Source organism: Zosterops lateralis, assembly GCF_965231275.1.
Source record: "Zosterops lateralis genome assembly, chromosome: 3".
In the NCBI taxonomy this organism is placed as follows: domain Eukaryota; kingdom Metazoa; phylum Chordata; class Aves; order Passeriformes; family Zosteropidae; genus Zosterops; species Zosterops lateralis.
The window spans coordinates 17,830,653-17,974,831 of record NC_139764.1 but is presented as its reverse complement, the minus strand read 5'-3'; the positions used below and the strand labels follow the sequence as shown (position 1 = coordinate 17,974,831).

General features: G+C 38.5%; 1 protein-coding gene across 1 annotated transcript; it reads right to left on the bottom strand.

The window, feature by feature from the left end:
• Window positions 1-27,275: 27,275 nt before the first annotated feature.
• Window positions 27,276-104,638, bottom strand: KCNK2 (potassium two pore domain channel subfamily K member 2). Its single transcript, XM_083858328.1, has 7 exons — window positions 104,146-104,638; window positions 102,202-102,512; window positions 88,284-88,401; window positions 54,735-54,895; window positions 52,153-52,339; window positions 43,758-43,897; window positions 27,276-29,399 (listed from the first exon to the last, which is right to left on the bottom strand). Coding segments are annotated over exons 1-7 (1,236 nt in total). The 5' UTR covers window positions 104,147-104,638; the 3' UTR covers window positions 27,276-29,081.
• Window positions 104,639-144,179: the final 39,541 nt, after the last annotated feature.

The following is a 144,179-nucleotide window of genomic DNA, read 5'->3' as shown; positions in this document are numbered from 1 at the left end:
GCTCAAGTAATTTCAGTTCAAAGTTTCAGTAGAAAAAGAGTCAGGCAAATAAATGCAGCACAGTTTTCTGCTGGATTTGTTAGCTGGTTCAACTAGTCCAAGCAGCTTTAGGGAAAGCACAGGTCCACAGGAAAGCACATGGATTCTGCATAGGGAGAAGAATTCTAAGGTCAGTTTGTGAAATCTCAGTCCAATTCAAAGGCTGCTGAAGTCTACAGACAACTTCATCAAAATTTTATTTGTAAAGACAAGAGCATCATATTCAAAGAGCATCAACAGGTACCTTGCAAAGTAGTCATCTACATTTCTCTAGGTCTACACGAACAAAATTCCCTCTGCTGTTACAGAAAGGGGGTACAATCAATAGTGTGAATGGTTTGCAGCTCCCCTATGTTATATGTGTGTATTATAAAATTGGCTTTTCGCAAGATGTGTGCTATATGATTAATAACATAGTAAAGATATAAAGGTATAAGTTTATTTCTGCTATTGGTAAGACTAGATATAAAGGGAGTAGTTGATGTAGCAGCTGCTTAAACTGTCTGTTTGGTTGGGATAACATCCAGTGAACATGTAAAGAAGACTCTGCTACTGATAACACCAACTATCAGCATCTACCACCCGCAGAAGGCACGGACCAAGGCCCAAGCTGGACACGATAGAAAGGACACAGCCACGAAACACGCATGCTCTAAAAAGGCGGACCCAGGGAGGGGCCATGCAGGGCAGTTCCTGGAATATGGAAACTAGTTTATGGAATTTCATATATCGATATAACGAGAAGGGTATTTAACAAGTGGCTCTGAGAAAGCAAGGTGTGGACTTGGCTGAATGCCGAGTCACCCGGCCGGCCGTTCTTGGTTTTTTCTTATCTCCTAATTGTCTTAATTATTTTATTAAACATATTCCTTAAAATTTACTAAAAAGTGAACCTCGTTTTTCACACCTATATTAGTATTTTTAAATTCTAGCACCGAAAGGGTGGGGGGTTTTGTGACTTTTTTTTTGGGGGGGGGGTTGGGGGGTTTGAGATAGGGACGGTGTGTGTTGTTTGTGGCAGTTTTGGTTGGGGGTTTTTTGTGACTCCAATTTGGCTTGAAGATTTTTCTCACTAAATGAAATGATAGGATGGTGAAATCCGTTAGGGAAGAGCAGCTGCTCAACCAAACATTTTGCCTCACCATTCCCATTACCTTGTGAACAGCCTGTTGTTTCCCACCGTGGGTAACTGAGCAAGGACAAACTGATTTAAGGAACAGCAGCAATTTCTACAGACAGTTTAAAACACACCTCAGAAGCCTTTCCCCCAAAGCCACTTTAGATCTCAGGTTGTGCAAGACTTTCTGGGTGCCAGAAGCCCCTCCAGGCAGAGGGGGAAGGAGGGCAGGGCATGTGTTTGCTCCACCAGAGCAACAAAAGTTCCATCTCCTCCCTCACCTTGCCCTGGCACAGCCACCATGCCAGGCAAGGGGAAGGTCACCATTTGGGGAGGGAGATTTAGAGATGATCAGCATTCCTGGCTCATTACTAACTTCATGGCAAGGGAAGAGGGAAGGTGGAGGTTGTCAACCTTAATTAATGCCTGTTTTAAAAGCACTTTACATTCCTTTCCTGACATGTGCTTCACAAAAGCCAAGAGCTGTTGTTGTTATTAACAACTTGCAATATAAACACACTTGGCCTGATTTTCCTCTCCCACACAAAAGACTTCATGCTTGTTTAGGTCCTGACTGCGATGGAACAAGGAGGCTTTCTGTGGTCAGTGCAAGGGGAGGGCCTGAGAGGTGCCCAGAAGAAAAGCCAGCAGGAATATAAAAAATGATCTTGGCTATGTGCTCCATTTCTTAAAGGCTGAGCATAGAATCAAAACAACATCAATTGTATAAACCTCTGCTTCTGTGAGCTTCTTACTTGGTCTTGTGAAAAATTGTCTTGTTTGGAAAATTATTTTTTTCACAAATGCTTTTTTTTCCTTTTTACTGTGTCAAACTGCTTATGATACAGCTAAAGCTAGGGAGACATCAAAGACATTCTGCTGAGATGCTTTGATCAAGAAGAAAATGAATCACAAAAAAAAAAAAAAAATAGAAAAGAAAGGAGACAGGGCTCATCAGCTTGGATCCTGAAACACTTTTCTGTAAAGCATTAAGTTATTTGGAGAGGAAAAAAATCCCCACCAAACACTAACCAGTTCTCAGATCAGTCCCAGAAGTTATAAGCTTTAATGTTCTGCAGGTCACAGGAGGCTCTTTAGTTTGTCCTTGATCCTTTCAAGTAGCTGGAAATGAAAACACAGTGCAGAAGCTGTGGCTTCAATTAGACATAATATCAAAAAAGGGTTTATGGCTCTTCCTTGCTAATGAGGAAAAAAATAAGTGCTCTGGAAGAACACCACCCCACCCTGCCAGCTGACGTCAATAGAGCAATCACACACATCTAAATATCATGAAGTCAGGGGAGCTCACAAACACATTTTACACCTTTTTACTGCCTGACTCCTTCAGAGATGAAGCTAAAACTATCCCTTTCCTAAGTTTTTAATGTTTTCCTTTCATCTTTTTAGCACTTCAGGAAGAAAAAGTCAGTTAAGAAAGGTACTAGCTTCTTCATTTTCATCCCCTTCTCCTCTAATTTGCAAATTACACCAAGAAACCAAAACAGCTACCTCTGAAATCACTGTTATTCTGACCAGTATGCCCTAATAGCAGAGAAGAGATGTGTAAGCTTTCCCTGCAGAGATAATATTAATTTTGGAGAGGAGATGGATGAGGGAGTTTAAACATCTGTTTCAGTTCTAATTCTGCTTAACATGGTATGTTGTGTGTGCAGGTGTTTAGGACTATGTAAAGCACCTCTGCCTTTACTTTTGTGCTTTTTCACAAAGCAAGAGGAGATCAGAATTAAAACCAAAATCAAACCAAACAAACAAGCAATCAGAGAAGCTATAGAATTGGGAAAGAAAATTAAAGGATCCTTATACATTTATAGCAGATTTTAATAGTGCAGCAGCTTTAACTCCTGAGTTAATACAATGAACAATTATCATGCCAGCTTGGGTCTAGGCATGGTCAGCACCCATATCCACAGAATAAGATTGCCTAAAAGCAAAGCTGATGCAATTAATGACTACTGAAGCTCCTTATGAAACATCTAAATATTCTAGTCTGCAGCAAATACCTTGAAAATATCCCTCCACTATACAATGGAACTCAGAAAAGGACCAAGAATGTAAGTGTATTTGTGGGGTTTTTTAATGATCATTACTGTAGCCCCAAGCAATCAAATTTCTTTCAGTAAAGATATTACTTGTCCTGCATTTAATGAGAGAGGGTTAGATTCAGTTCTATTGCCCTTCTACATGCGCAAGAAGTAGTCTTTTCCTTGCATCAACACCTGGGAAGAAATAGTGTATTTGCTTGGAAACAGTTTTGCTTTAAGTTACTTGTAATTTAAGTAACATATCAGTTAGTTTTACATACTATCAGTACTTAAAATGTAAAGCAAAATGTACAGAGTACAGTGATGCCTTCGGACAGTAACTCACAGCCAGCATTTCACACATCAGTGTAGGGTGAAGAGCAATTTGATACAAGGTGGGAATCTGAGCTCAGCTTTCCATCTCCACCTTGAATGTTTCTCAAAGATGAGATATGTCTTGAATGAGTCAGGGCCGGTTTTTGGAAGGCAATATTTCCAACCCAGCCCCACAGCAAGGCCTTGCTCCCCTCCAGCACCACCACTACTGCTCTCTTCTCTGGTGACCAGAGATACAAGTGAGGGATCACAAAACTATTTACTAATGAGGCAAAATACTGGCAGCCTCCTTAACTGAGACTTAACTAAAATAAAACAAAAAATTTCTCAGAGCATTATATATTTTAACTTCCTCAAATATTTTTTTCCAGAGTCTTTAGCACTGTAGATGTTTCTCACAAGCTTCCTAACCCAAATTGCTGATGGAATTGCATAGCTCTAGCTGTTATAGTGGGAAGCGTCAGACAACTTTCCTAAGACCCTTCTTTTGGTTAGTTTTGACTTTGCAAAGCCCTAATCACTCTATGGGTTTTGTGTCAAGGACACAGGCTCCCTAGATCCTATTAATAGCGCCTTTGATAGTCATTTATTTGCAGATAATTAGTAGAGACTTGCTGGCCCTTGACAGGTACGATGTTTAAAAATCTTGCTGAGGGCAGCGTGACCATGCAGAGTCCTTCCTGTTGAAGAGCTCACACATTCATTGGGATAAAACCAAAGCTGAGCGTGCCCTAACCCTTTACAACCCCTTCATGTGATCTTCCCAGAGCAGTGAAATGTTTGTGCAGTTTCCAGGCCTCTTAAATTAACATTCACTGTGCCTTGTCATGGAGATGTGGTGTGAAAAACAAAAGTAGGAAAACTGGTTCTGTGGAAAGCTCCAAGCTCACAGCTTTCTAAGCATATTTATTCATGTCCATCCCCTCCCCTGTGCCATCCAGAAGGGAGTACAATCACAGCAGTTCAGACTGCAATTTACAGCACTTTTAATTGCTAAGGCTTTGAGGAAAAAGCCTTTTTGCCTACAAAACTGAGGCCCTCATTTTGTACCACTTGCACTAAATATCAGTTGTTGTGATTGGCGTTTTCACAAATGACCATGAAGTTCTAGTCTTACATACACTCATTTCAGGAATCATCACTTCAAAACATTAGTACTACCACTATTAGTAATAATAACCTCCTTCAATACACATCCCTGGCTTTTTATTCCTTTGCATAAGAAGCTGGAGTGTTTCCAATCAGATATTTCAGAGTTTTTAGTCACCACTGCTATGATGATGAGATGGCCAATAGCTACACAGGCATAGTGACTACTGACAATGCTTTTAACTTATTAGAAAAAAATAGGAACTGAATGGTAAGAAACCTGCTCCTAAGGGTAGCTGTTCTTTGAGGAGGGAACATTTAATTTCCAATTTAATTTCAGACAGAATAACTGGAACACTTGTATTGCTCCCTTTTCACCACTGCATGCAGCAGAAAAAGAGGACAATTATGAGGCATTCTATTCCAGGAAAAATCCTAAAGTGAGTTGCTTGAAATTTCATCTTAACTTTTTACCCCTAAGGATAAGATCACCATCCTCTATAAAATATCTACATACATGTAGGTGTAAAATTCTGTAAATTAGTTTTAAAAATAAATCTGCTTTCAGAAATAATTAACCCTCCTCCATCATTCTTTCTTTTCTGGGTTAGAAGAGAAAAAATAATAAAATGTTTTAGCTACCCTCAAGCAAAGGTGTGGGGTTATGCTGGTGGTATTCTTATGTTTGTTCTTGACTGAATGTCAGCAAACCTCAAAAACAATTAAAATTACAAGGACCAAAAATTATAGAAGACAGCAGGTTCATGAAGCTCTGGAGACCTGCATATTCTCTGTTCAGATGCTAAAAGAGGCAAGTATAGAATGACTTTTATTAAGCCATTAATTGTCGAAGAACAATATAATATAAATAAAATATATAAATATAAACCTGCAGCTTTATTTATACCTTTCCTATCGACATATTGTATGTTTAGTTCCTCAGATGACAATCAGCAGAAGTTATGGTTGACTCTGCAAACTAGCGCAGAAGAGCTAGGCTTACTGGTTTGCAATGAGTAGTCAGCAAATAAGTTAGTAAACTGTCTGGAGGGTTTTTGGCAATTCAACAAGGAAAATAACCAGCTTGATTAAGTGGCCTTGAGATCCCTGAAGGATCTCAAGAAATGCTACTTTAGCAAAAAAGCAGCCTGAAACAACCCAGGCCCCATCATCAGAAATGCTTTAATTAGAAGCAGCCATGCAGCCTTTAAAAAATGTTTTGTATTTCAAAAAAAGCTCTAGAACTAGATCTGAAACACCTTTTCATATTTTTATGGTTTCAAAATTCAGCAGAATTCAAATTTAAATCCAGGCACGTGCAGGTAAGTTATCTATTGAAACAAAGTATGACCTTTTCCCACAGAGCTACTGTGAAGGACAGGAATTTTAACTGGGTAAAGAGGAGAGAATTCTTCTCTTCTTGAATATAGTAAAACATATTATATTTCATTTATATGTACATTACATTAGTATTCCATACTTTATTATGACTATGTAATACATTGCATGTTGTGCATGTATTGTACTATAAAAAAAACCCCACAACCCTAAATCACTGTTATAACATAGAAGGGTATAGGTAAAATTTGCACCCAAGTCAATTTGATGGGTAATTCAAAATAAGCCTCTCCTGTCCAGCAGATAAAAAGAAAACCAAGTAACTTTAGATTAGTAGAGTTAAGAGGTAAACTCTACCTGGTATAATGAATACAGGCCAAATAAATAGCAGTATCTTCCTGAGAAGACTTCCCCCCGCTGCTTTCTTGCAGACTCTTCCCTCTATGAAGAAGAGCACAAGGTTTTACTTCAAAATATACAGTAAGTCTTCATAAATTCTTTTTTTTTTTTTTTTTTTTTTTTTTTTTTTTTTTTTTTAAATAGTACTTCTGTTTGAGATTAGTATTGTAGCCTCATTTAGTGTTAGATGAACTTCAATCTAATTTTAGTGAATTTCAGGAAACCTTCTATTGTCACATGCACACCTGAAAGGAAAGCCCTTTATACACCGCAGATCCTGCAATGAGGTCCGCAGCACACAAATGGCCTCAGCCAGCTCAGATACTAAAATCCTGTGACCCCTAACAGAGGGGGACACTTGTCTCTTCATCTCAAATCTCACAAGGGCAGACTGCTTGACATTATGCGTCCGTTCTCTAAATTTGTACCACAAACAGTGATCCAAAATACAATTTCCAAAAAACGCAACCTTCACCAACTAAACTTTTCAACAATAAACAGCTAAACTTTTCAACTTTTTCAAAAATAAACAGCTAAAAGTACACTTGCTTAAAATTATATCTAGAAAGAACTAAATTGTGTCTTTAGGATCCATAGCACTGATTTAGAAAGTTTAGATCATCTACCACTCAAAAATGGCTGAAATAATTTGATTTTTTTGAAAGGCAAATAGAATATTTCCTTACTTGAAGAAAAGGAGAAGATGCCCCATTGAGTTGACGTGTATCTCCAGGGCACACTTCTAGAATTCAAACTAATTTTTTAACAAACAAATGTAAATTATTCTACTGGCTACTTATGAGAGCCAACAGAAGAAAATAAGTCACATATAAAATTGTCAATACCCACTCAAGAGTTGCATGCTCGGTAATTAAATTTAGATTTCAAATGACAAAGAAAAAGTCTGCATATCCTTGGAGAATCCAGCTCTTAACATTACCAACTATAAATATAAAAAACCCCCTATATTTAAATTGTACTTCTTGTCCCTATTGGTAAATCCAGTGACATAAAGTCCCTAAGTTTAATCAGAGATGATCATTAGGAGGCAGTAAATTATTTCCCATCTCAATAGGAACAGAAATGTTCTCCAAACTTTTTTATTTAATTGACAGGAAAAACACCCCAAGCAAAAAAAAAAAAAAAAAAAAAAAAAAAAAAAAAAAAGCAGGCATCAAAACTCTCTTAACCTTTCTAAAAGACCACATATGTTCTGGGCTTTATCCTTGATTAAAACAGACATGCAACCCATGGTCCAGAGAAAAGCACATACTCTCAGCTGAACTTCTACCTCTTTGGTTCAAAGGATAATATCTTGACATTAATCAGGGAAATACAAAAGCAAAACCAGTCAACAACAGCAAAAATCCATTGTCACTTCAGCATGATTTTCAAATAAGTCTCATATTGCTTGCTTAGACCAAGCTGTAGAAAGACACTTCTATCTGCAACACAAGGTGAGCATTGAGATTCTTTGCTACTAAAAGTGCAAACCAAACCCAGCTACAAATGGCTGGGGTGCTGCCACTTTGAAGATAGAACTATGAAAACATATTAAGGAGTATTGGTCATTAGAAAGAAAACAAAAAAAAAATCCTAATTTTGTGTTGTTTGACAACAGAACTTGTTTTCTATTGCAAGATCTTTTGTGTTGTTTCACACAAACTCAGGTTTTGCAAAGAGGGGATGTATTTTTAGGCTGGCTATGTCCGGAAGCACTGGAAACATGATTCAACTCTCTACCCAGGCTACCTTCCAGATCAAACAGGTGCCTACAGATTTACATTACCATCCCCTCCTGGAAGGGGTTGAAGATTCAAAAAATAAAAAGCAAGTTTGAAGAATACCTGTAGTTTCTTTCCTGACAGAATACTGATCCTCAGAGAGATGAAAAGCCTCATTTTATCCAGAGGGCAAGAATAACACAGAGAGGTGCTGGAAGCTTTCTGTGTTGTCTTACCCCTCAGAAAATACTGAAACGGCAAAGAACTTTGAAAAAATCCACATTGTTTATTAATTCCAATGGATTTCAACTCCATCTTCTTCTCACTCAAATAAACCTTGAGCATCCAATATAACATCCCTGATGATAATAATAATAATAATAATAATGCATCTTCCATTTCCAAAACACTATAGACAGTAGTAGGTCATAGAACAGTACTTCTGTTTCCAAACATCAATATCTTTGTCTTTCCTGTCTCAGAGATCTCTTCTTAGTAAGGGGCTAAGAAGGGTAGACACAGGGTTTACTATCAATCACATCATTGAGAGAAATTTTTGTGGGGATTTCAGAGGTATGAAACTTTTGCTTGAAATGTTTGACATCCTCGGATCAGCTGTACTAAACCTAAAGAATTTCCTGTATAGTCCTTAACTTCTAAAAAGTCTTCTCTTCAGGTGAGGAAGACTGAGAAAAATAGTGCAACAGGTAAATTTCTGTGATCAGTGTTCTGTATTCCAGTACTTCTGTATTCAAAATGTTTCACTCTTTCTAGAAAATAGCTCCAAGAGCACTAAGGCATGTGATAAGGTTTGCCCATCTCTAGTCAATTGCTTCAGCTGTGGATGTCCCATGAAGAGATTTTGTCTCTCTTCTAGCTGTAAAAGTTTCTCTGACAGCCATAAATGAGATCCAGAGGCCAAACAGATTTAGTGGAGCCAAGAGTTTTCCCCATAAAAATATGACCAGTGTACCTAGATATTTTCACATAATTCAGAAACAACAAAATTAAGACCAGGTGAACAAAGAAGTGACTGTTTATAACCTTAGTTTGGGTTTCATTTAATCTAATCTATAATGGTAGGATGAAATGATCAGATATTTCTCTAGTTAGCATTCCATCCAAGCATTTGTCATTTCAGTTTGAGGAAAGTGGGTGAATAAAGGTATGACTTGCAGGCAAATGGACTGCCGCTTTTCAAGAGTCCTCTTCTGGTACTGGTTAACCTAAAAGTAGCTCCAAATGAAGGTGTAGATTTCTCAAAGGCATTGCCAAAAGTCTGATGTAAAGCTCATGGACATGAAAGATGTCTGGCACCTATTGACATTTGATCCACACAACCCATAAGAGATTTTATCAGCACTTTTGGATAGTCAGAAATGTATTATGTAACTGATCTCACATTTAATTCCTACCAACTTGTCTGCCTAAGCTCAAAAAGACGAAAATTGCAAACCAGACTCAGCATACCAGGACAGCAGCAAGCTGAGTAGGTTTGCAGTTTTCATTATTACTTGTAGTGAGTTCAACAGGATAATTATTCCAGAGCTTAAGAGTGTCACTGAGGTTTGGATAAAACTCTGCCAAGCTTCAGGTTATACAAATAAAGAATTAGTTGGATATAGTTTAGAAAATTAATAGACCAAAGAGGAGGTTGTTTGCTAAATGCTTCAGTATTTCAATCTTTAATACCCTCTTTGCTATTGGCAGAAATAAAACTACATAAAACTACATTTAGGGAGACTGCTGAAAATCCAATGGTTGCTTCAAACCCCAGCCTGTTATTATATTGTTACATTTTTCCTATTAAAGTATAATTACCCTTTTAGGTAGTTCATCACACAGAATTCTAGTTACTGTTAGAGTCAGTGTGAAGCAGATACACTTAAAACAGCTGCAGCTCCTTTTGGAGCTGTACTGTTATTGAGACCATATGGCCATTTTGCTGGTGGTGTTTCCTCTTTTATTCTCTTCTCTTGACAAATATTTTATCTTTAAATGTGCTAACATCCTGCAGAGCTGGCCTGAACACTCCTGTATTTTTATCCTGAGGTGCTAACACCCTTACACATAATCAAAAACCAAGGGAAAAGTGTGCAAGTGCTCAAAATCCACTCCTCTTTTTCTTCATTAGTGTCAAGATTACAGTACAATTTGAAAATAAACTACAATCTTTTTCACAATGCACCTTTTAGTGCTAGAACCTGTTGCTTGGAATCGCAAAGTCATTAACTGCCAGAGTCACCAAGTTCAAAAATTCAGATTTTATTGTTTAACTCGACACTGATGAAGGATTTGCCAATAAGGCTGTACAAGTAATATGCAGAAATTAAATTCACCTAATTCCAAAACTAAGCTCTATGTGACCAGCCTAAAAACATTTAACTACCTGATGCAGGGTTGGGGGGAAAGCAGCCCTGTGGATATCACAAAATTGAAGATGGAGGTTTCCTCAGGTCATTGCTACAGAAGGACAGAGTCAACATACAGTTTAATTTCCTTACAGAGTGCAGCTCTGCATATCCTATTCTAAACAATTTTGATTTAATTTTGAAGTCCTGTTTGTCAGTAGTTTGACTACACATTAAGCCTAATACATGTGTCCTGGTTTCTGCTGGGATAGAGTTAATTTTCTTCTTAGTAGCTGGTGCAGTGCTGTGTTTTGGATTTAGGATGAGAATAATGCTGCTAACACACTGATGGTTTAATTGTTGCTGAGTAATGCTAAAAAATAGTGCCTAAAACACATGTTGAAATAGTCTAAATCAAGGCATTTTCAGTTTCCCAGCCTCTGCCAACACCCCAACTCAGCAAGAGGATATTCAATTCCATAGAATTTATGCTGTGGTGGTCATCCTTCTCCCCATGTCTGCACTATACAGGAGCCTCTGGCAGGCCTTGACTGAACCATTGGAGCACTGAAATGACCCTTTACCAGAACAGCTGGGCAGCAAGGAATCCCTGCCCATTACAAGGAGCTCCTTGAGGATAAGTGTAGTGTAGGGAACAAACCTGACCATAACAGGAACATCAACTTCCTGACCAAGGTGGAGACAAAGGACAATCAGTCATGCCCTGACAGCCTTGGGGCATTCCCTACCCAAATCATGGCCCAAGTGAAACAGGACCATTGATTCCAGTAGTTCCCACCTTGGGATATGGTCAGGATGGAAGTTTACTGATGACTGAAGCTAATCATTCTATGATTTTATTAACAGCAGTCCCAGATGAAGCCCGTGGAGCTCTCCTGGCTTGCAGCTGGCTGTGCCAGCACCTCCCCCTGCCTGGAACACCTCTCAGAACCCAGGAGCCCTCAAGTCTGCCAGACTCAAAGGACCATCACTGACAACGAGGCATAGGCTGATATCCCTGCCACACAGAGACTCCTCCAAGTGCAGCTCATGCCTGGTGAAAAACACCAAGGGACTGGATGTGAGTATTCCCTGAAGCCTAAGGGAATTTTGGATAGGTGCCTTTATCCTTATATAGGTGTGTGCACACCTCTCTGCCTAGGAATTAATTATGGTATGAGTGTTTTTATTGTGAGTCTATAATGAAGTCATGGTTAAAATTGTAGCAAATCCTATAGAAATGCTTTTTTAAATGTTAAATTCGCTGATGACTAAGTGCTGATAAGCCCTTTTGCACCCTTTTTGTACCCATATTCTTTGCACCCTTTCCCTCTTCCATCCCTGGTCATCATGTAAATAATTTCAAGTCAACTCTAACTCAATTTTGTGTGTTCTTCCTCTATGTAGTAAGTAATAGAGTGAGCCTTGCTCTTGTTTCATAAATTCATATTAGAACTTGGGTTTTGCCAATACTTTGGATGGTGATTCTTTAAGCAGTCTGACTGCTCATCTGTGAGACAGTCCCAGTATATAAACTGGAAGGAGTTGGCCAGGAGCCATTGATTACTGTTTGGGGATAGGCTGGGCATCAGCCAGGGGGTGCTGAGCAACTGGGCTGTGCCCCGCTTTTTTCTCTTGAGTTTTATTAATCTCTTTATCTCCTTTTTATTATTACTATATTTTACTTTATTTCAATCATTAGGCTGTTCTAACCTCAACCCATTAGTTTTACCTTCTTTTCCCCCAATTCTCCTCCCCATCCCACTGGGGGCACAGGAGTGAGCAAGTGGATGCATGGTACTTATTTGCTGGCTGGGATTAGACCACAGCAGCAAGAAATATATATATATATATGTATATAAAATATAAGATCAAGACATTTGCCTGAAGGTAGACTAAGACCAGCTATCCAAAACCTACAACAGAAAAAACCTCTCAGATCTTCTAAAATTTACCAGAGAAACACATACACAACCACTAAGTTTCTGAATATTTTAAAAAATATTTACGTATTTTTAAAAAGGAATCTAGTTTAAGATGTTTTTGATGAAATGTAGAAGAGATTTTGGCATGTGACAGTGGCTCAGTGGTACAATCAAGCATCTTACATGGATGGAATGGACCTCTCTGGAATAAGAAGAAAGCACCATGCCACAAAAAATCAGCAAAATTTACTGTTCAGTGGTTTTCCTGGTAAGAGGAGAGAGTGATACAGAAATTATTAAAGATTAAAATAAAATAAAATAAAAAAAAATAAAAATAAAAAAAAAAAAAAAAAAAAAAAAAAAAAAAAAAAGAAAAAAAGAAAAAAAAGAGGTGGGGAAAGAAAATAAAGAAGTGGGAAAAAAAAGAAAAGGGCAGGAGGGGTGGGGAACTGCTTTTTTTATTGTTCAGCTGTCATGGAAAAGAATGCCACATGCCTCCTGTTGTTAGGCTCTTTCACCAAGGAGTCATCTGTGCTGTAGTCTTGCCAGCACAGTCACAACATAAAAACCTAATTTCTCAGTTTTACTTTTGGGAACAGCAACCTGGCAGCAGCACACTTCTTTTTGGGCACAGGCCATTCTTTTAGTCCTTGGTCTGATGCCTCTTCCAGCACTTTCAGAGACAGACTTCAATTCTTATTTCATTCATGCAAAAAGGCAAAATTTCTTACAAACCTCTATAGGTAGAGATAAGAACATGGCCAGACAATCAGCAAGGAGTGACCCCAGAAATACTTTGCAAGTTGACATAGATGTGACGTTTCCAGTGTGTGACGCACACACAAACAATTCACAGCCCCTCCAAGGGCATTCCCACCAGTCCTGGCTCCCTCTGCTTGTGCCAGGGATGAAGCTCAGTCATACACATGCTCAAGCAGACTGCTTTGCACAGAGGGAGTCTCTCAGGGAGAGATCTGCCTTGGGCTAGAGGGGAGCATTTGCAGCTCCCGAAGCAACATCAAACTGCAGTGTAGTCAGTACAAAGAGAGCACCAGAGCGGAATCAGGCTGAGGCAGGATAGAATAAAGGGAGGAGGAAGTATCTATTCTTCCCCAATGCAGAAAGGAAGATATTACAATCAAGCACACAAGCATCTGGCAGATGCAAACCAGAACCTGGCAATGTTTGCTCTTTAATCCATTTCTCTTCAGGAAAAGTAAACAAAACATTTCTAACTCTATTTGTCCACAGTATCTCAGCTGACACTCCCATGTGGCCATCCAAAAGCCCTTGATTCCAGACACTGTGGCCTCCTGCACATGGTTTCCTGTGTCCTATTGCCATAACTAGGCATCAATGTCAATAAACTGTCCATTCAAAGCCAGGACTGGAACCTTCATGCAAACATGAAAGTGAGAGGAGCTGGCATGCTCCGAGTGAGGAGGGAACACAGCCTTCCCCAGAGGGATGTGGGACAGAATCAGGGGACTAAACCAACACAGAAGGAAAAGATGATAATCAACAATTAATTGTGGGGAAGTTTCAGACATTAAATCTCTATATTTAGAGAGTTTATTGTGTCTATGTATTGGGTTTTCAAGGCAAGGTTTCAGTAGCAGGGAGGCTGCAAGGGGTGGTTTTGGTGAGAAGTTTCTAAGAGCTTGCCCTGTGTCCCACACAGCCAGCCAGCTCCACACCACTGGCCAAGGCTGAGCCCAGCAGCAATGGCAGTGGCATCCTGGGGATTAGGTGTTTGGGAAGAGAGAGAAAAAACCTGTGCAACACCAAGTGCAGCTGGAGAGAGGAGTGAGAATAGATGAGAGGAACAGACCTGCCAACACTGAGGTCAGTAAAGAAGGGGGAGGAAGTGGCCCAGGCACCAGAGCAGAGATTCTGGTGATGAAGACCATGATGAGGCAGCTCTGTCCCTGCAGCCCATGAAGATCCTTGGAGGAGAAGACTTCTACCTGCAGCCCATGCAGGAATCCCACTCTGGAGCAGGTGGATGCCTGAAAGAAGGCTGTAACCCAGTGGGAAGCCTGTTTTAAAGCAAATTTTCTGGCAGGGCTTATGACTGTGTGGGAGACCCACAGAGCAGCAGCCTGTTCCTGAAGGACTGGACCCTGTGGAAGGGACCCACACTGGAGTAGTTCACAAAGAATTGCAGCCTGTGGGAATGACACATGCTGGAGAAGTTTGTGGAGGACTCTCTCCTGTGCAGGAGGGGAAGAGCAGGAAGAGTACTCAGTACTCCCCCTGAGGAGGAAAGTGCAGCAGAGATGACGAGTAACAAACTGACCCCAAACCCCCATTCCCTGGAGACACTGGTGGGGAGAAGGTAGAGAAAATCAGGAGTAAGGTTGGGGCCAGTAAGAAGGGAGGCACGGGATGAAAGTGTTTTAAGACTCAGCTTTTTATTTCACATTAACCTGCTCCAATTTGATTGGCAATAAATTACACGAATTTTCCCTTGAGTCTGTTTTGCCTGTCACAGTAATTGCAGACTGATCCCTCCCTGTCCTTCCTTATCTTGACCCACAAGCCTTTCAACATTCTTTCTCTCCCTTGTCCAGCCTGGGAGGAGTGTGATAGAGTGGATTTGGTAGGCACTGGGCATCCAGCCAGAGCCAGCCCACCACAGCCCAAAAAGGGAGGCTTGCAGTGTGGTTTTTTTTAAGAGCCAGAGCAACAAAGCTATCTAATATTTTGGCTGTTTGTGGTGATTTCCCCCGAATTATCTCAGTATTGTTTTTGTATACCCAAACCTAGTGCCACTCTTTTCAAAGCCACAGTTAGCTTTTCATAGCTTGGTAAATTCACCTGAAAGCCCTACAGTTTTTAGGTATTTAGAAAACAAACACACACACAAAACCATAAAGAAAATCTCTCCTGAAAACCCAAAAAACAAAACATGCAGAGACACAAAAATAAGACTGGGAATAACGATGTGGTTTTAGGTATCATTCTTCACACTGCATCAGTTCAGATGAATTTGGATCAAAGACAAAAGATAATAGAAAATAAAGGGCCAAAGAGAGAACTTAAAGAAAAGCTAACTCACAAAGGACTTGTTCCTTTAGGAAAATGGACTAAAATGTGGACTTGCTTGACTCCTCTTCTGAGAAGCAGTAGCACACACTAATAATTACTTTGTCATTGTAATTATATCTGCCAAAACCCGACACTCATTAAGTAACCTTCAGCAATAAACTTGAAAAAGCACTTTTTTCAGCAAGCTATCAACATAAAAACCATGAAGAACTGTTACAGGCAACTCATCTGATTTTGCACAACACATTTTCTTTTCCCCTAAGCATTTGATTAATGTGCTGCTTCTGCTCAATTTTTCTCTCTGCAGCAGGGTTGCTGTTGGATTCCCTACCATCTAGTTTACTTAATATCATTGGGACATTTCCTATAGCTCTCCAGGAATGCCATAATTGTAGGAAGAATATTAACTTGTCACCACCAGTCATAATATTTTCTGCAGCAGGCATCACTAACTTGGCTCAAGTACAAAGGAACATCAGACTTAACAAAATTCTCACTTCTAGGTTGGGAGAAAAGTAGCAACGTGGTGTGCTAGAAAATATGAATTTCTTGAATTGTGGAGCAGTATAACTCCCCACCGCCTGTCCCTTAATTCTCCACCTGGATGCAGTCCACTTCTGGAGAGGCCCCTCCACTTGGCAGCCACATAAACCTACAGTCCCTCCAGTCATGGGCAATCTTAGTGGGAAGAAAAACAGCAGCAGACCCTCATCCATCTTTTTAAAAACAAAACCAAGACATCAACAAACAGAAAAAACAAAACAGAACACCAAGGGTCAAGACAGACCTTCCTCCCCTTTCCCCAACATGGCCTGAAGTCAGTGCCCTCTCAAAACAGGAGCAAGTGACCACAGACAACCCTCTCCCCTTGTTTTAGCTCACTCACCACACTTCATTGGGATGCACCAGCGAGGATTCAAGGGCATTTCAAACCCTCACACTTCCCTGTGCAGGCTTAGGCTCTCCATGCCAGCCCAGGAGCCAAAGGGCCTCAGCACCACAGCCACCCTCACCCCTAGAGGGGTATCACCTCCACCACCATGAACACCTGCAGCACCTGGGGTCACCTGCCCCAGCACAGCTGCCAGAGCAGAGACTGTTGAGGCCCAAACCCCACCTTGCTGCCGGCCCCAATTCCACCATGTTTTACCAGAAGACTTGGGTCAATCCTTTCCATCCCAGAGAACTCAGTTTTTGGGATGAGACAATTTTCCAGATGAAGCCTGACTCCTTAGGCTGGTGCCCAGGGATGTCTCCCAGACTAGAGATTCTGTCTGCCAATCTCTGTCCCAAGAGCTGGTAAACTCTCCACATTCTGCTTTACTCGGCAGTGGGTCAGCAATAGGGCTCAGCTGTGTGGGACTCACTACCTTGCACCTGAGCTGCAGAGCCTCCAGCCCCTCAGCTCCATCCTCTGGCATCCTCCACTTCAGCTTCAAGAGAAGTAAAACTCCTGTATTGATGGCCTGACCGGTTGCCCCACAGTTCAGTGTCCCTTCAGGGATGTATGAATTCATCTACTCCGGGTTCAATCTCCCAGAGAGCTCCAGGGTAAGAGCCATTGTATCAAAAGGGGCAGTAGCAAAACCCACTTCAGCCTTCTTTGACTGCACAAGAAAAAATCCTACAAAGTGCTTTGAGGGTGCAAAACCCTTAGTAACACATTAGTTCAAGGACTGTGAGGAAGCGTGTCCCAGCAACCTCAGACACATCTTGAATATAAGGCTTCCTTCTGCTTTTTTGGCATTTCTACTGTTTAAACCAGGTCTAGACATGAGGATGAAATGGAGACCTAAAGGAAATAGCAATTTAACAAACCCTGATGCTTCTTATCAGATGGCAGGACAGCTGAGTTGCTGCTCAGCCACCTCTCACTGCCACATCCCTGCATCATCAACCGAGTCACGTTTAGCCTGGCTAATTGTGGGCAGGCTGAGGGCACCAAGATTAGCCCCCATCTGATGATCTGAGAAATTTTCTTGGCTGCTTTGTTGCTCTAGGGCCTCAATAATATGCACAGGGTTCTGGGTCTCTGTCTGGGGACTCAACGATGGAAAATAAGGTTCTGTATTTACTATTTTTAGGTACATAAATTCTTTATTGGACCTAAATCTCAGAGCTATACTGAATGAAGGCATCAATTATTAAGTCTCACTTCAGTAATTAGTCTTTCATGTTAGTTGAAAAGCTTAGCATTCCCTCATTTGATCAGAGGTCTCTGTCATTTCAGATTTATTTATGTCAAGCTTGATCTTTTAAACTTGAGGACGTATGAATTGGAAGGAAAATGTTCTTTAATATAATAAAAGTCAGGGCTAAAAGTTATTCTAGTGTATGCTAATTAACTGTATATTTTATTCCATAAAAAACCCCAAACCAGTACTTGACAGGTGCTTTTACATACTCTAAGAATTTAGCTGCACAGAGGTCAAAAATGGGGCAAGATTACATGGATCAGTCCCACCACATGATACTCCAGCCTCATCTCTCGTGCTCGTCATCTCCATGTGACTTGCAAAGCAAAATTTAGACATACCGTATCCTTTACTTTATGAGTCTTAGATACATAAAGATTGCCTTAGAAAGTGTTTTCTCAGGGTGGGTGGTTTATTTTTTTTTTTCATACAAGTGATACCATGACCATTTTTTTTCCCTCTAGGGGCTTGAAGGCATTTACAAGATTTTCAGGTGGCATGAGGAGAAGAATTAGAGAAGAATGAAGATAAAGCTGAGTTCGTCCCCTTCATCCACTTCCTTTTTCTAGCTTAATTTATTAAAAAAAAACCCAACCTCATCTGTCAGCCTATCTATCCTCCTACATATGGAGTAAACCAAGAGTGACAAAGATGGGACAAGTGTTCCCTTGGGCGGAAAAAGCATCTTTAGTTGGCTTCGCTGCTCTGCAGGATAAAGAACCCCAAAAGAACATTGAGGCAGCTGTTCCCTCACCTCCAGGCAGCTCAGGACATTCACTGTCATTCATTCAGAAATTTCCCAGTTGAACCAGCAAATCTCCCAGAAGCTCAAGTGATTTGAGGTGCCACAATAAAGCAACTTTTCAGGTCTCAGCCTGAATTCATGTTTGTCACTGTGATACATAGGGGGCACCATCCAGTACAGAGCCAGCAGAAGAGGTCTGAAGGGAACAGAGGTTGCACAGCTTAGGACAGCTCCAGTTCAGGGCCCCTCACCACCACAGGGATTGGCTGCAAGATGTCCACAGCAGCTTTTGGCCCTTCTGCTACTCAGCTACAGGGACAGTGAGCTCAGGTGGCTGCAGACCCCCACAGACCTGAGAGTGACTTGGATTTGTAGATTTGATTGCCAAGCTGAATGAGCATTCGGGCAGATTAATGATGTCATTACACTTAATTGCACTTGTATTAAGCTCCCACTCACTGCAAAAATTGTGCTTTTGCAATTATTAAGCCTTGGTGTTGGTTTAAAGCAAAGCCTTTCCTGCAATGTCCTCACTCTCCCACTTTTTTCTGAAGACAATATCTCTCTGTGGGTTATTGGAGCAGAAGCAGTTGTGATATTTATATGCAAGGCTCAACTGCAGAAAGCAAGTGAGAAGAAACTGCAAGAAAAGACCTTTGTTGGTATTGCCTCTATTCAGAAACTACACAATAGCATAATTTCAAAAACAGGATCAAAGAAAATGGTTGGAAAGACATTTTAACAGCACATTTCATCCAAATTTTAGAACCCTGGAGAGCCACACAGCATTGAAATTCTCTCCACAAACATTGTGTTCCTATTTTTTGTCCAATTCTTCAGTTCCTTTGGGTGGAAACTACCCTGTTTTACCCTATTCTGTGAGACTGAGGGACAGAATTAGTCAAAAATGTATAGAGACGAGACTGTGGCCTCAGATTCTGCCCAGATGGAAGGACATCCATTTACATAACTGCTTCCTGTGAGAAGGCTCTCATGTTGCCTTTACTGACAGTTTATTTGACATGAAAAACAGGACTCTGCCTCCTTGGAGGTAACACTCAAAGCAAGACTCCTTTTATATTTTCTCTTGTATATTTTTTTATTTCATGTACCTGCCAACGGACTCAGATTTTTCACCCCTGAAACACTCAACCAATCTGGTTACCTCATGTATCAAAGCAGATTCATGTCCAGCATTTTACTGAAATTTGGAAGCATAGCTTTTAGTAAATTAATAATTTCTGTCATCTCCCATGAAAGGGAATATGGAGGTAAGCATTGCTCGAGGCTAAAGAATGGATCCACAGTCTATTCCCCATTATGCACTTTCCAGTCTGTGCTCAAAGGCTTGCCTATTCTGAAGAAAAATTAGGATATTTAATGAGGGCTGGTTTCTAGCCCAATACTAGGAAGTTGCAGTGAGCCAGCAGTTCTGCTTGAGGGAGAAGTCCAAACCCCAAGTGCTGTTTTTAATTTTACATGCCTGTCATTATGATGACTTGACAGATGTTTAGAGTGCTCTCAAATAAACCTTACAAACAAAATTTACATACTTATCTGTGGTTCCCATACTTCTCACCACTATTTATTTATTATATCAGCACAAATCATTAAAACTGCATTAGTTAAGAATTATAGCATCATCCTAATTCCATGAACATACACCATTTTTTTAAGATCCTCATTCAAAAACATTTCTTCTATAAGCAACAATTTCCCTTTTTTCAGAGTCACCCTGCACTTCATTAGATGTCCAAGGCAACAAACCAACCAAGGAATCAAGGGAATGTGAGAAGTTCCTGGCAGTCAACAGGTGGGGGTATTCAAGATGACTCATGTGCCTTGCCATAAGAGAGAAAGGAGACATTTTGGTATCTAAGCCAGTGGAAAGATAACAACTGCATGATCACACCATGAATCTGCATTTCTACAGTATGAACCAGCCATGAACAAAGAACCTCTTTGGGCAAGGCAGAGAGTAGAGCAGACAGCAAAGGGGTGACCCTTTTCTCCAAATCCCAGGACAAGAAAAGGATACAGAGAAACATGGAATAGCAAAACAGAAACAAAACAAGTGACCACAAAAATCTTGCTCTGGACATACCAGCAGCCATAAAGGACTCTGTATTTTTACCACTGTGAAAGGGAATTTTTTAGAGACTGAAGAAATAAAATACTTGTGGGGATAAAATACTTGTAGAGAGTTTCTCTCAAGCACAAAGGGAATAATGTGCTGAAACTCAGACCCTGAGATCAGCTCAGTTGGTTAAAACCATGGTACTAGTAACATACAGAGTTGTGGACTCAATCCCCAGATGGAACATCCACTTAAGACGTGGCCTTGATGATCCTTGTGGGTCCCTTCCAACTCAGAATATTCTGCCATTCTGTAATCTGCAACAATAAAAAGAAAAAAAAGCAGATCCAGAATGCTTTCTGTGTTAGGTTTTTTGTTTGTTTGGTTGGTTTGGGTTTCATTTCTTTTTTAAGAGACATCCTAATGCAATTGTTATCTATGCTAAAGAAGTTAATCTTGCTGCTCCTTGAGAAAGCCCCAAAATGGAATAGAGTACACAAACCTAAATATCAAACTCCTCTCTGACTACTTGACAACACAAAAAAGGTAAAATAAAATGGGAAAAAGGAAAATACAGAAAAAGTCACATTATACTGGGAGGATAATGCTGGAAAATACTGAGGAAAAAAATAAATTAGCCAAATGGTTGGACTGTTTTGGTTTTGGATTTTGTTGTTTGAGGATTTTTGTAAGGAATTTTTAGGCTAGTGATTTTTAATTCTGGTTTTTATCATTATCTGTAAGATGTCAAAGGAATACAAAGTCAGGTGTAAAAGACCTGACTTTGGAGTACCCTGATTTTTCATGCCAATTTTTCATGCCAATCCCTCACTTCAGGTATAGCTCAAATACAGACAGACCATCAAAAGCCCCCAAGATAATAACTGTCTCCAAAAAATTGCTATTACTTCTTTGAAATCATTTTAAGTTTCTTTATTTCTGAGTTTTTGGAGGCTTACAGACAATTTCAAACCCAAGCTATATATCTGCTTGATGAGATGAGACAGAACTTCAATTGTCAAGGAATGTCTCTCACACAGCTCCCAAATAGCACAGGTGGAGAAAAGGACACTTGAGAACTTGATATAATCACCATAGCCTTCCCCGTTGTTCAGGTTAGTATCCCCTGTCTTCCTCTTCTTCCTACTGGCTTCAAAAAAGGGTATTTTTTGCTGCTAAATTACCAAACTGAGAGGCAGACATGCTAGAAGAGGTAGGAAAGCAGCTTTATGCTTCTTGCATGCAATTCCAGCAGCTCTCCCAGGCACTCCAAGACATGGCACCTCCATGCTGACCTGCACATGGTCATGTCCTCTTCAAGCACCATGTCATGCCATGGTCTCCACAGCAACATACTTTTTTTTTCAAAATTTCTGGCACATTCATTGGGAAAACACTAGTCAGATGCTTATTCCTTCTTAACCATTTCTCTCATGTGTTTTTCACAAATAGACCTTTTTCACCTACACTGCAGAATGTTTTTAACTTCTAATATGACCAAAATGTGCAAACCAGAAGCAAACAGCACATATATTTGCTTCAATGAGTTACATTTATTATGCAAGATGCCACATTAAAATGCATGAAGTCTTTTAACTCTAGCCCACAGACATAAACAGAAACAACAACAAAAAGAACAAAAGGAAAATATTCAGACTTATCTTTGAAGCTAGTGGTGCATTTCTGCACTCTGCTTTTTCTGTACAGGAGACTGTCTTTCGATTTGTAATAAAAAGGAAGAAAGGTTTATGGTGTGCTCTGTAGTTAAGGGCTTTACATGTTCTCCATGGTAATCCTTAACACTTGGAGCAGGCAGCTCTGTCAAAGGACAGTAAGTATGAAGCAATGTGCAAATGCAGCCCTTCTATACTGACAATAAAAGTTTCTTTTTTCTTTTCTAAACCTGATTCCATGATCACCAACCAGCAGCTTGAATTAGGAGGAACGTTTTCATTTCTAATTCTCGAGGAACTGTTTTCTTGTATTTTCTGCCTACACAAGCAGAAACCACTTCCAGTGCTAATTCTGTGCTAGTCTTGCTCATTTATAGACAAGCCAAGCTCAAAAGCAACGTGCAGCTGCAGTGATAAAACAAAACTGCAGCCTCTGTTCTCATCTTGGTAGAGCAAATATGAATCCATTTTTCCAAAAACATTTCTCTACATGAAATAGTTCTAAGGACTTCATATTAGCCAAAGTGAAATTAGTCCAGCATTCAGGTGTGCCTCTTTCCAAAGGACTGCAAGTTATTCCTACAGCAGCCGACCCCATCTCTTCTTACTCAACCTGTGCTAGACGAGCAAGAGCAAGTGAACCCCTGTCAAGCCACCCCACCAGTGCCAGCCAAGTGGCACCCAGGAAGGGACAGTACCTCTACAGCTGGGGCACGTTCAGAGCTTGCAAAAGAGCAAGAGCGCAGTGATATAATGCAGGCTACACTCTGATTTTCTCCTGACAGTCCCTGAGGACACTGAGAAATGAAAAGGTCTTTGTGTCTGTACCACCTCCACTTTACAAAGTACAATAGTACATGACAGGTTACTCCCACTTTCATTTCTCACAGCAGAGCCTAATTTTTTATGCTTCTTTGTGCTACAATCCATTGTGGTGTTCTCTTTTCAAAAAGCATTCAGACTTTGTGACTTATCAGTCTTCAGTTCAGAAGGGCCCAGCCTGGAACTCTTGGGCTATCATTCTGTCCGAATGTGCAACATGATGCCTTCAAATCTGTAAATCCCTTCTCTTCTGCTATGGAACAAGCAAAGTGACAAATTGTTCTGAATGCCAATACATTACAGAGAAGGGTATGCTAACTACAACTGGGATAGCTAAAGCAGAACTTCTTTTTATCACATTTCCTACCAGACCTAGTGGGCTTTGCATGCTTGAGTGCGTGAATACTGTATACTATAATTTTGCAGAAAAAGCAAAATCCACACTAAACAGAAGCAGATCTGTCACTGGTATGAAAGTCAAAATCAGCAGTACAGTAATGTATTCTCTCATGTTCTCATAAGAAAGTTTTCAACATATCTGTTCACTTTTCTAGTCGCTCAGCAAAGTTCATCTCAGTATTCCCTGACCTAAACAAGACTAAAACTCATCTTTCACAGCATGCGTATTGCTTCAGCAAAATTTCTCAGAACACCCTGTTTAATTTGAAGGATCAAATTAATAGTGAAAGAAAAAAAAATGGACCTAACACTAAACTGCTGTTCAGGAGGCATTTCAAGCTGTTGATTATCTTCTGAAGAATATTGTTATTTATTACTAATGACAAATAGTACATTCCCATCAGGATCTCTATTATACACGTGCTGTATGCCTTTCTCTGGAGGATGAAGATCTGAGTGCATATAATTAGTCTTGAGAATTAGCTATTATTGCCAATTGAATTAACACAGTCAATCCTTCTAAAGGAGTTTCTCACTAAGTACATTTGTTTGCCAAAGTCAGACTAGAGGTCTATATAAATGCCCTTGTGACATTTCCAGAAAAGTCAGTGCACCCAGAGAATTTAATGAATCTCCTACTAATAATTAGTAACAGTGCAGGCAGAACATAATACCTCAGTTTTAACCATTATGAGTTGTAATACTAGCAGCCCAGTCATAGTGTATTGATCACAAACCATGGAGATGAGTTGCTTTCTTCATAATTATGTCTCCAGCAACAAGGGTAGGAAAACAGATAATATGCAGAAAGAACTAAACCAATGAATCAATAAGATATTATTTATTACATCACCAGCACTGATAGACTGTTATAGTTAATAAAAAGTTGTGAAGTTTATTGATTTTCTAAGATACTGACTTAAAATCGAGCTATATTTTCAAATCACTGAGTTTACATGAAACTATAGTCATTATACCAAAGTGGGTTTTTTAGACAATTTAAGAAGATGCAACAATATCAATACATATTGAAGGCACAAACATATCTGGGTCCAGAACATAAAGCTGCATATGCTACTATATAAGTTGTTATGCATGAAGGGGACTTCTTGTTCTACAATAAGAAATGTACTTGTTCATAAGCCTATTCAATATATTCCTCTGAAAGTTCCTAAAAGCATGGTAAGCAATAGCCTAAAATTGAAATACTCAAGTTTTTCAAGTGCAATAAAACTATACCTATTGATTCTCACAAAAGCTGTTTACAATTGTAACAATAATTTGGCAAAGCAGAGAATGCTTGGTCAAATGAAAAAGCTGTCATTTTTCATCTCTATGTAGCTCAACAGCTTATTATTTCCAATAACAGTAAATCAGCATCTTGTCTACTTTTCCCAAAAGGAACACTTTATTCACTATAAGGTTATGTTGTTCATTTAAATCTGCAGGGCAACAGAAAAAAATTAATGAGAAAATAATTGATTCTGTAAGTCATGAAAAATGTGTATTTCTCCATATATATAATCCTTGCATTTCAAACAGTACTGCAGGGTAGGAAAGAAAAGTTAATTATCCCATAACTGTATGACAGGAATTTATTAGAAGCATTACTGCAGTATTTCAATACTAGGTAGTTTCCCTGACACGAAAATCTCCTTCCCAGGAATTAGTTATAAAAGTGTGTCTACATTTGATGTGTATGTAGATTTGACCAAGTAGAGCAGCCTCCTTTCTTCTTAAGGGTGTGTTGTGTTATTCTTTAGAGGTCCTTGGTGTAGGAAAATTGCTGGAGGAGCAAGAACTCCAAACAAATGTAAGAACTCCCACCTGCCATCCTGGTCTCACAGTGTGACCTAAGGAAGGTACATTTCAGGTCAAGAGTGGAAACTTTAGAGGATTAGCTTTTCTGTGGGTTTCTGTTTCTCTCCAGCTTTCCTCCTATGGAATCAGGAAGAGGTGGAGAGAAATAAACATGGCTGGGATGCTCATGAGATTCAGCAAACTTCTGGATTTGATCTTTCCATGCTTTTCATTGCTCTGACAGTAGCACTTCAAGGCTCCCAAAAATATTAGAAAAAGGGGAAAGGCAGCTTGGGGCTACAAAGCACATGGAGGGGATGCCAAAGAAAGTTATTTTCCTGATACTCAAGCAAGAATGGGGCATGGTACAAATTCTCTACAACTTGATCTTCCTGGCTCTCACACAGGGATACCCAAAATTTGACTGTTTCATCAAAGTAGATATTTTTATCAGGTACAGAACACCAAAGAAACCAAAGAATACAAAGGAAAAAAAAAATTATCACAGCCAACAGTAAACAAAACAGATCACCTCTAGCTACCCCTTCAAGAGATTTCAAATTGGTTTTAATAATTAATTCTTTACTGTAATGCTGAGAAACAAATTGTTCTGTTAGGTGGCACACGTCTTTATAGAGTCTTATGTGCCACAATTTTTCCCTCATCCAGAGCATTTTCCCAATGCCTTTATTTTTTTCTTCAATATAAAAGAAAACAGCCCCTTACCATTTTCACAAGCTTGCTTAAGTACCAATAGTATTAGCAGTCTGAAATGTTTCCATGTATGGGTGACAGAAAAGAAGGTACAAATGGATCCTAATTCATGCTTGGGTAGCTCCATATTTGGAAGGGAAAATGAGCTGTGCTACATTTCCAGAGGCAAGAAAGACAGGTTTTTTAATACAAAAATCTGCTCTTATGGGAATAAAGAGAAAAACCTTTGAGTTCATCAAGTATTACAAATTAACTGAGCCATCCTCACTCACTGTGTGTGGAGAGGGAGAAAAAGATTTTCCAATAACTTTAATGACACTGGACATGTTTGGATCATGATAACTCTACCCTACCCATACCATCTGGACCGTGGCATCTTCTCTCCTTCAGTTATTAAACTTCCAAATACAGGATTTTATTTACTTATGCTTTGTTCCCCACAGGTAAATCTATTTTGATAAGGGAGACTAATTCAGATCTGGTACAAAAGTGAAAAAAAAAAATATATATAAGTTAACAGAGATTTTTTTTCCCCAGAGACCATATTCAAAAGTCAAAGCAAATAAAAACTGAATGGGTTTAAAAACCCATACTTGTATCTCAAAATTGCCCCAGGATGTCAAAAAAAATGCTCTTTTCAGCAGGTCCTGAGACTCTTTAAAATGGAAGAAAACACAAAGCCAAGCACTTCTGTAGGTTGGTAATTGGAAACAAGCTCATTAGAGGGATACAAGGCTTTAACCTAAGATATCTCGGGGAGTTCAAGGACAATAAATTTTGAACATTACCTGTCCCTCTGTGAAAAATCAGTTACAAAAGGCACTAAAACATATTCCACACAAACCAGATTGAAACACTATAAAACCCCCAGTCTTCCTCACTTACCACGAGGCTGGTGTGGGCTCTCATTCCCTTGGCCAAGACCTAATTAAAGAGGCCCCTGTAAAATATTCACTGTAGAAAAACCTGCTGCAGTATGAAAGGCTGCTGTCCTTAGAGCTGCTCATTCACAAACTCTGCAGAAAGGAACCAACAACCACAGGGGCACCAGCAGCACGGAGGGGTAGAGCCCCCTGGACCACCCCCAGGACAAGGATGGGGCAATTGCCAGAAGCGCTGTAGCATTTGATGGAAGGAACAGAACCCTGAGAAGTTTTTGAAACAAAATAGCAAGAAACACAACTTAAGGTATGGCAACCAAAGAGCATAGTTTTTAATATCAAGGAAAAATAAAATAATTTCTGTGCTGGGTAAGTTAAGCCTTTATTGCTAAACCAGCTTAAATTAAAGCAGGTGGCAAACTGCTATACTCTGTAACCAATGAAAGCATAAAAATCTGTTTCACAAATTATTCCTTAGCATTCCAGTTGTAGCAAGCAGGAGATTCAGGAAATGTTATTTTAATTAAAAACTTTATTTTTTCATTACAATTCACAGTTTATACATGGCAGGAAGAACCCTTGCCATGTGGACATTCAGAACACTGTGCTGGGGAGACAAGGGTCTTTGTTATAAGAGCATTGCTCGGTGCTGTGTCATGGAACTTTCTTAGTTTTAAAAGCGTACTCTGTAAATGTTAATTGACTGATATTTACACTGAATTTACATCTTAACTTATATTTATTAGAAAACAAGCTAAGCATCCAAAAAACATGAACATTCATATCTTGCATGTTATCTAATGGTCAGAGATGCTGTAAGATTTGCCACTTGAATCATGCCCAATCAGCAAAGTCCCATTCTTTTTTTAATTTACAGAGCCTAAATTTTTCTTTAAGGCCTGTTCAATTCATTTTATGTACAGCCAGGTTGCAATAGACTAACATAAAGAAAAAAAAATGCAAAATTATCCATTCCATCCTGCATTTCTTCTGAATCTCATGTACACCTATAAGCAAAATAGAAGGTACAAAATTAATGTGTTTTCTTGAAACCAATAAAGAAAATCCACAGTCTGGTTTAGATCTACTTCTTGTCAGCCTATCCTGTCTGAACAATCATCGGTATTCAGATTGTGCTATTTATCAGCTCTTCTTCATGCCTGCATTGATATTCAGAGCCATCTCTATTTGAAATGTAGAAAGTCACAGTGATACCAGTTTCAATTGCATTCCCACATTAGCCACAGCTCTGGCACAGGCAACCCACATGACATTCAGGAAAGCACTCCACCAGGATTCCCGGGTAAAATATCATGTAGCCTCTGGGGTGACTTGGCTTAAAAAGGAAATTAAGAATCCTTTTCATACCAAATATCTAGCAGAAGGTTTATGCTTATTAAAAATAGCTGTATTCTTCTGCATTGTTTATTTGGATGTGATTATTAGAACACAGCAATTTAAAGCCTCCCCCTGCCTCTCATCAAAATAGTAATTTTTATTTGCTCTTGTCATCTACCAAATAATTTAGTGGTAGATAAGCTGCAGATTTTTTTGGTACATCTGATGCAGAGAAAAACAACTGCTGAACACTGCTTGGAAAACTAAGACCTGAAAAGGGTCTGCAAATCCTTCAAGTCATTGTGAACAAGTATCAGCTAGACCTGAGTAAAACAAAATGCTTCTGGGGGATAGGTTTGCAACTTTTGAAACTGCAGTGCCTTTAAATTTGGAACTAAGAACATCAATTGATGATTGTTGAGTTTTGGCATTCATTCATGCTGGTTGGTATCTTCACAACAGACACCTTAGAAACACCACCATTTCAAGAAGAACAAAAGGCTTAAATGAAATACACTTCTCATGCAAAAAACCCAAATGAACAAAAGTTTACAGGAACTGTAGAGGTTCTGGTTCTTCAAAAGATAAGGCACTGACCAAAATTTCTTAGGTAAAAGGCTGCATAAGAATTTCTTGCCATTTACAAATGTGTTGTAGTCCAGAAATGGTCCATTCCTAGGCTCAGTAAGGTAGACCCTGAAATTTTAAGGACTGATCCCTCAAAGCTACATTGTTACCATAAACAAGTGAGATTCATTCGTGAGGCCATATGGCACATTAGAAGTGAAAAACAGTCTGGGCAGATAAAGGCAGAAAACATTGCTTGTTCCAGCATCTTTCGGAAACAGCAGTGCCATTCGTCTTTGTGTCTCTGAAGAGATGCGATGGTAACTCAGGACTGTAGTTTTTCTGTGGAACTCATGCACACATATAAAATGCTGCTAGCACTGGTCATTGACAGGGTGAAAAAAAATGGTGTATGGTGTAAGCCAAGAGCTTCCCAAGGGCTGGGATGCAAAGTCACGGCTACTTAATGTTCTCAATCACGGCTATCTCTTCTGCTGCACAGTGCGGTGTCAAGCCATTCATGTAAATGCTGTCCGTCTTTGTCAGAGCTGGCAAGAGGTCCTTCTCGCTGGTCAGGTGGTTCACTGACAGCGTTCTCTTGCAGGGGGTCAGGTCTTGGTTGTGGTTGACAGCGAGTTCTGCCGAGAGCTTCCTTTTGATGGAGGTGGCCCGCTGGAACTTGTCGTAGATCTCCACGCTCAGGCGCCTTCGCGTCTCCTTGAACTCGGCAGTGACGTTGGCCGTCCACTCTGCAGCATGGGCTCTGAACTCCCCGACCTGCAGCAAAAATCAGGAATAAAAAGGAAACATTTATGGCACCAGAGACTTCAGACACTGTTTATCTTCAGGAGCCTCGTGAGAGTGCTGCCAAAGAGCTGCCACTGGCACAGATTTCTCATGCCAAACACTCACTCTTTTATTGATTGGAACTAAAGAAGAAATGTTGCACTAGTAAGAGTTAACAACAATTCCAAAACCACAAAATTCTTGTCTGCTGGTTTGTTTTTGTTTTTTTTTTTTTTTTTTTTTTTGTTTTTTTTTTTTTTTTTTTTTTTTTTTTTGTTTTTTTTTTTTTTTTTTTTTTTTTTGTTTGTTTTTTTTTTTGTTTTTTTTTTGTTTGTTTGTTTGTTTGGTTTTTTTTTTTTTTTTTTTTTTAAATTGTTATCATAGTCAGTCAGCAATACAGGGAAGCTGCAGAGGCTTGACAGCTGCACAATACCCAGCTGGCCAGGGCATGCTGAAATCCCAGCAATCCAGGCTGTGTTATGTATTGTTACTAGGGTGAGGGGTTATTAATGAGCACTTCCACTGTCTCTGGAAAGATCCTTGGGAGACTTGGCAAAGAAATTTCTAAATTTAGACAGAAGAGCTTTTTTAAAGGAAACCATCAGCTGTTTGCATCCTCTTTTCTGTGCTTGCTCAAACATAGCTCCAGCACAGCAACAGTTAAAAGTCACCTCAGTGGCATGTCTGCTTCTCTCCCTGAATCCCAAATCATCCTTATTTTCCCTTAAATATGGCATAAGGTAGACTGAGCTGATCTAGTCTGAGGTAAACCATGGGCTGTAATTTATTTACTATTTATATTTTTGCACTTGTATTTCAGTCAAACCACTGTTACATTAAATAAGTTATGTAGGTAAATAAAGGAGACACCTTTTGATTATATTATCTCATTATAACTCCAAAGGAAATAGTTTCTCTTTAAATCTCTTCTCTCTGGACAACCTAATACTGGGAAGGTACAGCACAGGGAATATAGACTACTCATAAACATAACTCCAAAATAAAGCATTTCAGGAAAACTTAATCCACATAAATTAGTCTAATTGGTACTGTTCAGTTCAGAATTTCAGCCGCTGGCAAGCAAACTCTGACTTGGTAAGCACGGAAGTTGAAAAATAATTTACACAGAGAAATATAGGGGGCAAACCATCAGAGAAAAAGCCACAAGCTTATTCATGCTTTGCAATGCAGTGGAAAACAGGAATATAATGAAGGTAAAAATTGTCACTCCTGGATGAGCTGATTAGAATTGCAGGAAAACTTTCCCCCTCCAGAAACAAAACAAGAAGATCTCTTTACCCAAGGGTCATTTTATTACATTTGTCTCCACTTCAGTGAATTACACAGATGACAAATGTGGACAAATATATATTTTCTAAAACAAGGGTAACTATCTGAAATACACAGAGGACTCACCTAGCTGAATGATTATTAGTATTTAGTTTGTGCAGCTAGGATCAGACACACTGCACTTCAGATCTGAAAATAATTAAATCTGCAATGCTGAAACATCTCAGCTGCTCCAATATTTTTACTTGTAGCAAACAAGCAATAAAAATATGATAAATAGTATCAGTGCACACCCTGAGACAGTTTTTTCATTTTCCTAAGCCTTACTAAAGGCAGGCTGCCCAGGTCCTGTAGAACGGCTCTGTCTAGGGCAACAAAGAGCCAGTACAGAGTTTTCTATTTTACTGTGTATAAGGGTGTATATATATATATGTACCCCTCACCACTTGTGTAAGCATTTAACAGACCAGGTATTTTGCTCAGGCACAGATCTCTGGCATTGCATGTGGTCACATTCAAGAGATACTATCAGGATTTAAAATTGTGTCCCAGCAACTTACTGGAAGATACAACCACTTTGAACTCTCTCCCCCATAAACTTTCAAAAATTTTTATTTATTTATTATTTATTTTAGTTCCCATGTGATTTCATGTTTGTCCAGGAGAGAAAATCAACTGGCCACACTTCTGAAAAAAGCAAGTTTATGTGACCTCTAGGATAGGTTTAGAATGTTCCTGGTGATGCACCTGTCTTGCATAGGGCAAGCTGCTCTATGGCATTCAAGTTATTCAAGAGAATCTTAAAATTGTAGTTGTTGGAATGTCTGAATTCTAGTGAGATTTCTTTCTTTGGGGAAGCAAGTTTATGCACCCAGCTGAAGAACATCAATAAATGTGCCTTTGGAGACAGGCTCATTCCAATTAAGGTGGTGTGGAGGAACTCTAACAAGGTGGACACAATTCTACCTGCCCATACAGCCAAGTTGGGATGTTGGTTTATATTAAAATCACACGAGAAAAATACAAGTTGAAGCATGCTGTTATTAATGCTATTGCTAAGTAGAATCAAGATGCATTAGTAGTAAAACAGAGGGAATTGGAGCACATTCAGAACCAGGAGTTCAGTGCTGTTTGAACTATGCATGCCCCAGATTACTGTTTTCAGGCCCCTACTTTTTATGTGAACTGAAATGCACTCAAAAATGTTACCTCTTTAAAACAAAACTCTTAATTCCATAGCACTTACAGACTCAAGCAGAGTTGTAAGAAAAGGGTTATGAGAAAAGAAATGTGCTTTATTAGTGTACATTAGTAACTTGCTTATATAATTTGATCCATAGAGACATATTTGTAATATGTTCAGGTTCTTTCTGTCCTTAGGTTATGACATTTTTACACACTGCATTACAGCTCCTCTTAATCTGGGCTCTGACAACCAAAACATGTCTCATGCAGAGCCATTGAAATGCCAGTTGCCAGTGCTGCTCGAAAAAATTAAATTCTTGGCATACCTACCCACTGTAAAAACAATTTACTTTTCTCCAGATCTCTTGCCTCATTACAGCACAGCTCTGTAGACTCTACAGCTGTCATAGTTGGGGGCAGTGTGACATGAGGACAAAGCCTCTTAGTCACAGAAATTATTGACAGCTATGTACTTAACATAAGGCTGAATGTCACAGAAGATTTCAGAAGCAATACGAAAAACATGTCACAGTGATAGCACCTGACTCAGCCATACAAGAAGCAGCGCTAATCTGGTGATGCTTCTCACTTTAACCTTCAGGGAAGAGAAATGACACTAGTAATGGGGACACGGTCCCTATCCCAGCTCCTGAATTGACTTCCTCCCCATCAAAATCCAAATTAGACTGCAAGGTGTTAGACATATTTCACAAGGAGTATCAACCTAGCTACACTGAACATCAACAGCAAGTAACTTTATTATGTATTTAAGAAGCAGGAAGTAGCACCCTACTGCCTTATGATTTTAGGGAAGACAAGTCTCAATAACAAGTTCTTGAGAATTATGGTATATAGTAACACAACTAAGTATTCCACACAGCACACCTCACCACAAAGCCAAAAACAACAAGAACAAAAAGACAACAAAACCCCAAAACAACCCCCAAAAAACAACGCCCACAACTTTTCCAACAAATTAACAGCATTGACCCAATTCCTTGTCCAGCCCAGTCTGGCCTCCAGCTGCTACTGCCAGGGTATTCCATATGACCTGCACCATATCCAACAACCCTATGAGGATGTCTCAAATACCACAGGTCATCTCCAGTAACACCTCCAAATGTCTGTGCTAATTTATGTGTCCACCTGTGGTGGAGAGGTCACATTTACTCTTTTAGGATATAATGAGAAACTGCCTCTGAACCATTTGTGGAGATTGTTCTACTCAGTTCTGTTAAAGTCACTACTGTTTGGATTTTTGTGGGTTTTTTTTTTTTTTTTTTTTTTTTTTTTTTTTTTTCTTTTTTTTCTTTTTTTTCTTTTATTGTTGTTGTTGTTGTTTTGGGGGGAGCAGGTATGAATTGTAGTGAAAAACAGACATCAATAAAGTACTACATGAACTTCCTGAATGACCAAACAGTTCCCAGCCTGCACACATACACAATCACCAATATCACTTCAATACAGATATACTGAATTTGACAGAACTAGAAAAAAAAAATGGATGTTAAGCCACCATTCCTTCACGTACTCCTGCCAAAATCCATCTAAATGAATAATGTCCTAGAACTGGCTCTCAGTCAATATCTCTAGTACGATCAAAAGGTCCTATTCATTTTCATTGCTACTGTGTTTTAGCTTTCTGTCCAGCTGAGCTTCACACTTGGGTAAAAGCCAACAGCATTAGCCAGAATGTAAGAATGTCCAAGGGGATGCCATTGTTGAAACTAAAAAACCTTTTTAACATACTGAAGCACCAGCTTCATCCTTCAGTACACTTGCTCTTATTCCTTATACTTGTCAAGAGTTTGAGAATCTTTCTGGACACTCACAAAATTATGCAAATACTGATGCATGCTGAACTTCTCATCATTCAGGAAGACCTATTAAGCACAAGCCATGTGGCCATATACAAGTAATCTGTATTTTGAATTAAGCCACATCTGTGCTCTAGCAGGAAAGCAAACAAACAAAAGCATAATTAAGGACATCCTTGAATAGACCAAGACAAATGCATTTGCCTAGCTTAACTTTGCCTTAGTTTTGCTTCTCCATCTCAGGGATATTCTTGAAAAACCCCAACATCACAGAATAATCTGTTAATCTACTTCTGCTTACAGAGGAGGAAGAAATATATCCTGTTTGGATGGAGCTCAGATATATGACATGAAAGCTATGATATACTCAGGAGGAGGTAAACCACTGAGTAGCAAATAAAAAAAATAGCATTATATATATGTCATGCAAGAAAATGAAAACATATATTTCTAAGTAATGTGTGCATCTTTTTCTGTCATAGATGAGCATTATGTTGTTTCCCTTTGGCATACAGGGCTCATATATCTTATGATGAGCATGGTAGTGCAAGCCAAAAAATTGAATTTAAAAAGCAAGTAGGTGAGCTGGAGGTATCCATTTGACTACAAAGTGGCCTTCCTTACAGATATTCTTAACAGTCTAGCTGTTCCTCAGTATATAATTTCTTGCATTTATCTCTAATGCATTCTCCGAATTTTCATAGCTTCATTTTTCTTCTCCAGTGTACTTTATCCTGCTACTTAAAAATAACACATCCAATTAACCTCTCTATGATATGCTACTCAGACAAAACTAGAAAGCGCATTACATGTCAAATTATGCAGGCAACAGAGTACAGAACATAACATTTTGTCTTTAGCTCTCAGGAAATTCAGCCAGTGTTCACAGAAATTGTTCACAAAGTTCCTTTAAAAAAGCGTAGGTACAGAGAGGGGTGATGGGTTTAACAACTCAGCTCAAGGGTTATCCCCAAGTGCATCAGAGGGGTTTCCTACCTACCATCTCACTTTCCTGCAGGTCTGGGCAAATATATGCCACTTTTTCCCACTCAAGTTGCTTCTGAACACAAATTTCTATTCACCACTTCAGTTTCTGTGGGTTAGAGAAAACCAGAGTGCAGAAGAGAAAAAGAGAAGCTTCACAAAAAATTTTTTGTGAAACCTGCACATTTGCTGTACTTTAGGGGAATCTCATTTATAGTCCACCTAAAATTCCCAACCCAATGATCTGACTTCCAGTATTTCTGCTATTATAGTGTTATTAATACATACCCAAAATACCTGTGGATGAGTGTTTAGAGAAGAGTGTCTACTTTTGTTTTTAAAGATAGACAATCACAAAATGCAAAAAAATACCACAGGAATTAATGAGATACCTATGCTGAGCTTTCCCAGCTCCACCATCTTCTATGCCTTTATCCTGTCAGGACCTAAGTTCTGCAGCTGGGAGCTCTTCTTCACCAGGTCTTTAAGGTACCAGACTTTAATTTCAAGATGAATGGCACACACAGAGCAATAAGTAATGCCTTTTTTGGTTCCACTCACTGGTATACACATCCCTCTGTTTTTCAGACAAATATCAGGGGGGAAAAGACTCTTTTTTGTGAAATTGTCATTTTCTGGGATAAGGCTTCAATTACATAGATGATTGTATTTTTGTAGCCATGGTGGTCAGAAATGTTTTGGGAAAAATACTCTCCTGATAGAAACTGGATTGTTCAGTCCTGTAATAAGCAGTGCTTCTGAGTTCAGTCTGGTGAGCAATGATTGTTTGGTTTCGCCCACATAACTTCCATGAACACATCTGATACCTTGGATGAAATAAACCACATTCTCCAATGGGAATGCAGAGAGGCCACAAATTTTAATTATTTTATTTATGGAGGAACATCTATGGTGGCAGCTGTGGGAATATGTTTTGTGGAGATGTAACAGATGGCAGATGCAAGAAATGGCCTTTTCCTCTATCATGGTTTGATTCAACAAAATAAAAACAGCCTAAAAAATCATGCCTTCAAAACTTAATCAGATATACTAAGAGTCAACATGGTTTTTTTTTGTTTTACCTTTTGTTTTTCCATAAATATGAAGACTGCTAAGTATTTCCTCAGAAGTATTATTGAATATTGCCCATCAGATGCCTCTTGGCATAAATCTGCATGTGTGTAGTCTCAGTAGTGTAAACAAGTTATGGGCCTGGTATCTCACTCCCTATTGTTCTGCTTTATTAACTCCCAGAGATAAAGATTAAAAAAAAGAAGAAAGATCTTGACATTTTCCTTTAAAAATCATTTCTATTTAGTGGTTTCAGCTGTCTCAAAGAGCCATCCAACCCCTCCTTTCAACCTGGTGAGAGTGAATGACATGAATGTATTAGCCACAAGAAACTATTTAGGTTTGCATAAAGCTCTACCAGTGGAGCCTAAGGTGATTTCAGAGGAACAGTGTGTATCCTCTGCCTGTGCTGTACAGCCAACGACTTGGCTGCAGCCAGGAATACCAAACATTTTAAGAACTATTCTAGAAGCATAATGAAACCCAAGCCACAGGCAGTTGAAAGACTGCCTCAACTTTCCCCCAGAGGAAAGAGATAACAACTCTTCATAAACTCACTGGACTTTTTTTTAGCTTATAAAGATGTGCTAAAAAAGAACAAACAAAAAAGGACTTTTAATTTTTACATGGTAGTAAGGAATGTTTATAGTAACTACTTGGTGAAGTCCCAGCAAGAACTGTTTATTTCTTAACTTTCTAGTGTCAACCGCTGGAGTGATATTTGTGCAAAATATTAAAGCTCCACTTTGGCTGTCCACTAATATTACAACACTAGTATTACAACTGCACCTATCCCTTATGAAAGGCAGTATTCCACAGCTTCTTTGGTCCCTTTTATCTGCAATTGCAAAGCATTTTCTACAACATCATCACACTTGCAAGGGCATTCTGCTGAACTTGCTTTGTCTGGGAACTCATCCTCAAGATAGCTATTGTATTCATACACTCAGCATTAGAAACATGTTCTGGAGACTTTTCCTAACAATATACAAGCACTGAGATTATTCTATTAAAAAAAAGTAAAGTTTTCAGGAATGTTAATCATGAAGATACCAGTGATATTTAACCTGGAATATTTTCAGCCCACAATAAAGTAAACCACAGATAAATTTATTGCTGTAACAAAGGATCAATTATATCTTATCTCCAAAAATTAAAATTTCTCTATGCAGACCATCATAATATATTCCCATATTCTGGGAATCTTCATGGGTAATCAACTCCAAGAAATGCCATTGCTGTAACTGATCTCTCTTTAATCAATTTCTCTTATTATGAAGTATAAGTCTCTTGCTCTAGTTTTATTTTTTCCAAATTCAATAGCTCTTGCCTTCACTCTCTTGCTGCATGCAGCATTCACTGGAATAATTTTCTTCTTCCCTGAACACTGTGGGAGAGCAGGGCCAGGCACGAGGACTGGCATGAGAGACACTGACAGTGTCCCCATGCCCTGGCCATGCTGTTCCTCATGGAAATCTACTTGGCAGCACATCTCTTATAATTAGCACCCCACCAGGACCTGGTACTCAATACGCAATAACAAAACAGCAGTCTCTAAATGCCTGGTATGCCCAGCTAAGAGGCATGAGACAAATATAAATATAACCACAGCAAAACTGTGGACATGTTTTCTGTGCGTGTGCTGAATCTGAAGTGAAGCAAGCACCACATATCCAAAGTACACAAAACTACAAGGAAAGATCTCAAAAAAGTGTCAAAAGCCATCAGCTGTTTAGTTTTCCTGGAATTCTCAGAACAAGATGTTCTTCCCTATTAATTATTGCACATATTACCACAGCAGTCTTTTAAAAAAGACCGATCAATATAGAAACTCAGTATTACAGACTGTTGCCAGGGCAGATTCAGGAACACCACCAGGATAACTTAAACTCATAGAAAAGAAGAGATCAAATTGCATTCAGAACCAAGTCAGTAGTTTTCATACCTCCTTACACTGATACCACTCTTTATACATCCCTGAGACTCTGGGATGCTATAGAGAGACTGTACTCCCACTTTTATCTTGGGGGTTTTTGTCGTGTTGCTAGTCAAATTTGACTGGAGACATGCAGTTGTTTTGACTGTAGAAAGATTTTATATTTCTTCCCATCTAATAGAAATTACTAAAAACAATCATCTTTTTGAACACAGCTGTTCCTTCTCAAATAGATTTCTGCACATCTTGGAGGTACTGGCAAAAAAAAATCCTTTTTAATGCAAGACATATTTGTCTTCAGATGCTTCCCTTGCCATTTTTGTAGCTCTCTGCACTCTTCCTGAAGTTTAGCCCACAAATATAGGGGCTATTTTCCAGTAATATACCTTTTAACAATAGCTTCAGCAGTAGCACCACTTTCCTACAGAAACTCGATAATTCCCTGCTTGAATTATCTTAGAATTGTTACCCTTATTAATCACTGCCTTGCAAAATTACTTTGCACGCCATGGCTTTGACACTTAATTTGTCTCCCACAAATATTTCCTATTCAGTGCTTTCTAGGAACAGACTTCCATCACATCAGGCTGACCAATTCAGTGAACTTGTGTGTATAAACTTTGTAAAACTGATGCAGTTTGGTTTGGTTTCTTTAGGTTTTTGTTGGTCGGGGTTTTGAGTTTTTGTTTTGTTGGGATTTGTTTTGGGTTTTTTTTTTTTGGTTTTAGCCTGTTTTCCTTTATGTTTTGGATTGTTTGTCTGTTTTCTTTTGCCAGTAGGTGGGAGGGTTGGTTGGGGGGAGTGGATATAAGGAAAGGAAAACTCCAAACAGTTGTTTTCTCCAACAGAAGCTGACCCATCTCACTAGAAACAAAGCAAAATGGATCAGGAAGTGACTCTGGTTACCAGGCTGAAGAGTTATTCTCTACCATCTTCAATTCTAAGTGAACAGATTTTGTTTCCTGAAACTGGGAGAGCCAGGTCAAGAGTCCATTGAACAACTTCCTTCTCTTTGGTCATGCCCTCTCATTACACAGCCTCTGAGGACAATCTGTTTGCTTGGAGGGTGAAAACCCTTCAAAACTGTTTCTCACTAGAGTCTACTAGTTTTTTTCATCTTTTCATGCCTACAGCCTACATGTAGGGTCCCTCTTCTGCGGATATGAGAAACGGACTCAAGCTCTCTTTATGCTGGGTCCTTTATGTACTGGGTGAACGCCTTCAGCCTGAGCCTAATAAAAAGACAACAAATAATATAAGGAGTGCAATAATCTCCATGGCATCATCATGACAAGTCTAATTCTGTTTTGACAGGCTTGAGTGACAGTTCTGTCACTGGTGCCAAGTAGATTAAACTGAATGATGATTCAGATGAATCAAATTTGTTGAATTTGTTTATAAATATCAAATATAGCAACTGCCTCTTGAATTTCCACAAGAAGCAAATGTCTCATGAAATTTTAGTCTTGGCTTTAAAGCCAGGTGCACGTTGTTCAAAAGACAGAGAAGCAGCATGAAAAAATCACTTGTCCAAACTGAGCCAATGTCTAATATAAGTCTACTCCTGATACCCAGTGAAGAGAACAGGCCCCTCTAGGATCTATAGCCCAAACACCTCAGATTGCTGGTTTGGTGGGCATTTTTGCTGAAAATGCTGGAATTCAGAAGCTGCTGCATACAGAAGTAAAAAAAAAAAAAAAAAAAAAAAATATGACAAGGAAAAAAAACCTGCTGAAAATTTATCTTTCAAAAGGACTAAAATCAGAAGATCTTAAAAGTGCTCTGAGTAATCAGAGTTTAGAGAATAATGAAGAGGAGAGAATTTAAGGCAAGCTACTACAGCTGAGGCTGAACTTCAGAGACAGATCGCCTACTTAAGATTACAGCACACAGCATGTTCCAGTGACTTTCTGACATTTCATCTATCTTACTGTATGAGCTGCTTCCAGATCAATCCTTCTAAAACTCCCACTTCTGTCTCTACTTGTCTTTCACTTCCCTCCCCATTTGATGCATTCAAAATTCTCCAGAGTGTTTCAGGAGACAAAAGCCACCTGAGCAACTGACTGACATACTGGTTATCTGGATTTTAATATCAAAATACAGAAATTCTGTGCATTAGTGCATTTCTGATTAGATTTTTTTTTTTGTCTCAGATCCACTTTCCTGGTAGAATACTGAAAAAAAGATAGTTGTTTTATTTTGTAGAAACAGTGAAATGTATAACTACCTCAAAGTCTTATGTGAACTGCTTCTATAAGAACAACACAACTACATTAAAATATATGAACACAACTGTAGATTTTAGGTGATACTCATTAACAGCATGCTTCCTCCCTGGAATAAGAAGGACTTCCCTTCATGCCCTAAATACGCTGATATTTATTGATTCTTTTTACCTTAGACTACAGGGTAAAGGCAGAAATTATATTATGGCTGCCTATCAAAAGAAATATACCTCTGATGGTTTGTAGTTTTGGTTGCTGGGGGGAAGTAAAGAACAACACTTGCAACCTCTCTGTCTCATTCTGGACTCGGGTAACATTCTCTAGATTTTGCTGTTGGGTCTTAGACTGTTGAAACCAGCACAATTGATCACTACTGAATGATCTGCTCCTTCCTGTGTCTAGAACATATTAGACCACTCTTTTCTTCAAGGAAAGGAGGATAAAAGTACTATACAAACCCTTGTTTATTTGTTGATACCCATAACAATCCCCATCATTTCCAGGAAGATTTTCAGCATCGTATTTCCTAGGAAATATATTAAACTGCTTCAGTTTTCAGAGTGCATTGACCTCAGTTCTGTAGATTTTTTTTCATGGGCTCTGTATCTCAATAGGTTTTAATATATAACATTGTTTCCTATTTCAGAGGCTACTTTTAGGTATAAGGGGATGACAATATTTCCCCAAGACAGTTCCAAAGTACACCCCACACTTTAAGCTAGGGTTTCTCATTGCACTCATGGCTATTGGAACTCCAGAGAGGTTCCTCTGCCATAATCTGCATCCATAGAAACAGGAACAGTCCACTGTAAATTTAGGTTTAACTGGAAAAAAAGACAAGAAATTCAGTCTCATCTGGCTTCTGCTGGCACACAAGAGACTTGATGACTACACTTCCACTGAACTCTTTCAGCATTTTCACCCAGATTTTTCCAGGCAGATAGCAAGAATGAACTGAGAGCAGCAGTTTTTGTCATAAAATGAAACCTGTAAAAAGTAAATATTTGTAAAATGTTTATAGCAAATCTTATAAAAATGCAATATATTTATATTATTTTCTTCCAACAAAGTTTCATTTGGCTAGAAGATAGATTTTTTTTTTGTATTTTCTATCACACAAAGTATATCATAATTCAATTCTCATGCTGGTCTCTGCCATTGTTAAAACTATAGAATTTTAAACTACTAAAGTATTTTATTCCTGTTATGAATTCTCACACACGCCTGAGCAATGGGTTAAGAAATAGGGAGGGAGATTTCTGACCATCAGAGATACGATTAATTGAACAAATGGCACAAATTATGTTATGTCTGTCTTTAATCTAACCTAACACACATGAGAGTTGCATACAGTAGAATTCCCAATACCTGCATCAGCCAAGAGAATTCTGATATATCTGAAGAATGAGGTTTTCCTTGCTGTAGACAAAATGAATATGCTTGTTTAGGCTATAAAGGTGAGAAGGAATGAAAAGATGGACTAGGATACACATTGCCAGTGCCTGAGAAAAGAATGCTCAGCACTGTACTGCACAACCTGGCAAACAGTTTTCCCTGATAAAAATAGGAATGCTTTTGATGTGTTAGAGGTATTCTTGGGTTTCTTCAATTCACGTGTCTAAATCCTTCCCAGAGTTAGTTTATATTGAAATAGTTTCACAAAGAGGTACAAAATTCAGACATTCTTAAAATATTATCATCATAATAAGATTAAAACCTCAGTGTGTTAGTCAACTATATAGTCAAGATACTAAGATCTCTGCATAAGATGCTGTCTGTATAATAGCAAAGAATAGGAGAAAACTGAGGTTAAAGATCAGATTAATTCTAGGAAATAGTGTGAAGAATTAAAATGTGTCAACAGTGTCTGAGAAAACACAGCAAAAAACAAGCCTGGAGAATATTTTTGCATTGTCTGAAGTCATTGTGCCTCCCTCACATAATATTTTTTCCAAAACATCCAGACACAAGTAAGCCAGGGAAACTAAAGACAATTTAGGAAATGCCCCAAGTTGAGAACAGTCAAACACCAGGAGACTGCCCAGAGGAAACACCACTCTTAGAATATCCTGAATTGGCAGGGACCCACAAGGATCACTGAAATCCAACTCACAGTCCTGCACAAAAATTCCAATGTGTCTGAGAGCACTGTCCAAATGCTTTGTGAACTCTGGCAGGCCTGGTGCTATGACCACTTCCCTGGAGAAGAACACTTCCCAGTGTTCTCCTACTTCTTCCTATTGCAGGGGGGAAAATGGGCAAGACCAAACCAATTCTGAAGTTCAGAAGAGCCAAATACAACCATGCAGGTTACTGGCATTTGAAGTGATGCACTGGTTTCCCTGCAGCCAGTGTAAGCCATGTAAGGCTGGCTGCTAAAGATGCCCTTGGTGCTTTTGTAGAAAACAGAACTGTGATCCTGCCAGCTGTTGAACCTGCAAATGGGAACACTCAGGTGATACCTGCTGCTTCCTATCTGAGGAGGGCACTAGTAAAGCCCATTGTGGAAGGGAAGTCATAAATACCCTTTCAAATTTACAGCATGTGGCAGAAAAGACGACACTCAAACTGAAACTGTTCAAATAAATATTGTCCTCTACTTCAGGGCTAAGTGGTTGTGAATTGCCTGCTAAAAGTGTACTTACAGCAGACCTGCCACAATGCTGTCTCTACCACAGAGCCATGAGCACAGCCAGGGCAATGAAAAAGGGCTTCCCACCCCACATTCCTTACAAAGTGGGTTTAATCCTGCCCAAGATCCCTGCTCCCACCTTCCTGCCTGCTGCCAGCAGTCTTCCTGCTCAGAAGGTGGCAGGCACCCTGAGGGGCTGCAGTCAGTGAAAACAGTAGGGATAAGCTACCCTGCAGAGCAAAGGCTTTGGGAACTCAAGATTGCCAGGAATACATCTAGGCATCGATGCCATGCCCTACAGCTAGGAAAACTATTTAAAACAATGTAAGGAGCAGGCCACTGCACAGTAGCAAACATATTCATTCCATCAAAAACAAATTAGAGTTTTTATGTTTGAGTAGCATAAATCAACTGATGCATGCAAAAAAACTCAAGCTAAGTTAGAGGGAAATAAAATGGTGCTTCAAAGAAAATTAATTTCTCAGACTTCCAGGAAAACCTGAACTATGCACGCTACAATTGAAGGAAATTTTGTTTACCCTCTAATATTTTCAAAACCAGGGCATTTTCTTAAATGACAAAACTTAAAGTAAAACACTGTTGTATAGTTGGAATAATAACTACAAGTGAAAACAAGTGAAATTTGGAAGTGAACACATATTTCAATTGAAAGCAATATACTTGACTACAAATATCAAGTAATTCTGTAGAAGATATATGGTGAAATACACCCAGAGATATTTAAATAATTCATTCCAATATCTTGCATGATATGAAAAATTTATTTTCTTGTACCCCTATAAAGCATGACAACTCCAATCCAACTAGTTAAGGTTTTTTTAACATACCTTCATCCCTCATAGAAACAAAACAGAATATTTGCCTTAAAATTTAGAGTATACATTCTACTACCTGAACAGTAGTCTAAGATTTTCTCCCCATAAATCAAGTGCAACTCTTCATATACACTTAATTTAATAATACATTTAATCTCATTTTCTATGCAGACATGAAAATAAAACACTATGCTTGAATGGACTGCTATGCTGTGTAGTTCCCTGCAGTTTGAGCTGCTGCATTCATTCCTTTTCATACACAAACAGCTTTGACCTATCCACCCTAAGAGAAAAACAGCTGTGAGATCCCCTGACTTGTATTCAAAGTTTTTAAAAAGGAGTATTTCTTCCCCTTTCAAAATATTCTTACCTCTTCCTTTGTCTTTTTTGATATGACCCTTAGCCAGTCTCCAATCATGCTGAGGACAGCTGCAAAGTAAGCAAGGCCAACAAGGATCCAGAACCACACCACTGGCTTATAAAAATCTAGGTATTCAATATCTGATCCTCCTGAAAAACAATAGAGTAAAAATTAATTCAGACTTAATAGGTATAGGTGCAAAAACGTTTTAAAATTAATATTCCTAGGGAACAAAAGGTTAAGCTTCTTATACCCCCTGTATTTTTACCCATGAAAATACTTTTTTGAATTCAAACAAATGATATAAGTTAGTTCATTCTTGAAAGTAATATCTGGAGTATGCAAATTTTAGACAAAAATTGTTAACAATTCATAATAACCATGGAATGAACACAAACTGATTCAGCTTCTGATATACTGTCATTTAAGATAGAGGTCATTGAAGACAGCTTGAATGAAATTACTTCCCACCTGCTCCAAATAGTGGTGCTACACCAGAGTTTTAAGTATTGTTCCAATGCATGCAATGCATTCATATTCTGTGAAATCTGTTTTTGCAAGAACTTTAAAACATCTCAATACTTATATAAAACCTTTAGCCTCAGTAGAGAAAGAGTAGCACCTGCATTAACAAGTGTCCCTGGTGGGTAGGCAAACATTATCATCTCCATTTTGCAGAAGGAAACCAGAGTGCAGGGACTTGAGTTGAGGTCATCATACCTCCCACCCCCCCCACCCCCCCGCCCCCCCCCAAAAAAAAAAAAAAAAAAAAAAAGTCTGCTGAAGGCAACTTTCTTGAATGCCATAAACACCAGTCACTTTTCAGTGTTAAAGTATAAAAAAAGGATAAATTTCAGAGATGTCTGTAATGGAGCTTTCAGGTATAATACAACTATAAGGAACAGATGTCTTACTTCCTCACAAAAAAAGTTATGTTCATCCAGAGCTCTTGACAACAACAAGTAATTCATATTTCACATCTTGCCATCTAATAAAACAGAAGACTTTATCTTGTAATTCAGCTGCATTACAACAAATAAACTCAGATGAAGTTTGATGTATCTGCCCATAATTGAAGAGACTCTACAGTAAAACCTTCTCAGGCACATTAAAGTAGCCTGTACAAGTACACAGTGCTTAGTTTTGCATATCTGTGTCCTATATTGAAACAAATCAAAGGAAAATTGGCCCCAAAATATCAAGCACCTACTTACAGTACTGAGATTGACTCTCATGGAGAATATTGCTTTTACTTAGCTTTACTATCACAGAGATTGCATGCAAAAATCAAAGAATATTACTGATGGCTAGCTTTATATGGAAGCCCTCACAGACAGAAATTTTGTTATTTTCATGTCAATTACACCTTTTCATCAGAAAAAAATTGCATTGAGCTGCAATGGCTTACTCAACTACCCAAGAGATATATTCACTTTGTGAAAGTGGATATCCTTTGATGCCTTTGTAGTCCCAAGCAGAGGTAGAAGACATGACTCTGTTTGGAACAGAAGACATCCAGCCACCAAAGAGCTGAGTTGGTCACAGCGCAAGACAAACAAAACACCAAATCATTTGTTAACTACATCCATCTCATGTCGACCCAGTTAAACATTATTTTAGGGTTGATTCACCCAAAATTCGTTGTAATTCAAGAAAGAGTTGATTACCACTATGTCATTGCTATTGTAATGGGCCACATTTGGTGGTTCACTCTCTTCTTCAGCTGTTCATACAATGCACAAGAAACCATCATAGAAAACATCCACATCGTTGGTTTTTAAATTTTGGCATATAATGTTTATAAAGTGAAACTGGAACCTAAATCTGCCAGTCTGCAGGAAGCACTTCCTTCACAGTTTATACTTATTTTATTTACAGCAAAGCTAATCAATGGGGCAGGAGTTAGGACATGTTCATTTTCAACCAAGTTTTCCATGCTGTCTGGCCAGGAGATGGCTCCATCTAGCCATACCCAAAGGAAGTTAAAGGGACAAAAGGTATCCAAAGAAATACTCTAGGATAGGGCATCAAAGCTAAAACCTTTATTAGTTGTTGAGCTGAATTTCAAGGACTCCATGAATGATTTTGCAATTTAATCAAATCTCAGGGAGAGAGAGACATAAGTGAGGATGTTTGTCCTGACATAACTACTGTCTCCTGTGATGCTCAAGCTGCCATAACAAAGTTACCTGGGAACGTCATTAAATAGGATTTCATAGAGAAATGTGATCACAACTCAACTGTACTGAATTTAAACTACAAAGAATTAATTAACTACCAAATTCACTTAAATGGGTATGAATGCTTTTGGGTATGAGTATGCATAGCTAAATGTACTCATATACTGAAGCATATGAGATAATCTAATGATTTATGGGCAAGATTGTAAAAAGCATATCAGTATGATACGCTATCATGTTTCTTTTGCAAAGCAAATTGGTTTATGCAGCCCTCTAGGAAGCAAAAAGCTGAGAAGGCAGAAGATGAATTTTGTTGCTTGTTTGGCAAACCGAATTTTGTGGGCTGAAGGACAAAACTTTTCCCAGCTTTCTTTAGCCTCTACCCAAAATAGGTTAAAACCACAATGAAGAAGAAACCTAGCAGTCTCACTGCTGTAATCTGTTACCAAGAGCAGCCACAGTTTACTGCCAAGATGTTTTCTGGTAAAGATTTGATATAAAGTTGTTTGAGGTTTATGAGAAATCAGAGTTTTCCTATCCATCGTCATCACAGGCCATTGTACTGCTGCTGCCACCATTCTTACATCTACCAAAGAAATTTTATTTGGGATTTTCAACACTTTGGAAAACGTAAGTTGTTCTATGGGTCAAACGTATTTCTTATTAAGGTCAAGAACTCTGTTTAAGTGGAGAAAGGCATCAGTGAATATCTCAGGTGTACTTAGAACAGATCCTGATTGTCAGGTAAGAGATCAGGGTTAAAAATATATTTTTTTACTTATGTAAAACAAGTATTTTAAAAGTAAATAATTTTCTTCATTGTTGCCACTTTCCCCCCATTCTTTCCACAGTAACTGGCTCAAAATAGAAACATGTAATTATTTCTGTAAAGTTGGTTTGCTTTGCATTTTTACTTCAGAATTAGAAGGAGAAAATAGAAAGTACTGTCAACATGGAGTATCTTAATTCCATACCAGCAAAAATTTCCAAATTATTAAAAAGCTGGCACTGCAAACAAGGAAATGCCTATAATTTTTCATCAGCAGTACAAATTACTTGGGATATAGAAAAATCATAAAATCCAGTTTTAATTGCAGAATAACAAGTAGCTGTCCACCATCCCTGTTGTGGCAAACCTGACAAACATGTTTAATCCAGAAACATAATTTGTCCCACTCCAAAGAAATATGGAGGTTTCAGCCCTGCATCTTGAAAGGAATTACCTCTGAGGACTGCAAAAATAAGAGGGGACAGAGAAAGACTAGCTCATGTGGCAACGTGGAAATGCAGAAGGCTGGCAACAAGAAAATACTGCACTGTCAGAGATGGAATAGGAGTAGGCCATAGGAGCCACTTGATGCCACTCAGTGCAAAATGGAGAGCTACTTCAGAGAACTAAAACACTCCTCACATGCTGTCCTGCACAGACATCAAGCAAGCCAGTGCTCCATCTGCAGCTGAAAGCACAGCTCACACCAGAGAGCTCCTATTACAGACACTGAGTCCTGAGGGGGCAAACAGCTCTTCCAAATGCCAAAAAAAGACACGGAGCCTGTGGGAAGGCATAGAGCTCTCCTTCAGGATGCTGGACACACCCCTGGCTCAGCATGACAGCGATTTCTCTCTGCTGGTGCGTGGTATCACACAATGACAGCAGATCAACCAGGCTGCTATGACCACCAGGTCAAGTGCCCCAGTTCAGTGACATTAAATGAGACTAAAATATCTCAGTTCTCTACAAACTGGGTCTCAGGCCAAGAGACATGGTGCAGAGCCAGGTATGGGTATCACAGGGGCAATACATCAGAGCTGATTACAGAATGAAACAGTGAAAAAGTAAGCAAGCTAAAAATCAGGGGTCAAACATGGAAAATAAAACCAAAAAAAACCTCCCAGAAAAGTAACCAAAGAGTTAGAATATGTTTTTTTTAAGTAACACTTTCAGAATGCTGTGATCTGTTTCACTGAACCAGTTGAGACAATCTTACATCATCATTATGCTCTACTGTGAAACTATGATTCAGTTTCAGACTACTGATATGCTGTTTATATTATCACCTTCTACTTAATTTAGTCAAGTTTTGGACATATCATCTAATTTAGGTTTGAAACCTGTTAGATTAATGTCATTAGAAATATTTGAATATACCTTCCAAACTGCACTGCAAGTAAAAGAATTTATCTGTACATGTGAATATATTGTCAATTACACAGATATATTCACGTGCCTCAGTGCTAACCTTACTATCCAGAAATATATTTCATTGTACTGAAATCATGACACATTCAACAAGAGAAGATTTATTTTTCTCTTTCATAGGATATTAATAGTTTTGGTTGTATTTTCTTCTGTCATGTTAAAGCCAATGTTTTCTCTTGAAAACAAGAAAAGGGATGTTTGACTATGTCCTGGTATGCATAAGGCAGTGAAAGCTATAGTAGAATTTTTCCTTTTTTTGTGAAAAGTTACAATAATCTTTCTTCAAATTAAAAAAAAAAAATTCTCTCCCTCAAAAAAAAATTTAAACCATTCTAAAAATTTTAAAAAATCAAGTAATTTCAGAAGACAGAGAAGCAGTCTTTTTTTTTTTTTTTGAGAATATAGTTCATATATTTTCTTGAAGATGCATTACAGGAGCTTTTCATCTTTTCCTTCCTTGCATGCACCAGGAGTCTATTATGTTTGCCTTAAGGCTTCTCTTGCTGATGGAAACCCCAGCTGAAATTTCCACAGGCTCCAAATAACATTTTAGACTCTGACTAACAAAGGGAACGTTTTCTCACTCTGGTTTCTGGGAATAGAGTACATGGTCTACAGGACAAAAAAGAAAGTTCAAAAAAAAATCCCAGTGAACTAAAAGAATTTCTAATATGACAGCCTGTACCAGAGTAAATGATAACATTACGTTCCTGAATCCCACGTTCTGAGCCATGTTCATCCCATTGGCCCCTTTTGGTACAGCTGTTGAGTAACACACTGCTCCTTACCTTCTCAAAGTTCTTCAGGGCTTCTTTGCAGCTCTTACTTGCAAGTGGCACCAGAAAGCAGCAAGTTTCACGTTAGTGAAAAATGATAAGTATTTCAGAAATTTCTCCCCACTCACCAATGCATATGTAAATATGACCATGGGATTATGTGAGGCTCGTAAACTTACGTTTTTTTCTGTGAGATAGCAGTTCCCAGAAAAAAAGATTTGAAAGTTTTCAAATATATAAGAATTTGAGGATTTTGAGGAAACTTTATGGGCCAAAACTAACACATATTTATGGATTATCATATGGGCCTCCATAGTGCTAAAAGAATTATCAATTTGACTTTTATTGCAAAAAAGTACACTCTGATTTAATTGCAAATGGGAGCATCACTGCCCACCATTATATGCTTTGACTATAATGTTAAGTGGAAGAAAGTAATTTTCACTTTAAGTATTAGTTAAGGAAAATAAGTCAGTAAAACAAATAAATTAAGGCCAGTGTGAGTTTTTCAAAATGTGGTGCATCTAGGCACCAAGCAGACTGAAGCATCATTGTGTCTGCTGCTTTTTGCCTCACCATGGCAAACCAGAACCAAGACCAGCATGCTCTAGAACCACAATTTTCTATCTATGACCATCTCTTTTACAGCCTTATACAGCATTACAGGTCTTAACTCTTCATGTTTCTCCCTTGTTTATGACACCCAGCTTTCCTAAGCTTCAAGGAAAGTTCTCCAGATAAAGCCTACCACAGAAATATCAGTGGCCCTTAGCTAGTGACTCTTTAGCTGTGACTTACCTAAAAGAGAAAGAAACCAAAAAATCACGAAGAAAAAGTACTAATTTTTTAGGGTGCAAAAATATGTGCATACTTCTTCAAAATTAATATGGAAGCCTAGCTCTTAGGATAAATTCCATCAGTTCCATTGAGAATTGCAATGTCATTTTTCTTTAAATAATTTCATTCTTATATACACACCACCAATGACTGAAAATTTTACAATGCAAAGCTCATCGATGAATGCTTTATCTATTTTTCAAAATCTTTATTTAACCAGCCAATTTTGTACTGCAAAGAAAACAAATGGGCATTTTTGAAAAATTCTTCAAGTCACCATCCAAAACTAGAGTATTTTAGTTCACCCAAAGATGATATTATCAGTTCATCCCTGTCAGAATATAGTCCCAGGGAATATCAACCTCCCGGTTATGATGGAGACAGCCATTTAACCCTGTTCTCTTGAGCATTGTCTCTGCAAGTAAAAATTGTCCCTTTAAGTCAATAACATATTGCAGTTCAAATACAAGTCTTATGCATGTTGCTTAAAGAAACTAGAAAACATTTCTGATGCTTTGAAATAATGGATTTACAGTAGGATTTAAAATTAAATAAAGACCATCTTTCAAGTGAACCATAAAAGGCCATTCATCAGCTATAGAACAATATAATTCAAGGACATTCTGTAGAAAGAGAAAGTGTTTCCTGGTAGAACTAAAAAGCAGACAATGTAGGAAAAAATTATGGTATCAAATGGTCTACAAATAGAAAAGTCTATGGAAATTTATAATGGGAGTAATGATGAATGTACTCAGTGTTCTAGTTAGAGCCAAGCGGGCCATTTCACATAATGCTTTACAGTAAATATAACCAGGCCTTTATACACTATCATTTTAGTTCCCTGTCATACACATACCCTTCAGGAATGAAAGTCTAAAACACCCAGATTCTTTACTTGGAAACAGCATAAATTTTTTATTTCATGCTAGTTGCTATCTGACCAGAATCACAAATTCTGAAGACATAAGGAAAACAAGAAAAAGAATACAGGAAAGAAAATGGAAAGGCAGAACTCAAGACACATACAAAGACATTTGGAAACATCACAAATAACTATGTAAAAGTCAAAAGAAAATTGATTTGCTATTTTACAGCTACAGTTATATAATTTACAAAAATCTTTGGCAAGTTTGCAATCAGTCTAAAAACGAAGGCTGCCTGACTAGCTTAGTATCTTCAACAGCAACTAAATTTACCCCCATAATTTTACCCACATAATTTACAAATCCATCAAGGAGTTCCAACACTTTAGAGGTCCTTGTTGGATTTCCCCAGCTTGAAAAACTCCTGCCTGTGACAGGACTCATTACTGCCATCAAGGCAAAACTTCAGGCACATCTACAAGAGGAGTTGCCCAACCTGAGAACCTCAGCTTGGCATACTTGGACTCACACAGCAGCCATGGGCACAGACAAGACACAGGAGGAGCACACAGCATGTGATTGTCCACTAAAAACAATTCCCTCTTGCAGAGTCTCTCACTGAGAGCAGACCCAGCACAAAGGGCCCTGTTGGCCAGCTCTGCCTTGCACAGAGGTGGGAGAGAGGCGTTTCATGAGAGAGATGATGACTCTGTATCAACAGAACCATCGGATCAGGCCAAGGATAGCAAGTCTCAGGCTCCGAGCACAAAGCTCTGAGCTCCTAATCCTCACCCCTACACATCACTGACTGAGATCAGTGTGCTTTCTCAGGACAGGCAGCATATACTTATTCAAATCTAAGAAGTGAACTAACACTTCAACACCTTTTCAAGAAAAAAATTGACACAGAGAACTAGCCCAAACTTTTTTTTAGCATAGCATATCAAAGTTATTGGATACTAGTTGGACATATTATCTACAGGTTGTGTTAAAACTTCACCTAACATTGCAAAAAACACATGGGCAAGTGTGTAGTGATAAAGAGCCACAGAAGTAGATCCAAAAGATCCTACACAATACAGACATTTCAATGTCTGTAAAAGAGAGCTCTGGAACATTTTGAAGGTAAGGGATGCACACAAAACTTATATCACTTCACAGGGTGAGGCATTTTAAACAAATCCACCTGAAAAGACATGTTCAGATTAAAATGCTCTGTTAGCACTTGCACTTTGTAACCTGTAAGCAAAAGAAAAAAAAAAAAAAACCCTACCAAAGTGATACCCTACTTAATTTTTAACAGCATAGGAAGAGAAAAAAAACAGAAGGCAGAGACATGCACCATGAATTTTGCTGTCCCACCTCCTGTCTCTACACTGTCACATCAACCAAAATGAGGACAGGCTCTGTCACATGAATGATGAAGGATAAAACTGGGAGAGAGGCGCCACAAGAGAGATACATCTGTCCCAAAGCTTAGAAAAAAATGCAAAATAAATATCACTGTGCAAAACATTATAAGATGAAGAGTTATGAGAAAAATCTTACCTGCAACATAGTCACCAAATCCAATGGTAGTTAAAGTGATAACCACAAAGTAAATTGCATCTAATGTGTTCCAGCCTTCTATGTGCTTGAATATAACTGCAGGAAGAGCAACAAACAGCACGCAGCCAAACAGTATGAATATTATTGTTGAAATGATGCGAATCTTTGTCTGACTCACATTCCATTTCTGGAAAGGGAAGGGGAAAGAGAGGAAACCCATTGTTAATAAAACTGCACCCGTGCACATTAGCACCCATCACCCCCCAGTGTGCTCTAGAGGACACTGCATTATAATTCTCAAACAAACAGGAAAATTCAAGCAGGATTTTATTCTGAAAAGGGTTTCAAAACAAACATGACTATCCTAGGAAGCATTTGCCAGCAATAAATGCAGGGCAGGGCTGGAGTCTTCATGGGTGAGCAGCATGTACAGCATTCACTAATCTTAACAGCTGATGTTGTAAAAGTTTTGAGGGCTGTCTAGATATTTGATTGAGATACAAGTACATGCACCTGCAGTTTCTCTAATTTTGTATATCCACAAATAACCAACTAAATAAGGTGAATTTTAATCATACAATTCTCTGCAATACATAATCAGTTAAACAAAATCCTATAAAGCAGAGCTGGAAAAGATGTAAGAGAGCCAAACCTGCCCAAAGACAAAACAAACCCACCTAAGCCGCTGCAAATATCTTACTGGCCAGGAAACGTGTGATCATCCTCTTGTCATCTGAAATTTTTCCTAATGTTTAACCTACATCTCAACTCCTTTGTTTATGGTCTTATCTAAGACAAATAAAGAAATTGCTGATTTTCTCTTTCCAGCAAACTTTCACAGGTGTTCTCTTTCAGTTACATGTTCTCTAAACCAAATAAATTTATTTCCTTTTCTTCCCCTTCCTATTTTTTCTAGCAAACTCTCGGCATTAGCAAACTAGCCCACATTTCATTAAGTGTTGTATTCAAAAGTAGGAATGAAAAAATGGCACAAAATGGAATAGAACAAGCCTTTCTTATGCTTTGCCTAATTCCAGTTTTACCTATTTTCCATGGCAGTATGGCATTAGCCTGTGTTAACCTCTAGAGTCCAGAGAACATTTCCATAAAATTGCACCTAGACAGCTGTTTCCTGACATGCAGCTGCATATTTTATTATTCCTTCACATACTATTTTGAATTTGTCCTGCTTGAATTTAATCCTATCTAGTCAGACTGCTTTTCAAAAATTTTAAGATAATTTTGATCCTCCAAGCTTTAGTTGTCTCCCCAGCTTGAGACCATCTGCAGATTTAATGAACCACATCATTTAGCTGTTGTGTAGGTTATTAACATTTTTTCTAAACTGCACTAAAGCTAGAACAGACCCCTGCAAAATTCCATTTGGCATGCCCAGACAATTTGACATTTTCCATCCATCCAATGCATGTCAGTTCAACCTAAAAGAAAGGATTATACAAGAAGCCTTCACAGAAATCGACTGAAAATGAAATCATGTTGCTCACAATGGCTGTTTTCTTGTTTTTATGTTTCAGTGGCAACTGTGTTTACAGTCACCATGACCAAGGTCGAGCTTTTGTAACACAAATCAAAGTAAAAGCTTGTGTTATGGCAATATAAAAATACCTGCTCTGACCCATCAGCATCTCCCAGCTCTTTAGACAAGCTAATAAACAGAATTAGGGAGTGTTAGAGACTGCAACATCTAGATCGGTGCTTTCACTCAGATGTTATCAAAAGAGGGGATGATACTGCTTTTTATGTTGGAGCATCCTTCTTGTAGGGATACATCCATTATATATATATATATAAAGGAAGATTGTTATCTCTACAAGCAAAAAAAAGGCACAAATTGATATCAGAACTTCTATACTTCTAAGGAAAACAAAAACCAGTTATGAAAACCCAGAAATCATAAAGTGTTCTTATGGAATGTTCTTGCCTTTTTCAGACAAATCTCAAGGGAAATTTATGCTATTCACCAGTACCTTGTCTGGACATGAACTGATGTTTCAAAGCCCAAAATGCATGCCTTTTCTTAAAAAAGCTTTCAAGCTTGTGTTTGCCTATTGCATAAGGCTACTTAGCACAGGCCCAGTTTGCTTTGCATCAAAATAAAGCCATGTCAGACCCTTTCTAAAAAGAAAAGGTGTCCTGTATGCAAGGGTAGGGCTTGATGTGGAAAACCAGTCCTAACACTTGCAGTGCTGATGCAAACAGCTACAAAGTTGGCTACTAAGCATTCATTGCTTCAAAAATCTCAGTGAATACATTTCTTACCACAATCTATATAAAACCTTTAAGGGTAAGCATCACAGCAAGCTTATGAGTAACAAGGGCAGAGCAAAACCAAAATTCTTTGGGTCTTATTCCCAACCTTCCCAACCATAGAAGGGAATGCGTCTTCATTCAATTCTCAGAGGCGTTCGTTAACAAGTTCAGACTGCACCAAGTCCTTTCTACTTTTTCCTGTACACCTGATTGCAACAATGAGCTATACCCTATCTTTCAGGCTTTCCATTTCACTTGTGAGATTCAGAACAAGCAGCAAAAAAACCAAACGAGGCAGTCGGCATACTCACAACAAAGGTATCTTCTACTTTGGCAATTCCTTTTCCAAAGATTGTCCCTAGTTGATCTCCAACACCAGCCAACAGAAAACCAAATAGAGGAATTCCCAATAAGGCATAGATGATACAAAATATCTTTCCACCTTGTGTGCGTGGGGAGATGTTTCCAAAGCCTAAATTACAAACAAATAATTTGAGATGTTTAAGGGGTTACAAATAATGCATTGTAAGTTTTAAAAGAACTGCAGAACAGAACAGTTAGAAACAGGCTAACCAGGTTAACCATATGACACAGCAAACATTGTGAGAAATTAAATGAAAATGTAGGTCATACAATCCTGGCTGAGCTACTCTCTTATCCATGTAGCTAATAGCAATTGTTTGATCTATGCCTTAGCCTGCCAGTGTCTGTCACTGGGCTTTTAACAGGCTGCAGCATCTGCAAACAACATACAATTTTCCTTCACATGGGCCAGGTTTCAAAGTGAGGCGGCTTAAAAAGAACCCGAACCACCGGGATAAGCAAAACAAGGATTTCTACCATAAGTGGGATTGCCTAGATTCTTTATTATTTAAGGCTTTGGTCCCTTCAAACAAAGCTTAGAGATCCAGTTCATGGTTCTGTCCGTTTGAGAGTGGAAATCATTTTGTCTTCATAGGCTTGTGTAAAAGAGCACCTCACATTCCTCTGATGGGTCAATTGCTGCTGGTCTACTTAGAACAAAGAATGTGAATACAAAGAGCACAGGGCCAGGCACAGGTGGAATGCCCTCAAGTATCTCCCAGGATCGGTATTTAATGATTTGGACAAGGTCATATGGGCAGAACCCTACAGACAAGCTTCATGAGCTAAAGTCCTGGGCTTTAATTCAAACGTTTTCTCCTCCAAAGGATCATTCATGTTTTGAGGGAGTAGTAGCAGTAACACCCCAGAATTTCTGACATTCTTTCACTTTTTAGCAGAACAACATGCCCTTCAAAGGAGGCGAGAGGGAAAACTTGGCATAAAAAGCCTTATCTTTTGAAAGTAGACAAAAGCTTCCTTTAACATTACCTTCTTGTTAGAAAAATAACTTGCAACTAAAAAGCAAAGTGGTTTAGCATGTAATTGAAATGTTTGTCTTAGTGTCTTAAATATTTCACAGGAAAAACATCATATGCACACAAATCCTCCAAAGAAAATCCAATTTTTCTGAAAACAATAAAAAAAATATTTTTAAGTAGCTTAATATTTTTTCCTAATGTGATGAAATTCCTGTAATATAGAGAACATTTAGTGAATGTCTTAGCTATTTATCAGGATTTATATTTAAATATTCTGAGCATGATGGTTTAACATATAGATTCTTTATAAAACCTCTTATGTTAATTTTTAGTTCTCCCTCATGTAGGTAAGCTACACCAAAGCTCTGTTTCTAGAACTAATTTTTCCTTTCAGAACACACAAGACAAAGCTGTCCCTCACTTAAGCTGGAATGGACTGCTCAGAGAAGTTGTGGATGCCTCATCCCTGGAAGTGTTCAAGGCCAGCTTGGATGGGCTTCTGAGCAATGTAGTCTAGTGTAAGGTGTCCCTGCTCATGACAGGGAAGTAAGAACTGGATGATCTTTAAGATCCCTTCCAACCCAGGCCATTCTATGATTCATTAAAATAAAAATTAATCACACTGGGAATATATTTTACTCCTAGAATAATTCACTCTCAAATCAGTTTTCAGATTGCACTTATGTAAACAACAAAGGCAATATTGATAGAATTCAGTCAAAGAAAGCTGATATTAAAAATTTCCCCAAATCTTGACTAATAAACCTTGTCATGAAAAAAAAAAAAAAAAAAAAATCACAGGAATTATCAATTACAGGTTGCAGAGTCCTACAATTTTGTAAATGTTCCCTTCAGTGACATATGAAACAAAGCCTGAATCAGAAAACTGGGAAAAAGTCACAGCAACTTTAGACCAGCCCAACATCCTTCCCTAAACCAGAGTCAGAGCTAAAATTATAATTCAGGAAAATTAAGCTCCACTGAGTTCACTCTGTTCCTTCGTGCAAGGAGTAAAGACTCAAGTTTTAAAATCAAATTAGCTCATCACCAATCAAAAAGGGACAAACAGATCCAAGCTACTCTGTTTTCATAAACATGGCTGTTTATGCATCAACAGAAGCTTGAATTGTTCAGGTTATAATTCCTGGGAGGTCTTAATGCAATTCAGATTCAGGGGTCTGGATACACCAGATTTAGAAAACTCATGCTAGGGGATTTGGCAGTCACTTTTTATTTTCTTCTCTATCAAAGCAATGTCTCACAATGGTGACAAAATACCAGTCTAGTGGAGCACATGGCAAGTAGGCAGTTTTGCTTGGCTGGCCCCATAACACAAGCAGGCACTCCGTGGGCATCCCAGAGCTCTTCCAGAGGCTGTTGTTCTGCAGCATATTTCTCATCTGCTGCTAATTGGTATGAGGACACCAAGTTCACATTCAGCTCTGGGTATTCTCCCTAAATCAAACACGTCCTCCTTGAAGGAAAGATGGTAGTTCACTTTTACACTCAAATTCTTGTTTTTCGCCCTAAAAGCTGTCAAATGCTTCTCCTCCACAAACACAGAGATAATTGTAATAATTGTATGATTAAATCACACATCCCTGGATAAAATAACCACCAGGTAGCAGTTTATTTCTGTCCAGATACTCACTGAATATAATACGAACCATAGGTAGGGTACATACTTTAGTGACCTGATCTACCAAAGGGTTTCCATCACATATTAATCACATTTCCTACTGTGTCATGTTTTATAACAGTCTGCTGCTATACACCATAGCCTACTTTGCGAGTTACACAAGTTGTCCTCAAATCCTACTCTGAGCTTCTCCAGTGAAAACCTAATCCATTATTTATACAACGGGAGAGGAAATGTATTTATATTTCATACAGTTGATGTAATTCCCAAGAGGTTTGTGTCAGAAAAGTATTATTTCTTTCTTTAAATAATTATAATAAGGCAAAAAAGAAGAATTCTGTTGCTAGGTAAAAACCAAGGAAACCTTAATGCTGGGCAATGTGCTGGGAGAACATGGTCATAAGAATGGTGCTGCGTATCCCTGCATAACACAGAGCTCAGCTCATGTGGAGGGCAGGAATATCTGGCCCCACTGCAGCAGCTCCCTGGCATGTTTTCACTTCCAAGTTCCCCCTTCCACTGAAGAGGCAGCATAAAGTCTGGCTAGGACTGCCTTGCTCACAGGAAACCTCAGGGAATCAGCCACATGACAACACAGTCTGCTGCCTTTTCCCTGCCTCAGAGCTCTTTGCCTGGATGGGATGGGGACAGGCTGTGCACATTGCAGCTGCACAGGCAGCCTCCATACCTTGCTTATTCTCCACATTTTCAGTCCTGTGCAGCCCATCCTTCCCCTGTTTCTGAGGAGGAAGTTCCTACAACTGGTTCTTTCTCCACTTCAACCAAAAAGCTTGGGTTTGATTGTCAAAATTAACAAGTTTCTTGATTTTAACTTCTAAATTCATTGGAAAGCTTCCCTCAAAGCTTTTACCAATGCTATCTGCCATGAACAGTACAGAGCACAAAATTTAACTTGCCAAATAGGATCTGTTTCATCCAAAATACTGTCAGTATCCTTTTCAGACTGTCCTTCCCCAATGCATTCTCCTCACTTCACTTTCATAACCAGGGGTATGATTTGCCTCCTAATTTTACCAAACCCTTTCATGTTCTGCTAAATTCTTAGTGTGCCTTTAATGGACAAAGGACTTGTCTCTGACAAGCAGCTGTGGACAAGAAATACATTTTAGAAGAAGCTTCAAGTAACCCCTGAGTGAATTAAAAGCCCATTGTAAGTGGATTGTAACTAATTGCTCCACTCAACAGATATTCCAGGGTTTCAGCTGCAAACTCCGAGGAGTCTATGAGATTCAAATCAGGTCCAAAGAGAATCAGTATCCCTTTGGTCAGCTATACAGGTGGAAGCAGGGCTATGCAAAATGAAAACAAAAAAAAAACAAAACCCAAAAAACAACAAAATGAGATTTTATAGAATTCTTTACTTTCATACTGTCTTTTTTAAAGTATTTCTGGGAGAATGAAAGCATCTCTAACTTTCCCATGAGAAGCAAATTCACTGTAATGTAGACATTAATAACTTTAATAACCACATATTACTGCTTTTGAGCAAAACAATGTTTGAAGTTTCAAAATCTAGTTGAGTTTTCCCCCCATGATAAACAATAGATCATATTGCAAATATGGAAAAGCTTGATGCGCTATAAATTTTCATACAATTGACATGACACTTATGTTTAGATGATAAGCATCCTTGCATTCAAACCTTCATAAAAAGGAAGACTGAAAACTAATTTAATTTTTTTCTGTTTTAACTAGAGAAAGAGATTCCTTTGCTTTCTAGTTAACCAATATCTTCAGAAAATTCTAGTAGATACACATTTTCAAAGCAGAGTTAGAAATACAGAGACTCCAAATCGGCATATTTTTTTACATAAAATTCCTAAACAAAGCAAGGCACCTACTGAAACTACCTAGCTGCAATTAAGTATTTCTCATGTGAGAGATTATAGGTGCTTTTGAGAATTCTAAGACTAGATTTTACTTGTTAAATTGACTGGAAGAGAGTGCTACCACCTATGATTGCTTTATTTCAAATGCCTCAGGTGGGATTGAAACTTCTGGGGAAGTTCTGAAACATTTTCTTTCTATACAAGGAAATATAAATTCGAATACAAGCAAATGCTTTCTCAATGCTTATGCCAAACCTCATATTAAACAAGTCATCATTCATGAGGTATCAATAAATAAAGTAGAAATCATCCCAAATTAATGCCATATATTTTGAGCTATGAAAAACTACTCTCAGCAGTGGGTTTGGATATGCAGTCCATTGATGGAACAGCTCAGTACTGAGGGATAAATGATTTGGTGAACAGGCACACACTTAATTACACAGAAGTGGAGCACAGAAAGTTGATATTGAGATTTCATAGAATCAGAGGAAAGGCAGAGCTCCTGGCTGCTGACTCCCAGGAGGCTGGAGCCATGGGAAGCAGCTGCCATGGCCTTGGCCCCAGCCACCAAGCTCTGTGTGCCACTGCCAGCGGTGTTGCCGTGGGTTCACCTCCACCCTGACTACCCTGCTCAATTACAGGGATTGCCCTTTTCAAAGGGCACACATGGGGTTTGATACTCAATGTCAAATTGATTTTAAGAGATCAAAAGATGCTTTTTCCAGGCTCTGAGGAGCTATCTGGTAAAATCTTCATAAAAGGTACTTCACTGAATTTCTGCAAGATAAAATGGTTTTGTTCCCTTTGGATCCCCACTAAGGCACACGGAGATTAGCATTAAATACGTCCCTGCCCAAGAGTGCCAGAGCAAAGATATGCACTTAATCACAGATGAATAAGATATCCCTCTTAGCATAAATAATGGCCTTGACACACTCACTAAACAAAAAGGCTATGTTTGTCCTCATACTGACTATGGGGAAATCCCTGCATCCACTGCAAAAATAGCAAAAACTTCCATGTTTGTGCTCATTGTGGGGAAAAAAACCCCCACATTTTTTACACTGATCCCTTTTCTTTTCCTTCACTCTTTCCTACACTCCCAGTCTGACATGCTTTTATACATCTGTGCTATATATTTTCGTATCTACAAATGCATATTCCATAAGGTTTTATGGCTTTGGATAGTAAAAAGGGCTTTTGTACTATCCAAAAGGGATTTTTCAGTTCTCCATGTGAAAGCTCCCAGTTTCCTCCCCAACATTGCAAAGTAGCTAGAAAATTCCTATTACTCTTCTCACAGACAGGTAACTGAAGCATGGAAGGAAGGAAAGTCCAAAATTCTTTATATCATGTAGGCCCACAACTCACACCAAATCAGAGGCTGAGGACTGTGACCTCATTACACTGACCCTTAATTAGTGAAAAATTGTCCTCTGAAGCCCTCAAAGACCCTCACAGTATTGCTCAAGATACACAGAGATAGATGTTGCCAATGTCTACCAACTCTGGACTCCCCTCCTGTCAGGGCCAGCACATATGCATGCACATACATTCCTGAACAAAAAGCTAGAGAATCAAAAGCTTGAATAAGGAGTACTCGAAAATCTGAACCCCAAATGAATTGAATACAAATACTCTTGCTTTGAAAGCACAACATTTCTGTGCTACGTATACACATGAATTCTTTCACCCATGCACATACTACGTGTTGCAGCCCTCACTCACAAGCTGTTGCCTGTGGCTCCCACCATAAGTATGCAGATAGTGTTCCTCCTTCAAGCTAATTCATCAATTGCATGTACAGAAAATAACTGAACCTTTAAATTTAAGAAATTCCTGCATGAATCCTCCTGACAGAAGAGCCCTGTGCAGCAACAGAGACGAAGCTCTATTTTAGACCATGGTCTGCTACAAAACTGAAAATCTTTGCCTTACAGAAGTTAGCCACAATTTCTTCACAAGATTGTTTAGAGTGGGAAAGACCTTTAAAGACTGAGTCCAACCATTAACCAAACACTGCCAAGCCCACTATTAAACCGTGTCCTTAGGTGCCACTTCTACACATCATTTATATGCCTTTGGTGACTCAACCACTTCACTCACCCACTCCAACTTCTAGAAGCCAATTCTCACAGTTTTAGTCAGTGATTCGGGAACCATGTTGTCACAAATTGCTGCTGTTTATTGAGTGTTTGGTATTCTCTGGATTCCAAATGACAAGATTTTGATTTTTAGCACTAGCCCATAATTCTGTATCACAAAGCTGCAAATAGATTATTTAGAGGGTTATGATGTTCTATCTCAAAAGAAAAAAAAAAAAAGACATTAAAAATACTGATTTTTAGTCTGTCTGAAAAAAAGACATTACCAATACTTCTCTTATAGCTAGGAATAATAACAGGAAAGCCTAGACTGACGTTAATAAAGTGTGCAATATTCAAGAACTGACAAGACAGAGGCTGATCTCCTTTCAGTGGTTTCTTTTTATCTGTGTTCTGTGGGAGCACTAATCAAATCAATAAAACTTCTTGTAAAAGAACAGGCTATAAATATTCATAGAAAGTAAGTTTCCTTCAAGTCAAAGTGCTGTACTGGAGAGGTGAAAGAGTATTCCAAGAAAGGTCTCTGTATGGATATGGCAGTATTCAATAGCTCACATTGAGTTGCTAAGGCAATTTCTAAAGGAACTGGGTAATGACTGTTAAAATACTCTTAGAAGCTTAAACATCGACTCAGATGGCTCTGCCTCCCAGCACAGATTCTTCATTTCATTCAGCTGTCACTTTGCCCAGTAAGAGTATCTACATCTCACGAGTAGTAGAACTTCTGTGCTTTTTTCAATTATTCCCTTTTTGTTCTTGTTATTGCTTGCATTAATTTTACCTCTAATCCTTATTCTAGCAAAATTGAATCAGCTCCAAAACTCAAAAACTCCCACTTGCTTATTTCCTCTAAGTGAGATTGCTTCATGGGAACAAGATGCCAGGCTAACACAGCTAGAAAAACATGATGTACTACTTTAAAGTGAAAAGTTTATATTCCACCATTTCATGAAACTTTTACTAGCCACATATTCTTATTAAGTATAAACACATATCGAACATGACAAAGCAACGTTCATTCTGCAAAAAGAATCGTTAGTGATATACTGATGTGTAGATAAAATACATTGTTCCAGATCCACAGAAAAATAAAAATGGTGAATTTTAGATGCAATGACAAAAACAACTTGATGCTACAACTTTAATGGAAATCTGAAATAACTTTTTTCTAGAGTTTGATGGCTTTCTTACAATACCTTTCCTTTTGTTTCCCTAGAAGCAATTGAATAAATAGGTTTGCATTTTTGTTTACAAATAAATCAATTCTCAGTGAGTGCTAGGTGAAACAGGCTCTTGCTGGCCTCTCCATCCTAGGGGCAAGGCAATCCATACGCTTTCCTGCAGAATGGAAAACTACTCTGCCTGTACAGGTTTGTGTTCCCTACAAAAAATGTGGCAAAAGCACTCACAAATTAAAGCTCTGCCAGACTTAGAGCAACAAACTGTGAACACACCTTGGTGTCAGTGAAGTCACAGATTTAAAAGAAGAACTGCAAATCCCATAATCCTGCACTCAGCAGATTTGGACCTCAGATCATGACAAGCTGATACAAGTGGTCAAAATGAGTGCAGGTACCTTGCACTGTTAGGTAAGCTACACTCCTCTTTCTGGTTTTAAACATTTCTGTCACACACTCTGTTTCACTTCAAGAGGCCTTTCCCCAGGTCAGTGTTCAAAAACACAATTATTTTGCCTCATCAGTTCTTTCTTCCTGTATCTGTTCTTCCTTTTAAGCTACACACACACAGCCTGTATCCAGGGAAATCCTGGCAAAAACAGCAGTCCAAGGGAGACAGGCAGAAATGATAGAAATACCTACAGAGATACCTATACCAGGATAGAAAAAAATCCTCATTTGCACATATTTAAATACAGACTTTCTTAATATTTGTAAGACAAATAAGAAGAGAATATATGTTTTCAAGAGAAAATATATACACACATATTATTTTGTGGATAATGTCAAGTAGCTGAGTATTTTATTACTAATAAAAATGCTTCTCTCTGCAGTCCTCCTAGCATATTGTAAAACAAGAAAGGTTAAGGATAAAAAAGAAGGAATACTACCAAGCTTCTAAAATAAAGTTCTCTGAAGATTTTTATTCATAGTATTATTTTCTTTAAAAAGAAAATTAATATTTTGCCTGGTGAGGTTCACCAGGTACATGAAAGTGTGAAGTAGTCTCTTATTTCTTGTTATTCTCTTTTCTCGTCTCCAGTAATCTTTGGAATTAAGACTAATACAGAATCTTACAAACAGGAAAAAATGAAGCATCAGGCATAAATAACTTCCACTGAATTTCCCCTTTGACTTCCAACTACTTATGTGTCACATGCCTGAATCAGCAAAGTAACATGTTTAACTTTAAAAATGTTTAAATTTATCTCTATTCAGGTGACTTATTTAAATGACTGAGCATAAGCATACTCGTTCTTTCAGCATATACATCTGCAAAGATTAACAAGCACATACTTTGTCAAAGGAAATTCTTCACAAATTTTCAAATGATTTTTCAACTCTGCCATGATAGAAATCATGCTGTCACCAGCTCTTTAATTTCACAGAATTCCTCACCATGTTACAAAAGATTTTTGATAAAATGTCATTATCCAAGCAATTCAAGAAAGTGCAATTACAAGACTGCAGAAATATTCTGAGGAACAAGAATTAATTTCTGCTTCCACAGTTTTCAGTTTTTAGTGACTTTAAACTATGCAGGTGTGTGGGATTTTCCTCTGCAGTAAGAGTGCTTCAAAAGACAGTGGAAGAAGAGCCCCCTGTGCCTCACCAGCATCCTACCAATGCCTTTTTCACTGAGAGAAGGATCTTGACATGCCTGCTCCATGCCTTCATCCAAGCCACTTAGTGAGCTACCACTCTAGACATTCTCCCTTAATTCTTTGGCATAGGCAGCAGCCTAAAGATAGGGATCTACAGAAAAGTAGTTTCTTATAAAAGTTTGTGATTCTAAACAGAAATTCTAAACAGAGCAGTGATTGAACATAAAATTATCTCTGTGCATGTTGTAAAGCCATTTAAAATATTATTGTCAGGCAGTGCAAAATAAATTCCAAATTTTGTGCTTTTAATACGCTGAAGTATTTTATTTTATATTCCCTGCTTGCTTTTGAAAAAAGTCAGTGTGGTTTACAGTAGATTTACAGGAATTTCAGCACTTAGCAAAATTATGAGCAGTTACTTCCTTCACACATTTTTTAAGTATATAGGCTATGATTTTTCTTTTACAAAGCAAGTGGAATCTTTTAGAAGCCTCTAATCACCCTACCTGCACATATGAAAGTAATTCAAACTGGGATAGAATGCTTCATGAGACACAGAAGAAGGCTTTCAGCTAAAGATCTTATATAATCTTCTATTTCACCTCACGGGAGAAAGAAACACTAAAACAAAAATATATTTAAAAATTGGCTACATGCAAAGATACTTCTCAAGCATTATTCCACTTGTTTTGCTACCCTCCAAAGCCCTGAGCTGGAATACAAATAGCTATTGTGGACTGAGCCATCTGCCTTTACAAACACAGCTCTGGGGCTTGCTTGGACAATGGGATATGTGTATAATCACCTCTAGTCAGGTGTGGAATATGGTTGCAGACCAATCACACCAACCTAGAGTAAAAATATATCTATTTATTTATTAAGCAAAAGGAAAATCAATAGGAAAACAACTTGAGCATTTGGCATCAGATCATCTGCTCACACATTTACTGTTTCTCATGGCTGTGAGGCACAACCTGTCTCTTCCCTGGTCTTCCCAAAAGACCCCCAGGTATTCCTGCCAACTTTAGATCCCAGTGGAGACTACCAGCCTTCTGTCCTATTTAAATCTAAAGTACTTGAGGGCATTTCATACTGTACCAAGTCTGACAGCCCACCTGAAAGCAAATGATGACCCAGGGAGGACACCAGAAGCTAACGATGTTCTGGATTGCATTATCACTGCCAAACAGTAAAATGAAGGCAGAAAAGGAAAAGGAATGGCCTTTGAGGAGTGCATATTGATGTCATTCAATATAAAAGTTTTAAGTTTAATGAATGAAGGTTTGATCTAGTTCCTACTTTGAATAAATAGCTTCACCAATTTTAAATCACAAAAGCCTCCATTTACTTTTTTTGCTCTCTCTCCTTAAGTGTCAGAACATGTTCTGAAAGCCACAGCTCCCTTTTCATCAAAAGCACAATATCTCTTTGAACTGAAAGACAAGTAAAACTTTTTTCTGAATATAAAATAATATTGTTCCTCTTCCTCTAAAACATGAAAGCATATATGGAGATATTGACAGCACAGCAATTATTCAAGCTAAGGACAATAAATCTTAATGACTTTTAAATAGAACTGTCCCTGCACTAAGAAGACACATTATTTAAAGCTTACCCCATGCTTTTTCAGCCTTTTAAGATGGATTAAAAGAGGGACATAAGAACAGTAATATTTACATATTCTTGTAAGAATATATATATATTATATATATATTTCTATTTTCTTATTATTAATAGCATTTTCAGCAGGTAGCATATATTGATGTTAATTTTTCTATTGTTATTATCACACTCTGAAATTCATTGCAGAAAATAACGTCTGCCAATTAGGTCCACTGAAGGTCACTACTACCCCATTACTACCAGAATAAGCAAATAGGAGCTCAGGCTTATCCTTAATTGTAGGGGAAGTTTCATCAACATTTTAGCTGCTGTGAATTCCATATTAGGTCAGTTTGGAAAAGAAAATGTATAGAATTTTAACAATTCCCCAGGATATGTTTCCGGAAAAACAATCTATATAGAGAACGAAATCCGCACTCATTTTCTTGAAATGCATTTGTATTTTCAAACAGAAGATATTTGCCAGAAAAAAAAAAATAAATTAGATGTCATCTTCTGCCTCCAAAGACTTCCATTTTTATTTTGGAATATGCGATCCTGAAAATCACACCAACATAAGCAAGAATGTCTATCCTAAAGGGTTTCTAGGAAGTAAAATGCTGCAAATTAGTTTCTTCAATTTTTCTGGCAAATAGCAGCAGCTGATTTTGCAGAAGCCTGTGTAACAATTGCAAACAGAGAAAATTATGCAGCATATACTTCCCCAATATTACTTGCTTTATACTCAGTTTGAGCAAGGAAGTTAGAGTTACTAGCTAATGTACAAAGAGGAAAAATTTCTTTCTCCTATTTTAAATAGGACTCCTAAATGGAATTTGCATGGAAAGATACTACATGAAACATTTTGCAACTTCAGCAGCTTTGCTTACAGGATCTTATTTTCCTCAAGCAATCAGAATGGAACCTAACTGGTATAACTGAGAAAACAGTTACTGTTTTAAAATATCCCACCCAAGGCCTACATTAATGTGTTTACGCTGCGATTGTCTGATTCTACTGGAGACTACTCATCAAGAGTATACCATAATCCTCAGATTATAAGAATTAATTTTCCAGCAAGGAATTAAGATATCAAACTGAAGCCAAATAATTTTTAGCTTGCTTTAGCCAGGACTTTTTTGGGAAAACGAGAAATATTTGTAAGAGCATTTTGTGTCAGTTTGGTATATCTTGCAGCTTAATCTGTCAACACAAAAATGAGGGGAAAAAATTGTTTGTTGCCGTTTTTATTTTTCAGTATGGGTCTGTGACCCTTGGTAGAAAAAGAACCATCAAATGAATTATTTATGTTTACACAGCAACAGATGGAAGCTAAATGACCCAGCAATATGTGCTGGCAGCCCAGAAAGCCAACCATGCCTGGCCTCCATCAAAAGAAGAGTGACCAGCATCAGAGTGGCTGTCCCCCCCTGCTCTGGTGAGACCTCACCTGGAGGACTTCATCCAGCTCTGGGGTCTCCAAAAGGGGGATGTGAAAGTGCTGGTGCAAGTCTAGAGGAGGCCACAATCAGAGAGCTGGATAGGCCCTTTTTACAAAGGCATGTAGGAATAGGACAAGGGAGAATGGGTTTAAGCTAACAGAGGGTACGTTTAGATTGGGTATTAGGAAGATGTTTTTTGCTGTGAGGGTGGTGAGCCACTGGAACAGGTTGCCCAGAGAAGCTGTGGATGCCTCATCCCTGGAAGGGTTCAAGGCCAGGTTAGATGGGGTTTTGAGCAACCTGGTCTACTGGAAGGTGTCTCTGCCCATGGTGGTGGTGTTGGAACCAGGTGATCATTAGAGTATTTTCCAATCCAGGCCATTCTATGAGTCTATAAATCATATGTTTTTTCATATTCCCAAAGTGGGATTCAACAGTGTAAACCTTCTGATTCCTTTCTTTAAGTGATCATGTACAAATATTATGGTATTTATCATCTCACATTTAAATTTTTTCCATACCAAACCAAAATGTCTTGAGGCTTTCAGCTGGCTACCAAGACATTGATCAAAACTGTACTCCACCCCAGGTACCCAAGTTAAAAGAATTTAAGCAGCAAATTTTTCTCCCCAAAATAAGACTGCAAAGTTACTGTCATATTTCTGTGGTCCAACATACACTAGCTCCAATCAAAGGGATGAATCCCTGGGACCTAAAGGTTTTCCATACTGTAGTTTCTAAAATCTATCTAAAGTAGTGGTTTTGTATTCAGAACATAATAAAAGAAGGAAAAAAAATAAAAAAAGAGGAGCACATCCCACACTATAAGAATTGTAAGTACATGAATAACCATAACAGTTCTTCCAGACAGGACTGCTGGTAATTTGGGTTCCTTGGTAGCTGAAGGCTAGAGAACTACATACATTAAAATTATGAACAATCAGACTAGAATTTTTTTTTCTAAACAATTCTTCTTAAATTGAATGTATACTTAGTTCTGTGATTTAGAAGGATCAATATAGATAAAAAGTTTTGAACCTAAATAAATCCTTTATGAAATACCTACAGATGGAACTTATTCTCGAAAAAATACTGGTCTCAAATTCATCCTTCAGTAGAATAAAAAGATGGGTAAAGATGGGTAAAAGGGTAAAGGTAAAAGGATAAAGATGTCTTCTAGAGGAAGGCACAGAAGTAAAGCTGAATGATCCAAAGCTATCTCTAATTGACATAGCCATTATGATAATAAGCAGACATAGGACTCACATACAACCACACTCAGGAAACAGAGAGAACATAAAAAGATTCTACATAATAGTATCATATTCTTTTCATGTCCTCAATTATACTAATGTAGCATCCACACACAAAAATTAATTAGGTGTAACAGATGTGGCGCTCCTTCTTGTTACTTGTGTCAAGAAGATTGCTCCAGAAATTAGCTCAAGCTAAATCAAAGTGTTCCAGAAATACAGTAACAGTAGCTTTTATGAATCCATATTGCTGCATTTATTGAAGTAAACAAGAAATGTCCTTTTGAAAAGATAGTAAGAATAAGCTTTGAGCACTCTTGCCCTCAGTATACATTTATAAAGGCTACAAATACATGCAGACTATAATGCAAACAGACCAAATCATGAGTATTCATAAAAAAAGTCAGCATCCTATTTGTTGAAGTAAAAAAGAGGAATCAAATTTAAAAATCAGAATCTTCAACAGTATATAAAACCCCTCAAAAAAAACACTAACATGTTCTGAACACAGTCCTAAAAGTGAAATTTCAGGCTGCCTGTGCTGATGAGATGCCTTTAGAACTTGGACATCACAAAATGTTGATCATGAAACACAAACTACCTTCCTTATCTTGAGAAGGTTTTTGCCAATTAAAATGCAAATTAACTATCAGAATAATATACCCATTTTCAACAAATATCTCTAGAAAAATAATCTGCCTTTGAGGTTAAATATATTTTCCGGTATGTATTGACAAAAAAAATGAGAAAGTTGGGATCATTTTAACTAGATATTTATCTCTTTGAAAATAGGCAATGCCTCTTCCAATTCAAGCAAAGAACACAGTGACCTGAAAATAAGTGTATGCAATGCTAGAGAGGGAGTAACTGATTCTATATACCAAAATTATTTCCCTGCACATCTTTAAAAAGGCTACTGGATATGACTAAGCCACTTGATGCTACCTCCTCTATCCTGAACAATAGCCTCCAGATGCTCATTTTCATATATCAGTAGAACTGGAGGGGAAAAAATATATATCATAACTGTGATGTCTGCAGTGGAGAAATACATTCTGGATTCAAGGCTGGATTCGAGCTTTCCATGCAGCCTCTTCAGCTGAAAACTGCATGGTGTGCCTCAGCTGTATCGTTCAACCCCGTGCTCATAAACCCTTGGTACACACTACAGTGACCCAATAAACATTCAGTGCACTGCCAGTCTTCCCTACTGCTGCCCACTGTCAACCATCATTTTTATCAACTGAGAATCTACAAACTACCACACAATTTAGACTAGGAAATGAAGGTTTCCACATAAAAATATCCTCAAATCCAAAGTTTTCTCTAGTCAGTATCTAATCTTCACACATGGCAGCTTTTAGCCAACAAAAAATTAATTTCGTACTTGGCATCAATATTCTTGGATGCAAGCTTGCCTGTAACAATGGTGCAAGACTAGGAGAAACTTTGTTCTCAAATCAGCTTCAAGAGAAGGAACTTCATATCAAATTTTTAGGATTGAACTGAAAGCTACATACTTCAAGTGACTAATGTTTCCCTTTTACTATCACTCATTTTAAATCCTACCACTCTCAAGCTGATATGAGAACAAATATCACCCTGCAAAGTTAATGTCATGCATATGAAAAATACAGAGCTTGAAACTGAATGTATACCCTCACCTTTGGACTGTCATGTAATAAAATTAAGAATATAAATTATAATGCAATTTCTTCCTGTAAGAACTCCCTGATGAACAAAATCATATATTCAAATTTTTTTCCACATTCTTTGTGACAAAAGGTAAGCCAGACATGCTGCTAACTCAATTCTTCTTTTTCAGGGAAGCCACATGACTGGTGTCCTCCTGCCACACTGCACTTCTAAGCTGGTACAAAGGCTACTATCTGCTCACTCATCATCCTCAGATGTTACTCCCCACACCAGTTTCTGGCCTCAGCTACCAGCTATCCCTGTTCTGCTTATTATCTTATATAACATGGAGGAGGAATTGCATCTTTTATAGAAGTGACATGAGATGCCCCAGCTGAAGAGCCTTGAAACCTCAGCAAGAAAAAATAGGCAGAAAATACTTTTTCACCTACAGTTACTGAGTTAATTTTCTTTTATTTTCTCCCACACTTCTTTCATAACATCCCCTGCAGAGAAGTCTGACAAACTCTTGAACCCCACAGAATTTAGCTCCAATAAAACCTCTCTGACCAAAACCAAGACCAGGATCCAGAGCTCAGCCAGAAGCTCTGACCACAATATGAATCCTCAGCAAAGTTGCTAAGACAGTATCTTCTAGAAGATGAATACATTTAGTTTTTCTACCAGAGATTAGACCTACACAAACCAGATCCTTGCTAGGCCTCCCAAAACTCTTGAAAACCCCTCACAGACATTGCATAACACCACGCTATTCTCAAAGGGACTGATTACATGCATCCGAGATTATTGCTGCTGTCACTCAAAACCACAAATCAGAAACATAAGCTTACCTGTCTGCCAAGAGCTTCGGAAGGACAAAACGGAAGTGCTTTCAAACCCCTGCCCCCCACCACCACCACTCAGGGAAGTATCAGGACAAAGAGAAGACCATAATGTCACTGCATCAACACCACCAGTTACAGGTCAACATTGGTGCAGCCTCTGAAAACATCTGTCACCCCAGCTCAGACTGGAACTTCAGATATCAGAGGTTTCAAACCTATCTACTTATATATACACCAGCTGAGGGAATCATTTTTGTCTTTGCATCCCAGAGACAAATACATTCAATAGACTTTACACAGCAACTACCAAGGTGTATCAGGTGCATATAAGCACATAAAACATCATCCAGAACACAACCTTAGGCACAAAATATATATAAGAGAGCTCTGATTTTTCACAGCTGTTCAGTCTCTCTCCTGTTTTCGTCAATTTGAAGAGAAATTTCCATATGAACAGAAGTTGTTAACATACACTTATTTGTCTGGAGGTGGCAACAGTAAGTGACTACTAAAAGGTAAAGCCATATACTTCATGCAGAAATGCCAACACATACATATATTTAAACGACCTTGATGCAAACACATATGTGTAAACATATGTTCGTACCTTTAAGTATACATTATTTCTGCCATCAGGGAATAAAGAATTTTATTGTAGAAAGATTGTGTCGTACTGTTTTTCCTATGGAGTGGCTGAGCCATGTTATTGTAGCGAAATACCAGAAGTCTTCATATTGTTACATAAAAGAAGACATTTTTCTGAAGGTCTTTCACTGTTCTTGTTATTTTAATTCCCCATTAGCTTTGAGGAAGCTGAGGTAAAGTTATGGGAACATCTGCATCTGCTCTACAACACAGCTACCCTCTTAGAACAGATAAAGTTTCAAAAGCTCTCAGTGCAGGAGTACCTTACTAGGTTGGACTTGAAACCTTTCTGTACGAAAAGAAAAAAATGCTAGAGAATACTTTAGCAGCATCAAAATAAAATAATGAAAATCTAAAACATAAACAATAGAAAACTAGAATGGGATAGATTTGAAGAAATTAAGAATATTTATAGCCAAGAAACCTAGAAGCAGTTTTTGTAAAAGTACATTTACTCTGGACCCTGGTGGTATTCCCCAGGTTGAAGGAAAAAAAAATATTTTTTTCAGTGTCTTTGAATTAATTTGTATTAATATTACCAGAGTGCCTCATAGCAAGAACAAAATGTCACGACTACAGAAAGACTTGAGAAGCACATGTCTCTAGCACAGGTAAAAACAGAAGAGTGAAAAACTCTGACGTTGGGCATCACTGAATTCACAAATACTGAGTCAAGGTGTACTTCCACGCACATCTTGTCTTTTAGCCTCAAAATCATCCCTTTTCCAAAGTCCTCCAAGGCTGTGATTCACAGAGAGGTCTCTCATGCCTCTCAAACCAGGCATACACACAGATGTTTGTAGGCTCAGGACCCAGCATTTTAACTACACTACATGTCACACAGGCATTATTTTTAAATTTCCATGACTGGATCTGATTCCATCTGACTCATGTTTAGATTTACTAGCTGCATGTATCAATATTGTCAAATGTTAAATCTGCTTTTCTCCCTGGAATGTTTAGATTATAGCTTCTCTAGAAATTTCTTTGCGATTTAGTGCTTAGCTATATTTAATGATAGTGCCATATGCAATGTATTATGTGACAGATTTATTACTGGGCGCTCATCAGTGGACTAGCCCAAAAAGTAGGTGATAAAAATGATAAAATGAAGCATCTCCAGATGGTAGCCCTGCCATCTCAAGGTCTTTTCCACATTCAGATGGAGGCTGCAGCCTTCCCTGGTAAGGTGGTTCTGTTAGCTCTCTGGTTATTTTTCCAGGTGAGTTCAGATGGAGGGGAGGCAGATGGAAAAGGAGACAAAGTGGGTGTAGATGATCCAGCAAAAAATGATGTTATCAAAAGATATCAAAAGATGGGGAGAGAAGGAAATAGACTGGAAAAAGCAGCCAGCACAGGATGATGAACACCCACTTGGGCTTCCAGATAACTCAGAGGAACATCCCACTTTTGTATATGCATCCTCTTTCCAATTTTTCCAGAAGCCATATGCCAAAAAGAGGCATAGCATCCCCAGAGAGAGAAAACACTTTGCACTATTCTGTGTCCACTGGTCTCTTGTCAATGAAGCATTCACCATCCCAGCTGCTTTCTCGGCTTCCCTTGCTATGAATTATTGATGTTAGTTAATAAAAAGACCTCTGTGGGACCTTTTTCACAGAGGGCTGCAGTTGAAGTTTCCATCATCACTCTGTGTGACTACTTAGCAACATGCTGTTCTAGCAGGCACCTGGCAATCTTTCACATCTTCCAACAGCTTTCAGTACTTCCTTCCTCTAGCTCATCATTGAACAGGTGCTTTCAGCAGATCACAAAAAATTATCTTTTGGAAAACCTTGAACTCTCTGGATGAGGGTGAGAATGAAGCAGTCCAAATTTTGCTTCCAGTGAATGAACCATCTCACAGCCACAGGAGTGCATGGCCAGAGAGAGGCAATGCTATGACTTATTTGTCACTCATCTGAAACAGGGCACAGCCCGTGTCCTCAGCAAAGACCTGCTGCTCACTGCTGCCAGCATCTCTGTGGGCAGGGAACACGCCATGCCCGAGACCGACAGGCCACTTCCATAGTGGATAACTTTATATATTCACATCCCTGCACATACACTCAGATGTCTGTCAAATGTAGGGTTTACAGAGCACCACAGTGTAAAGCCTCCCACTCCCACCAACTCATGAGGGGTTGGTTTCTCTAAAAGTCAGATAGCAAATTTCTCAATGCTAATGAGAGCTGAATATGGCTCTCATCAAACCATCAACATCTAATTGCTAGTTCTAGGGGAATGTCTCTGCATTGCTTTGATTCCCACCTCTATTGCCCTCTCAAGGCTGAAGAGCAGAGGACAGAACTTCTTCAGCCAGACAGAGGCTGGAGAGGGGATATCTCTGACGTGAAACCAAACTATTACAAATTATGTTCTTGACTGACGATTAATTTTAACTGCTTCATTACCTATCGTATCTCCAAATTAATTTATTCTTAATCCAATATCTTATTTTTAGCAAATTACAGAAAGGATGATTGCTTTTAATTAGTCTCCATGAGTTACCACTCAGAGAAGTATTAGACAATTAATACATAAGGTTGTGGTGCTCTAAATATCAAATATAAAACATGGTGGGAGAAAAAGAATGAATAGCACAGATGGGTCTTTACACTTCCACTGTCAGTTCTGTGCTTGCTATTTTTATGATGATCCAGTATCATGTCATTATGGAAATCTGAATTTAAAAACTAAGTGAGAACAATGCACATTTTAAAATGTTTTGTTGTGAGAGTGGAGGCACAAGCCTCTCAATACCTGCAAGATGGTTAAAAAATTCATAGGGAGCCCTCTTATTATCAGGATGGTAAAAGAACATAAGTGGAGTAAAATGATAGGAAAGCAAGCTGTCTTTGAGTAGAACATTGGATAGAATTAGAAAAACAACAGTATTTTGTGTAAATTAGGCCTTTCTCAGCCAAGCCCAGAAAGCTTATCTGTTCTTCCAGCTGTTTTGAGTGGCTCTAGTAGAAGATAGTCCTTTTTTCCTACAAATCATACCTCTTCTTACAAAATAATCACCTGTTAGTGATTTCTAGTCATCTTACAGCCATTTTTCTCAGTCATAATTTGCCATGGTTTTTATCAGTATGTAGTAAGACTTGTTTATAAAAGAAAAAAATCCCTAAAAAATGGATTCTTCCAAACTCTTAATACATCACAGAGTAATAGCAATCTTACCCTACTGCAATCTTCTCCTGCATACAACCATTCCCACATTTATGAACTGCCTTCACTGAACTCATCTGAGAAGTCCTTTAGTTTTAAAGATAATTTTAAAAATTAATTTTAATTTTTTTTTTTAATTACCAATTTCTTTCCCGTCTATCTCTCCTTCCCTATTGTTGTCACTGATCTCCATAGGTGTTTTAAACTCTGTAAATCTCTCTACTGTACAGGATTGAATATTCTCCATGTTAAATTATCACGTAGGTTCATCAAGCTCACTATCACAGGGGCAACTGCCAGGGCTGGTTAACCTGAAGGGTGGCAGAACACAACATAAAATACAGAGAACAATCCTTGGTCTCTGCAGCACACGGATGTTCTTTCATACAAAAACCCTTCTGCACCAATCTCCAGGCAGACAAACTGACAGTGAACACTTGGACATGAAAGCAATTCAGCTTTCTCAGCACAGCAGTGGGGTATTCTATGCAAATATTGCTCTCTCCTAAAATAATTCAAAGAAAATGAAAATAAAGAAGAAAAATTTGATATCCTGTACACTAACCTAAAAATCAGCAGAGATGCCAGGATTTTTTTCCTATTTATGTAAGACCTACCAAAACCACTCTGCAGCTTCAGAGTTACCTGTGAATCTATGTAAATAAGACATCAAGCAATGAAATCTTTCATTCTTGCATTTCAGTATCTTCCCTTCCATCTGACACTATCTTGAACTTAATATTCTACTGGCAGCAATTGCTCAGTTATAATGTGTGTGCATTTCTGATAGCACTGACTCATTCCTTCTCTAATTATTGCTGCAGAACCACACTGGCTACTGTTCCTTTTACCCCAATCATAGCTAAAGCACATCTTGGAAACTGAAAGATAAAACCACAGAGCAAAGAGTACCAAATAATAACCTCTCCAAGCTTTCACTGACCTATAATGGACAAAGGGTCTATGGGTTTAGTTGAACAATCACATCTACCTTTCATATTTGTCTGTAGACATGAAAATTCTGAACAATTTAACAAGAACTAATTAGCAGTCAAAAGTTCAGACTAGAGCATGAAATTCTTGCAAGTACAGACTTGAAAGCTATTTACTAATTTGAAATATATATACTAATACAAATTCATCATAAATCATTATGAATTTATAGAAGTCTTTTCACACGGATGATCTACAAACAAAATAAGGCATCTTAGGCAAGAGCAAATCTAAATTACATTTTGGTGTAGCCTAAGAAAACATCACTTCAGGGCTCAGATGAAGCTCAATAAATGCCATAATGAGACAAAAATTAAAAGTTTCTCAGTCTGGATGGTCTATAATGGAGCAGTGAATCAGATAATGGATTCTTGTTCTGGTAAGAACATTTTCTCTGGCCAATTCTTAACTAGACAGCAGACAGATATATGGTCAGAGAAGTTCTTTCTCAGGCTGTTGAAATACACTTTCCAATTGTACTGTCCAAAGCATGGAGCAAAGTTTACAGCCCCCAATATATGTTCTTTCATACCTACCATCCTTCCTTCCAACAGGGAAAAACCAGAACAAGTCAGAGAGAAAAAGTTTCTTGGCCTTCACAAGGCTCACAGCCATGACTCTTAATGCCTTAACACATGCCAAATTCCAGGAAATGTATTTTCATGCACTCATTTCTCCAAGCAGCAAACATGGTTGTTCAACAAGCTCAAATGCCAGGCTTCTTGAAAGTAATCTGTGTATTTCTTGCCAGAGGTAATTTATCAATCTGTGGTACAATAAAAGCATGAATCAGTATCTGCAGGCCAGTCTGAAGAGATGAAAGTTTAACTCAGCAATGATTTGGCAGATTTCTAAAAGCATTTGATAATTTCAGTATATTCCAGTCAAGAACTGGAAAAGGCTACCCAGGGGAATTACTGTACCTGGAAGTGTTTAAAAAAACATATAAATGTGGCACTTGAGGACACAGTTTAGTTGGTTAATGGTTCAACTGCATCTTTTCCAACCTCAACTGTTCTATAATTATATGATTCTATATTTACGTCCACATCTAAGACTATATTCAGACTGCCAACAGAACTTTAGAGTGGGTGCCAAAAATGTGTAATCAAAGACCTTTCTAAGCAATTAAAATTAACAGAGTTAATGCCTATAGAGGATGTTACCTGCTTAAAAATTGAAATGAGAAGCTCTAATAACCCCTGACATTACTTTATGTTATTTAACTAAACAATTATAGAGTAAGAATAAAAGATTTGCCACTACAGTGGGAAAAAAGTTCCTGTCTTTTTAAGTTAGTTTGTTGTGGAATTTTTAAAATAGTATTCAAATATCACACAAAAATAGATTATGTAAATTAGAAGTAGTACGGATCCTTAATCTGAGAGAATTTTTATGCCAAAATATTTTTTGCAGAGCTAGGAGATAAAAAATTAGCAGTTTTAACTGCATAATGCAAGCTACCTCTCTAACAGGTCATCAATTTAACTGAGCAATACAGACACTTGGGATGCTTGGCTTTGTTGTTACCTTTATGACCCAAAATAATTGCTTCCAAGAGTTTGTTATCAAAATAAACAAGCCCAACAGCACAGAGACCAGCACAACGGATGACAAGCACCTGCAAGCCAAAGTCAGCCATCCATCCATATTTTCCCTGGTACCACTTTGGTGCCACGCTCTCCAAAGAATTCAGCTTAACTGAGCAAGTCACAACTAATGCATGACCCAGTAACATGACTTCAGAATCAAAGTCTGCAAAATTCACAGGTGAATGAATAATCCTCACTATGGCTGATAATGGCCGATGAAAAGTTAAAAAAGACAATTAAAATATTCTGAAATTGGAAAAGTAATTGTAGAAAAGAGGAGAGAATTTTCTTCCTATGCAGCCTCTTCAGACAGAATATGTTTTCACAGGTTGACAAAATGCTAACAAATACTAAAACAACCTGATCCTTCAAGTATCTATCTTACGAAAAAGAAAAATTCTTCCAGAACTAAAATAAGCTGCACAACTAATGCCAGTGACAGAAAGGAGTTTATTTGTTAGGCCCACAAGTAGAAAGTGTTGTCAATCCATTCTGGAGAGGTATTTTATTTGGATTATATGCCATGGAGAAAGGAAGTGAGATGAAAAATCTATACAGCAACACGTGATAACAGCAAGGAAACAATTATTCAGAAGTCAAAGTTGGAACCTGGCTATCAGAAACAAGGAAGAACTAAACCAACATACTTAATTCTTCCTTTTGGTTACAACTTCAGAAACCCTCATGACATTCTAGCAGGTACAAAATACCACCAGTGTTTTCAAATCATTTCATCTTTAACCAGATATAGGCTTAAAACTGGATACTAGAACTTAAAACACCATTTATAAAGAATACCAAGGTCTGTGGAATGAAAACAGTGCTTACATTCAAAGCATTGAAAGCCACCTCAGCATAGATTTTGTAAAATATTTAAATTTTCAAGATTGCAGTTCTTTTTTCTGCTCACACTGCTAAATACTTTCCTTACTATCCCTCTAAATATTAGAGTAACATGCCCATACCCACAGCATCTGAGCATATTGAATTGCTTATTTCAGATGGACAACTGGTTTTGAGTAAGGATCCCTGCAGGTAAGGTATAACAACTGAAAACATGTTCAAATTTCAGTCCAGGGAGACTTGAATTTACACAGTCTGTGTTGTTGCTATGAAGAAACCACAGCAAAGATGTCCAAATGAAGTAGTGTCTTATCTTTAATTACACTTGGCTTTCTCCATACCCTGGTTACTGGTCCAGCAAAACTCATCAGAATCCCAAAAAAGTGCAGAAGAGGGAGGAAATCACATCTCCAGTGAAGCCATGAAGGAGAAACAGTCTGCATTTTTGTCCCCATAGAACCAAAAATCGAAATACTTAAGATACTAATTTCTTACAAAAATCAAAGAGTATTTCTAATTGCTTTTTAAAAAACCCAACTGAACAAATTAAAAAAAAATAAATCAGAAACTGTCTCACCTAGAAGAGGACGATTTTCACAAAGTAAATTAGCTAGAAGGAAAAAGATGTTGTTCTCCCCAATCCTGCTGTGCAAACCCAGACTAAAATTTTAACCACTATTATTCAACATAAGAACACCTTGAGCAAGAGAGCAACTTATCATATGCTTTACAGGCTAATGGCTGTACTACCACACACTTTATTTGCTTTTAGCTGGTATGTAGTAAACAATTATCTTTCCTTTTGCATTTTTTCACACCTGGAAAAGTATTTTTTCATTGGTGAAACTCAGCATGACCAGAAAGTAGATAATGCATATATAGGACTTTTCTACGCCATCATCTAAATTATGCACTCCCCTAGTCTTCTTTACTACCTATCTTACTCTTAATTTGCAATTAATGTGTGTCTGCTGTAACTGTCTGCTTCTGCCAAGTGAAAAATTGAAGTCATCAGACTGTAACATTGTACTGAACAATTATATTTGGACTAGCAGTTCAAATTAATATTCATCAATTTTTACCCTCTTGATCTTGTACATTTATCTGTGTATGAAATGCCTGTTGCTGTGGAAATAAACTTGTTTCTCGAAAAATATGGATTTTTAACACACACTGAGATACAAACTACAAGTTTGCCTGCAGTCATACCAACTCATACAGCTCTTGCAAAAGGATGACACCAGAGGGTGAGATTCTCCAAAGCACAAGAGGATTCAATACAGACAAAAATCACTGAAAAATGTTAATGGATTTTGTTAATTTCCCCTTTGCCTGTATCTCTACCCAGCTTCCCTTCTGGTTTTCAGGGTTGTTTTTTTTTTAATGGAACCAAGCTGCTGGCAGTAATGAGAAATCTATAAAATATAGAGAGCTCTCCTTGTATAAAAAGGAAACACTTTCATAAAATGCTAATGGATATTCCCATTTGCTGTAGTGATACTTGAATGATATTTTACTCTATAATGCTGTTAGCACAAGGCAGCAGATTTTACACTAGTGGCAGTTCACTTCAAGGAAACTTTAAAGTCTTTTAGGCTATCAGTACTGCATCCTTTCTATATTCTTTGGGGGAAAAAATAAAAGGTTATCTTTCTGATAGCATTGAAACAGAATCAACCAGTAATCCTGACCAGCAGTTGGGAATGGTACAGTCAAGTTTGCATGAAAACATTTCGATGAATAGGGGGTAAAGGATCTACCTACTGACCCCTTTCTTAAGCAGATCTTAGCTCCAATTCACACCACTGGAATATCAAGGCCCAGCTACGCCCCATGAGCACTAGTGCTTGCCCTGCCCTGACCAGCCAGAATGCCAAGGGACATTCCTGGCAATTGGGAGCTGCACAGATGTGTACATCAACCAAAGCCTCAATACAACACAAGGAACCTTCTTCAGATCTTAACTCCCAGGGAGATGAACCACATCATCCTACACTCAGATTGACACAATAGATGAACAGAGTAGGATTTATATCAGGCAGGTATCTACCTGGTAAAAAAATCACATGCTATTTAGCCAGATCTGCAAACACTGCTCAACATCCAGAACTCATACTAGAAGTACCTAAAAGTACCTACTTTCTATGGTGATGAGTAGGCAGAAACTCCAGCTGATAGCAGGTTTTGCTTTCAAAAGGGGCACTATGCTCCCATGCTAGTCTTATATCATGAGTCCCCACCCAAAAGCCCACAAAACCAAACAAATTTATGATGGATTACAGCTGCCCTTCCCTCTTTAAAAGCGGCTTCTGCTTAGCAGTTCAACTAAACAAACTGGAAACAGCTGTGAACAAAGCAGCACATAAAGACAAACAGCTTAACATGGTCAAAACTTACTAAGAGAGTATCCTGAGGGGATATGCACTGTGAACAGGTGCTTTTATTTTGGCCTCTAAACCTTACCCACCCAGTGACTCCGATGTGGAAGCAAAGTGCAAAACAGTCACTTCTTTCAGTATTTTCCAAAATCCGGTGCCTCTGTTTGCTTATAGGATTTGAGACTCTCATGGTTGGTTACACCGCTCCTTATCCAATTACAAAAATAAGCAAAAAGGGAGCAAGAGATAATTCCATTCATCCTCGCATTCTGCACGCAGTGCAACCCTACTTGGCAATTCTTCCTCACATCCTTTCTTTTATTGATAGCTACAAGCATTTGTAACCTGGGAATGGAAATGGACATGATCAGGAGGCTCAGAAACTCTTTCCTAATCAGCCAGTGATGAGAAATCTGAATAAAGAAAACAAAATTCCATTTCATTAGCACAGTGGCATTAACAAAGTAAGCTGTGAAAACTTCACTGCTCATTTGCAGTGTAAATTGAGGACTGTCACAACTGACAAATTGACATTTTCTCTCCACAGCACGACTTGAAGTTCCAAGCAGAACTGCTTTAAGCATAGTCTGTTGTTTAGGAAATTACCAAAGGTAATGGAGTGATGGAAAGCTGCAAACCTGGCAATTTGTTTTAACACAATTTTTTCAGGTTTTGAGAAAAAAAAAAGAAGATAAAAGCTGAAAAAGTGCAAGTACATCAAACTGCAAAAATGGTACATCTTCCCTCTTGCTTTGCGAGATCCAGCAATAAATAGACACCACACCAAAACAAAACTGTCAGTGCTGCCTAGCAGGAAGCTTATCAAAGACATTTAAAAAGCTTTTTATGAAAAACCAGTTTTAATGAAGTCACATCAGTGCAGAAGAACATTCCAGGTGGTCAGAAAAAATATTCCAGAACATAAATGTAGTCAGAAACTCAGTGTTACAAGCAAAGTAGGTAGTTGGCAGAGCTCTGAATCTAAATTCTAAAAGAATAAAAATGTGTAAAAAGAAAGATCAGTGCAAAAAAGATACAAAATGTCACTCATGCCATCAACTTCCCTAAAGGGACAGCATCCCTTCATACCATCCATTTCCAAGTTTCTTGTCCAGAATTCAGAACTTACCAGATAAAAAAAACTCCCTTGTACATTCATACAACTAAGTGGCTACATCACCCTAACCTGTTCTAATATAGCTGATAACTAAAAGTACCAATACCACCAGAAATATCAGACCCTGAATAGGGCCCACAGACAATGCAAGTGCTTGCAATTTACCAAATGTCTTTGTATCAAACCAGAGCTGGTAGGGAAAAAAAAAATCACTTCTCTATATAATTAAAGCTGTGTATCATCCCATAAACTTTCACTTTTTCAATTTCAGAGATACCCTTGGCATTTTTGAGTATTTTCTTAGTCTCAATCATTTTGGTCAGTGAGGCTCAATTTGTTTTCTGTGATTTTTTCATTCAATTTAATTCAATTTTTCTGATATACAAGCCCTCAATGTCTCTAACTGAGCTCCTCATCTAATATAATTTCCTTTCAGCTCTTCACCATCGTCCTCCCTCCACCATTGTCCCAGGTCTCCTAGCTCTCAGCAGTCTTATCCTAATTATTGCTCCTGTATCTTGTACAGTCCAAGTATTATTTCTTCAGCATTCAAGTCAGATAAGCCCTCTTTCCCCTGCCTGAGCAAATGCAGGAGAAAATTGAGGGCATAGTGGTAATACACTTTCAACTCACTCTTCCTGGGAGAAATAATTACAGAGGAAATCTTGTTTAGTCACTACTGCCCTGGGAGAGAGTATGCTCAGTTCAGATGAAATATTTGGAGAATTGTATTGCCAAATCCTAACAGATCTCTCCAGAGCACAATTGAAGCACTATTTGTCAACAGCCAATAACTGGGTCAAGTTCAGACACTTCTTCAAAAGTGCAACAAAAGAAGCAAAGGAAATAAATTAGAATGGAGCAAGTAGAGACTGAAAACCTCATTTATTTCCAAAAACTATTAAGGACAGGATCACAGGGACGGGAAGGTAAGCACAACACTAGCCTGGAGGAAAGACTGAGTTCTGAAGAGATCTCAGGGGGATTTTTTTAAAACTAAAAATTCTTTCTGTTGACATCTTATCAGATGAGATATACATGTTTAACACACTTTGAGAGTCAATGTGTCTCTCAGGAGAGCAGCAGGAGTTTTCAGTGGAGTCCTCTGCAGAGCGAGCGATGGAAGGAGCATTTCCACTTCATTCCCCAGTGACCCCTGTAGCATGTCTCTTACTACCATATTTTCACAGACCATAAATTTTAACCACTTTTTTTTCTGCATTGCTCTGCAGTTGGTCTTATCAGCTGGCTATATTCAGCCTTGCCACACACATATGCCTGCAAGCAGCTCTGTGAAAGCTGGACACCTGCAGCCAGGCTATCAGTAGAGGATGAGATCCTCAGTCTTGCCTTGAAGATTATTTCTAGTAGTGGAACCCTGAAAGAAAGAGGCCCTATACTCCAATGCCCACCAAGAGTTAGGTTCATTGAAGTAATGGAAACAAATATAAATTTAATTACTGATATGATGGAGAAAAGTCACATATCAGAATATTTTTCAGGCAAATGTATTTTATGGTTTTTTTCTTTTAATTCCAGGAGTTTCTCTGCAGTCCTCCCTCAATCACCTCAGCATTTGCACTTCACTTTCTTTTGCTTGACTCATCTCTCTTCCCTCTTCTCTCTTCCCTTACAAGTAACAGAAATCCAAGTATTTACACTCTGATAAGCTGCAATCTTTTAAAATGAAACTTTTATGGTCATCCTCAAAAGCCTTGTTCCTTCTTTGGTGGCACAAATAAAAAAGTAATGTTCTAAGATAAGCATGGGATGTTTCTTACTTTTCTGAACTAGGAGAACAAATTTTTCAATGTCATTTGCACATTTTTGATCTTTATGATTATCTGACATAATAGGTAACACATCTCATTATGAACAATATTTGTCTTTTTGTAGAGTCAAAAGAGTTTTGTATATTTTAGTTGTCACCACATTATTCTGTTACCTTGTATTTCAAAAATGCAGTGGAATGGTGCCAGAAGGGACAGTTTTAGCAGCAGGATTTTATTATTGTTTCAAATCAACTAGCAATGTAATAAGACTTTCTAAAATACCCTGCCTTCACAAGCAAACCTTGTGTCCAGCCAGTGGGAAAATGACAGAAGGAATGATTTCTTACAGTGAAATTACATTTGAAGCTACATAACTAATTGCAGCTTTAAAAATGACAAATCAGGTAGAAATTTCTAGTCAAAAACATAAATCTATTTTTCATTATCTTAGCTGCTTGCTATTCATATTTGTTCCCTAAAGTGTAAATATTTACAATTTTTTTTTTATCTATTTCTGTTGGGGTTTTTTTTTGTTTGTTTGGTTTTTTTTTTTTTTTTTTTTTTTTGTTTTGTTTTGTTTTGTTTTGGTTTGGTTTTTTTGTTTGTTTGTTTGTTTTTTGTTTGTTTGTTTTGGTTTTTTGTTTTGTTTTGTTTTGTTTTGTTTTGTTTTTAATTCACATTCCTTTGCACACTTTAATAATGGTTGCTACGTTTCTGGACCCCCAAACCCCATTTTCCCATATCTAGCTGCATGACCCTAAATTGAAGATTTTAGTCATGAATTAACTTCTCAAGAGGTTCAGTTTCCAGCGAACTTGAGATGTTAGGTTTGAAAATCAAGGGCTGGTGGCAAGCCCTGAAAGTGGAAAAGGAGAAAAAGAAATGATGTGTTCTTCCTGTTTGGATTTGTTGGACCTAGTTTTTAGCAACTGCTGGATTTGGACATCAATGGGGCTGTGATGCATCCTTGAGGGCTAAGGCATTAAAGGAGCTCTGTTTGAAAGGATGCACTCTGGCAAACCACAGCTACCAGCGAGGTTGCTGGCACTGCCACCAAGCTCCACTGCCATCCAAGACACTCCATCTTACAGGAGGCTGAACAAACACCCTTCCCATATGTCTACCTTGGACTGCTTGAAAAAATCATTACAGACTGGCTGGAATAAGAGTGGGAATAATGCAGCTTTTTTTAGATGAAGACCCATAGCAGGCTAGTAGAGATCCTCGCAATGTAGTTTCTTGTATTACAGAGGACACTACTTTTTTTACATACTGTGACACCAGACACTTGGGAAAACAACTTGCTGAGCCTTGGCATGTCTTCTTTGTTTTTCTAGACACAGGTCTCAAGCTTCAAAGTGACAGGCCTGCTTTCCTACCCTGCTTCCAGTATACAACTTTCACCAAGCCTAAAACATGAATCTGAGGGAGATTGGGATGTGTACAGGTGCCCATTTCTGAGTTCAGCTACCTATTGAAGGAAATGATCCAGAGACTACAAACCATGCCCAGTGCTGGCAATAAACTCTCAGAATAAAAAGAGGAGACATAAAGGTTATTTTCCCCTCCTCAGCACTGTCTCCAGCTTTATGATTAAGTTGCCATTTTTCTTGATTTTCTCCTCAACCCTCCTTTTTCTTTTCTTTGGTTGTGTGAGCAGGACTGACTGGATAATGACATTTTCAGGTAGACAAAAAGAGGTTCTTTTGTACTTTGCAGCATGCACAGTGTCCCAGGGAACAATGCAACAATATTTTTCATAGATAATTTCATCGTCCTATTTCCCTCTGCTACCCTTTTCCCTCTAAGAGACTGTCTGAAACCATTCCATATGCACAGACTAATAATCATACAATTTCACATCTCTTTGTTGAGATGAGGTATATTTTTTCTGGAAACATATTCACAAGCAAGAGCGCCTAACTAAGCCAGTCAAAGCTATAACCCTTCCTGAAACAAGTTGTGTGCAGTAGCACAGTAGTAAATGCAAAGCTAAAACTGAGGACCTGTTCTAAAGAAAGTCTTGTGAAACTGTTGGATTATGACTATCAACTAAATCTCCTTTTTAGAAAAGATCTTGTAGCAGTATCACATCATATTGCATCCAAACTGGTTTTGCTAATTTTATATTACGCACCGTAACATTTATTGAGTCGCATGAAGGATTATTATTATTTAACAGACGTCAAAAAATGTTACATAAATACTAAGCCATGTTTTCTGAAGTGTTGCCCCTGTTTTTGTGAGCTGACTTTGGAACTCTATGGACATCATGGCACCATTAGAGCATCTTTCAGAAACCTACAGGAGATCCAGAAGATGGTTCTAGTCTGCTGCCAGCAGCCACCAAAACAGACAGTCAATGTTTTTCATGTCAGTGTTCAACACTACTGGGAAGCAACAAGAAGAGTAACTGCAAAACAATAATTTATTGCTTAGGCAGATGCTAAAGGCTTTATTTATTATCCTCTCTCCCCAGAAACCAAATATTTGTGGGATGCAAGTGCTACTGCCAATAAAGAAAGGCTCTGCTTTCATTAAAGGAAAGTTTGAGAAATTCTATTCATAGACTTCTGGTTCCATCTGAATGTCTTAGATTCTTAGACATCACCAGGAAGAGTGTGGGCTAAGTGATATGGTAAAATTATAGTAATAAGTGGTTTGGAAAGCTACAAAATCTGCTGCAGCTCTGGAAATCTATCATTGTCTCTAAATAGTAATAATCCCTTTTCTCATCTGTAAGTAGTTCTTAAGGTTTACAGACTAAAGGACATAATATTTACAAATTTTATTCATGTTTATCAAAAATTACTTCTGTAAAGTTTTTTAAGAATTTATATTATTCCTGTCTTTGTCAACAGAGAAGATCTGTAATGTTTGTCTGAAACCTATGGCAGCTCTCTGGAGATGCTCATAAACCACATTTTGACTCTCTTGAGAAACTGAGTTATTATTTACCATATGCCCTCTAACTGAAAAGAATGCCTTCATTTTCAAAAAGTTACTCATATATGAAAAGATATTGTTGTGAACACAAAATCACTTGCTGGCATGTAGTAGCACAAAGATTGGGGAAAGCACACCCAGCTGTTCTGCTCACCACCCTTTTCCCAGGTAATTCACTTTTCACCACAGGACCACCTTCTGTCACACCACAAGCCCTGTGAACCATGGGAGAGGTGGTCCACAGCATTAAGGCAACGCCAACCACACTACAGCTTCCGTATAAACGTGCCTTCCCTGGATCCTGAGAAAAGCTCAAAAGTACAACTGCCTGAGAGTTTTCCACCAGAAAGAGTCCATGATGAAAGAAACCCAGGCACTCCAAAGCTAAAATATTCTATGGAAGTCTTTTCTCACCCATTTTTTTCTCTGTTTGCTATCACAAAACCTGAACCAAATATTTATTGTTGCCTAGTTTGACCTGCTTCTGACAACTGTGGTTTGCAGAAATGATGTGAAATATCAATTTTCAAATGTATTTCCTATTGGGTTATCTTGCCTCTTGGGAACAGTGGATCAGAGGCCTGGATGCCTTTGCAGAACCCTGCTCTCTTCTAAGCCGGACTCACACATGGCTTGGTAGAATCAGGTCAGTAAATTAAATCAGAAAACATTCTGATTTAGAAAAGCCTTAGTTTCACTTGGAAAAAAGGTGGTGAGACAAAATGTTCCACTGCTTTAAAACAATTTTTGAACTTTAAATTCCTTGAACACTTTTCATATGTTAACTTTTATTCTTATTATGAAGTGAAACAACAATTATTCACTTTCTATAGGACTATGGATGCTTACAAGATAAAGTTTAGTGCTGTCCAAAGAGGATAACATAAGACTGTTCACAAAGCTATCCTTTTGAATTTCTTTTTTTTTTTTTTTTTTTTTTTTTTTTTTTTTTGTTACAACCTTTAATTTTAATTATATTTTTCAGTACTTGAGGGGTTTCATCATCATAAATATACTACTATAAAATCAGTAGTTTGCTACAAACCAAGGAGGTAAGAATTTCTCTGTTTTCACTAAACCTGTGTTTCAAGTCAGATCATTACTCTAGCTGTGGAAAAATATCACATAGGCACAATACTTATACATTTAAATGTAGACATGTTTATATTCAAACACACAAAAAATATCATACTTATGCACTTCTACATAAACAAAGAAAAAGGATTCAGACAACACTTGAAACAAACATCCTCTTCCATCATAATGTAAATATTATGTTGTGGTAATTATTGCAAAGATGCTTCAATTCCTTATATATTACTCTCTTTTTTTTTCTCATTATTTCATCTTCAAACTTCCATCTATCTTTGTGAACGCCCTTCTGTGAGCTATGAGCTGCATTAAATTTTCTAACCCCATACCCTGTGTACAATATTGTAGTCAAAGGGAAGAAACTAAAATACCAAATGCTGTTTCTTTTTACACCTCCTCAGAGGGACAGTGACTCTCTCAGAATTTAGATAAAATAACAATATCAAATGGGAGAACACAAGCTTTAAATTCCATACATCTCAGTCATGGTTTAATGAACATGTGCTTTAAATCATGCCCTATTTAACACTTGTGACTGTACAGTTGACCAAATTTTCCCCAGAAAATATTTCCACAATCTCTTCCAGTCACCTGAGAGAAATGTACAGCAACATTTCTTTTCTACAGAAAAATCACTCAGCTAGGGGTACTTTACAGACAGCTATTATTTCTGCCCCTGCAGCTAGAAAATAACTCTCTACTTAAAACAGAAGATTTGGAAGATTTACCATTACCAAATATTTGCACACACTGGAAATCAAAAGAGTTTCAGCTCATTGACTGTAAAAAGATAATAAGCTGTGTCCTACCTATGGTGGTAATAACAGTGCCAGCAAAGAAGAAGGAACTTCCCAAGTCCCAGTGACTGATCTGAGCAGATGTGTTTCCTAAAGGTATGATTCCTGCATTTATTGCTGCCACTACCTGCTGCAAGTTCAAAAAGATTTCGTCAGTATTCATGAAACAATTGTATTCATATACATTTCACAATACATTGATTAAATCACTTATTTGATCTGAGCACTAAACCTGGAAAAGATCTGCGTTGCTTTGCTCGAGCTTTATCACTCAGTCAGGCTACAATCTTCAGCAACCACTCCAGGCAATTCAGAAGAGCTGTAAAGTCCAGACCATTGGGGAGAAAGCAAAATCCACAATATCTGTGATGTTAGTACCTTAGTTGGAAGGCAACCACAATTATTTTTACTGCCACAACTATTTGGTGAAGAAAAACATGCATTAGACAAAATTTATAATGAGAGTTTCCCGCAATGTTCCTGTGTTGTGTTAGGCAAGCTAATGGACTTCTGAAAAACAGTCATTTTAAAACACCAAGAAAAAATTCCAGTGCATTGTTCTTTATCAAATTAATTCCAAATAAAGAAAACAATTTTGTATAACAGACAATTCAACAATTAATGTGATTACATATACAATTATGAAACTTTCATTATAGCAACAAAATTAAGTCAAATATCAAACATTTATCTCTATACAACTATATACTTCAGAAATGTTGTTCTTGAAAAGTTCAGTTCTAGCAAATAAAATCAACAATCTTGCCACTAGTGACATTTTCATAGTCTCAAGAAATAAGAAACTTTTCCTCTTTCAGCAGTGTCAGCTACTGTAAATTCTTATTACAAAACGTATTTCTCTTTTTTTTTTATAACACAATTGCAGATATATAGGGGTACGATAAATATTTTACAGAATATAAGTTTTCATTTCATTCTGAAACTTTAAAGCAGGATTTATTTCTAATCATAATACTTATAATAATTGGTGTCCAACAAAAGAAAGGAGAAGCAATATCACAAAGTGAAAATGAGCATTTTAGCTAACTAGTAGTTCCTGCTTGGCGAGATGTACAACAATAATTAGGTACATAAATATATTTAGTGATAGGACAGACCAGAACCATCTTTTCATTTGGGCAGTTTGTTGCAGAGGAACAGTGTTGTACAGTAGTAATAATTTTTTCAGTCCCAAAATACATTGATAATTTGGAAATTAAAACATTCCTGTTACTAAATAGTGCCCGCAGAAGTCACTTGATCTGGGCAGAAATTATGAAGCAAAAATGCATGATTAACTAGGACATCTATTTTTTATAATGAGACATTAAATCCAGTTTAAATAAAACATTCCAAATTTGCCATTTTCAAAGTTCAGATGCACAAAATAACCATTTTGAAATCCACTGCTGCACCTCTGTAGACACAGGGATCTTGCTGCCAAACCTAAACAATTTCCACCATACAGGGTTTTCAACAGAAAGCAGATGAGGTATCTCTACACAGACTTTTAACTGCTTTCATTTTAACTTTTTGTTTGGTTGGTTGGTTTTGGGTTTGTTTTGTTTTGTTTTTGTTTTGTTTGTTTGGGGTTTTTTTTTTTTTTTTTTTTTTTTTTTTTTTTTTGTTTTGTTTTGTTTTTGTTTTGTTTTGTTTTTGTTTTTGTTTTAATAACAGGGAGAGGCAGACATCAAAGTAGTGGAATTTTCAATCCTACTGAGGAAGGAGAAAGGATGGGGAAAGTGAGGGGGAAGAGAGTTTAATTTTCCTTTGTGTTGGAAGGATAAATTTTCTACATTTGTACATGATGTACAACTTGGCAGGAGCTAATACAGCAGCACTGATATGACAGGTGTTTCCATCAGTGTAGGAAGGGACACATCAGACTAAGAGGCATGTGAAAACCATCCGTTGAATTGATTAATTGATTTTATAATTTACACAACACAGATATTCCTTTGATTGACAAGGAAGTGTAAATCAGTATGCTGCGTTACACAGAGCCCACTGAGTACAGCCTGAGTGCTGTTGCATTTCAGGGGACTAAGAACTGCCATCACAAGTCCTGGAACATGAACATGGGAGTTCTCCAGTGAGGACATTATATCTCATCCAGTGAGCACTGGATCAGTGTAATTTTTTGAACCATTCTTCTTTCATTACAGTTCCTTGTATGGGATAAAGGCATTACCCAGAGCAATGCACCTGTTCAGACAGTCTAGCAAGACCAAGCTTTACACAGATCCAGCTGTAAAATGCTTTCAGGGCTTTCATCATCACCGCACGTTTTTGAAGCCAGATGTACCTCAAGGCCTTTTATATGAAAGGTGTTCCAATCTAAACTGCTCAACAATCCACTACAGCCACGCATTTCCTGGCTTCATCTACCATACCTACATTTTTCAAAAAAAAAAAAAAACAACCGCAACTTAACCCAAAACTGCCCAAAGCACTACAGATGGCTACAAAAGACAATTAGCTGCTATTATTATGTCTCTGATTTTATCCAACTGCTAATCAGGAAAATAATCAGGGCTGCTTTCAGAGACGCTTCCTTTTCGTACAGCCTCCTAAGTTCTGACTGTGCACACTTTGGGGACTTTCTGAGTAGGAGGCTGCATCTGCATCGTGGTGTTCCGTTGGCTTGGGTGAATTGCTTTGCCATTAATTTATCTAACGACTTTTGGAGCTCACTCGTACTTCATGAGCCAAGTCATTCTGTGGCAGTAAGATCTGCAAATTGCTTGTGGATCGTTTAAAACGTCTTTCCCTTTTGAGAGTTTGTATGTGCTTCAAAGTAATTTTTTAAGTTCTTACGTTATGAGGAACACTTGAACAGCAATTTCTGATTTGTCTCCTTCAAGAAATTATTCATCTTACAGACCACTCAGTTTCCTCTTTCTTTCCAAATGGAAGACTTTCTTATTAAATAATATATTCACCAATTTAAACAAACCTGTTGTATGTTGTATGTCACATATAAGTATTTTTTTAATATTTTTTATTATTATTGCCAGTATTTCTCACTGACTTTCTTTGTACATTTAATGATTCACATTTGTAAATTTATTGATTGTTTTAGGCATAGCTTTAGTCATAAAGGGCCAGATGATGCCTTCATCATCATTGGGCTGTTGTTTCCAAACACACAATGTTATGTTTTCTCCCGGGCTGTGACCATGTTTGCGTGAAGCCAGACTAGATACCAGCAAAGCTGCTGTGTTTTATTCCTTCAGAGTCGTCTGTAAGAGTTTTGCTGACTAACAAGGGTGACAGGTGGGTAAGGTTACTGTTTACTGTTTTACTGTTGCCCTGATTTCTGATAGTCTTCTGATGATTGTTTACATATTTCTACTGAAAATTCTCATGCATGTACCATAAACAAAGTAGATTGTTTTCACAAACCTCTCTGTGATGGACTTCTGAATTGACCACTGAAGTCAGAGAAGTGTTCCTCTCATCTACCAATCCTTAACCAAATTCCAAATCCTATTTAAACCACAAATCATAATAAACTGCCCATCTTTTCCTCACTTCAACCTGACCGAGTGCATGTCGTTCCTTCGTGCCGTGAACTGCGACAGTGTACTGAGGTCAACACTACTGTCTCAAAAAGTCTTTGAATGTTGCCTGCAGATTTTTAGGAAGGGTGGCTGCATTTTCAGTTCTTTGGATCAGAAGATGATATTTCTTCTTAGTCTAGTCAGCAATCATAAGAAGATCCTCATCTAAGACTATTCCCAAAAAAATTTAAGTAATATATTGCATAACTCCGAACACTTATACTTTTCAGGGCAATAATTTCAGGGTAACATCTTCCTGACTTACATCCATCACACAAACTTACCTGGAGGATTGGATGTTAACACTTCTCTAACACAGAGTGAAAACCCAGGCTTCACTAACTTCACTAAGTGCCAGGATCTCATTATTAGTCTTCAAGTAGCAAGCTTATTCACTGTCAGAGCAGAGGTGTCAGAGCTCTGCCACCTTAATTCTTGGTCTTTCAGCCTCTTTTTTGACTGATGCCTTACTATTACAGCAAACTTCATTTGTCATGAGTTTGACATTTTCCTTCCTTCCTTCCTTCCTTCCTTCCTTCCTTCCTTCCTTCCTTCCTTCCTTTCCTTCCTTTCCTTCCTTTCCTTTCCTTCCTTCCTTGTCTCCATCCCTCCCTCTTTCCCTAAATTCTTTCTTGAGACCTTTGTCTTATCCTAGCTGACACAGTGACAGTGACAATAACTCTCTGCATTTTGAATCTAAAAGCAGAATCATGAAAACTCTATAATCTGCACAATCATCGTATTTAAACACTGTGTGAACTTAACATGGGAACTTGACTTATAAAAATTATTTTCCAGTGTTAAAGTTAACTGACCTCCTCAGTGGCAATTTTCTAGTTTTTTATTCCATATACAAAATAAATTGGTTAAAAATCAGTTTCATTTCAACACTACAGAATGGGTCAGCATTAGAACAGGGATGTGGACAGATCAAATTATGCAGATTATTTCACTTGCCTTACCTTCTTTCAGAGTCTTTGTCTAGCACTTGTTTCATATGAGGTGACTGAAGACTGAGCAGAGGGTGGGTCACCCAGCACAAGGCACCCAATCACGGCCTCTATGCACAATGATTTTAAAAATAATGGTATATGATTACACTTACAGTATTATGTTTTTCTTCTTTAATTATATTTATAATGGTGAAAAAAAAATCAGGCCTTTTTTTGATAGTGAAGAGAACTGAGATAAAGTTTTGGCACATTTGAAAATTTTAGAAAATTCCTATTTTTTAGTTAGGTGAATTCTTAGGCTGCCTCTGTACTATATATTAGGATAGGGGTAACGTGTACCTGATATCAAGTCCTCACTTGCACTACACCCACACATCCCACAGCAGCCCTTTGCAGCCACATTTGGGAACAAGCTTTAGTAGAATATCAGAGAAAAGAGGCAGAGATGACTGAGCCTAGAGTGGACTGGCCAGGTATGATCAGATCTCCAAAAGCATATAAGCATTGCTGTCTCAACACACTTTTTTTTTTTTGGCTTGAAATCAGAACACTGGAAAAAGGAGTGTGAGAACACAAATCACATTTTAATTCAATGCCAGGTTTTCATTTCCTATATAATTTAGAAACACTTTCTGCTAAATACATTGTGCAGTTTTATGCTATTCCTGTGTTCATGCAAGCATCTCTCTGTAGAGGCCATGCTGAACTTTGCTTTGCAGATTAAGACATAGAATACTATGACTTTTCTTCTGACAAAAAAAGAGAGAGAAAACAGTCTTTCGAACAGCACAGTCATTTTCTGAGAACAGAAGACAATTCTAGGTCGGGGATTTCATCCTCTGACCCTGCAAGGAGTCAATGGCATTGACTGACAAAAGCTATCCTGCTGGCCAGAGAGCTGCCATCCACTAAGTGGGTCTGCAGAGACACAGGAAATAAGGAGAGTTTATGAAGTGTGAAGGCTGGCCTCTGGTAGTCAACTGTTGTCTCACATGGAAATCAGGCAGAAATAAGTATGTGTCAAACCAGTCACTCCAATGCTCATCTCCTTGTTCCACACCAGGCTCTGAATACATGTTTTTGTACCATCTTCCAGTCACTTCACTTCTATGAAATGATGTAACACAACAGTTCATTACTCTCAGCTTTTCTACTGAAAGATTGAAATAGAAGCACCTCAAATTATGCTTCTGATAAAATCCAGAGCATGCTTTCTTTCGTTACCCAGCTTGTCAGGAGTTAGCTTGTGCTTTCTGTCAGTCACTTGACAAGTGATGTCAAAAAGTCAGATGTGCCTCAAAGTTTCTGAAAACCATTTCTCAGCCTGAATTTCTTCCTTCACTGCTATAGTTCTGCTGCCATTTGGCAAGGGCACTCTCCCTTTACAGTATAAAGTTACACCTCATATGGCCCAGCTACTGCACAAGTCCTGTGTTTTTATTTCAGCTTTGGGTTACAAGGAATGGAAATCCTAGTTCTCAGTTCAAAGGCACACTAGGATGCTTTTAACACTTAGCAAACAACTTTCCAGCCTCAAAACACATGGTTTTGGGCCTTGATGTTGAAAGAGATTGCAATAATATTTGTATTATAATTCTGTGACTCCTTGTTTTTCTTTTTCATTTATATAACATATGAGTGTGCTCTACACTGGAGACTAGTACCCCACATGCTGAAGAACTGAAGATTCTTTTCACTCTCTTTCACAGCTACTTAAACTAAAACCATGCCGAAACATAACAAAAAACTTTTCTATTTCTAAATATGCATTACAAAGCCCATGAGTTTCTATGTATATAAATTCTCTGTGTGTACATACACATATATATGCATGTATATACACACGCACGTTCAGGGAAGAAGGTTTTTCTTTGCTTCTTGAGATTACAGACTGGAAGAATTATGCAAACAGCTGTTCTGCAGAACTGACTTACTAATGAGTCATATCTGCCACCCTTTCTAAGGCAAAAGCTGGCATTCAGATGCAATCAGGCTAAGCTAAGTTCTAGGTCCATAAAACTGTTCATCTGAAGGAAATGTAATCTCTACAGGTCTCAACACCGGAAGCAACAAAAAAAGTTTGAGACCAATCTGCTTGAACAAAGAAGTGACAAGGGCAGTTAAAATTTATTTGTTATTCTCCCCACAAGCAATGCCCATGAAGGATAAAAACCACTTTAAAAAAAATCCTTTTGGCTTAATCACTATATAGAAAATGACTACAGAAAAGGGAGCTGTCCTGTCCCTGGAGGAAATGCTCCCAGGCAAGAGAAAAGTTTGGCAAAAAAATCCCTCCTTCAGGAGCTGAGTACAGAACCAGAAGAGAGAGAACAGCAGGAGCCTAAGCAAGGAGTACACAGAGTCCAGGGGCTTCTGCAACCCTTCCAGACCCAAGCACAGCAGGTGGGTGTCTGTGTGGAGCACAGGTCTGGGTAAGAGTGTGATCAAAGCTCTTTCACAGAGAGCTTTCATTTAATAAATATTTCTCTCATCTAGGGATTCAGGTAAAACTGGGGGGGGGAGGGGGTGGGGGGGGGGTGGGGAAGGGTGGTGGAAGGAGACAACTGCATTTGAACATTTACTTCTGACCAGAGTGAAGCAGAAAGGAGACACAGACAGAGCAAGAAAAAAAGAGACACAGGACATCACTGTACAAGTTGGGACTGCCAGGACATTTAGATTTAAGAGCACATAAAGCCCAAGTTCTCTCATGGGCAGACACCTTACTAAGGACATGCACAGGCCAACTACAGCTCCTGTGCCTCGTGTTTTAACTGCTTCGAAAGTCCTTCATTTCTTCTTTCATTGCTTTGAAAACATCATCAACAGGCAGCTCTGCTACTGATATTTGCAATTTGTCACAAGCTTTATAACTGAAATGCAGATGGCACATTAAAAAAAAACTGATGCAATGGTATTTTGGATCCTCAAATAAATAAATAAAATATAGTGTAGCCTCAATTTCTTCCATGCTGGTCTATCAATCTTTTCAAGGCTTTAAGTTTTACGAAGCATAAATGCTGCTTCCAAGCTAGGATCCAGACATGGGATAGTTCCTGCTTTCTTTTGGAGAGTCTGGAAGGAATTGCAAAAGGAGAGACCAAGAATATTTAGTGTTTAAACTGATACATTCAAACTACCTCAAAAAGTTCCTGCTTAGAGTTATTGTAAGCTACAGCTCACAGGACTGAAAATGTCTGCAAATGTTGTGATTCAAAGAATTAATAAATTTCCTCCAAGCTTAATAGGTTTAATTAATACATTTTATTCTTGTCTAAATAGATTTTGTGTTTATTATACAGATCTTTGCATTTCTGTGTTTTCCTATCTACAAAAATTATACAGCATACTCAAATACCTTCTAATCTTTTGGAGAGAAAGGATTTAGACTTCTTTATTTTAACAGTTTTCTACATAATCAGGGCTCAAGGAGCTTATCTGATTGGAATTAAATATATACCTGAAAAATTATTTTCAGGCAAAAATAATTTTCTTGTGGCTACAATGCAAATTGTAAAGAAGCCTGTGAAAGAGACAAAATCAGTTACTGGTGGAGGTACAGCTTAATGTAGTTACCTACCTTCAACTATAAAATTGAAGCCACAGCAAATACATACTTTAAAGTAAAATATTTTTACAAGAAATTAATCACATAAGAGGCCATGATGATTTTCTGGTAATGCCAGTTTGAAGAAAGAAACACTGCTCCCGTGTCATTCATAATTATGTCAGGCTTCCCTCGAGAGAGATAAAGAGGTAAAAAAAGCACATGTCCTCAAGGGAGATTAAAAAAAAAAAAATCTCCATTTTGGTCTCATTCATAATCTAAGAGATGAATGGAAAGAAAAGGAGCAATGCAGCTGACACAAATGTGAGATGAAAAATGGAATGGCACACAACTCTGGACCCCTGCACGGAGAGCTGTTCTCCCCACGTTGGCCACAAGCCCGCACAGAACCCAAGGAGACCCAACTTGTGGGACCCACATCAATTCAGCTAATCCTGGTGGCTCATTAATTCTCTTGGTTTGTTTGTTTATTTTAAATGCAAGCACATTTTTGTGGGCATTCAGTTTTTGGAAGATGCCACATACCCTGAAAGGGACTGGATTTAAAACTCTACAAAAGCATTACTGCTGAGACAGCTTGGTGCAGCACCCTGAAAACTTGTTCAGATTTCAAAATGAAAGCTTTATAAGACAAGAATTACCACACACCACACTTGGAACACATTAAAAAATTGTGCTTTTTAGTGTAAGAGTATTTTTTCCACTTGTTAGGGTTTCAGAATAAATATATTTGAAGGATCTTTCTGCTAAAGGAACAAGAAATTAACAATGTTCTATTATTAACTTATGTTCCATTCTGCCTTTATTTGAAAACGCTTTATTAATTTCAGAACTAACTCACTAAAATAACTATAATAATTCACACCAGCTTGCTGGGACAGTTTAGATATTTAAAATAATATAACTAAAATTTTTCTTATTTCCCTTTTTGGTATGCAAAAATAATGCATTAAACAACTTGCTTGGATATTAAAAGGATTTTTTTTTTCCATTTTGGTTTAAAAAGGTCGACATGAACAAATAATTGCTGAGCAATATATAATCAGGTGGTACTTACATAAAAAGCTCTTTTCTTTCTTTTTTTTTCAATCAGCTTTTTCTTTGGCAGGGGGACAAGTAGTTGCTTCTAATTGCCAAGACATCCCACAACACAAAATACTGGCCACATCCCTAAGTCCTAGGAACAACATGAGTTCTGGGCAAGGAGAAAGCAAATTCACTGTTTTTTCATGCATCTTATTTGCTCCATAGGATTTTTGGGCTCCTCTAGAAGGAATGAGGTGTATGAAACAACAGTAATGACACTTTTATGACATTGCTGAATATCGAATTCAGTCAGGCTCAGTCTGTTCCCAGAGACAACGCCAGGAGATGTCATGAAGGAAGACACAAGTATCCCGTGCCTGCACAGCACTGCATGAGGACACGAGTGCAACCTGACCATCAGCAGTGTAACCTAAGGTCTCTTTACATTTGCTACCACACACAGGTGCATAATTATAGCAGGAAACTTTTTCCAAGTTCTTGGCAATACATTTTATGCATCTGAGTTTGGAAAATGTCTCTAACATTTTAAATGCTTTGTGGCAAGCTTGCTGTAGGAAATAGTCAACAAACTAAACGAAAATCAAAATTAGATTGAAATAATTAGATACAAGAGCTCCAGTTAGAGAATTATTTCATTCTTTAATGCTTATTGTTATTTGTCCATATAGCTGGATTAGTCCCAGGTTTCTATCAGCTTCTACCAACAAAAAGCTCAGTGGAGAGAGAAAAATTCTTGGGTGCAAGACATAAAAAAATCCTTAGTGTAAATGAAGATCAGGTTTACATACTTTGTCACACATTCATTAAATCCGCACAGTCTGAACTACATTTACTCTTTTATTCTGTCACCTGACAGTTACTTTGCATCACATGGCAGGGCCAAGTTGAGAGCAGGCACAAATAGAGAAACCAAAACACTGTTCATGATGAATTGAAGAGTGTTCTTCTCCAAAAGAAGAAATAGCAGGAAAGAACCTGGCCACATTCCTTTCTGCAGCTTTATAAGGTATTAGATATCACAAATAACCTTTACCAAATCAATGCTTCCTCATCTGTTAATAAACCCTTCCAAGACCTTCCAACTGAAACTTTTTTAAAGCGAATTTTAACATCAAAACGTGCACAACTTGCTGTTCTGTTATATTCTCATTACTCACCCAGGTAGTGTTTGTACTTTCACAAGCCTCCCTCCTGGGATATTTCTTTACTTGAAAATTTAGATATGTCACCATTGAATGCTGTGCACTGCCCACCTCAGCACCACTGGGGACAGCATCCAGTGATCCACTTAATGCTGCTGTTAATGTTGGCTTCAGGCTACAGCAAAAGGAGTTGAAATTGCCTGGAAAAGCTGTTCTCTTGGGTGTACAGATATGCTCTGCATGACTTCTGCACATTTTTAATATGGTACTAAATGGAAGTGCTCACAAAATATCAAAGGAACTATGTACCTGGATGTACCTCTCAGGGTCATGCATCGCTGCCGTTCATTGCAGGTATATTCTGCAACACTGAGGCAACAAATAGCTGAAGTGCTTTAGACTGAAAGATTTGCAACACTGGACCATGGAAATCAGAGACAGAAGAGGTCATGAAGGCCATGTCTTTTTTTTTTTTTTTGGTCAACATAGGAACAACGCTGCTGGACTGGGCTGGAAAGTTATGAGGAAAACATAGGTCCTTTTTCTGAGGCAGCTGGATTTACTTCACTGCCATCCTCAAAGCACTCTATTCCATTACCTTTGCACATTTTCTAGGCTGCATAGCAGCTCTCTGTTGCCCCATATTTTACATCTATATAAAATATATGATGTCTATAAAAGTATAATTCTCATCTAGTACACCCAGAGGAGGCACACGATCAGTGTGACAATACTAAGTTTCAGGGATTCAAAACCCAGGGAAATAAACTTGTGCCTGCTGAAGAGTTGGCAACATTATATATTGTAGTACCAGGAGATGTTCTGGGGATTGGTGAGATAAAATAAATATGGTGAAGGCAGGAAGGGAAAAATCACTATCCTGCGTGTATTTATAGAAACACACAGGACTGTTTTAAACAGATTTGTGACAAAAGAAAGATTTTAGCCAAGGTGCTGGAAACTCCATGGCTCCTGGGTGCTGGAGACTGTACTGTCATTCCACTTGTACTTTTTTTTTAACTGAATTTGTGCTCTACAACTAGTTCTCTGATGTTCTCAGCTGAATAAGCTACCACATACTGTACTGCCTGTGGACAGTCTTGGGGTATTCAAGCCTGCTTCAGAGTAAGGATTAAATTACAGAGCAGAAGTTTGTGAAGACTGAAAAAGCCTGATATGACAAGCACCTTGAACAATGACCAGCACAAAAGAGCCAAACCAGTATCTGGATTCCCAGAACATGAAGTTCAAAAAGAAAAGTTGCAATGAATTCCATTACAGTTTGACTCAAGGTAAATACTTGATTAAAGAAGACATTACAGTCTGTAGCTCTGTAATTTTCTTCACACAAACTAATCATTCCAGCTCCCTTCTACATATTAATTTTCAGTTTTATAGCTTTCAGTGAATTCTTAAATAACATTTGCTTTTTCCTTGCACACACTATTTATTTTTATTCATACAGACATCCAATAAAAACTAAAGAAACACTGCATTATATTGTTATAACAGTCAAACATAATCCTGGGGAGATAAAATGTATTTCACTAATTTAGTTTTCGTGACAAAGTGGCAACTAGGGAAGAAATATGACCCCATATGTGAGATAGCAGCCTAGACCTGGAAAAATTAATTTGAGACTCTTTTTTACCATTGCTTTCCCATTTTACTTTGGGCAAGCAGAATTTCTCAACCCTTAAACAATTTTAATGTCATTCACTAACACTTACTCTGCATAAAGCAAGACACCCAAACAGGCTCCTGTGCCCCAGCTCTGCTCCTGTGAAAGGAGTCAAGCAACACATTTCTACCTCCACATCATGGTGCTCTTTACAGAGAAGCAGAAGGGATTAAGGGCAAATTAAGTTTTCCATTTACCCCAACAGCACGCAGAGCAAACTCTTCCCACAATTCTCTCTCATCCACGTGCTGTGGGAGGCTGTGTCACCTCCCCAGGCTCCACATGCCTGTGTTTTTCTGGTTGTGGCAAGATCATTAGTGGAGATGGAAGCTAATGCTGATATGGTTATCTACGCTCTGATGGTTGTACTGAAACTCATTTATTTTACACAGAACATCAAATGGGCGTTGAATGCTGATGAAGTGGTTTTTATTATCAATCTGTGCTTCTGGGCAGAGAATCATAAATGCTAAAATATCTAAGTACTCCAGAGCAAACTTCAACAGTTTTTGCCTTAAGGTCCATCTCACAGATGATGTAAGATAATATTCCTTCAAAATTTCTTTTTTTATCTTCACAAGTACAGTATCTGACCTAAAAATTTCATAGGATGATATTTATAGTAGCTACAAGAGTTATTTTTAGCAGAATGTGCTTGTATATTTCTCTGAAAGATTGTCTCATATTCTGCTGGTCAAACCACTGGAACACAGTTATTACACAGCATCTAAATCACTATCAGCAGCATCTCCTCAGGCATGCCTGGTTGGGCTCGTGGAGAGAGGAGCTGTCTGACAGGCATTTAAAGGGTAGCAGTTTTGGAACATATTTTAGCAACAAGGCAGGGGAGAAATCACAAAATACAAGACATTTTTGCAGCTTACCTTTAAAAATTCAGTAGTGTACCATAAAAATAAATCAGCACATCAGAACTCCATATTTAAAACTGAAAAAAAAACCCCATGCCCATGCTGATGCTCCAGGCAATTGGTCTAGAGAGGTAAAATCAACTTCTAAACTCCCAGCCATATCTGCTGACAGAAAATGCTTCCAGAAATCTTTTCTGCCCTGCTCACCCTAGTCCAGGTGCCCAATACCCTCTCTCGCTCTCCCTGTCCCATCTTGGGCTCTGTAGACCCAGAGAGCCTCATGTCCGTTGTTAAGGAAGGAGTCAATCCTTGCCAACTCTTGACTGTTCACTACAGTCTCCCATTTCATTGTCCCATGCCCAGAACTGATGTGATTTGGCAGCCCTCTCCTATTCCCTCCAGAGCCACTGGATTTTCATAAGAACATGGGATTTAAGTTGGAAGAGGATTTATAAGGTTCTGGAACTAGTGCTGTGCTACTGCAAATAAATATCTCCCATGGTTCTGAGGCAAGTGACCTGCAAGGGTAAAGTCATGTTAGTAGAAACACAGCAGTGTACAGCATTTGTGGATGTGCCTTTAAGAAGAAAAAAAAAAGGAAATTTAAGATCAAAGTAGGAAGTCCATGGTACTTTCCTGTACTTAAAACAAAATCAATATAAAGAAACATACAGCTGGAAGGAACACTAGCTTGATAAAATCACAGTAAATTAGGAGTCCTTTAAGGCAATGGATGGTGTAGCTTCTTCCTCAGAATTAGGCACTTCAAATATTGACAGAACTTGTAAAGCACAATCAATATACCAATTCCTTTGTGAACTATTAATTATATATATTGCTGATGAATAATCATTTAATTAGCATAATGGGAGGCTTCAGTGAAAAGGCCCTCTTACGAAGCATACTGGACCTAAAAATAGCAATAGCTTTTCAACCATGAGGCTTTGCATGAAAATGCAAATGCTCAGCTCCTGGTCTTAACACTTGTTACATCGCTCGGCCAATATAGAGCTTTGCTTATAAAGGTTTTGCCCCTGATCACTGCAGTACTGCCATTTATGATCTGTTCCTCTAAGGCAAGGTGATGAGGGGTTTGGTATGGATTACCTGAATCAGTTCATCAAGCTCTGTTGCATTCACACAGGAATGCTGAGATACAAACGTCTGCTTCTGAATCACAATGGTGGTTCTCTGGGAGGTCTCATGAGGCTGCTCCAGGGCTTTAAATACTGTTGCTCCAATTATTAAATACACGACTACCACCAGAAAAATTGTTGAGACTGTCTTCCATTTCATAACATTAATGGCCGAATCGCTTTCCTCCCGTGAAGCGAGCACGGTAGGCTTGGTGGAAAATGATAATCTTGGTTTGGAGTTCTGAGTGGCCGATTTGGGATCCAGCAAGTCAGGTGCCGCCACTGGCAAAAACAGAAAGAGAGAGTTAATGTTTACAGTGCCACTCAGATTTCACTAACTAACCCTCTGGCCAAGAGATTAATTGAACTCTGTTGCTTCTAAATGGAATTCTTAAACTGCTGAATCTTTCTCTTAATCCCATGACACCTTACAACGTATCTGTTGCTCTGAGTAGTAGTGTCCATCTTACACGCATATGCACATTTACAGCATTTTCTATGTCTGTCCCCATATGATATTGAATCATTTCCCCTACACCCTTGCATTTCACTAAATTACTCTAAGGTGGTGTTTGCTGCAGAGATTCTTTACATCCACTGTTCTCTCAAGCAGTGCTAAGCATCTTTCCAGCTGTGTTCCACCTCAGCATTACAGAAGTATCAGGAAAATACAAAACCTTGTCTCTCTTGCCTATTTTGTCCTATACTCCAATGAATGCTCTTGGAGAACAGCTGTGTGATCATTTCTAAACTCCACAGACACAACAGTGAAAATAAGACATTGCTCATCATACCTGTCTTAACAAGCTAATTGTTTATTGATTACACCTTTCAGAAAACAGTGATACAACACGTGTGCTTCCTGGAAGAGCCGTGCATATGTTAGAGCAGGTATTTCTATCTACAGCTACAAAAATCCATCGGGATAGGAAAAGAGTGGCTGAGTGTGTTAATCAAGTACTCGGATAACTCATGTGACTACCAGTAACTACACTGGCACTAAAAAAAGTCCTCCACATCAAGTGCAGGTAAAAGGTCTCCTGCGGGAAGATGGTCACAGCAGTGACCACACGAGCTATATTTAAATTGTTTTGAAGAACCAGTGCGTTTTAAATGGCCAAGAAGCTCTTCCAGCCGCTGGTGGGAAAAGCTCAGATCTAAATCTAGAAGAAAGTCTCCCACAGGACGGCGGAGATGGGATGCGTCCCTGCAGGGAAGGCGGCGGTACTCGGCGGAGTCACCGCCTGGGAACCCGCCGGGCTCCGGGAGAAGGGGTCGGGGAAGAGCGGCATCCCCAGCCCGGGCCGAGCGGGGCCCCGGGGCTCCCCTCACATCCCGCGGGGTGGGAGCCGGGCACTCCACGCGTGCCGCGGTCACGCCTCCCCCAGCTCCGGCCCCCGCCCCACGGGCACCCGGGGATGGGGCACGGCCCCCCCGTCCTGCACCTTGGCGGGGGGACCCCCTTTCCCGCCCCGCCTTCTCTCCCGCAGGCAGCCCCCGAGCCCCTCGGAGCCCCCAGGGCCGGTGCCGCGGAGCGCTCTGAGCCCGCCCGGAGCAGCGCGGACCCGCCGGCGGCGAACAAAGGAGCGGGCACCGGGCACCGCCGCCCCCTCCCCGCGGCCGGTGCGGCGCTCCGGGGGCCGCCCGCCGCCCCCGCGGGTGCAGCCCCGGTACCCGGGGAGCCGCCGGCCGGGATGCTCCGCCGCGGGGAGCGGCGCGGGGGCGAGGCGGCCGCGGAGGAGCCGGGGCGCGGCGCGAGCGGGGCCGGGGAGGGAGGGGAAAGGAGCCGGGCGAGGTACAAAGGAGCCCCGGGCCGCCGCGGGAGCATCCCGGGTCCGGAGCGGGGGAGGCAGGGGCGCATGCAGCATCCGCAGGGCTGGGAGCGGGGAGGCAACGCCATTGTGCTCGTACTCACTTCTTATTTACCGACCCGGTGCCCTCTCCTCGCTCCACGGGCAGGCATTTTTTCTATGCTTGGGTAGATACAGTTAGAGCAAATTAAAAAAAAAAAAAATTAAATTAAAAAAAAAAAAAAAAAAGGAAAAGAAAAGAAAGGCAGGAGCAGACCGAGAGGAAGAGGCTGATGGATGGGTCTGGAGGAGAGGGAGCGGCAGGGGCGGGCGGGCTGGCAACGCGGATCCCGCCGGCTCCCCCCGGCCCCGCGGCGGGCGAGGTGCCTCACGTCGCGCATCGCGCATCGCACATCGCGGCGCTCCGTGTGTGTGTGTGTGTGTGTGTGTGTGTGTGTGAGAGTGCGTGCGAGCGTGTCCGTGCGAGTGCCTGTCTGTGTCTGTGTGCGTGTGTGTGAGCGTGTCCGTGCGCGCTCCGGAGCGCGGGGCGTGCGGAGCAGCCCGAGCCCGGCGGTGCCTTTTGTGGGGCGGCGAGCAGCCGCACCGCCGCTGCGCCCCCCGCCCGCCCCTCCGCGCCCCTTCCGCGCCCCCCGCCGGCGGGGGGGCAGCCGCTCCACACCGCTCCCGGCCCGCCGGGGCTGCGCGCCCCTCCGCGCCCCTCCGCGCCCCTCGGCACAGGCTGCCCTGCAGGGGCGCCGCGGGAAGATGGAAGGGCAGCCGGGGGGAGGCAGAGCGGTACCTGCGGAGAGCAAGGTCTCGACAGGAAACAAGCGAGGAGAGAGGAGGGAGGAGGAGGAGAAGGCACCGGCCAACCCCGCCGGCGAGGCTGGACCTGCCCGCGGTCCCCGCTCCAGCCCCACACCCGGTCGCCTCTCCGGAGCTTCCCCGTGAACTTTTGAACTGTCCGAAATGTCACCGAATTAGCAGGAGAGGGGGGACAAGAGGGGACAGCTCGGCCCCGGCCGGAGAAAGGCACGGGGCTGAAGGGACAGGTTCCGTCCTTCCCGGCTCGGCCTGATTTTAACCCGCTGCTTGGCAGCCCTGGCGCGCTGCTGCAAGGAGTTAACTAGGTGGGATTAGGAGTCAGGGATGGGAGCTGCTCTCCTATCGCACGCACCGCCTGCGCACCGCCTTCTTCCATTTCAGTCTGATAGATACATCAGAAATGCTGCTTCAACTCTGCTTTCTGCCACTAAAAAGCCTGGAATTATCCTTGCTGTCTTTGCTGTGGGCTAACTCCCCTATTTCCCAGTCATCTGTCACCTGTGACTCTATCTATGGGTCAGTTGTTCACACCAGGGTGAAGAGCGTGAAGACAAATCTTAGGAGAGGGTTTACCAAGAGAAACCAAAAACTGCTCCCACAACCACTCTCTAAAGTCTAAAAAATTACCAACTGTAACAAATGGGTGTAAGTCTCAAACATTTAAAGCCAGAGGCTGTATCCGTAAAATGGCCAAAGATAGTCATACATTGGGTGTTTAATGGGCTATATTCCCGCTTAAATCAGCAGCACCATCAGCAAACACTTTAGAAGTCACTTATTTTAACGCTTCTCCATATCAATGTGACATAATACAAATGAGTGTAATATTGAGTTCCTTAGGACTCCAATTTCAGCAACATCAATCACACCACTCTCACCCAGTGCATCCACAAGTCTCCACAAGATGCAGCACAGGGCAAGAAGCTGCCTCTGCTATTTCAGAGTGAGCTGTAGCTCATTGCTGCCCATCCCTGGAAACCAGCAGAGCACTTGTCGAGTAATGAAAGCAGCTGGGCCCTGTCCAACAACCCCTTGCAAGCAGATCTTCAGTCACAGGGTTGGCTTCATCACCACAGTCCTAATACTCAAACATGAGAAATGCCTTCTTCGGGCTACTGATACTCCCTCACTCAAGGAATTCTCAAAGATGAAAGATTCTCACACCTGAATATTTTTAATATAAAATACCACCACCACCACCCCCTCCCCCCAAAAAAAAAAAAAAAAAACACCAAAAACAACCCTCTTTTCTTCCTTCTCACCAGCAGATTTCTCAATCATTAGTCTATGTAAACACTGGCTGTTCTTATGTCATGGAAAAGAATCATTTAGCAGGATTTCTTTGAACATCCTATGGGAAAATAGGCGTGAACATTTTCATCCATGCCGACCTGTGTCTCCATAAAATACTGTGGAAAATAGTGCTACGTGCCTTTCTTTAGCAATCTAAATATTTGGAATGAGATTTTGTTTTTCCTTACGTGAAGGAATTATTATTAAAAGCTTAAAAAGGGTCATATTTATTACCTACAAATTGAAATCCATGGGAAGCCTTCCAATAGCTTCAGGAGGCTTTGGACCAGTCCTTAAATTTAGGGATTCCACCCAGTGGGAAGAAACTATTTTGAGATCCACTCCAGAAAAGACTGTGTTGGGGCCTTAACCTTAAGACCTGATGAGCTATCTTTGGGAAAGCAGTCATTTCCATCAATTACCTAGTAAATATCTCCACTGTCTACTTTCAGTTTACAGTTGGCTGATATTTTCCATCTATTGTGATCAGTTGTAATCCTCAGCTGGATCCTCATCTTACCGCGTACTTTGAGTGGACTTGAGCTGTGCATTCTCATTTCTAGCAGGGATCTAAACACTCCACATACAGCAATGATCTTCAAATTCAGCAAGAAAACCAGTAATTCTTTTTGTAGTCTACAATAAAAACTACTGTGTACAGCAACTCCTATTTTCTGGAGGCCTTTTACAGCACCAGCCTTTACTCTTATGGAGTCGTGCACACCAATTTCTATTTTTTTTCAATGTACACCACACATTGTTTGAATACTGTGTGTGACCATTTTGCCCTCAAATTTGGAACTGACATTCGACCAGCTTGATGCATCAGGCCTGAGCTTTGCTAAACAAACACACTTAAATGCAGCACTGACAAAATTTCCCACTAACCAACAGAGACAAAATTAAATAATAAAAGGGGCTAAAACATAGAGCTCCAGCCTTGCATGCAAATGGATTTGTTGCTGAACCAAGGAGATTTATCTGAACAAACTGTAAAAAAAAATAAATTCTAAGATTAAGTACAAGCAGGTTTGTGTATTTCACACTAACATGAGAAAAACTCACAAAGTACAGGACTGTCAAATGCTGTCTAAAAATGTATTGGCATGAGTTTGGGATGACCACAATACTCACAGACGGTGGCTGCTGGAAGCTGCTCAGCTCTTTGAAATGTTAAAAGTAGGCTCAGCCAAGAGAGAGAGGCATGCAGCATGCAGAGGGAGTCAAAGTTGCATGATAAACATAGTAATCCCATATTCATGGAAATAACAGGAGCAGATGATCTAAACGTAGCTTTGATGAGACAGGAGGTCACTTGCAGGGAAATAGTTATTCCAGAGAAGTATTACCCTATAAAGACCAAATTTATAAGTCTCAAGTAAAAAGTTCTCTTACCTGATACTAACACTTTCTTTTCCTCTTCCTAATTCGGGAGCCATCCCCTCCGCAAGAGGTCATGAAGAACATTTGCTTTGTGCCTAGAGCAAGAGGCTTCTGCTAAGCCCCCACCTCTGTGGGCAGTAAATGCTCTGTGTGATGGGAGGCACCACAGATTCCAGCCTTCTTCAATCTTATATAGTTGCCAAGAATTTCTACATTCCCAAGGGACAGTTATGACAGGGGTTCCAGTGAGGGCATTTGCCTCGCTGTCTTCAACAGCAGCTTATTCATGTGGGCACCTGTTTAATTGGCCACAGGGGACCTGTGCCTTTCATCAAACAGTGCATTGCTATAGGCTTTGGGACCTGCTGAACACAGCATGCCCTCTTCCTCATCCCATGATAGCGGGAAACCTCTGCCTCTCTTCAGAATTTGGCCAAAGTGTACACCCAGTTAAAGTCAAGGATAAAAAATCTCTGCTACTGCTAAGTTTTATTACCAGAAAGCTTTGCAGAAACATTACTGGACTTACATAGTAAGTTAATTTTAAGGCTCATTTTACTTATTCAGCAGGACTCACAAATTACTTGTCTCTTGACTTCTTTGGAGACATTAAAAGATCTCTGTCAGTTCTTTATGGATAATTATGACATTAAGGCCATGCCATGTCACTGCATTTCACCATTAAACCATTAGTTGTATTGTGGTATGGGAATTTAAACTAAATGAAGGACTTATGGCACACAGCCTGCTTCTCTTTGGAGCAAATGGGAAGGCAGACCATGTTCTTCACAGGCAGCAAGGATGCCAGGCTGCTCCTAGTGACCATGCTGAAAACATAACCTCCCAGCACTGGGGAGAAGGCAAAATAGGCAGGAAACAATTACAGTTGAGTGATTCTCAGCCCTCCTCTGCCTCTCAAAATGGTAAAGTCCTAAAACAGACCCATTGAAAAATATATGAGCTCTTCTAATTCACATTTTGAAATGAGTTAAGCATACACAGGGCAACTAGACTCTGTGCAGAATCACAGAATCATAGAATGCTAAGTGTTGGCAGTGACCCTAAAGACCATCTGGTCCCAACCCACCTGCCATGAGCAGGGACACCTCCTACTAGATGAGGTTGCTCAAAGCTGTATCCAACCTGGCCTGGAACAACTCCAGGGTTTGGGCATCCACAACCTCTCTGGGCCATCTGTTCCAGCACCTCACCACCCCCACAGAAAAGGATTTGTTCCTAATATCTAAATTAAAATTCTATTCTTTCTAAGTTAGACCCATTCATTCCCTTTTGTCCTACCACTAGAGTTCCTGACAAATAGTCACTCTCCAGCTTCCCTGTAGGGCCCCTTCAGATACTGGAAGGTTGCCATGAGTTCTCCATGCCACCTTCTCTTCTCTGAGCTGAACAGCTTCAACTTTTTCAGCCCGTCTTAGTAGGGCAGCTTCTCCAATCCTGTTATTAACTTCATTAGCAGCTCTCTGGACTTGCTCCAACAGTTCCATGTCCTTCTTATTTTGGGGTTCCCTGATCTGGATGCAGCACTGCAGGTGGGGACTCACCAGAGCATACTAGAGGGGGAGAATCACCTCCTTTGACCTGCTGGCTGTGTTGCTTTGGATGCAGCCCAGGATTCGGTTGGCTTTCTGAGCTGTGAGTGCACAGTGCCAGCTCATGTTGAGTGACACCTCCCAAGCCTGTCAGGGTCCCTCTGGATGGCATCCCTTCCCTCCAGCGTGTTGACTGAGCCACACAATCTTAATGAGTTCTACCTCACTAGCAAGTTATTATATCCACTATGAGTGCCTGTCCTACAGTATGACAAATTATTTATTAAGCAGAAAAGCCATTGTTTCTTACCTCATCAATTACTAGAAAAAATGTTTTCATGTGCTCATCTGTTTTCATACAGCTGAGTTGTCAGTCTTAATTACATTCTAATTCTTTCCATTGCTTGTAAGCCTTATCTATTTATCCACTTGCAACAAGAGGGAAGTTGTTTTAGAACCCGTAAAGCATTCACTGTTGTAATTAATATTGTGAACGTGTATTTTTCTTTCCTGACTTGCAAATATCCCAGTGGGTTTCCTCCCTGCCTACGTCGTGTTATCGGACCTAGTGGGATTTATTTATCACATGTTCTGCCACCATTTTTTTCATATTTGTTTCCACAAATCTATTATGCTTGGACAGCTTCAGAAGCAATGATTATAACTAAATTTCAGTGCCATTCTCATCCATGATAAATGTGAATTGCCATATGTCACCATTATTATGGATTATTTATGCACAGGAAAATCTTATTACTACTTTGAATTACTGGTCTCCTTGATGGACAGCTAATAGTGCTTTGGGATGATTACAAAGTGCTTTGCTGTAATCACCAAAATGTTCTACAAAATTGCTGGTTTGTAATTTATTTTCCATTTTTTCCATTGTGGTCTCTTCAAACCAGGAGCTTTACAATGGGAATATCTAGATTTCATATTTGTCTGTCCACACCCAATAGTACTGACCATGCAACTGATTTTCATGGTGCTACTGGATAACTTATGAGATGGAAATCTAATCTCCGTATTGTCTTTGCAGACTGGAAAAGAGCAGAGAATATTTTGAAAGGAAAAACCATACATATAACTGCACACCTCAGGCCTGACAAGAATGGTCAAAATTTGAGCTGACTCTAAAGGGAGTTATCCTTGAGTCAGTAAGCTTACTTTTAAACCATGTCTTGAGGAGCTGAGGACTTTTTTTATTTGTGAAGTACTATATCCACATTTTAGGGAACTCTAGAATTAGTGACACAGACATATGACACAACAATCTGTAAATTAAATTAAATACAGACAGAGGACACTGGAAATCACCTAAAATAGCATTAGTGATTTTCTTTTTGAGTAATCCACAAATAAGATTTGGAAGAAACAAAACATAACAGACAAAGAGAAAACAAGAGAAAATAGCCCTGGCAATACTAAATAAGTATCATGCAGGGCTAATGAAAGAACTTGCTAGCAGAAATAAAGAATACAAATGAGGCGATGAAAAAAGAGAACATTAAGTATCATCTATGTTTTAAAACCACCAGGCTCTACTCTACCTGGCTTTAGTCATAAAAGCGTAATGAAATCTATGTATTATTTTCAAATATGCACAAGAGACTGTTTTCTGGCAAACTCTGTGTTCAGCTACATAGAAATATGTCTGGAAAGGATGTTATAGATTTTTTTTAAAGAAAGATAGCATTTGGTAGTATTTTCTTTTAGTTTGGTGGGGTTTTTTTTGTTTTTTTTTTTTTTTTTTGTTTTTTTTTTGGTTTTTTTTTGTTTTTTTTTTTTTTTTTTTTTTTTTTTTGGGTTTTTTTGGGTTTTTTTGGTTTTTTTTTTAAATTCAGTATCTTGTTCTAGTGCTTGTTCTTTCTGCTGTGACAAAGATGCCACTAACACCATACAGGCAGAAAGCTGGGTGAGCAGAGCCCAGTTTTCATAAGGTATTTGGGCAGCAAGAAACATAAACTCCTGCCATTCAGATGCATCATGCATTGGCATCACTCAGCACTTCCATCCTTGAAGGCACTTACTTCTATTTTCTTTAAAGCGTGATCTTGAAATTCATGGCTTGGTGACTTAATCTTTGACTGGCAGTTATGGACTGTGCTGGCAGGAGAACAAGCTACAGGGTCATACTCATCTTTTCAGCTTTAAAGTGGCTTTTAATCTATATACCTGTGCTAGCAGAAAGGTTTTTCTGCTGTGCCCTGCCACTGATGTTAAGCAGGCAAGGAAACTCAACCATGAGCTTGTACAATTGTATGTTTTATTTTCTATTGAGCTGGACTCTGGCTGCAAGGAAAATATATGTAGAAAATATAGGGCAAGATTGGCCCATATTTTCCTCTTTGCAAAGCAAATATAAATATACCCCAGATGTAATACCCCAGGCACCAAATAGAACCAGATGCGCTTAGGGCTGTGAATGGTGAGAAAGTTATTTTGTATGATCCCTTCACATAAAACAGCTAAAATTAATATCAGGAAATTTCCATTCCATTTTAGCAGCCTGGACATAAAAGCTGTTCTATTTCTAAAACTCTCAGCAGATTAATATTTTTGTAATCATTTGCCCAAAAAGATTAATTGCCCCATCACATACAAGGGCAAGTAAAATTCTATAAAATCATTATGTTAGTGTAAAAGGTACTCTTCAATAAAAATAATTATTTTTCTAAATTATTTGTATTGGAAACAAATATAGCATAAGTGACCCCCTATAACAATTTATGTAAACTTTCTGTGATTTTGTGTATCATGTCTTAAAAAGGGGCCTATACCAAATTAATGAGTATGATTGCCAGGAAAAAGTTAATAGAAAAGCCATAAAGAAACCAATTCCTGAAATTATTGCTTTCTTAGCTTTTCTCTCATAACAACTTCACATATTACGAAGACTACAACTCGAAAAATTTACTTAAAGCTTTATCCAGTAAGTGTCTCAATGAAAGAAATACAACAAAAGCAGTGAGTAAGAAGCCTCAGGCTGAATATTTGCACCAGATTCTTGGGGACTTATTGGCAATTTCTTTATTTTAGAGGAAAGATCTGGTGATTTTACTAACTCATAAAAATTGCCTAGAATATTTTAGAAAGTCAGCTCTGATCAGAATATTATAACTAGTAAAGTAGATTTTAGTAAAGTGTGGGGAAAGAGCCCCATCCCTTATTTCTAACTTACAGGGTCACAGGGATTGGGTCCTTCATCTTGCTAGCAAATCCACAAAAAATACATATAATCCAGATCTGATGGATTTGGAGCATCCTGGGTATATCTGCTGTACATCACAGCAGAACCCCACACAAGGAGCTGTGTGGGAATTCAGAGCAAGCTGCTGCATGCAAAGGATTGTGCAGCATAACACTAAAGTATTGCCAGCTTCTGGAGGCAGGCCAGGTATGGTCTTCCCAGCAGCACACTGAATTGGGGAACCCTGACCCCTCAGCATGGCAAACTTCCTCAATTATGATAATTCCATGGCATGTAAGTGTTGCCTCCAGTTCTGGAGTTACCTTTTTTTCACCTGCTTTGCTGAGTTTTTTATCATTTTGCAGGTGAAAGATATAACATATGACTTGGACAGAGGTGTCTCAAAGCAAAATAATGATTCCCAAAAAAAGCAATTTATTTTAATTTCTGCATGGCTCAATTTTCACCACTGGTGTTCTTGAACAAGCTTTCTGCTTCTGGACACAAACACGCTTCCCACCATGCTGCTCAACATTATGCCAAATTCTTATTCCTAATTAATCCAGAAAATAGCCCTTCATTTGCCTTGTTTGGAAGGCTAGCAAAACAAACTTTATGCAAACAGTAGATATGGTTACTGCTTTCTTTGGAAACATAAATAAAAGAAAAGCCTCCAGAGTTTACATAATAGTGCAATGATTGCAAGACTCAGGATAAGCAAAAAGGACTCTAATTATTTCTTCTGCATAAAGGTATTTCTTCTGCTAAAGGTATTTCTTCTGCATAAAGGCATTTAAATCACATCTTTAACCTTCCTTGAGAGAGCCTATCACTCAAGTAAGCCCAGTTCAAGCAAGCCACACTTAGAGATCATTGATCTTAGCACTTTACTGGACTCCAGGGCACTGCCCTGTGTTTTTGTCTGATCTCTAGGAAATATTATTGAGCTATATTTGTTGTTCTCACTTACATATTTGTGCACATGAGGTTTCACACTTGAGTTATATAAATAGCAATGCACTAAGCCCATGAGTGCTTAGCAAGTTTCACCTCCCTCACCATCAGCAGAAAGAATTTTACTGAAAACAGGTAAATGACCTGTTTACCCCCAGAGCAAGTACTGAGCTTGTCAGGATGTTTTGCCTTCCTGTTGCATAAAGGGTTTCTTCAGAGTCAATTAGCTGCTGACTTCCAGCTGAGCTACCATGTCACAGAAGGGCACTCCAAAGGCATCTTCACAGAGCAGAGACTAACCTGTATCAGGCAGGATGCAAGAGAACTGGATCCCAGCACCAGAGGGCTGGGAGGTAGTAAGTATTTTGGAAATTATTTTGGCTCCAGTCCCTACTAGCTACACAGGAAAGACAAACCACTTTGAAGCTTAGATAGAATAAGATGTAACTACAACAGGTTTTATTGTTTCATTTCTCATACCTCTCTCCAGAAATGCTCACTGATAATTTTTTTAATAATAATATTTTAGCACAATAAATTAGTTTTCTTTTCAACTGAAGGCTAGATGGAGCAAAGATAGGTTTCAGGATGGCTGACAAACCTGAAGCAGCTGTGTCCTCACTATGTGGCAAATCCTTCAGTGTATGTCAGTCTATTTGTACATTCCTGAGCACTCCAAATATCTTCTCTAGCTCATACGATTCAGTCTACTAACCAGAAAAAAAACCAGATTCCAGGTAGGAGGTTAGTCCTGCACTATTAATGTTAATCTGAACCTGCCCAGCAGGCATCAGGAATAAGGAGATGGCATAAAACTTGGGGAACCACCCTAGGTTTATGACAATCCCATAATCCAGCAGGTGTTGAACTCTAATGTAATCCCAGTTCTTCCTATAGGATTAAGGATTCATGAGGTATGAAACACACAGAGGGAAGGAGAGAAAATATTTCTGGCTTAGTGATTATGCATTTTCTTGGCAGAAGAGTTCATGAGTTCCTGCCCCAAGGACTGTTTACCAATGACAGTTTCAATAAAAATTCCAGGCAGAGAAACAAATTACATCTGATCATTTCTACAGATATTTATCAGTGACAGTCATTATCAGTCTTAGTCAGCAAACACTAGGTTGAGATCATCTGCTTTCACATTCTTTACTTGTTTGGCATGCGAGAAGGCAAACCATCAAGGATACTGCAACATGCAGAAAATTCCTGCTAACTCAGTTCAAACAGAGTAATTAACAGAATTAATCAAAATCAATTGAATGAGATCAAAGAAATCTCCTATCAGTTGACTGTTTAGAATAACTCAAGGAAGATTAATTTCTATTCTAGTGTTCTCTTGCTCGCAATAGGTTGTTGATGAGAAGAGAGTAGAAAGCAAGCTTTTTATCATCAATCACTTTCGTTATTATTTGACTACCTGCTGTGTACAAGGATCCACACATTCCTCTATTTTTAGACAAGAAAGCAACCTGTCAATAAGTGCTGAAATGCTTGCCGTTCAAAATGACCACTTAGGGAAGAACATAAGCATAGCAGCTGCTGTGTAGAATATTTAATAGGAAGCTATATATGGAAAAACACAACTTATACTCCAAGTGTCCCAGCCAGCCACGTTTCTCTCAAAGTAAGTAACATTGACATCACATGTAACAATTACTGATGTTTTAACTGCAATGTATCCTCGATACTCCACTAGCACATACAAGACATCTGTTTTATCTACATATTTATCTGCATATAACTGCATTTACACCCTAGCTATAAGCTCTAGTTATTACTTATACAGAATGTATAATGCCAGGCTGGAGGCTGGAGGGTCACCAGCTTGTGAAAGGAATTACGTGGTCTAGTTGCCATCTATGAGGGAGGACAAGGGCAACTGACCCTGTCTTTTTTCCAGTCCAGACTCACAGCTCATTAGTTACTGTGTATTGATGCAGCACATTTTATTTACATCACTAAAACAAAATCAGCCGTCATTATCTCTCTCTTATGGTTATTATCTCTTGTGATTTCACCTCAGCTCTTCTGGGCTTTGGGCTAAGTCAACACTGTGATTTAAGAGTCACCATACTCTGCACTGATGCTTTTAACTTTAGTTAAACACAGCAGATGCAGAGCAAAGTTAGAGCCTGAGCTCCTGTGTGAGGAAAGTCAGTCACTCATGAGAGGAACTCACAGTGGTCTTCCAGGAACTGCTAGCAGCTAGGCACTAAGCAACACCAAGGAAAGGAAGTGAACTAGACCCTGTCAAGATCTGGGATTTAAATCTCTCAAGGGAGGAAGTGTCCACAATTCAGATTCCAGGTGTTGTTTTGGTGGGCTTTTTTAAAGTGCTTTACAAGGACAGAGGAAAAAATGGAAAGAGATGGAGGAAAAAGGGACAGAATAAAGTCAGCACTTAGCGCAAGTCAGTGGCTGAAACATACACTCAGGGGACAGGAGAGGAGATCTACGCTCACATCTTCTACCTCCCTGTTCTAACCAGCAAGTCGTTGGGTGGAGTATTCTTAAGCCCCAAATATTTAGCAAGCTGCTTACGATTTCAGCAATGAAGCATTTTCTATTGACACCCATGTCCTAACAGGCCAAAACCGAACACTTCTATTACATTTTAATGTGTACCTTACTCAGGCAAATTCCCATCAACTTCAAAGGAAGCCTGGAAACTCGGAGCAGTCGGTTCTCACATTCTGTGTGTCAGTGTCTGTGCTTACACTCCCCTACACGCCTTGGCACGCCCCAGGGTCCTGCTGCACAGAGCCTGCAGAACAACGCCTGGATACAGCGTGCCGTGGCTCATCTTCCAGCTGGGCCTGGGCTTCCCTTGCCATGGGAACTGGGTCTGCAGGGTTCAGGGGCAAAGGATTGGTGCACACCTGGGTCTTGCCCCAGTACTGCAGTGACAGTCAGCCTGCACCTGCTTCTGAGCATTAGGAAATGGGAAGCACTCTCACATACCGTGGCAAAGGAGTAGCCTGCTCACTTAAAGAAGTTGCCATGGGTGCCCATGGCACCCATCATATTTAAAATCAGTGTGTGAATCAAGCCAAAACACAGTCACATCTTAATTTAGAATGCAAATTATTCAAAGCGAGTTATTAATTTATTCCTTAACATAAATTTTCTCCCCTAGTACAGACTACCAACTTTAGGCAGGTAAAATGTGTGCACTGGCCTCATTACAATAGCATATATATGCTAAACATTGAGAAATGCTCTCAGTTTCAGTGATTCTTTGAGATGAAAATGTACTGTTATGTCCATTTTTATCAAAGGGATCTAGAAAACAGTGACTTGAGAATGCTATATAAGGAGTTTCCTTTGACAGGCTGGGGTTTATCTCTTTGTGTGGTAAATGTGCACTGAGAGAACCGGGCCATTTTTTTTCCTTTGTAACAGACATTCATTTCTAAAATCTCCAAAACATATTAAGGATATCATGATCATGGATAGAAAGTTTCTTTCATCATGCACATTTTTAAATGCTTGCAATTTCCATTCTACATCTTTCTCAGTGTTCTTTTACAACCATAATGACAATTTTAATTTTATTTTTTTTGTGTGTGTGTATGTGAAATTTCCCTCCTAATTTTTCCTTTGCTGCTTATATCTTAATTTAGTTTGGAGTTTTCTAATCTGTTTTTCTTTCTATCTCCAGATGATTCTGGCCTTGGAGCTTATGCACCTAGGTGAAGAAGCATCACACATATTTCCAGCTTCTTTCTTCCTCAATAATAAATAAAATTCTGCTTTCAAGGCCTTGAAATTAGATTTTGTTTGTATGCAGCTGTTACTGAATTGACTTTGTCACTGTACAACCTGGGCTTTTTTCTCTGTATCCAAATTGATTTAAGGTTTCATATTGATCTGGGTATCAGTATCCAGCTTATAAGCAACAATACTACTCATGTTCAAGGGCACATTTCAGTCATCTCAAATAGGGCTCAACCTGAGCAATGGAAAAAAAAACTTCTTTGCTGTGCAGAATATTTCTACTTAATTTCCTTTTAGGTATGGCTTCCCATAGATAGTTTTGTTTCTTGCAAAATAGTAGCTCAATCAAAGGCCAGGAATTGCTTTGTTCCCATTTGTTCTGACAAGCTGAAACTTTCATATTACTTCTTTGCTTCATATGAAAAGGGAATTGTTGAAGGGGTTTTTAATTATTTTGTCAACCCTTTTTACTTTTTTTTTTTTTTTACTAAGACTTGTTTGTCAGTCCAATCTTCTGTAGCATCACCTCTTTTCTTTCTAAAACTTGCATTCTCATCCAAAAATGTTCTCCAGACTGGCACAGTAACACAGCTGCTTCTAAATGTGAGTCAGAATCTCATTCCATATTTCTCTCACAATTTTGATCTCTCAACTGCAATCTGATCTCAAAATTAGGATCCCATAAACAGCAAAATTCAGGGGGTTTTTTTTACAATATTAAATCAATTTCTCTTTGGAGTATTTCACTTGCAATTAATCATCTCAAAATTTCATTCTTTCAATGAGTGGGACTCTCTTGACATTTTTTTCTTTAGCACAAACTGGTAATTAGACTGCTCTTCTTTAATTGTAAGTTATTAAATTACATCCACTGCCTGAGGTTAATGAAAAAAGAAGAGTAGCTAGTTTTCGCCCACCTTGCTCTTCAGAAACTTTAATTTTGAAGGAAAAAACCACTTCTTTAATCCCTCCATCTGATGAATTTTATGAGAAGTCCACATCCAATAGCTGTAGTCCTTACCTCTTATTTCAGCTCCTTCATCCCCCACTTTTTCTTTTGCTTTTGCTTTTCTGACACCAAATGCATGTAATTTTTCCAGCTTCATCTTCAGATACCATAGAGTGCTCTTACTAGTAATTACAGCAGGTGCCTGGGTTGGGTCTTATAACCCTGATGAGTCTTTCTAATGTTTAACAGGTAAACTAACAAATATTTAGAAGGGATATTTTACACTGGAGCTTGGAAGGAATGGAAGCTGATGCTTCTCTTCTTCCTCTTGGTGTTGATGTGTTCTGGTTCAAAGCAACACATAACACAGGTTATACTTCTGACTTAGACTATTCAGGGTCCAGCTGAGCTTAAATCCTTGCTTCAACCTAAGATAATCTTTGTGGCCACAGGTGACAGGAAAAAAAAATTTTACGAGCAGTAAGTCTCCAATAAGTGGATGGAGAGAGTTAGTACATTAGGAATAGAACTCACAGTGGCCAGATCCTTGAGCAGAAAGCCACCAAACATCAAACATTTATGGTACTGATCCTTTCAGATTACATACATATAGCACTACCCATGGGGGCCACTGTGTCCTGGTTCCTGATCATTGTGTTACTACTGTATAAATACAAAGATATGCCACATAATAAGCTCAGCCTTTGTAGTCTGATTTAACCAAATCAAATAGAGGTTCTGTTAAATCCACCATTTTGCTCGTACTGATTATTTTTGTTAGTATCAGCAGTACACAGGAGGTGAGGTTTGGCCAGCAAGTGCCATCAGAGTGCTGTATGCCAACCCTGGTGAAGTGTCAGAGGGAAAAGTGCACTTAGTTCTAGTCATCAGCAGTCCACAAAAATTAATCTAAAGAGGAACAGTAAAGATTTCTAGAGGAATCATGTCAAAAGAAATTGGAAGAGCTCAGCTCACTTAGTCTGGCAAAATGAATGCTGAGAAGACTCTGATTGCTGTGTGTAGATCAATCAAAGAGTCTTTTTTGAGCTAAGGAACCAGGTTGGCAACAAATTCGGAATTTATTCTGTGAATAAATTTTGGCTAGAAATCACAAAAAGCAAGAGAAGAGCCAACTTTTGGAGCAATAAGGAGGATTAGAACAAAAACTTAACATTATAAAATAGAGGGTGGCCAATTTATAGAAAAAAATTATCTGACATGCTGCCTGCAAAAATAAGAGTTTGGTCTCAGAGGAAAGATGGTCAACTTTCTTAAACCCATAAATCACATCCCCTAGTTGTCACAGAGCCACATAGACTTCAGAGAGCTGTGGGGAGAGTTGATAGCTCAGCAAGCCCCAGATCTTTTAGTGTTCCCTGGTGGGTTTGGGCTGGATGGCCCCTGTTCCCCAGCAGTCTCCAAACCAATGCAGCCCAGTGCCACACGAGTGCTGTAACCCCAGCAAGGGAGTTCATCTGGCATGCAGCTCAAAAAAAACCCCACACTCAAGTCCTTCATCCCAATCCCTGCCAGCCACACATGGAAATGTAACATTCTTCCAACCCACAGCTCTCAGGTACCAGACTGTCTCTTCTCCAGACTGAGAAGAAAAATCATCTGGAAGAATATCTTTTGGAATAAGAATTTTTATAAGCACTTGTTCTCTGATCTCTTGCAATTTTAGCAACAGTAGCATTAAGAACTACAGTGAACATTTTTATGCTAAATTATTATCATCAGGGTTAAATGCTGTACTGATAATTTAAGAAGATTTGAGATTTAAGATGCAATAACAGTGCCCTGAACTGCATGTTCTACCAAAGCCGAAACACTCACAGCAAGTAAGTGTCAAAGCCAAGGGTATGTGCCATTTATTAATAGAAGATGAAGCTATTGCTGGGTTAAGAAGTAGCCTCAAGTTACTAGTATAATTAAAAACTGTGATTAAATATTAAGATGAATGAAATAATTTAAATTGTGACCTGTCAAAGTGCCAAGTAAATAATTTAAAGACACATTTAAAAAGCAGGGGGAACACCCTTTTTCTGCTTTTGCTACTTCTTCATGTTACTAAACCCTTTTTACCCTTTGTAATCTAATCATCACATTCTTCTCTGATATTTGCATATGTTATCAAGGTTACTTTCTCCTACAATATAGTTCTGTTTATAGTATGTGCTTGTAAACTGCAGAAGAAGCTGTGCTTGTTCCTATGTGCAAAAGAAAAAAGTATCATTGGCAACAGGAGGACAACGCTTTCTGGGGCATCCACAGGGAACAAAATAGATGTTTGTGGACAGAGCAAAGGACAATGAATCAGGAAAGTGGGTATGGGCTGACTGTGAGTTGTTTGGTTATCTAAATATTTTCTTTTCAAGACTTTTCCATTTCCATTTTCTCTGCTATTAAGAGTTATTTTCCTCACTTTGGATAAGTAATACTCTTTTCTTCTTTCATCAAAGGGCATCAGAGGCCAATGCTGATGAAGAGAAAATAAAAAGAAAGGCAATTGCTGGCTCTAAAGTAAGAAGGAAGTGTGTGCACTGACTGCATAGGTAGTCAGGTGGTCAGAAGATGGATTACTGCAGGTCAGGGCCCTCACCTGGAATATTGAAGAGTCAAGACACAGCTTTACTCTGCCTGATCCAGCACCTCAGCTAGCCTGGCAGTATCAAGTCAATGCCCTATTATCTCCATTTTGGAGCTGAAATGCAGGTTCCCATAGGAAGCTTCAGTTTGACCAGTATTTTTCTGTGAGCAAAGGCTTTTTTCTTGGAGAACTGGCTTCTGTCATCAAAGATATTTTAATACACCTCAAAAAATTTTCTCACCATCTCCAGGTTCTGGTAGCAAAGAACAGAAACAGAGCCTTGTTGCCAGTATGCCAGATGTGCATTCCTGATGCCATGCTCTGTCTGCCACCAGCCTGGATGGTCATTGGTCTTTCATGAGTGTCATACATCTCATACATCCCTAGGTGTTCTCTCTGCAGAGATGCAAATAGACACCCGTAGCTAAAGTAAAGGGTATAATTACATACATGCAGAAAAACTGTGCATGGCTAAGGCACTCTGAAAGATTGAATAAGATCAGTAAAAACAAAGTTCCAATCCCATCATTTTTCCCATAGATTATAGGAAACAGAATTCTGATGCCCATTTTAATGTTGGCTTAAAAGTGCACAGTTCCCAATGGATCAGTAAATGCATTTTTGAGAAGACAAACCAGAGGTTTCCAGACAGAAGCCACCTAGCTGTAGTATTTCGAAAGAATCTTTGAGAGTTAAGTAAAGAAAACGGTATACTTTCCCCCATTCTTAACCTGTGCAAGGAAGTTTAAGTTCTTCTCTACTGAAGAACTTGTGATTTTTTGCCTAGAGATTTGTTATAGAGGCTGCTTTACAACACACTCTCCAGTCATACAACTGGAGGCATCCACAGTTCTATCTGCCTATACCTTTGAATACACTTGAGTTTTTGTAGAGAAGCTGTTCCCCACCCACATCTAAACCCAGGATTTCTGGGGAGCTTTTCCTAGGAATTCCAAATACTTGAGCAAAGGTTGTTGATAAGAATGTTTCCTGGATATAGAAACATTTTTCTTTCCTCTCATTATATCTCTTTTGAGAGAGATTTCACATCCACCTGTTTTAAAAATGATCTTTTAAGCCACCCTACTCTGTGCCTTTGCACTTGTGAAGATGATGTTCTTGTCCTTGCACAAGGATTCATTTTTCTATGGAAGCAGTAGCATCTGTAACTTATAGAAGACTTTTATACAGGACTTCATTCCTCATCTGCGTGCCTTCTTTTTACCACACAATAGCAGTCTGGGTGAGCTTCTCATGGGGCTGTCCCCTTCTGCTGGATTTTTAACTCAGTTGAATAAAAACCTGAATTAGATTCTTGAATGCAAGTATCCCAGCCTCCTTACAGTCTGCATAAAGGCGAGATTAATGGAACGAAGCATATAAAAGACCAAAGATGTGTATTTTGCAAGGTTGGTAACATATGGCTTCTTCTCACTGAGATTTTTACTTATGCTAAACCAGTTTTTTCTTCTTATTCATATAAAGAATAGGATTTTCAGATGCAATTTTTTAATATATTGTGTATTGTTGATGAATACCAGAAATATACCAATAGCTACAAATTCCTTGCTCATTAAATTAATCTTTTATTACCTTTGGTAAAAAGGCTGAGGTTATATATCACCTTCTTTTGGATTTTTTAATATCAGGCTGTATTTATTCAGCAAGAGAACCAATGCTCTTGAAGCACTGGTAAGTAAGATTCCCAGAACACTTGCAGGCAAATGGCATCACAGTTCATGTGCAGGGCCCAGGCAATTAAATAGAAAAACTGTCTTGTTAAACATCTGTAGTGAAATACTGGCTTCACTGAGCTTCAGAACTGATCTCAATTGAGTTTTACAAGTAATTTTACTTTTGTAACATACACTTTGATGAAGGCAATAATTCTGCCCCGACTTGAAGAGGATAAGTACTGTCACTTTCTCCTTTGGTTTTGTGGCCTTATTTCACAGGCTGAGAGTTGCCCTTTCTCAGAACCCACAGAACCACTGTAAAGCCACAGCTGTCCCTTCAGGTAGAAATTGTCACAGGCTCAAAAAGGACTCAACTACAAGTAGCACATACAAAGAACAAGGGAAGCAGTAGCATGTGGCATCTCCTAAGTGTTTTGCCCTTATTTGCTGATGGTATGAAGATACCTATTGTGGCAAAAGTGTGAGAATGCTTATCATTTTTCATCACATTATTTCTAAATATACATTCCACTTCAGTCCCAGGCCAGATTATATACACAACTGTGGTTTTTTTAAACTCTTCTTGACCAATTGTTTTCAAATTTCCTTAAAACTATTACAACAACCTTTGAGAGTAGTCAATGTCTTATCTGAAGCACTAGAGCATCCTACAAAAGGCCTTAATAAAAGCTTAGTAGTAGTAGATATAACTTCAGAGAATCAAAGAATGGTTTGGGTTGGAAGGGACCTTGAGGACCATGTAGTTCCAACCCCACTGCCATGGGCAGGGCTACCTTCCGCCAGACCAGGCTTCTCAGAGCTCCATCCTTGAACACTGCCAGGAATGGGGCATCCACAACTTCTCTATTCCACTGTTCCAGTCCTCCCACCCTCACAGTAAAGAATTTCTTCCTATTGCTTAATCTAAACCTACTCTCTCTCTGTTTGAAGCCATTCCCCCTTCTGCTGTTTCTCCATGCCCTTGTAAATAGATTCTGTCTATCTTTCTTGTAGGTTCCCTTCAGGTGCAGGTTGTAATTAAGTCACTCCAAAGCCTTTTCCAGGTTAAACAAACAAAATTCTCTCAGCCTTTCCTTGCAGGGGCAGTGCCCCATCCCTCTTATGAACTTGGTGGCCTCCTCTGGACTTGTTTCAACAGATCCATGTCCTTCCTGTGCTGAGGACCCCAGAGCTGGGTGCAACACTTCAGGTGAAGTCTCAGCTGAGAGTAGTAGAGGGACAGAATCACCTCCCTACATCTGCAAATTCTATTTTGTTCTTTCCAATATCCAAGGTTACTCTGGAATTACCACATCTTTACAAAAAGTTTGTAATAGAAGTTAATAGTGATTTTCAAAATATTGTGCTCAGCTCCAGCATTTTATTTCTGCCTGCCTCGACTTCTTCAGAAGCAAATACTTACTCTGGGAGAGATCAGACTACATACACAAGGCTCAGACAGTAACATGCATGTTATAGATGGACCCTGTTGATCTGCCTTGCCTTTCTTCCTGAGAGCTGGCCAGAGGCATTTTGGGCAGCTGTGGTGTTGTAATAGTCAAATATAATCTCATACAAATATGTAACCACAAGTTTGAGGCTTTGCCTTGTTCACATGAGAGGAACACTGGGGAGAAGGCAGGTCTGTTCTGCCCTATGGATGGGTTCACAGGCAGGACAAGCAGCTGCCATGGCCTCATAGGCTCACACCATGAGAGCTCTTCCAAAAAGGGGTGAAGATTCAACCCTCAAAGCTGTTGAGGCTGCACAACCTCCAGCCATGTGTTTATGGCTGGGGATGTGATCCGAGCTCTTGTCTTCTGTGTGACACAGATTAACCTGCACAACCTCTGGTACAGTCCTCGCATTCCTCCTGTCACTTCAGGGATGGTTCTAACATCCCTGAATGTATCCTTGTCAACCAAGGAATGGGGGCAGAACAAGATTTTGAAGGGATTCTGCAGCAACCTCCAGAGAGTTCTCTAGAGGTAGAGTTACGAGCCTGAGGAAAAAAAGTGTGGTGCCAGCATTTGCTTTACCATTCTACCAACTTTCCTGTGTGTGCATAAGTGCCCACAATACAATAAGTTGTTTTGTGAGCAAATACAAAGCAAATGGTAGGTGGGAAAATTGAAAGATCTATTTGAGAGAATAATGGCAATATTAACAAGATAAAAAACATTATGTAGGTATGTCTCCCAGTGAGGACTTTTTGATTTGTAGATGTATTTTTGTTAAGTACGGGAACAAAAAAAGGTGGTATTAGAGCAGAGGAAATCCAAACAGATGCCCTTACCTCGACCAACCAAGAATCCAGCATACATCTAAAGCCAAGTCAATGGGAATTTTGCCTTATTCATGAATGCTACAGTCCCAGGCACCCTTAATGAATAACATTATTCTTTTTATAAATTATACTAAAACCCATATATTGTTTATCTGGTCATACAATTTATTAAAATTTAAATTAAAATCTATAAAAATCTATTAAAATTTAGACTATGTATTTCACCAGTTTGCAAGAGATTTGACCTTTCACTTGCCTTTCTCTATTACCTACCAACACATTTTTTAGACAGTGATACATTTCTGGTTTGGAACTGATGAAAATGAAAACAGAACAACACAACAGCAAGTATTTTCAGTGACATAAAGGATAAGAAAACTGGAGATTCTGTGATTACTTTGCAACTCACTGAGTTTTCAAATGAACAGTTCAGCAAGCAACACTCCATTATTCAAATGATTTTTAAGAAGCATTTTTTTTCTGGTACTAACAGACACTCAGTTTGTAATATGATACACCATATATTACTCCAAATCTGTGAGGGAGAGAATGAGCCAAAATAATATTTCTCTTTAATAACCTACACATACCATTTTTTTAGTACAAACATACAAAATGAAAATACATTTTCTTTTTAGTTTTGGTGCAAGGCTTAATCCATGTTAAATACAGAAATAAGCAACATATTTTGGCTTAGAGCATAAGATTGGCAGGGTTTCTTTTATGTGTCACTCAGTTATGAACTGCTTGCTATGTTGGTGCAAAATCCCACTGATTTTATATATGGAGAGTTACATAGTTATCAGGCACCAGGAAAAAAGTGAGGTTATGAGCTTCCCTAAGTTGTTTTCCAGCTGATCTATTTGTGTCCAATACATCGTCCCAGTGCAACAACAACAACTAAAACTACCAATTCATTTTGTGGAAAAAATGTTGTTCTTCTCTGGGCTTCTCTTCTCACCACATACCACCAGTAAAAAACATTATATTTTAATCTGAATTCTGATCCCAAAGTAAATAAAATAGTTTCCTATTTTTGCCATCAAGCTCTTAAATAAGTGACTGTTTTAACTTGTGAAGAGTCCCAGACTAAGACAAAAAACTAATCGAGACGCAAAGAGATGCTAGGATATATTTGGGACTTTTAAATTGCTTCATATTAAAGAATTAAAGGGAAATAATGGGGGTTTTGTTACAGGTAACCAGCAATAGGCATTCTTCATCTAATAGAGTCAGGTTAATGTTTAAACAAATAGTGTGGGATCTACTGATCTCCCAGAAAATCCCTTTACTAAGGACACTCCAAATGATGATAATAGGCTTTCATTTGACCCCAAACCCGTTGGTTTTGATGACATTTTACTGACATATATCTAATTTCCAGGGATCACAATTCTTCTGGGAATTGTTTCAAAGAACAAATATCCTGTAGCAATGAAACCACCCCCTTTGATTCTTTGTGATAGTCAAATTTTAACACTTTTCAAAGGAGCTTTCCATTCAGGTGAAAATGATAATTGTGGGTCTATAAATGCATTAAATTATTTGTTTAAAATCAAAACATTTGTTTCATATCAAAAATTAAAATACCCTAATTTTGCCGAAAACAGGCAGAGCATATGAACCAGCTTTATATGGGCACACTTTTGCTGTTTCCACTCTCTAGCACTGGTGGTTTACCAGCCCTGTGACCTCACATTTGAACACAGCCCTACACAGACAGCTCAGACATAGACATACATAGACATACATAGACAACACATTTCTAGAGCACAGCCCTACATGGAAAACACTTCCCAGAGCATAGTTTCCTGCCTGCTGGAAGCAGACTTCAAAGTAGACTTTTGCTGTTGTCACTTGTTTGTAATTCCATTGCCTAAGCCAGAATTGAAGATGTGACTCCACATTTAAAACAAGAAAGCTCCCTGGAAGTCATCTGCTACAAAAGGACTATTCTTTCAGGAAAAGAAAGAAGCTCTGCAGTCTTAGCATTAATGCAAGGAAAAGGAGGTACTCCATGTACCTTGGTATTTATTATGTATGCTAGGTAGGGATAAAAATGTCTTCCTTTTAACTTGAACATTAGTTAAAGCATTTTAGATGTTGTGGAGCAAAGGAGTGATGTTCTTTTCCTTTTTAAAAATACATTTGGGGGGTTCCAACTTATTTTAACTTAAAATTCGCAAAATTTGATGCTTCCAGCTCACTAGTTGGCAATTTAAATTTTTTTTCTGTTTCATGCATCCTGAGTTTTGTTTTTGATTTCATATTTTTTCTGAAGTAAATGTAGTCATAAAAATGGATTTCTGCTTGAAACATTATTGACTGGCAAAGGAATTTTGCTTTTATGCCTCAGAACAGCCTGTCTTTATTATGAGTCCAGATTCTGGCAGGATGTGTGTTAAAGCATATTTTAGACTGCAATTATTAAAACCTCTTTCAATGTTATATAACATAGAACACATGAATCTTTCTTAAAAGAAAAAATAAAAAACATTGATTACTTAGATTGCAGTGTCCCTGCAATGCAATGGATTTATTTCAAGAATTAAAATGCAGTCTTCCTGTAGGAATGCTGGTTTCACTAAAGCTTAATAAAGGAAAAAAACTTACTGTTAATGATGCTCTGTAAATTATCAGTGTTTCAGCAAAAAAGATTAAAGTAAAAATCCAGATCTTTTTCTGCCACAATTTTCTCTTATTTTACTGAAGTGGGGTTGCTTTACTTTAATCACAGAAAGTATAAAGGAGTCAAAAGTTGCAGAATTGTACAAAGGTTGGTTTGGTGTAGTTTGACAGAGGCAGGAGTTTAAAAGCTCTCTGCAGAAAGCTCTGTCCCTTTTTTGACAGCTTAGCTTGCCTAGAAAATACTCAGTTCTTCTGTCTTTTTCCCCTGACCATACAGGCTGAGCACTAAATGTCGCAGCCTTGTCACTGCTGGCTCTGGGCCACTCACCTTGTGGAAAGAACCAGAAATAAGTGTGTTTTGGATCAAACATTCTGACTTGTTAAGGCAAGAAAGATGTAATAGGAAGAGGGGGTCCCACAGAGGTGGTGTAGGCACTGCTCTGAGACTGCTCACCTTGAGACGCTTGCTCAGTCCACCCCCCTCAATTTACTTCCTGGAGGAGGGCTCTAAGGCCTGGCTTTGTACAGGTGAATGAAATGCATGAATTATCTAGTTTGCATATGAGGTGTGCAAAAGAAAGGGGATTGGGCCCCCTCTCTCTCACTTTCACTCCTGCCTCGCAACCCCAGCTCTGGACCATCCACACAGTGGGATTGACCTCGGATCTGAGGACTGAAGATATTCTTTGTTCATTCTCCCTTTTCTGTCTTTATTTCTCTCCTCCTTTGCTTTGCCTGGGCTACACATAGCTGTCATATTCTCCTCCACTCTCCATACTGAAATTTGTTGTGGGACTGGAGAGACTGTGGCAGTGTGTTGTGGCTTGTGAGCCAGCACCTTCAAGAAGGTTGCTGTGGGAGTTGATTGCTTATTGAAGTGCACTGCACAAAATCCAAGGGCTTGTGGAAGTCTACTGTAGAATTTAAGAGCTAGGGACTCACACTTTTGTGTCTAAGCAGTGGCCTGGGTGCAGGAGTAATGATGACTGCACAACAAAGTACAAGAGACATGTGGTCCAGTGTCTTTGTTCAGCCTGATGAGAATTTATAAGGAACACAACAGTCACTTCTGGTGCATTGGGACACCTTGTTCCCACCACTAGAACCCCTTGTTTTGGCACTGTATCCTCACATACATGCAGGGCAGCTCTTTGTCTGTTACAGTTAGTCATTTAAAGAAGAGAACAGAGCATCTACTTACTCCACTCAGTCCTGGTCATGCCATTTCAAACAGTAAACACTAACCAAATAAAACCATCTCCTTGCAAAGCACTCAGCCTGAAGCTGAACACTAAAGTAGGATCGTGTCCCACACCTGTTACCACTGATGTTGATTTAGGAGAGTGCTAATGCAGCAATGCTTCTGAAGGCCAAAACTCAAAAGTTGCAGGCAATTTTTACTCAGTACTTATTCCAAAAAATCACACTGGACAATTTTGCCCAAATATTTTGGATTATTTATACCAACAGGAAACAGATCCTGCCCAAACTTTATGGGATTTATTAGTCAACATGAGCAGGCAGAACAGTTAGGAAAGGAATTCTTAGTTCCTGGCCGAAACTCCTGAGGCTGTGAAAGAGGAAGTTGAAAAAAAAACCAGCAAAGTTGTGCTGTGGAAACCTGGACTATGGTATATTACATTGCACTGTGAACATGCATTTTATCTTTACAGGAAACACTGCAGGAATAAAAATATCCCTCTCTCAACTCACTCTGAGCTCCCTTTACAAACACAGGCTGTCTTTGAGTAATTTAAAAAATCGTAGATGGACAACTCTATGTATTTACAGTAATGTTTCATGTAGCAAGTATTGTCTCAAAATTTGAAACTGCTTAAAAGTGGTCATAAGTACTTTGAATTATGCACTTTTTTTTTCCTCTCCACCAGTGAAAAATAAAGAAGGATGTAATAAATAAAGCAGTGGAAGTCAAAAAGGTATTTGTCTTCATGTTATTTTGTGGCTTACCACATCATACTGAAGATTTCAGCATTATACCGTGTTGAATGTTATGTCAATTTGCCTGCCAGCACAGAGTGGTTCCTTTCTCTTCCAAAAGTGGATGTAGGAAGTAAATCCTCTCTTTTAATTGCAGATTAGTTTAGATGGGAAGTGGTTATACAAACAAGAAAGTTAAACTACCATCTACTTTATCTATGTCAATCAATCATATTAAAATAAAAGTATGAAAAGTCTGCTTAATCTCAACATGATGCCTCTCAAATTCTCAAACATGTTTTGTGAGTAGTACAGATCTTCTTGACTTCATACTTGACAGGTATTGGGAATTAATTTCTGTCTGGTTTTTGCTCAATCTTTTTCAAACCCTGACACTTTATCTTCTTCTAGACATTTTTCAGCTTTCCCCTGTTCCTGCACTTGGTATATGTGCAAATTCAAGAGCTTGACCAAGTGGAATTCTCACCAAGGCCCAGGAGAAACATAAAACACACATACTAAGCATATATAAATTTAAATAATCTTTGAAAACTAAGTCCTTACAGCTGCAGCAGGCTGACAAATGCTTGGTAGTATTTATTGATGCAGCTCCTTAACTAATCCAGAAAACTAGAAAGGTTAAAGACCAATGAAACAGAAGCTACAGGAAGAAAACAGGATTCATTTGGCTGGAGCATGATCTAGGATGCTCTGGAAAATATTTGCAAGGTGAACAATTAGAATGACTGCCAGTTTTAGGGCACCCTTTTACTCTTTCTCGTCCACTTTCCAATGTAATACCTATTTCTAAGACATTTAGAAATACCAGAAATATTTTTTTTCCTTCCATTCTCCTAAAAAACTCTCACCTCAGCTCCTCCAGCATGCTCAGAGAAAGATGTTAAGTTGCAGTTTGTGCTATTAGACTGTTTATGATTTTTCCTTATTTCTATTCTTAGTTCACCTTTCTTATTTTAGATTGTGTCTTTTCTGGAAACAACTGTCATGCAAATACTAAAATAGCATCAATAACCTCAAGGATGTATTAAATGTTCATTACACACAACCTTCAAATCCCATCTGATCTTGTTGGCTTGTTGCATTATGTTTTGGTTTTCCTATTTAAAGGATTTTATACTGTTTACCCCCACATTCCTCCCATATGGTGCAGCAACTTTCTTTTCAGATGCATTCCAATGCACCCTTCAGATTTAATGCCACAGCTAAGACACAGAAAAGGCCTATGTTCTATTAATCCAAGCTCCTATATTACATTTCCACTTCAGAGAAGCCAGAGTTGCTACATTCTTCCCCTTACTTTTGAAAAGTACTTTTTGGTTTTGAACATTAAGTTGGTGCAATTTCTCCCAACAAGCAGCAAATAACTGAATTTATATTCACACATTCTACAAAATGCAGATTGCATAATATAGCATGATGGCTCTATTCCATTATGCTTCATTACTAAGTTGGAAATTACTCACACAGTATGTTTTTCTCTTTACTACTCTATCATTCTAAATTATGGCTGCACTGTAGGTTACTCTATGGAGTAAATAATCTAAATACAATTCCTGCCTGGCACCCTACTAACAGCGAGCATTTTCCTTCCCAGGTGGTCCTGGGGCCTTACTTGAATTCTAGCTATGTAATTACATTCAACCTGCCTAAGGTCTCCCTTAGATTTTGCAAATGTATTCTTCAAGTCATGATTTTATAGTGGTGCCTCAAGCAATGGAACAGCTACACTTGGATGCTACAGCAATTTTGGTACCTCAGTATAAGTTACCTCAGCTCTTTTCCATTTTTAGAACCATGGGAAGAAAACTGATCATGGCTTAAAAACCTGATAGAAAACAACTTGGTGTTGGTGTTTGTTTTCAGTACTTAAAAATGAATGATTGATTGTATCGGCTTCCTAAAGAAGTAAAACTGCTCATTCTTCAGCTTTAATGCTCATGATTGACAGGTTATCTAAGCCTTTGACATTGCTTGAGAAAGCAGTCTCAAACTAAATCTAGAGGAATGTATGTAATCACTGATAACTCCAAGATAGCAGAGCAAGAAAGGAAGTAAAACAAGGAGGAATCACCAGCAGGCTGGGAATTTTTAATCAGTAACTCCAGACTGAACATCCCCCTCTGTGGTATCTCTTAAAGTAGTAAAATTAGTCTAAGGTTACGATTCTATTATTTCAAGGAGAAGTGATCTTTCAGTTAAGAGGGTTAAGTATTTTGGAAGGCATCACTTCAGCATGATTAAACATCTAAAAGAACGACAAATTATAGCTCGCTTTTAGAAATATTGAACAGCAGACAGTGATTCAAAAGAGACACAAAACTCTGCAATCAACAGAACTGCATCAGAAAATAGAATTCTGCTACATGGCACTAAAGGTTCCACTGTGAAGGTAGTAAGTTGTTTATGCCCAATCCAAGACTATTTATCACTAAAGACTGTGTTTACCCCTATGCTCTGTGAAGACTGCAGACAAACAAGCAGAAGAAGAAAATTTCTGCTTACAAACAAAAACCACATACATAACACTGGAAGGAACCAGACATTTTCTAATTTTTTTTTTTTTTTTTTTTTTTTTTTTTTTTTTTTTTTTTTTTTTGAGGGGGGGTGGAGGGGTGAGGAAGGCAAAAAAAACCCTCACAAAAGCAAGCGAAATATTTTGAACCCAGCTTCTTCTTCTAGTATTTCAAAGTTCAGAGATGAGTAAACTCATCTCTAATTCAGAAACTTACAGTACATGTTCCTGTCCCTTGTCTGATAGGAACCTGCAAACAGGTTTTTCTGTTTCCTGTGGCCTAAGCACTGAAGCATCAATTTTTTCTTTCTAAGATTTTGACTGAGTTTTCCTCAAGGCCTGAGAAAACTTTGCAGTCCAAACTTACATACCTGCTGATAATTCCCGAATAAAAACATAAGGATTTCCAATATCTGACTGTGATAGTAATTATTCACATTAAAGTGTTTAAGTGAAAGCATTGTTTTAAGTGTCATTTTTTTGGATAAAGATGACTCTATTCGTCAGTTTCTTAATTTCCAAGCTCCAAATGAATCATCATATTGCTACATGAAAATAAATATGCATAGTATATAAGTGATATTTGTGATCAGGGCCAAGTTAAGGATATCTCCAGCTTCTCAAATAAGCCTTCTCAGTAATAACTAGATAACTGGATAACTGGTCTAGTTTTCCTAAATACCATGCAGATATAGTAGATGTTCAATATACACACAAGAGTTGTGTTGAAATAGACCTTCCTAAAAAATTGACATTTCAAAAGGAAGAGATTAACTAAAATAAGACACCCTTATTTAGAATGGATATATATGTCATTCAGGCATTTTCTACAATTTAATACTTAATCAATAATCTAATTCTGCATTCTAGTTCACCATCTCAATTAATGGAGACTGATTAAAACCTGTAAAGAATAACTAAAGAAAGTATTTGTCTTTAGTAGTGGTACTTACAGTAAAAATTATGTCTTGCTTGTGGGTTCCTCATTTGGTGATGCAATATTTAGAAGTCACCATGCTTTTGTTCTAAGATAAAGCATTTTCTTTATTGCAGTCTTTAAGAAGTCTTCTAAACAAGTCATCTCGTCATAACATATTCTCTTCCGAAGCACAGTTGTTTTGTCTCGCAGTATTTCCTGTCCAAAATACTAAATGTACAAATAAAGGTAAAGTGATAAGTTACTAATTATGACACATAGCATTTATACAATGCTGTAAATTTTCATAGTGCTTTACAGAGGGCCGCTGATACAACATGTTAGGAAGTGTTAGAAACCTGAACCAAAATTATTTGAGTCCTTTAAAAGATTGAATAATTGTACCTGAAATGTTCCAGAAGGTGTAAAAGAACATACCTTCTTTAAATTAGTAAATGAAAATTAGCATTCTCATTAATTCCTCCTCTCTTAAGCATCATTCACACAAACCATATGCAGCATGCAGTCTAATTGCTTCTGAAAGGCCTCCAGGATGTCAGGTGTGCCTCCAAGCAGAAAATTTGTTCCATTGCTTAAAGAAGGAAGATGTGCATTGCTACAATTCCTTTTGTTATTTATGAGTTTCCTAAGGAGCAGTCACGAAATAGGCTGGTAAGCATATTTTCTCAAGTGTATCAATAGTTATTGATCAGGACACTGATGAGGAGTTAGTGGTTTTAAGGAGGGAATAACATATTCTTTAGAATTTGGGGGGTTTTTTTGTAAGTTTTTTGAAATTTGTCTTCCCCATCCCTCCTTCTTCCCCATGTGCTGCAATATTATGAATATGTCAGATACACTTTTTGAAAAAGGATCCTGATTCATTGAGGTCCTTACCTTCAGTTGTTCACAGACTTGCCAAGCTCAGATGTCATTAATTTGAGGCATATTGCTTATATTTGCATTGAATTCCTTAAAAGAAAATAATGTGATGCACTTATTCCATATTCTAGAAAATTACATCACAGAGCAATCTTACATAGAAAATCTGGTCTGTTAGTCACAATATTTGTGAAAATAGAATTGCCACTACAGTCACATAACAAAGTATACAAAGAATAGCATTTAAAGCAATGTGTTAATATGGCAGTCATATAATCTGATTCTTAAATTTCTGACACATCATTTTAAATATTTGAAGATATCATGAGGGATTAAGAGAATGAATGTAACCATATCTCTCTCTCTCTCTCTCTTAAATATTCTATATAATCTATTTGTAAATATATGCATGCATGAATAAAGGAATATCTTCATCAGCAAAAGGAAGACTAGCTTGATCTCTGGGATTTTAAAATGTAGCCTAACAATTATGTATGCTTCATTTTCAAGCCACTATTTAATATCCCAAGCCTTTTTTGGCCTAGGGACGAACTCAAAATTAACACAATCAGAAAAAACCAGCACCTGTTTCCGAAGGCTGTGTCATAGAGAACTCATTCCCATTCCTATTCGATGAAAAATGAACTTTTGCTCATTAATTTCATGGGTTGCTAATCTGGACTCAGACTCCAGAAACAGAACCATGAGTGATAGAATTAAAACATAGTGCTCATGTACAGTCCTATTATGTAATTTCTTAAGATTTTCATAGAACTCAATAGGGAGAAGCTCCATATGTGAGTCCCTGTGATAGATACTTCAATACTTTCACACACCTAAATTTCACAACTTTCCACCAGGAGCTCTAATATTTTGCTTAAAGCCCTGAAGTCGGGCAAACATTGTAGACCACCAGGTTTGTGGCTTTTTTCTTTGATTGTAAATTTTTTTCTTGCAGTTAAAAGTTGGGAGTATGAGATGTAATTGACAAAGACCAAACAAAATAGGAACAGAGTAGTATTTTTATTGACTTTGAAACTTTATTCTTACCAAGAGCCAGACAGCTATGGTGAAGATGGACATGCAAATTAAAGGAAAACCTGCCTTGCAGCAAGACTTATCTGTGTGTTGTTACAAATCACCAGTGTTAGTTCTTTAAATTAGAGAATGTTTTCTATTTTTGCGCATTTACATACAGGGTCCCAGCTACCATGTAAGTAACTCAACTGTTCTGATAGACACTGCTCCTCTGCTCCCATTTAATTTGAAGTAATACAGATATTTTGATCCATCCTCTGTCTGTCTGTGAAAATAAACCTGCACATCCTAACACCTAAGAATTAAACAAAATCAATACCACAGAAAAACAAACCCCAGGAATTTGGGGTAAAAAATAAATATGAACTTCTTAGAACTATAAGAATCACCGAAGGTGGTCAAAGCAAGCCTGAAAGCAAAAATGATCATGCGAGATTTTTCCACATAGAGCAGTGTTTCTGCTCTAATTCTGTTCTGGTTGCTTGACTTTTTTTTTTTTTTTTTTTTTTTTTGCCTACAGGCAAGATCATTTGTCTGGTGTGCAGGTTTATGAAAACACTTTCAGATGATCGATTCTCTTTACTGAGACAATTTTTGATCATTTGGTTATTACAGAAGCACACAAATTGCCTGGTCTCATTTCTGTTAAATTGTGTAACTCATTTCTGTGAGCAACTGCCACAACTCCCTGTAAATCTTGAGTGCCTGCACTTGGATACTGACAATAATTAGGAAAGTATGAATTGAGTTCACTGCATATGAGACAGTTTTGTGTAAATCCAGAGTAGGAGAAGAGTTAGACTCTGTGAATAAGAGATTAATCGACCAGGTTTCTTGGAATTCCTAAGGGAATGGGATCTCTGCTGGGTTTTCCAATGAGAATTAGGGCTGATCAAATTATCTTTTCTTTGATAAAATAATGCAAAACTGATCTGTAGTCTAAGACTATGCAGCCATAACTCTGATAATCAAGTCTCTTCATGATCTTCAATTTTAGCAATTTTCATCTTCTAGAAACTGAAAAAAATATTAGAGCTAGTAATATATAGTAGTAGATTTTGTATTAATTTCTATCTTGTCCTTACTGTCTGTTTCCTCCCTTTCTTTTCCCTACTCTTTTCTCTACAACCCTGTCACCAAAACCATTTTTTTCAGGAACTCTTCAGTCTCTGCTGTAGAATACACTTAGATGGTCCAGATTTTCACCTCAGATAGAGAAAATAAGGTTTAGAAAAAGCCCAGAAATTTGTTCCATATGTTTATCTGTTTTACTAAAAAGTTTGGGCTTTTTATTGTGTTTGTTCTGTATTTTTGGTCATTTATCTATATTTTTTCTTGTGCTGATTGCAATTTGCAGCTATGAATATATTCTTCCAAAAGTCCACATTCTGCATTTCAGAAGAGTTTGAGAATATTCTTAATCCCTCAAAATTGCTTTACCTGTCTCTCTTTTTTCCATCGAAAACTACATGAATGAATTCCAAGTTTCTCTTGGCAGACTTTTAGCACATGAAAATACAGTCAGTTTTGATTGGTGTGCCACAACCACACACAATGTATACAAACAGCAATCTAGGCTTTGGAGCACAGCAGCAAAATACACCTAACCTTGGAATTGGCTACAGAAACATTTTCCCTAATGTATCAGAGAATTTTCTACTGGGCTATATCAGCTAATAGAAGACAGAAAATATTCAAAGTTTCTGCCTTCTACCATGAGGTATAAACCTGTTGACATATTGTAACAAATAAAAACAATGACTCAAATTGCTCCTCTCTGAAGAAGGTAATAAAAGACTTTACTGCTGACAAAGTTCAGCAAAGTTCAGATGCTTTCCTCACACCTAAGGCACAGAAAGCTAAAAAAAGACAGTGGAAACACTTGAATGTCCCACAAGACAATTAACACCAGCCTGTTACTAAAAATACTAGGCTAAAGACACCCACTTAGTTAGTCATCTGGAGTAACTGGCCTCAGTGCCTAGTATCTGAGAAAATGGGCCAATTCCAAACACAGCCCAGGTTCAAAGCCAGTGTACAGAGACACCTGAACACACAGGAAAGTTGCTTCCTCCAAGTTTCATCCCATGAGGACACTCAGTCCTTGTCAAGGGACTAAAAACCCGATAATCAGAGCTCAACATCTTCCTAAACCATCTTGCTCTCTCTCTTTTGCACCTGAAGTTATGTCCTTTTCCTCTTGACCAAAACCAGCTGAGTTTCAGGAATTGCAGATGTTGATTTTAACCAAACTGTGTGACTCACATGCTGCCTTACAGTGAACCTGCTTTTAGTGAGCTGTTTTTTGTTACCTCTTAGCTTCTAACTATTACTTCTCACATCAGCTACAATGCCTGAAAATTATCCCATAGGTAGGCTGTAAACCTGCTAACCCTTGAAATGGGTAAGTTTAGCATTTCAGCAAGCAAGCCCTAAATGAGCGTGGGCAAATTTTTTAATCTTTTACTCTTCAACTCAATCTGTGACTATCTTCATTGAAATAACAAATGCTTTCCTTATCTGAATAAAAACATCAGCTATATTGCCCTGTGAAGATTTCCTAAAAGTGTATTGTTTTATATACTTATAGCAGATATGCCATTTATAGGTATAAACTTCTCCACTGAAAAAGTGACATTATGTCATGAATAAAATATTCAAAGCAAGTATTTTTCTTATCAAATATTATCAGATTTATTTAATTCCTTTCGAAATCAATCACAAAGAGCACCTTGGAAAATTCCCACATACAACTTTTAAGAGTTAGAAATACAAACTCTTTTTCTAAATAAAAATATGTATGCCTCTTAAAGACATACAGATCCTAAATAATCAATCCTATATCTACAGGTTCCATAATGCTTCTCTATTCAATCTCATTTTACTGAGGCAATATTGACTGTATTCTACTGTAGGAATACAAATCCTTGGCAAAATAAGGTACCTTAATTGTGCCAGAATTGGAAGAATTAGGGGTAAAAGTGCTCCTGCGTATCTTCAGTCCCTCAATTACACTGCAATTAGAGAAAAGTCATGCAATACCTACAAAATTCTAATCTACTGATACTGTCAGAGGCTGAGTGTTTGAACCTATGTACCTTCAGGTAAAACTGTAGTATCATCATGATTGATTTCGGGTATAATTAAAGTATTTGCAATGATGATTTTTTTTTCATTTAATAAAGAAGAAACAGATACAGAGGAACCAAATTCTGAATTTGAGATGCAAAATCATATTTTTAAAGGCATAGACATCTATATGTACCTGTTGGCACTAAAAGTATTAATAAACAATAGGAACATTTTTTGCGTTTTCATATTACATATTACACTGACACAAAAACACAGCTGCAGTGAAAGTAAAAGAGGATGAACCCAATACTGAAGAGAAAATTCATTTCACTGAGTGCGACAAGAATTCAAAAGATCCAAATGAGTAGAAGCATTTATGTGACTACATTTATGTAAAAGAATATCCAGAATCATGTACTTGCAATGAAAGATACAAAATAAATTAATATTTTGTATCAATTCTTAATAATATTTCTCTTTCCTAATTTAATATTTCTTAATATTTAAGATTATAAATCATATAGAAAGTGAAAGAAAGCCAGAAAGCTAAGCATGGATATGGAAAAATAGCACAAGAATGAATATGAGAAAATAGCACTAGAAAGACTAAATAGCAAAATGAGTTTTAAAAGCAATGATTGATAGGGAAAAAACAAACAAACAAACAAACAAAAAAAAAAACCAACCAAAAAAACAAAAAAACAACCAAGAGGAAGTTCAATTAATACTTATAAATTTAGTGAAAGACAAAAGAAATTACAGACTCATTACTTCACAAGGGAAAAAGGAAACAACAGATGACTCAGATGGTTGAAGCTTAGTGAAATCAGGAAGACTGCAATTAACATCGTCCTACTCACCTTGTTAAGATGGAGTCCCCCTCAAGAATAAGACACTCCATGTCTCTGTGAAAAAATGAATGTAACACTGAGGTAAGTTATTAGCAGTTACCAGGTTGCTGTTAAATTAATATTTATGCTGTGGCCATTAAAGTCTGTGAAGGAAAAATGAACTACTATGGCCATTTTACACAGAAGAGCGTGGCATGCGAATGCATTTGGCTTTTAGAGGAAAGGATAGGAGTATGACAACTTGTGTTTCTAAGAAAAGCACTCTCATCTTGAATGATATTGCATCAGCCTTAGAAATGGCCTCTTAGTCAACAGCCAGGGGAAGGAATAAGTGTTCATGAAAAGGCTGCAAATTTGGAGGAGAGAATGGAGTACGAAAATGGAGAAATCTGGGTAACCAACAATTCAATTCTATCCTGTTTTAATCTGGCACAGCTTTCAGCTATTTACTGCATTCATTTTTTCTTGTATCATCCTCCCCCAAAGAAGAGAGAAACACCTTTCCTTAAGCAGATGATCTCTCCATACATGTTCACGAACTGCCAATTTCAGCCCAGCCAAAGATTGATTTTGAAAGCTGGATTCTGTTCCTCCTGGGTGAACAGAATCAGATGGATGCTGTCTGCAGCTAGATCTGCAGTAACTTGCTATCCCCAACAGATCTGTGGAGCCAGGTTTAATTCAAAGTCTGTGAGACTGTATCACTAGAAAGAGACAGCATAAATCCATATCCCTAGCATGAAAATAGAGTTATTTACTGTCGCTTTTCAGAAACTGACTAAAACTTCGTTTCAATTATACAAGAGTACATTTCAGTTATAGAAAAGATGGGTGCTTTTGTAAACTTGAGGCAGATGGATGGCTGCTCTGTCTTAGGAAAAACAGAGAGGCATGTTAGGAAAACAATACCCCATAAGATAATATTTAAATATTTATACATAAAATAGGTGATGCCAGACACTCAGACACTTTGCACATGTCGTTTGCATTCGATTAAGCTGTTGTGTTAGATGATGGCAATGTAACATTAGGAAATTGTAATGAGCCTTTCTGATGAGTCTGACTGCCATCCAAGTAGGATCTCTGGAGTAAGACTGGCTTCCTAAGTTGTTCACATCCCCAACACCCACTCAGCATTTCTGCTATAAGTCTCAAATCTACATTGCTATAGTAGAGAGTAAATCTTACCCAAAAAACATCAACACATAAATGGGCTGAACCAAGAACCTGTCTAACAGCTACATTTCTCTTTCAGTGCTGCTGGGCACTGTATTCCAGATGGTGAGAGTGCTGTGAACATCTTCAATTGCCTTCATCTGAAGCAAAGCAAAAGCTCCATGGTCCTTTGAAAAGGTCAGTATTAGTAATTCTCTTGGTAACAGTGTTAAGAAAATCCAAGCCTGCAGGTTGCCTATTATTAAATACAATAATTATATTAATGGACATCCATTACAGATGTACCTCATCCTTTCTAATGATTTCATAACCACGAGGAACAAAATGATTTCTATTTCCCATGGAGTACATATGTCAGATTTAATGGTCTGAAAGATTAATAAGAACTGAGCTGCTAAATCCAAACTAGCATCCATGAAAATCAAAATGTTCTCCATTCCACTGAAACAAAGGGCATTAGATATTTTCAAATCATGATCTGAAACATAATATAATCTTTTGCCCAGAAGGCAAAAGAAGTAATCGGAAATATTTCCAGCCATTTCTATACAAAGTATAGAGAATCACTGCTAAAAAGTGAATCGGTTTAAATCTGTACCCAAACTATTCCAAAGTACAAGGGACTTCAAATTTGCTGTGAACTGTATCATTCTTCCATGGATTTATGGATATTTGGGTTCTATAAATAGATAGTTGAAAGCCTGCATTTCCTCCCACAGAAATACAGGGAGATGCTAACTGGTGTGCTTGAGGAAGGGAATTTACTCTTCACCAATTCACAAGGTGAGGGAAGAGTCATACCAAAAATGGATACTGTTCCTACTTCCTCTTGTGGCATTAGTTCCACAGTCAAGAGAAAATCTTAAGTGAATACAGAGGTGTTCTCCCACTCCTGTGACAAATAAATTTACATTTCAAGGCTAGCATCATAATAGATGGGGGAAAAAAATACAGGCAAGGATGAATACAAGAGAGGACCCCATCTCTATGTGGACTGTAGCAACTTGGAAAAGCAAGTTGAAGACAGGAACAGAAAAACTGCGGAAGCTTTTGCACCTTTTGTTCCTCCAAATCCTTTATGAGCTAAGGTGGTTTCAACTGTCCCAAGGAAAGCCAAGGAATGAGTCAACAGGGCAGTGTAAGTAACCAAACTCAATCTCCTTGCCACCACTTATTATCATGACAAGGAGCAGTTAACCCAATTCCAGCCTTAGCCTCAACTATTAACTTTTGCAACAGAAATAAATTTTCCTTCCCACATTTCTGGAAATCTTTGCAGCAGCTCTGTCACAACACAAGTAGCAAGAGAAAAACTGTTTGACAACCTTGTTTAGCCTATATCTTCCCCGGGATGTGGGAATTATATCTCCCTGAACTTTCTTCTCACCAGCCTGCCATTCTACATGTTGTTTCTGCACTTCATCTGAATATTGCCAGTCACCAGAAGAAAAAAACAAATCATCACATATATCCCTAAACCCAGCTGAAGGCACTAAATGTAACAGTGTGATAAAATGATACCAATTACATTACATTAAAAAATCCAAGCACCTAAAAGCATGAAAATGAATAATTAAGAACATCAATCTGCCGCCCGTGATATCACCACATTAGCCCTATTTCAACATAACACCATTAACTGTCATACCTTGATTGTTTTAAAAATGTATAATTTTGTTTTCTTGATGTCAGTAGCTAAAAGTATTCACTGAAAAGAGTTGGTTCTGGGCAGAATATACACAGAAACAGGAAAGAAAAAGGAGACACTACTTAGAAATAAGTTGTATTGAATACTGCACCTAGGCTTCTAGTAATGGGGAATGAAAGACATGAAAAACATTAACTCAAACACATACTGCAGTGGAGGTCTAGCAGAACCAGAAGTAAGCCCAAAACACAGACAATCAGATGCAGGATGGTCATTTAGTCCAGCCATAGGACTGCTATAGAACAGCTTCTCCAGGAAAGACATTCTAATCTTGCAAATGACATCCCCACTCCTGAATCTCAGCATTTTCCACCAAGTCTATATTGCATCTACAAAGTCAGGCCATGCTTTTGGAAGGGGGAATGAATCTTCTATCATTATTTTACACCAGGTCATTCAAAATAGAAAACTTAGTTTGACCTCTTTAATGTAAGAATGTCATATTTCAATCATGTCAACCTGAATTTTTCTGCATAAAACTTACATAAAAGAGTTTGAATAAGCATTCACACAAATATTTACAATTCAATGATTGCAGTTATCTTCTTATTCTCTTTTCTTAAACCAACAAGAGATATTTCATAGACCTGAACAGGGAAAACACATTTCAAAATTGCATTCACAACTCTGAATTTCACATTCTCACATGCAGGAACTGAGACCTCATCTGAAACCAGTCTCTTTTACAAGTCCATGGGAACTGTGCCATTCACTTCACCCATGTTAGAATATATCACCTATGTACCCATTTAACTGAGGGACTAAAACATCAGGGCTGAATTTTGCAGGTTTGCTCTTGCACAATATTTTTTATGTGTTGCTGTTTAAGCAGAACTGCTTGCAGTACTTGAAAGACTGCTCATGTTATTCGAACCATTATCCTAAAGGGAGAGGAGAACAGCCTTCAGAGGATTCAGGTAGTGTCTGAAAAAATGCATGAGAGAGATGAAACCTGAAGATGGATTTCACAAGCTGAAAGAGAATAGATCATACTGAATTATTCATCCAGCTCCAAACATTGATTAAATCCATAGCTGGTGGCTGAGGGCTCAAGCCAACACAGATTTACAACTGAACAAAATTTAGTACCAGAAATAGTTCCATCAGTAGTGTTGCAGAGCAAGCTGCAGTTTCTCCTTCTCTCATTTCTGAGATACACTCAGTTAAGATCTCATTATCATGCTTATATAAGAGAGGAGGAGAAGAGGACTTACATTTTTCTAATTTGCAGTTCAAAGACAATACCTCTTTGCTTTATAACAAGAGAAAACATTATTTTGTTGTGATAACAAGTACATAAGTTCAGGCAGTATGTGGAGCTGGCTTTGAAACAGTGTTAACTATTGATTAAGGAATATGGATAGTTAGTTTAAACTCTTGAAGCTGTGACAGGAGCAGACAGAAGTTTGTTTCTGTCTTTGAACTGACAACACCTGAGTAGATGCTATTAGCAAGTGTGAAGTATTAGGTCATGGCCATTGTAGGAAGCAGGGTATCTGACCTGATCAGTCAATAGTCTAAAATGATTCAGAAAGTCATATGTCCCCACATCCTCTAAAATTTATAGAAATATGTGTGTTCCACAAGGAGGCTTGATAAAATCAGGCTACTCTCATGGTCTGTTCGTAATGTACAAGGCAGACCATTGCTGGTGTACCAAGCTGAAATTCAATCATATCAGATGATTCTCAAGAGGTACAGCTTGCTGTTTGTGTTCTGCCTATGGAGAGTTTTCTTAAGGGAAGCCAAGTACTGATGAAATGTCATGGCTTTGCAGGATCCCTTTGTCCTGATGACTATTTATTCTGAAGTTTAATCTGTCAAACTGGAGGAGTAAGAGGCAGCAGAATGTCCTACCAAGTGCCATGATTTCTGTACCAGTAGAGTGCACGCATATATATAATTCATACTGAAATGACATTTGTTATCCATGCACATTCCCGTGTTGTTTAGGGCACAAAAGTAAAAAAAGAGGAGTCATCCTTGTTTTGATTTTTTTTTTCAAGACAGTAATTAGAAAATGTAAGAGTTGACTTATGCATAATGTTTTCAAAGGATTCTCTAAGACAGTTCTCCTCCTATTTCATTTGGTTTTCTACCAGCAGAATTATATTTGCTTGAATAGAATCACTCTTGATCTAGTCAAATGGGAGAACAAAACAATCTAATTCCTTTGTCTTTTCCAAATCAGCATTGTTGTGATACTCTCAGTTCTTTTACACATCTATGATTTTCAAAAAATACCATGGTACAAAACCTAGTCTTCTTTAATCTGCTCTATCTTGGTCAAATTCCAAGCTTCATGTCATTTTCGTTGCTAATATTACCTCATTTCAAAATAAGTCTTTGTACATTTTTTCAGCTCATAACTTTCCTTAATATAATTGCTACAATTGTACTTTAACTAGAGCATTTGAATGGTTTAGAAAGTATCTTACTAAATCTATGATAAAGTAGGGACTGAGCAATTATATGCTGGAAAGGGAAAAAATACACCTGCAGCCACACATGACAAAGGTTGCAAAGTGCCTTGATGATCTGACTGTGGCTCTCTGATTGATGAACAGCAGTAGATAAACATAAAAGAGTGTGGGTGCTTCAAGCGTGTCTCTGCCTTCAGAGAAGCCAGAGAAAAGGAAAAACAAAGTGCTTTGCAGAAACCCACTCCCTTGCCTGGACTAATATGCATACAAAATAAAGAATATGCATTAAACATGAGTGAGTGGAATGCAGAAACTATATGTCCTCATATATACTCTGTTTCAGCATATTCATACAAATTAATCTCCTGTGCTATTTCTGTGTAGCCATTTAACAGAGAACAAATGTGACTCGCTCTTGACTTGTGTTCCAATATGAAGCAAACCAGTGACAATATCTATGAATAACAAAGAGATGCAGTCCCTTAATCACCTGAGAAGTGGCAGTGTCATGTGAAAGAGTATCCAGCCACTCTGCCAGAGCTGAGCAGGGAGTTCACCACAAGTAGCAGAAAAC

Bases quoted from the DNA above. Each gene is read 5' to 3' on its own strand.
- KCNK2 (XM_083858328.1), bottom strand. The intron at 88,402-102,201 runs GTAATCCATACC...TTGAACTTGCAG, and splicing joins AGCTTGATGAACTGATTCAG to CAGGTAGTGGCAGCAATAAA. The intron at 52,340-54,734 runs GTGAGTATGCCG...TTCCCTTTCCAG, and splicing joins AAGTAGAAGATACCTTTGTT to AAATGGAATGTGAGTCAGAC.